General features: G+C 45.5%; 2 protein-coding genes, 1 long non-coding RNA gene and 1 pseudogene across 7 annotated transcripts; 2 read left to right on the forward strand and 2 right to left on the reverse strand.

Moving 5' to 3' along the window:
* Positions 1 to 30,390: 30,390 nt before the first annotated feature.
* On the forward strand, positions 30,391 to 92,372 carry DHRS7B (dehydrogenase/reductase 7B). 4 transcript variants are annotated; one of them, XM_030296427.2, is made up of 7 exons: positions 30,391 to 30,479; positions 71,048 to 71,226; positions 75,759 to 75,868; positions 84,110 to 84,326; positions 84,959 to 85,051; positions 88,249 to 88,401; positions 91,068 to 92,372. In XM_030296427.2, the coding sequence occupies exons 1-7, from the start codon at positions 30,460 to 30,462 to the stop codon at positions 91,271 to 91,273; spliced, it is 978 nt and encodes a 325-aa protein (XP_030152287.1). In that variant the 5' UTR covers positions 30,391 to 30,459; the 3' UTR covers positions 91,274 to 92,372. The 4 variants fall into 4 exon arrangements, with proteins under 4 accessions (XP_030152287.1, XP_032446967.1, XP_030152289.1 ...); XM_032591076.1 differs by lacking the exon at positions 30,391 to 30,479 and adding an exon at positions 64,398 to 64,672; XM_030296429.1 differs by lacking the exon at positions 30,391 to 30,479 and adding an exon at positions 65,299 to 65,561.
* Positions 81,926 to 84,111, reverse strand: LOC115501382 (annotated as a pseudogene).
* A 1,734-nt stretch (positions 92,373 to 94,106) lies between the features above and the next one.
* On the forward strand, positions 94,107 to 96,991 carry LOC115501384. The gene is made up of 2 exons (XR_003964780.1): positions 94,107 to 94,618; positions 95,019 to 96,991. It is a non-coding gene; the product is annotated as an uncharacterized LOC115501384 (long non-coding RNA).
* On the reverse strand, positions 96,543 to 110,844 carry TMEM11 (transmembrane protein 11). Of its 2 annotated transcripts, none has more exons than XM_030296431.1 (2): positions 110,752 to 110,844; positions 96,543 to 97,454 (listed from the first exon to the last, which is right to left on the reverse strand). In XM_030296431.1, exons 1-2 carry the CDS (start codon positions 110,811 to 110,813, stop codon positions 96,938 to 96,940), a joined length of 579 nt encoding a protein of 192 aa, XP_030152291.1. In that variant the 5' UTR covers positions 110,814 to 110,844; the 3' UTR covers positions 96,543 to 96,937. The 2 variants fall into 2 exon arrangements, with proteins under 2 accessions (XP_030152291.1, XP_030152292.1); XM_030296432.1 differs by lacking the exon at positions 110,752 to 110,844 and adding an exon at positions 107,343 to 107,415.
* Between the last annotated feature and the right edge of the window lie 13,153 nt (positions 110,845 to 123,997).

Here is a 123,997-nt window from a genome sequence, read left to right on the forward strand (position 1 = left end):
GCTTAATAAAAAAAAAAGTGTACTTCAAAAATAAAAAATAAAAAGTTTGAAAAGAATGAAAAAAGTCATGCAGCCATTCAACAAACATCATTCAACGTCTAGGAAATAGCAGGAACAGGTTCTTTTCAACCCCAGCGACACATTAGAGTGATTTGCGGGGCTAAAAAATGTGTACATTGATGCCACTTCCTTGCCCCAGAATGATTGAAAGGAGTTTGAAGGGCACGGGGTATGGACATTAGTCCTTGATTAAAAAGTGAGAAAAAAGTTCTTGGTGTTTTGATAAGGATTGCATTAAATGTGTAGCTTGCTTTGGGTAATATAGACATGGTAACAACATCTGTGCTTGCAATCTGTGAGCACGGAATGTCTTTCCGTTTCTTTGTGTTGTCTTCTTTCATCAGTGTTTTATAGTTTTCAGAGCACAGGTCTTTTACCTCCTTGGTTAGGTTTATTCCTAGGTCTCTTAATTCTTTTTGGTGCAGTTATCAATGCAATTGTTTTCCTTATTCCTCTTTCTGCTGTTTCATTCTTGCTGCATAAGAAACGCAGCAGGTTTCCGTGCACTGGTTTCGGGTCCTGCAGCTTTACTGAATTTATTTCTCAGTTCTAGTACTTTTTTTGGAGGAGTCGTCAGGGTTTTCTACATATATAGATGGTATGATGTCATCCGCAAATAGTGAAAGTTTTACTTCTTCTTTCCAGCTTGGATGCTTTGTATTTCTTTTTGTTGCCTCACCGGCTAGGACTTCCAGTACTATATTGAAGAAAAGTGGTGAGAGTGAACATCCTTGTCTTGTTCCTGATCATGGTAGAAAAGCTCTCAGTTTTCCACCATGGAGTATGATGTTGTCTGTGAATTTTTCTTACAAGGCCTTTATTATGTTGAGGTATGTTCCCTCTAGACCTACTTTATTGAGGGTTTTGATCACGAATGGATGTTGTACTTTGTCAAATGCTTTCTCTGCATCTGTTGAAATGATCATATGGTTCTTATCCTCTCTTTCATCGATGTGATATATCACGGTGATTGATTTGTGAATATTGAACTGTACTTGCATCCCAGGAACAAATCCCACTTGATCATGGTGAATGATGTTTTTTAAATGTATTTCTGGATTCAGTTTGCAAGTATTTTGTTGAGGATTTTTGCAACAGTGTTCATTAGAGATACTGACCTGTAGTTCTCTCTTTCTCTCTCTCTTTCTCTCTCTCTCCCTCTTTTGTGGCGTCTTTATCTGGTTTTGGTATCAAAATAATGCTAGCATTCTAGAATGAATTTGGAAGTTCTCCTTCCTCTTTTATTTATTTTTTTTTTTGAATAGTTTGAAAAGAATAGGTATTAACTCTTCTTTAAATATTTGGTAGAATTCACCTGTGAAGCCGTCTGGTCCTGGACTTTTATTTGTTAAGAGAACTTTGATTACTGGATGATAATTGGCCTGTTCAAAATTTCTATTTCTTCCTGATTTAGTTTTGGAGCGTTATATGTTTCTAGGAATTTATCCATTTCTTCTAGGTTGCACAATTTGTTGACATATAATTTTTCATATTCTCTTACAATTGTATTTCTGTGGTATTGGTTGTTATTTCTCCCCTTTCATTTGTGATTTTGTTTATTCGAGTTCTCTCTCTGTTTTCTGTTTGCTTGTTTCTATGAGTCTGACTAGAGGTTTATCAATTTTGTCAATTTTTTTCAAAGAATCAGCTCCCGATTTTATTGATTTGTTCCATTGCTTATTTAGTTCCTATATCATTTATTTCTGCTCTAATCTTTGTGATTTCCTTCCTTCTACTAGTTTGGGTGTTTTTTTTGTTCTTCTTTTTCTAGCTCCTTTAGGGTAAGGTTAGGTTGCTCATTTGATTTTTTTTTTTCTTGCTTCTTGAGGTAGGCCTGATTGCTATAAACTTCCCTCTGAGAACCACTTTGGTTGCATTCCAAAGATTTTGCATCGTTGGCTTTATTCTCATTTGTTTCTATGTAATTTTTTATTTCTTCCTTGATTTCTTCTTTGACCTATTCATTATTAGTAGCATGTTGTTTACCGTCCATGTATTTTGTGCTCTTTCCAGATTTTTTCCTGTGGTTGATGTCTGGTTTCATACCACTGTGGTCAGAAAAGATGTACGGTATGACTTCAATCTTTTTAATTTGCTGAGACTTGTTTTGTGGCCTAATACGTGATCTATTCTGAAGAATGTTCCTTGTGCACTTGAAAAGAATGTGTATTCTGTTGTTTGAGGATGGAATGTTCTGAATATGTCTGTTAAGTCCATCCGGTCCAGTGTGTTATTCAAAGCCACTCCTTCCTTGTTGATTTTCTGCTTAGATGATCTGTCCAGCGTTGTAATTGGGGTGTTAAAGTCCCCTACTATATTGTATGATTATTGATTAGTTCCTTTATGTTTGTTATTAACTGTTTTATAATAACAGTTAATCATAATATGTTTTACATATTAACTGTTTTATATTGGTGCTTTCATGTTAGGTGCATAATATTTACAATTATTTTATCTTCTTGTTGAATTGTTTATTATTATATAGTGTCCTTCTTTGTCTTTTGTTACAGTCTTTGTTTGAAGTCTATTTTCTCTGGTGTAAATATTGCTACCCCACTTTCTTTTGACGTCCATTTGCATGATAAATGCTTCTCCATCCCTTCACTTTCAATGTGCAGGTGTCTTTAGGTCTGAAATGAGTCTCTCGTGGGACTCTTGTGGGGCTCAGTCGGTTAAGCGTCTGACTTTTGATTTCACCTCAGGTCACTGTCTCACATGAGATTGAGTCCCGTGTTGGGCTGCGTGCTGGGCATAGAGCCTGCTTAAAATTCTCTCTCTCCCTCCCCCTATGCCCCTCCTCCACTCACTCTCTCCCTCTCAAAAATGCAAAACATTTTATATAAATAAATAAGTAAATAAGTCTCTTGTAGGCAGCATATGGACGGTCTTGTTTTTTAATCCACTCTGTCACCCTGTGTTTACATCTCTCTTTTTCCTTAGAGAGAGAATGTGAGCAGAGAGAGGAGCAGAAGGTGAGAGAGAGAGAGAAAGAGAGAGAATCTTAAGCAGGCTCCACACTTAGTGTGGAGCCTCAGGCAAGGCTCAATCCCATGACCCTGGGATCGTGACTCGAGCCAAAAATCGAGAGTCAGATGTTCATCTGACTGAAATTGCCCAGGCCCCCCCCCCCCCCCGCTTATCCACTCTGTCACCCTATGTCTTTTGATTGGGCCATTTAGTCCATTGACATTCAAAGTAATTATTGATAGATATGTATTTTTGTCATTTTATTACTTGTTTGGTGGCAGTTTCTATAGATTTTTCTCTGATCCTTCCTTCTGTTGCTGTCTTTTATGGGTTGTCGTCAAAGATTTAGAGAGTTTTATTGTGTGTTGAACTGTGTTCCCCCCACCCCAAAGTTGTTTCAGAGTCCTAACCTTTAGTGCCTTGTGCGTGTGACCTTATTTAGAAATAAGGTCTTTACAGATGTGGTCAAGTGAAGATGAGGTGATGCTAAATTAAGGTCAGCCCTAAATCTAATGACTGACATCCTTACAGGGAGAGAGGGAGACTGCAGACACACGGACACATAGAATGAACAGAGCCAGAGGTTGGGGTGGTTGTACCACTAAGGGGTGCTAACAATCATCAGGAGTCTGGATGGTTCTGGCAACCACCAGAAGCTGGGAAGAAGCAAGGAAGGATTTCCCCCTGGAGCCTTCAGAGAGCACAGCTCTGCCAACATCATGATTTCAGACTTCTGGCCTTCAGAACTGTGAGAGAATACATTTCTCTAGTGTTATGCCACCTTGTTTGTGGTAATTTGTTACAGCAGCCATAGGAAACGGATACAGATTTTGGTACGTGGAGGTGGGCTTCTGGTGTAACAAATACCTAAAAAGGTAGAGGGGCTTTGGAATAGGGTGTCGGGTAGAGGCTAGAAGAATTTTGAGGCCCTTGACAGACAAAGGCTAAATCAGCTTGAAGAGACTGTCGATAAAAATGTGCATGTTAAAGGTGATTCTGCTGAAAGATCCTGAAAGACGTGAGAAGAGTAAGCTTCTGTAGTTTTAGAGAATACACATACATGCCATCACGAGCAGAATATTGGCGTGGCAGCCTGCCGTATGAATGTTAAAGGCTCCTGGTAAGGCTTGAAAGGAAATGAGCACATCATTGGACACTGGAGAAAGAGGAATGCCTCTTATAATATGGCAGAAACTTGGCTGAATTGGGTTCTGTTGTCAAGTGGAAAGTAGCACTTGCAAGGGACGAACTTGGATATTTATTTAGGTGAGGAGATGTCCAACCAAAATATGGGAGGTGCAGCCTGGTTTCTCCTTCCTGCTAATAGGAAAACGCAAGAGGAAAGACATAAATGGAGGAAGAAATTGTTAAGCAAGAAGAGGAACTAGAACCCAAAGACTTGGAAAATTCCCAACATATCCAAGAGATGAGAATATGTAAGAGAATACCAAGCGTGTGCCTGGAGAAACCTTTGCTGGAGAGATTAGGGGTGTGAGTTGTGAATCTAATCAAAGATCCCTGCAGAAATACAAGGATGCTTTAAGATTTAAGTCCCCAGCTGGGACTGAAGAGGAAGAGAAAACAACGATATCAAGACACACAGACAGACATGGGGAGAAGGCTGTGTGAAGATGGAGAAAGAGACTGGAGTGAAGCATCTGCAAGCCAAGGAATGTCAAGGATTTCTAGCAACTTCCAGAGGCAGCAGAGAAGCATGAAACAGTTTCTCCCTCAGACCCTCCAGTAGGTACCAGCCCTGTCAACACCTTGATTGCAGACTTCCAGCTCTGGAAGTGTGAGAGAATAGATTTTGTTTTAAACCTCCTGGTTTGAGTTCATTTGCTATGCTAACCCTAAGAAAATCAAAACACCCACTTTAAAAAGTAATTACCTAGCACAAGCGTTTAGAGGGGCAGGTATCCTGGCAGGGCAAACTGCTATAAGCTTTTAGAGGGCAATATGTATATAAATATAAACACTTGTACCATCTGCTTAAGCAAAACTACTTCCTCTGTGTTTACATCTTTGCACAAAGGAGGGCATTCCAGGAGAATTCATCGCCACATTGTTTGAAACAATCATCAGGAGTCTGGATGGTTGCATTAGGGAACATCCTTTCAATGCAAAACCTCACAAAAAGAAGACGCCAGTGTCAGGAGCGTTCTATTTCTTCAAAAACAATAAATGAGACCTGAGGAAGTATGGTGAATTTTATTTATTTATTTTTTAGAATGAAATTACAACATGGGGATGCAAGAACAAAATATACAATGTGGAGGCGGGGCGGGGGGGACCTCCATAGGATAAACTGTCCCATTTCTTAAGCAAGTAAATTACAAGGAAGGAAAAACAGAGACATGAGATCTACAGCTTAGGAGAGATCGAAATTGGGTTCTGTTTCGGTCGTGGCAGGGCGAGCTTCCACTGGAATTGACGTGTGTGCAGGGAACTAGAAACTCGGAACAATAACAACGAAACAAACAAAACCAAAGCAAAAACAATGACCACAAGATACCAGAGAGCGAACAAAAGCAGGCAGTTTCTGGAGTGCAGTCAACACCTGGGCGAAGAAGGACTGACTCACAGTGAATTTCGTGTCATTATAGCTTTTAACCTAAGGGTAAGCAACGGTGTCTATGGCATGGGATGGCTCAAACTCCAGTAGAAAACCTATAGTTGTTCTGACCTGAGAACCCAGAGTTCAGGCAAACCACAGCTGCTAGCACCTGATAGAGGAATTCTGGAAAAAAAACAGGAGCCAGAGAAAAGGAGCCGCAAATTCTGTATGTTAATGGATCCCAGTCTGCCTTATCCCCAAAGCAACCCAGCAAAGAATAAAGAACTGACCTGAGATTTGAGCTGCCATCCAAAAAGACAGAATCTACAGTTAGGACTTTGTTGTTGTTTTTTAAAGCACTCTTCGGAGGACTGGAACACAGTTTAGAATCTCCACAACATAATATTCACAGTGTCTATGTTAAAATAAAAAATTACTCCGCTATGAAAAACCAGGAAGAAGTCACCTATTCTCAAGAAAGGAGACTATCCTTGAAGATTAATCCTAAAATGACCCAGATACTGTATAGCAGACAAAAATTTTGAAGAATTATGCTCAGTGATATAAAGCAGAAGTCACCAAACTTTTTCTGTAAAAGATCAGATAGCAAGTATTTTTGGTTTTGTGGGCCACAGAGGATCTCTGTTGCAAACTGGACTTAACTACTCAACTGCAATTGTACCGTAAAAGCAGTCATATGAGACAGAGACGGAGAGGGTGAGCAGGGGAGGCACAGAGAGAGAGGGGGAGAGAGAATCCCAAGCAGGCTCTGCATTGTCAGCCTGGAGACTGATGTGGGGCTCGAACTCACAGACCATGAGATCGTGACCTGAGCTGAAACCAAGAGTCACACGCTTAACCGACTGAGCCGCCCAGACGCCCCTGTTTTGCAATAAAATTTCGTTTATGAAAATAGATAGCCAAATTTGGCCCACAGACTCTCATTTCTTGACCTCTGAGATGGAGAAAAACATTGTCACAATGAATGAGAAGATAAGAAATCCCAGTAGAGAAACAGAAACTGCAGAAAGAACCCATAGGAAGGGCGCCTGGGTGGCTCAGTCGGTTGGGCGTCCGAGTTAGGCTCAGGTCATGATCTCGCAGTTTGTGAGTTTGAGCCCCACATCAGGCTCTGTGCTGACAGCTCGGAGCCTGGAGCCTGCTTCAGATGATGGGTCTCCTCTGTCTCTGCCTCTCCCCTGCTCACACTCTGTCTCTGCCTCTCAAAAATGAATAAAACGGTAAAAAAATAGAGAGTGGGTTAAACAAATGATGGTGAATTCATTTGTTGGAATACTACTCATCAATAAAAAGAAATGAATCACAACTACCCACAACAAAGATGAATCTCTAAAACCTTTTCCTGAGTGAAGGAAGCCTTACACAAAAAGCAGCATAGTATATGATTCTATTTATACGCAGTTCTAGAAGAAGCAAGATAAATCTGTGCTGAAGAAAACCCTCAGAATAGTGGCTGCCTCTGGGCGATAGTAGGTGAGCGTTGAACAGAAAAGGCATGAGGACGCTTCCGGTTTATGGTAAATCTTGCTATATTTTGACTTCTTTATACGTGTTTTTGTCAAAACACAGAATATGCTACCCGATATTTGTGCATTTCATTGTATATAATATGTTCTTTTTTATTGTGGCAAAATACATGTAACACAAAATTTGCCATTTTAACCATTTTTAAGTGTACAATTTGGCGTCATTGATCACATTCATAAGGTAACAGCCATCGCTACTGTCTTTATTCCCAAAACTTTTGCATCACCCCAAACAGAGATTCTGTAGCCACTAACCAACCAATGACTCCCACCTCCTCGTCCCCCACCTCCTGGTAACTTCGAATCTACTCTGTACGAATTTGCCGGTTCTACATGTCAGGAGGTCAGCTCCGCTGGGAGAGAGAGAGAGAGAGAGAGAGAGAGCGAGCTGAGCTGCCAGGTGTTGGAGCAGATGATTAGAGCAGCAAACCCAGAATGCAAGCGTTAAGCTTTAACCACTTACTGAGACGATCCAGGCGAGAATCTAAAACTGGAGAAGGCCGACTCCCCCCGTTCCACTCATGAAACGGTGTACCTGTTGAGGAGCAGGGGGATCGGCACAGGTGTGGGGGGTCATCTTACTGTGGAGGGAGTCCCAACAAAAGGCAGTTTTATTTTTATGAGGCCTGAATTCAGAGGCAAGGCGAGGGAGAGGGGTCAAAGTGGGAAAGTATTGAGTACTGAGCCCGGGTGGAGAAAGTGCCTTGGAGGTTCCCCTAACCTCCCTCCCCCATAAAGAGGCCTCACAGAAGCACCTGGAGATCTCTGCCCAAGGCCTCAGATAAAGAGATCTGACAGCGAAGGCACGAGGGCCAGGAATGCACACGGGCAAGGAGCGGGGCCAGCCAGGGGGCCTGAGTCCTTGACTGCAACTCTCCTCGGAGACTGAAGGGCGCCTGCCCGTGCCCAAGGGCGCCTCCCCGTGCCCAGTGTGGGGAGAGAACCTTGACCCACACCACCCCCCTCCCACCACTTCACCCCCACCCACGCCAGTGAGGCCTGACTGGGTAAGCCTTTGTGATGGCCTGTGGTCAGGCCTCAAGGTCACCCCAAGGTTTCCAACCCTTCAGCAGTGTTTTGTGGCTTTCAGAAGAAGGATTTTCTTCTGCCTGTGATCTTCTCGTTTTCTGCGTGTCTTATGAGTTTCTTGCTCCTCAATTCTATGACTATATTTTAGGTGATATAGTTTAGTTATTTATTTAAGTTAAGTAGTTAATTTATTGTAGCGTATCATTTGTATGTAGTGTATTTCCCTCTTCTTTCTTTTTCTGTATGTTTTTTTAGTGGTTATCTTTTCGACTACAGTTTACATCTTAAACTTATTAGCAACCTAATTTGAAGAATACCCACTTTGGTTTCCATAGTACACATGTGCTCCCTTACTTCTCCCTTCCTCTCTCTTTATACTGTTGTTTTCACAGGTTACGTTTTTATACATTGTGTACCCATTGACAGATTTATAAATATTGTTTCAGGCATTTGCCTTTTAATCATAGGCGGGGGGGGGGGGGGGAGGGGGGGGGGGAAAGAGGAGGTACAAACCAAAAGTACAATAACATAAGTCTTTATACTTAACTCCGTGGTTATCTTGTTTTTTTCTTACTTCATATGGCTTCAGGGTACTGCCCGTTTCCCTTTCATTTTAGCCCAAAGGGCTCTCTTTAGCATTTCTTATAGGGCAGATCTCCTAATGACTTTGAATTTCCACATGATTTTTTAAATATTTTTTTAAAAGTATTAATTTATTTTGAGAGAGAGAGAGAGAGAGCCCGCACGTGAGTGTGGGAGGGGTAGAAGGGGAGGGAGAGAGAGAATCCCAAGCAGGCTCCATGCTATCAGTCTAGACCCTGACTCAGGGCTCAATCCTATGAACTGTGAGATCATGACCTGAGCTGAAATTGACAGTCGGACCCTCAACTGACTGAGCCGCTTAGGCGCCCCTCCTAAGCATAGTTTTCCCAGATGTAGAATTCTTACTTGATGGTTTCATTCTTCAGCGCTTTAAGTATGCTGTCCCACTGCTTTCTGGTTTCCATGGTTTCTGATGAAAAATAGGCTGTTAATCTCATTTAAGGTCTCTGGTGCACGCTGAGTTGCTTTCGGCTGCTTTCAAGATTCTTTATCTTTGGCTTTGAGAGACTTATTACATTACATGTCAGTGTCAATCTCTTTGTATTTATCTCTTTAGAGTTCACTGTGCTTTTTGGATGTGGAGACTCATGTGTTCCTTCAAATTTGGGAAGTTTTGGGCTGTTCTTTCTTCAGTTTTCGGATGTGTCTCTTTCTATCTCTCTTTCTGAGACTCCCTTGGTGCATATATTGCCACTTTTGCTGGTGTCCTGCAGGCTTCTCAGGTTCTGTGCTTTTTCGTTCATTCTTTTTTCTTTCTGCTCCTCCGACTGGATAATTTTAACTACCTTATTTTCAAGTTTGCTGATTCTTCTGACTACTCAAATTTACTGTTGAACATTTCTAGGGAATTTTCATTTCAGTTATTGTACCTTCGAACTTTGGAGTTTCTAGCTCCTTTTTATAATTTTTCTCTCATTTACATTTCCTACTTGTTTGTACATTATTCTCCTGATTTCCTTTACCTCATTGAGCACATTAAAGACAGTTGATTTCATGTCCTCAAGTAATATAACCAATGTCTGGGCTTCCTCAGAGATAATTTCTGTCAAATTCTTCCCCCCCCCCCCCGGGAATGAGTGATATTTATCTGTATGCTTTGTAATTTTTTTTTTTAATTTTTTTTTTCAACGTTTATTTATTTTTGGGACAGAGAAAGACAAAGCATGAACGGGGGAGGGGCAGAGAGAGAGGGAGACACAGAATCGGAAACAGGCTCCAGGCTCTGAGCCGTCAGCCCAGAGCCCGACGCGGGGCTCGAACTCACGGACCGCGAGATCGTGACCTGGCTGAAGTCGGACGCTTAACCGACTGCGCCACCCAGGCGCCCCTGCTTTGTAATTTTTTAATTTATAATTGGACATTTGAGTATTCAGTGTGGTAACCCTAGAATTAAATGCTTTGTATGATTTGTAATTTTTTATTTCTAATTTGACATTTGAGTATTATAAGGTGGTAATCCTAGAATTAAATCTTCTCCCTCCTCAGAGATTGTTTTTGTTTCTTGTGGAGGGCTGCACTTGTCTGTTTGTAAAGTGACTTTTCCAAAATATTTTTTAAACTTTGTATTCCTTATTGTGCGTGGTCACGGAAGTTTTTGTTCAATTATTTCCGTGATCAGCCTGTGACCTGATAGAGATTTCCTTCAATGTCTGCATCAAAGAATAAAATAAGATAAACTAAAAGATGATCTCTCTTTAAATCTTCTGATAAATGCCAGCTGCTGGAGCAGCCTCTCCAGTCATCAACTACTCCCTTGGTTGCTGTAAATGTCTGATCACGTTGTGGAGTTCTGACATTATTGATTCTGATGATTTTTCCCAGCGTAATGGCTCTTTCAGTGGACCACATACCAAGCTCTGAATCTTCCTATCCACCATTTTCTAAGATGTTACTCTGTATGTAAATTCTACATGAAAAGAAAAAATGTAAAAAAAAAAAAAAAGATTCTAGTTAATGATGTGCACGGTAAAGTATTTAGAAGAAAGTATATGATAGCTGAAATTTACTTTTAAATATATAACAAAATATACTGGCTTAATGAATGGATAGAGAGATGATAAACATGTGATAGACTAAGTATATCGTTCAGGGTTCAACTAGAGAAGCATAACACGTAAAACATATATATTAAGAGATTTATTGCAAATAATTGGCTTACATGATAGTGGGGGCTGGCTGGGAAAGCCTGAAATCCAGGAGCAGACTGTTGGGAATAGCAGACTAGAACTCATGGGTGTGGGTTAAAGCTTCTCTTCTCAGGGAAGCCACAGGCCTGGTTTTAAGGCCTTTCAATAATCAGGCCTGCCAAGAGTATTCTAAGTTATTATGAGATTATTCTAGATTTAATCACATCAACCAGATGCATTCAGGCAACATCAAGATTAATGTTTGATTGAGTGTTTAGGAACTGAGTCTAACCAGGCAGACTCATGGAAAGACCATCACAAGAACATTTGGGTGAATTTGGATATATCTGAGAAACTTGAACTCATATTTAACCCAGTCTTCCTTGCTTGAAGGCCATGTAATGACCTCATTTGAGGTAGCTGCTTTGTAAGGGTTGAGTGATCTTCTTCCAGGGACTCCCTCCCCCCCATCTCTCCTCATTGCCTTCAGACCCTAACTACAGTCAGATCCCAGTATGCCCCAAGGAGACAAATACAATGTCTGATGCCAGAAGAAATATATTACGCCCTGGAAGAACTACAAGATGATGAAAGAATTATAAGATTTTACTAACTTATATGCCAAAACCTGGGAAATGCATGGAAATGGATTTTAAGGGCATTGGATCAAGGGGAAAAGAATTTTTTGTTTGATTAGACAGAATTTAGGGATATGGATTCAGTTGCCAGGATTTCTGGATTTGAAACATTAGCTTGAGTATCTGGAGGTGGCTTTAATGGGTTGTTTCATTGGCTGATTGAGACCCGAAATCATCTCAGCCTATATTCAATGAGGCTTCAGTTATTCCTAGTTTAACACTGAACAGTTGTTCTTACACTCACGTGTGCCTATGAGAACGCAAGCTGGTGGTCTTCATTCCTGAAGATTCTAATGCAGGAGGTTTGTGGCAGGAACCAACAATTTCCATTCACATATGTATGAAGAATACATATTCTTGATATGTATGAAGAATAAATGTAAACATATAAATATATATATCACCTATTTATCATCTCTCTTTCCTCTGTCATCTCTCACCTGCCAGCCAGTTGTTGAGAGAGCCAGACCCCTTTGTATGTTTTACATGGAAAGTAAATCTTTCATTCGGTGCTCAAAACTAAGATATGAGACTTGGTCTTCAATATCTTTTTCTTTATCGTCACCATATTACAGAAACTGGGACATAGAAAAGTTTGATAACTTGTCTGAGGTTACCCACAGCTAGGCCAGGGAAGCAGGCAGTCTGTTCCCTAAGCTCTCTTTGACTCTCCCTGCCATGTTCTGGCCACTACTTGACTTGGAAGTCCCTGCTACGCTGAAGGTGTAGCTGGCCCCAAGTGACTTACTAGCCCCTGTTTGTTTGTTTGTTTGTTTGTTTGTTTCTAGCTGTGCCCTAGTTATTAGGAATACAGAGGATGAAAAATGCAGTCACTTCCCACATGAGTTTAAAGTCTTAAATGGCGGCATCGGACAATCAGACATTGATTATACAGCATGGTGGAGATATGCTAGCAGAGGGCGCTGGTGGTCCAGATGAAGGGCGCCTCACCCAGCCTTAGAGGTCACAGAAGGCTTTCCAGAGGTGAGATACTGGAACCGAGTCCTGAAAACCAAGGATTATCCCAATTATCCAGACAGAGAGAGAGGGAAGGATTGTCCCATTAAAACTGTTCTGTTTAGTGGGGCTCCTGGGTGGTTCAGTTGGTTAAGCCTCTGACTCTTGATTTCAGCTCAGGTCATGATCTCATGGTTCATGAGATCAAGCCCCACGTTGGGATTCTCTCCCTCCCTCTCTCTCTGCCGTTCCCAGCTTGTGCATGTTCTCTCTCTCTCTCTCTCTCTCTCTCTCAAAATAAATAAATAAACACTTAAAAAAAAAGAAAAAAACTATTCCAGTTATCTATTGCTATATAACAAATCATTCTAAACCTTGGTGGCTTAAAACAATAAGAATCATTACATTCTCTCATGGTTACGGGAGTTGATTGGCACGGTTCTGTGTCAGGATCTCACCCAGTTACGGGGAGATGGCTGGAATCCTGGGCTGGATTCCAAGAGCGCACATCCCAAAGAAGCTGGGAGGAACTGATCTCACATTGACTTGGAAGTGGCGTGGCCTCGTCCCTCCATAGTTACCAGCCCTCCCAGATTCAAGGGGAGAGGTGCTACCTCTCAATAGGAGGAGCATCAAGGTCACCTCTCTTCTCATCACTCAGATGTAATTCAAACACAAACAACCCTAGACCATAAAATAGGTGCAATACAGCTCAATAAAGAACAGACTTTCCCATAATGACTCCTTCCATGCATTTTGGGCTTTTTTTTTTGGAGGGGGTTTTTGGGGGATGTCCCTACTTTGCTGGTGCTCTATGCATGTGCTCAAACTATATGTTAGGCGTTCCAGGCAGAAGGAGCAGCGTATGAAAAGAGAAGAAATAGAAGAACAAGGTTAAGTATACTTGAGTGAACAAGTATTGACAGGTGAATGGGGAGATATCATGCTGGAAGGTTGTTAGGGGACAAAGGATGAGTGGCCTCGAGAACCCATAGAATAGCATGCATCCTTTTGTTCTTAGTATTCTAGGCACTTTTCATGTATTAATTCATTTAATCATTCAACAATCCTGTAAAGTGGGTAATATGATTACTTTACTTTACAAACGAGGAAAACCGGTTAAACATTTCTTCAGGTTCGTGTGACTAGTGGGAGGCAGGGATAGGATTTAAGCCCAGGAAATCCCGCCCCAGAACCTGCTCCTCTAACCACAATCATTATGTCACTAATCAAAGGAGTTTGTAGTGCAGTCCAGAGATGATAGGGAGTGATTTATCAGAAAGTGAAATTTGAATAAAATGAAAGTAGAGCGTTCCCACTAAAACCTTCTGACCTGATTTCAGATCCTATGGGAATACTGACTCAAGAATGAAGTGTTAACATCCATCAACAAGAACAATACAGGCCCCAAATGACATTGCTCAGGTCAAAGCCCCGAGTCAGTAAACCAAGACTTAATACTTAACCTAAATGCAGTTTCCGCCCCCTAGGAATGTAACCTTTAACCACTCAACATGGGAATTCCTGGTCAGCACTAGGAAGTTTGCTCATAGACCTCTTCCATTCCCTTTGGGAGGGTGACCTTGCCCAAAACCATGAGTTCTCTGCTAATGATTTCCTTTTTTTCTGCTCCCCCTTTACCTTTAAAAACTCTTCCAATTCTGGAGCCCTTTGGCATTCCCCTCTACTTGCTAGATGAGATGCTGCCTGATTCACGAATCAATAATAAAACCAATTAGATCTTATAAATTTTACTCAGTTGAACTTTTCTTATTTAACATGCTTTACTTTTTTGCAGCATAATACACATACAGTTGTTATAATAAAGTGCACTAATCTTAAGTGTACATACGAAAAATGTTCACATACGTATGCATGTATTCCCAAATCAACATGTAGACTAATTCCTGTACCATCAGGCTTTCTCAGCCCTGCTCCCCATCACAATACCAGCCCCCAGGGAACCACTATTTTAGCCTCTGCCGCCTCCATCGCCTGTTCCTGGACTTCATGAAATGGTACTCCAATTTCTCTTTGTGAAAGATCACTCCTCCCTATGTCTGTGACATTCATTCGTTTTGCCTGTAGTCAATTCTTTTCCGTTGCTTTGCTAACAATGCATTGAATGATTACACCACAAATTGTTGACGAAGGTTTGGGGTCGTTCCTGCGTTTTGGCGATTACTGACAAAGTAGCTGTGCACATTCTGGTACATCTCTCTCGGCAATACACCTACCAGTGGAATCACTGGGTGGCAGGGTGGGCTACATCTTCACTCCCTCAATTCCGCTGCCTTGCCCGCGGCAATCCCTGGCCCAACATCCAGAGGCCACGGGTTACTTTCTGAACCCTAGGACCTTTCAGCATCAGCACTTAGGGAAGACGGGAGGTAGACACAGAGCTCAGCACCCCCTCCTCGGGACGCCGGGGCTTGTCTCCTCTCGGGTACGGACATCTCATTGGCCCTCCAGGCTGCAAGGCATCATGGGAAGTGTAGTTTTTATTGAAGATAGAGTGACCTGCTAAAAACTAGGGGACTTTTACTCCAATATCGATCGAAAGGATCAATATTTATTACTGTTACAATGACAAAAAGGGATTTTAAAGGAAGGAAAGAGCAGGGATTCAGGGAACAGAAATTAACGGACAACCTCACGGGACAGGATGCTAGAAAGTATCAGCCAAACTCCCTCCACCCATTTTTTTTTTTTTTTTCTTTTTTGGACTTAAAGTCACTGCTCGCAAAAGCCCTAGAGACAGAGCCTGATCGGTCCAGACATGACAGAAGCCCAACCTTTGATGAAGACCTCTTGATTGGAAGAACTACCGATCTCTAGACTGATGGACAATTCACAGACGGGTGGACTGACTCCCGCACGCGACCACAGTCGGTAAAGGGAAGGAGAAAACAATTCCTTGCGAGTGGATCCAGGGGGAAAACACTACCCAGACCTAAATCGAAACCACTCCTGTGTCTCCGGCAACACGCTTCCTAACGCTCTCGGAGAGAATTTTGCAGTCATTGACACCCGACCAGCTACAGAGCTGGCTGGGTGGCCGGGGGAGCTGCCTCCCATGAGGGGGTCAGAAGTTGCATCTCTCCTCTTTTAATTTAAGGTGGAAAAGGAGAAAAACCAGTATCTCATCGGAATCCAAATGTGACACGTGATTCCCCAACAATTACCAGGAAGACGGTATCCATTTCACACAGAGCCAGAAACTGCACAAAGAGAAAGTCAGAATTTACATGAATTCCAGGCAGCAAGCATTTTCTTATCCCTCAGTTAAGAGGCTTGCCACTGTCTGTTGGCGTTCAATAATAAACTAGTTGACATTTGGACCCCAGAGCACTTTACAACCTCAAAATAACTCTAGTATTATCCAGATTCACTTTATAGATAAGTATCCCTATGGCTGACACATTAGTACCTGAATTACAAGGGGGAAACTAGGCATTCGTAAGCACAACTTAAGGTAAGATGCTTTAAAGTTTCATATCTTTAAACTTTCCTCAACAAAGGATTAATAGAAGTGGGTAGAAGGAGGGATAAATAAACAGAGTATAGAGGACTTTTTTGGGCAGTGAAAATACTTTGTGTGATATTATAGTGATGGATGTATGTCGTTACAGTTTTGTCCCAACCCACAGAACGCACAACACCAAGAGTGAATCCTGTTGTAGACTGTTGCCTTGGGTGGTTATGATGTGTCAACGTCAATTCATCTTGGTTAAAAAAAAAAAAAAAGTATCTTTCTGGTGAGTCGTATTGATAATAGTGGAGAGAGTGTATGTTGTGGGGACAGGAGGTATGTGGTAAATCTCTGTACCTTCCTCTCAATTTTGCTGTAAACCTAAACTACTCTTTGTAAAATTGTCTTTTTAAAATGCTTATTTTATTTTGAGTGGGGGAGGGGCAGAGAGAGAGGGAGAGAGAGAATCCCAAGGAGGCTCCGCACTCAGTGGGGATCCCACCACAGGTCTCGATCTCATGACTCTGAGATCATGACCTGAGCCGAAATCAAGAGTCGGACACTTAACTGACTGAGCCACCCTGGCACCTCTGAAAAATAGTCTTTTTTATTTTTATTTTTGTATACATTTATTTATTTTTGATAGAGAGAGACAGAGCCCAAGTCGGGGAGGGGCAGAGAGAAGGAGACACAGAATCCGAAGCAGGCTCCGGGCTCTGAGCTGTCAGCACAGAGCCCGACGCGGGGCTCAAACTCACAAACTGCGAGATCATGACCCGAGCCGAAGTCGGACGCTTAACCGACTGAGCCACCCAGACGCCCCTGAAAAATAGCCTTTTTAAAAATATTATTATCGCTTAATATGTGCCAAAAAGGATGAGATACACAAATTCAATTCCTGTCCTTGAGAATCTGTTGGTTGAAGTGGAGGGAAGACCAAGGGTGGTTTGGATAATTAACACAAATATATGGCTAATTTAAAGTATAACACGTCATTCAGTGACATCGTTCTCTCTCATCCTTGTCCCTGCCTGTCCCGGTGGCTGTGTCTCCCTCCTTTGGATTCCCTCTGAGCTTGGTCTCATGTGCGTCTGTGCTTTGATTGGGCTTTTGCTCAGAATGCTCACTCTTCTCCCCCCGCCCCCCATCGTGGTAGAATTTACTTCTCTCCTGCTGACTTTGAACTTGACGTTCCTTTAGTTACTAGAAGTTGGGCAGAAGTGAACGTGAGCCATTTCTAAGCTGAGGCTTTAGGAGATGTGGCAAGTTACCTCCAGGACACTTGCACGCCTGCCATCTGCCGTGACAAGAGCTTGTATTTTTCAGACTGGGCCCAGAAGGAAAGACATGTGGAGTTTACCGGAACCTGACCGACAGGCTGAAGCCGTCTGACCCCCAGATCCTCGAGCAAGAAAATGTTGCCGTTGTTGTAAACCAGTTAGAATTTGGGAGGTGGCATATTTGTTTGGTAGTAAAATTAGGCAGCAAAATTAGGCAGTTTCATTTTGCTTTTTTTTTTTTTAATTAAAAAAATTTTTTTTCAACGTTCATTTATTTTTGGGACAGAGAGAGACAGAACATGAACAGGGGAGGGGCAGAGAGAGAGGGAGACACAGAATCGGAAACAGGCTCCAGGCTCCGAGCCATCAGCCCAGAGCCCGACGCGGGGCTCGAACTCACGGACCGCGAGATCGTGACCTGGCTGAAGTCGGACGCTTAACCGACTGCGCCACCCAGGCGCCCTGCTTTTTTAACTTTATATAGAAGTCACTGAGATATATAGTGACTTTGCATATTGGAACATAGATTTTCTTCTTGAGTTTCTTGAGATCTGTGCCCCACTGTATCTAAGCAACCTTCCACTGATGAGTGCTTGGGTTGGTCCAGCCGAGCTTAGGAAACTGAAAGGACTCTGTCTTGGAAGGGCTTCGTCTCTGCTGTTTTTCTGCTAGGCCCCATTTACTCATGTTCTATATTCTATCTGGTGATTGAATAAACCCAGGAAGCTATGTTCCCACTCCAAGGAGGAAGCAAGAAAGTTAATCATTCTCTTGAGTTTTGTCCTAGGCCTCCAAACACCTGATAACATCTAAGAAGAACCAGATCCCAAACATGTTCCAGTACATTGACTTTGAACAAACCTCGGCCACACTGGCACCAGTGCCCCCTACCTTCAATGATGCGTGAAATAACACCTGTTATTCACCCATCACTCACCTTTGATTGGACGCTACCCTGGATTCCTGAAGGAACACACACCCTGGACCCCTTTCCCATGTAAACCCCTCACTCGTAGTGATGATGAGACTCATTCTTCTCTCGTTTCCGAGTCTCCCACTCAGTCTGCTATAACCTGTCGCTGATGCTATTCAATAAACTTTGCTTTCACTTCCTCCTGGGTCGCATTTGACTTCTATCCTGTGCGAATCTACTTCCAGGCTGGTCCTGCGGGGCCCCCTCTGAGTCCTCAGACCCGGCCTGCCTACATCGCAACCTTTTGCTGTCACAAATAAGGAGGCACTGAATAGTCTTGTACATATGTCATTTTGCGTATGTGCAAAGGCACCTTTAGAATCTTGGAATTTCTGGGAAGGAGGGAATATGAAAATTGAAATGCTGAAAGATATTGCTCAATTGCCCTACGTAGGAGTTTATCAGAAACAATGACATTGATCCTCAAATGAAAACCGGACAGGATTAAGAAGACACTTTAGTTTCTGTATCATATGTGTTCCCATTCTCATCCTCTTTCTCGGAGAGTCCCCTTCTACATCTTCTTTTCCTCTTTTCCCTTAGTTCGCCAGATCCTGGGTATCAGGCAGGACGAGCCGGGTTATGCTGTGTAAGAAATGACCCGTGTCTCAGTGGAAAGTTTCCTTCCTGGTCACGTACACGCCCATGGTGAGTCTGTGTCTTGTGCAGGTCTCAGCCTATTAATGACCAGTTTTGTGATTCTTATTATGATCGCAAGGTGCCCTCCAGCAAAAGCCATCAGGAAACCTTGAAAAAACAGAGGCTTATTCCTTACAAGACCTGGAAATTATACAACACATCTGGAGTCACACAGTGAGGTTGAGGGAAGAGACAGAAAGAGGGAGCATGGGCCTTGAGTTCTCCTTTTATTGGGGCCAAGGGGGCGGGGTTAGAGTTTCACAGGTTCACTCCTTATTGGCGAGTTGAAGACATAAGAGGGAGAATTTAAAGTGTGGGGAGGAGGGGCCCTGAGTGGCTCAGTCGGTTAAGGGTCCAGATTTCAGCTCAGCTCACGGTTTGTGAGTTTGAGCCCTGCAACGGGCTCTCTGCTGTCTGCACAGAGCCTGCTTCAGATCCTCTATCTGCCCCTCTCTCTCCCCCTCCCTTGCTCTCTCTCTCTCTCTCTCTCTCAAAAATAAGTAAAAACATTAAAAAAAAAAAGAAGTGTGGGGAAGAGAAAAGACAAGTGGCCCAAATAGTTATGAAACCAATCAAGATTTCTAAATCAAAGGGCCCCCAGTGGGAGGGAAGTGGCCTGGCTTTTTATGTAATCCTGTGGCTGGCAGTGTGTTTATTGGCCTTTGAAGTGGATGCCTCTTTGTAATAGACGCCTTGGCAATCAAACCTTAAGCCAAGCACTTGCACTGAGAGAGGGAGAGCCACCCTCAAGGCTTATGCTACAGTCTGCTAAGGTCCCCACCCCTCACTCTCCTCACGCCAGGACCCACACTATTGGAGATGTCTCTATGTGGGACACTGCTCATATTAAGGTAGGAAGAAAAGGGGCATGATACACCGCACACTGATTTCTACAGTTTCTGCTTAGGAGTGATACATGTCCCTCGGCCCACATTTCATGGTTGATGCAAATATTAGGGCCACTCCTGAGTTCTACAGAGCAGAGATGTTTAATCCGTCTTCAGGTGGGGTTCCACATATGAGTAAACAATAATTCAATCTACCATGGCCCTATTCTCTTCTTACGTTGCAACGTAGACCTGGGGCCCACGCCCTCTCCCTTTCCCGAGGGTGACCCTAGGAACTCCCACGGTCTCTGCTCTGTCTCAGGCCTGACAAACCGACAAATTCAGTGCATGCCGGGCTGCTCTAGTGGGCTCCCTTGCCAGAACCTCAAACCCAACACATCTAAAATGGAGCTCATTTTATTCCCCGTGCCCCAGCCAAGCCTGCTTCTTCTCTTGTGCCTACATCCCCCTGGGTCATGCTTAAGTCACGTTTGCCTCTTTTGACTCTCCTGTTCCCTCCCCTTCCATCCAGCACTTTGCCAAGTCACACTGAGTCTTACACGTACCTTGTCTCTGCATTCCAGCCACTCTCTGTTCCATTTCTATCTGCGCTCAGGGCCTTAATTTTGAAATCTGTTCCCTTCATTATTACTAAACCACCTGGAACATGGGAGGTATGCACAAAATATTTATTAAATGATGGATTAACTTTCTTTATTTTAAAATTTTTTTAAAAATGTTTTTATTTATTTTTGAGACAGAGAGAGACAGAGCATGAGCAGGGGAGGGGCAGAGAGAGGGGGAGACACAAAATCCGAAGCAGTCTCCAGGCTCTGAGCTGTCAGCAGAGCCCGACGCAGGGCTCGCACTCACGGAGTATGAGATCATGACCTGAGCTGAAGTCGGACGCCCAACCGACTGAGCCACCCAGGTGCCCCCCCCCCCCTTTTTTAATGGACTAACTTTCCATAAATCTGTAATTGTTTTCAGCAAACTTGCAATTAGTTCGGGGCTGGGGACGCACCTGTGAACAGTGTTACTCGTGTGTTCTAACTGGGCTATCCGCCTCCTCTCTCAACCCTCTTCAGTCATGTTTCAGAGAGAGGTTGTGGAGATCTTCCTGATGCGGTATGCAGAACTGCTCAGTTGCCTGCTACAAAGCCAGTCGTGGCTCCCCACCTCCAGCTGGACAGAGTCCAATCTGATCCTGTCTGCTCTCCAAATTCTCATTTTCACCTGCCTGCACAGTAGCCAAATCAGACGACTAATCATCCTCTGTGCCCTTGCTAATGTCGTAAGAGCGCAACGGACATATCCAAAGACACGCAAATATCTACTTTTCCACGAAGCCTTCCTGGATGCCCATCGCCACTCATCTCCTTCCAAATTTCCACAGCAGTGTGATTGAAACTCTTCTATACTGCATGCCATTTTCTCCTGTTACAGCTAAGTGTGTTCATGTCTTCTCCCTCCCTCGGATGGTGAGTTTCTTGTGTGCTAGAGCTGTGTCTCCTGTATCCTTATACCCAGCAGTACCCTACACGGAGTGAACAGTCCATAAGCATTTGTTGAACGGATGCAAAGGAAAGAGGAAGTAAGAAAACGAGGTGCTTTTCTCCACAAAGGTACCTTGATCCAGGCGGATGCCTGGTCGGTACCCTTCCGAGCACTTACAATATACTTCAGGACTTCAGGCCTGGGCTCGAAGAGCTGAACCCACAGGCTGCTGGGCTCTCATTGTGTGATCCACCACCCGCTCCTGGGTAGGTAATGGTGAGGGCTGTCACCTCCCATTTCACCTTACAGGTCCTACGGTTCAACCCGGAAACGTCGCAGACCGTGTGGCGCCATGGCTGATGGGGCTGCACGCGGGCGGTAAGGGTGCAGATAGCTTTTCATAGATCCTTAAACAGAAATTTGGAGAATCACACGTGTTTTCAAAAGCCAGAAATACCTTCTCCACGGCGGAAAGGCTCAAAGCTGCAAAACGGCCGATGCTGCAGTTTTGAGCCCCCAAGACGATTCCGTTTCCTTCCTGGGAGGAACCTTGAGATCAAAGCTTATTTGTCCGCCTCAAAGAGGGATGTGACCACCTCAAATATACAAACACACCCAGAAATCCATGGCCTCTGTTTTATCTGCACCTCTGTGCTAGGGCAACAGGGGAAGGGCCAACTGACCAATGCCTCGTTCTAGGGCAGGTGGAATTGCTTTGTGAAACTGTGTCTTTAAGGGAAGACAAAGAACCGAAGATATCCACCCTCCTGACCAGAGTTATTTACACACAATTCTAAAAAGAGGAGCTTAAAGGGTAGGGTAGCTGGCGAGAAGGTAAGAACGGCACAGACCGGTCACGCCTCTCGAGAACATCAGCAGCACGGCCGCCTCCCGGGAGAAAATGGAAGCTTGGAAGCGCAGCCCGCGCCAAGATGTCTCCTCCCGCGCCAGCGCGCCGCTCGCGGGCGCCACCTGCTGGAAGAGTTCGGAACACACCCTTCTTCGGGCCCTGCTTTCCTGATGGACGAGGCTGGTAACCCCCGGCCGCAGGGCAAAGCGTTTGTCCCCTGCCTGGTATTCAACAAGGTCCTCAGTTTTAAGACTTCTGGCTCTATGGCCCTGTGAGCCCACAGAGTCACAGAGAGACGCTGACGGGAGAAAGATGTCGCTCCTCATACTATCTACCCTCCCATCCCCACACCACCTCTAGGGCAGCGGTCAGTAGATTTCCCCATGAATTCTGGAATTGTAAACCACACACGTGCATCACATTTTACTAAAATCATTGATTAGTTAAAGGGAGACTGAAAAAATATTCCATAACTGTTGTGATCCCATTTGGGGAATTTTTTGTTTTTTAATTTTTTGAACACACCGGGAAGTTCAGAAAGTGGAAGCCCTGGGGTTGAGTACAGAGGAGAAAGGCAAGTGAGACTACCTCCCATCGAATCAGGATTGACCACGTTGCAACCATTGAATAGATATGTTTTGATTCACACGAAACCCAAACGGTTCTGGTGAACTAAAATGGAATTGGTTTTGAGGCAGGGTGTGTGTGTGTGTGTGTGTGTGTGTGTGTGTGTGTGTGTGTGTTGCAGGGAGGTGCTTTAGTGTCCAGGGCCCAGAATCAGAGAACTCAGTCCCTGGACTAGAAGAGAAGACCGCTGGAGAGCTGTGCTCTCTCACTGGAAAAGCTAAGTGGCATAACTATTTCCAGGGATGTGCCCTGGAGTAAGACTCCCCAGGTTCAAACTCCGGTGCCTGAAGGTTGTTTTTTTCATTTGACGTTAGCACATTGCCTGACACACTGATGTCTTTGACGGGAGTAGAGGTATTTGGTGGAAATAATGGTGTGGAAGGAATGTTTTTCAAAGTTAATGTGCCCTTGCCATGACTCATCTAGTGCTGTTCCATAGAACTCTCTGAGAGGGTAGAAAAGTTCTGTATCTATGAACACTTGAGATGTAGCTGGTGTGGCCGAGGAAGTGAATTTTTCATTTTATTTTAATTGATTTACATTTAAATAGCCATGTGTAGTTAGTGGTTACCGTATTGGACAGTGCAGTTTTAGCCCCAAATGCCACCAGCTTCCTGTGGAAAAATCAATTGTATGAAAATGGTTTTCCATCTGACACTCAGCCTTTCATGAATGTTCCTCTTGAATGTTATATCTGATTAAAATTTTGAAGAAACACAGTGTCGGTATTATTAGTTGGAATAGGCTATAGGATCCTACAGGAATTTTTACTTAAAAAGTTTTATATCCAGGGCACCTGGGTGGCTCAGTCAGTTAAGTGTCTGACTTCGGCTCAGGTTATGATTTCACAGTTTGTGAGTTCGATGCCTACATCAGGCTCTGTGCTGACAGCTCAGAGTCTGGAGCCTGCTTCAGACTCTGTGTCTCCCCCTCTGTCTGCCCCTCCCCTGCTCATGCTCTGTCTCTCTCTGTCTCAAAAATAAATAAACATTAAAAAAATAATGTTTCTTATAGATCCTTCCTCCCAGGGAAGAAATATAGGCTTTCTTATTTCCGACGGTCACAATCTCTCTTCAGCAGCCACCAGCCCTTGCTTTTCTCATAAGTTTCAGTGAGTAGCAATAAAACTCCCCTTCCTGCCAGGAAGAGGAACATTTCCCAGGAACCACAAACAATAGAACATGTTGTACGTGTTCCAGCTTTCTGCTTTCTGTTCTTAGACGGGCAACGTTAAAAAGTGCATTGCCTTTCTTCTGCTACCACTTCCCAGTTGTCCTTCTGACCATTTAGTATCTTTGGCGTAACGTTTACACACACAAGTTCATCTCCAAGGGGGAGAGGTCATATGATAACTGCAAACTACCAATTCAATCCCAAGTGCTTTGGGAAGGTGGTGGTCTTTCCTTGCAGCTCAATTCGGTGGAGGAGTTATGGAAGGGTCCTTTGTATCTCCCCCAGCCTTCAAGTAGCATCATACAAAGCACAAATCAGAAGGAAACATTATATATATACACATATACATATGTGTGTGTGTGTGTGTGTGTGTGTGTGTGTGTGTTTTGAGAGAGCAAGTTGGGAAGGGGCAGAGAGAGAGGGGGACAGAGGATCTGAAGGGTGCCCTGAGGTGCCCCAAAGGAACCGATTATATTTAAAAAAATACATGGGGTGGGGGGGAAGGGGTCATGTTAGAGTTCATGTCACTGATAGAAAATTTCTCCTTAGAGCTATACAAAATCTGTGTGATTACCATTGAAACATTTTTTTTTCTTTTTCTGCTCTCATCAGAGGAAGATATGGGTATGTATCCTTGTATTCTTGCAACAATTCCACCACTGACAGCAATGAAAACAACAGCCACAATTTACTGAGCACTGACTTATGTGGCACTTTACAGGTGTTATTGCCTTTGGTTTCATACTTTATTATCTTCATTTTAAGATGAGACTGCTGAGGTGTTAAGAAATTCAACATTTGTTGGGGCGCCTGGGTGGCGCAGTCGGTTAAGCGTCCGACTTCAGCCAGGTCACGATCTCGCGGTCCGTGAGTTCGAGCCCTGCGTCAGGCTCTGGGCTGATGGCTCGGAGCCTGGAGCCTGTTTCCGATTCTGTGTCTCCCTCTCTCTCTGCCCCTCCCCCATTCATGCTCTGTCTCTCTCTGTCCCAAAATAAATAAAAAAAAAAAAAAAGAAATTCAACATTTGTCATGTGTGTGTGTGTGTGTGTGTTTAAATTTTAAACTTAATTTTTTTATTTTTTAAATGTTTATTTTTGAGACAAAGAGTGAGAGAAACAGAGCACGAGCGGAGGAGGGGCAGAGAAAGACGGAGACACAGAATCTGAAGCAGGCTCCAGGGTCTAAGCGGTCAGTCCAGAGTCTGACATGGGGCTCGAAACCACAAACCATGAGATCATGACCTGAGCCAAATCATGCAGTGTAGAGCATGATTATAGTACAACATCAAAACCAAGAACCTGACAGTGCATGTGTGTTTGTGTGCGTGTGTGCAGTTCTGTGTCATAGGAGTAGATTCATGTAACTACCGGTGCATTCAAGATACAGAATTATTCTATCACCACAGGGATCTCTTACTAGCACTTTATAGTCAAAATCATTCCCCTTTCTCCCATTCTTTTTTTTTTAAAGATTTTTAAAATGTTTTTTTATTATTTTTGAGAGAGAGAGAGAGAGACAAGAGAATGAGCAGGGGAGGGGCAGAGAGAGGGAGACACAGAATCCAAAGCAGGCTCCAGGGTCTAAGCTGTCAGCACAGAGCCTGATGCAGGACTCGAACTCATGGACTATGAGAGCATGACCTGAGCTGAAATCGGGTGCTTAACCAACTGAGCCACCCAGGCGCCTCCCCCTCCTAGCTTTCTCCCATTCTTAACTAACCCTGGCAACCACTAATCTGTCATTCCAAGAATTAATGTTATATTAATGGAATCATAAGTAGATGACCTCTTGAGGTTGGCTTTTTTCACTCAGCATAATACTCCTGAGAGTCAGTCAAATTACTGCATGAATCAACAGGCCATTCTTTTCCCTTGTTATGTATTATTCCATGGTGTGGATATACCATAGTGTGTTTAACCATGAGGGCATTTTGGTTGGTTCCAGTTTTTGTCTATCACAAATAAAGCATCTATGAACAATTGCATTCAGGTTTTCATCTTTCCGTAAGTTTCTATTTCTCTGGGATCAATGTAATTACTAGGTTTTATGTTCAGTTTTTTGTTTTGTTTCGAGAAACTATCAAACTGTTTTCGGGAGTGGCTGTACCATTTTACATTCCCATCAGCAGTGTATGAGAAGTCCACTTTAATTTCTTCTGTATGTCCTTTATTTCCTTGCCTTACCTTATTGCACTGGCTAGAACATCTAGTACTAGATTAAATAGCATCAGTGAAGTTGAATGTCCTTGTCTTGCCCAATTTTAGAGGGAAAGCTTTGGTCTTTATTAGGTATAAGGACAGCTGTGGGTTTTTCATAGATGCTGTTAATCTGATTGAGAGTTTCCTTTTATTCCTAGTTTGTTGAATTTTTTTTATCATTAATGGGTATTTGATTTTGTTAAAATATTTTTCTGTGCCAATTGAAATGATAATATTTTATTTTCTTCATTAACCTCTTATGGATTGCATTGATTTTCAAATATTGAAATAGCCTTGCATCCCTGGGATAAACTTCACTTGATTATGATGTAGAATTCTTCTTACATATTGCTGAATTGCTAGTGTTTTGCTGAGAAGTGTTTCCTCTATATTTATGAGGGATGCTGGTCTATAGGTTTCTTTTTTTTTTTTCTGTTTTTTTTTTTTTTTCTCTTTTGGTACTGTTTCTGTCTGGTTTTGGTATCAGGTTAATACAGACTGACTTCACAGAATGAGTTAGGAAGTGTTCCCTCCTCCTCTATTCTCTGGAAGAGATTTGTAGACTGGTATTACTTCTTTAGATGGTTGGTATAGGGGCGCCTGGGTGGCTCAGTTGGTTAAGCGTCCGACTTCAGCTCAGGTCACGATTTCATGGTCCGTGAGTTCGAGCCCCGCGTCGGGCTCTGTGCTGATGGCTCAGAGCCTGGAGCCTGCTTCCGATTCTGTGTCTCCCTCTCTCTCTGCCCCTCCCCTGTTCATGCTCTGTCTCTCTCTGTCTCAAAAATAAATAAAAACATTAAAAAAAATTAAAAAAATAAAAATTAAAAAAAATAAATGGTTGGTATAGCTCTCCAATTAAACTATCAGGGCCTGGACATTTCATCTTTGACAGGCTTTTAATTATTTCTTTAATAGTTAACAGGCTATTCAATGTTTCTATTTCATATTGGGTGAGTTATGGTAGTTTGTACTTTTCAAGAAATTGGTCCATTTCATCTAAGTTGTCAAATCTATATGTATAAGTTGCTTTACTACTCCCTTATTATCCTTCTGATGTCTGTGGGTCTGTAGTGATACCTGCTTCATTACTGATATTAGTAATTTGTGTCTTCCCTCCTTTTTCTCAGTCTTGCTAGAAGTTTATCAATTTTATTTATCTTTTGAAAGAACTAGCTTTTTGTTTCATTAATTTTCTCGTTTTAAAATTTCATCGATTCCGGGGCGCCTGGGTGGCTCAGTCGGTTAAGCGTCCGACTTTGGCTCAGGTCATGAACTCGCAGTTTGTGAGTTCGAGCCCCGCATCAGGCTCTGTGCTGACACAGATTCGGATTCTGTGTCTCCCTCTCTCTCTCTGCCCCTCCCCTGCTCATGCTCTGTCTCTCAAAAATAAATAAGTGTTAAAAAAATTAAAAATAAAATAAAATAAAATAAAATAAAATAAAATAAAATAAAATAAATTTCATTGATTCCCGGAGCACCAGGGTGACTCAGTCAGTTAAGCATCTGATTCTTGTTCTCAGCTCAGGTCATGATCTTACAGTTGTGAGACTGAGCCCTGCATCGGTCTCCACACTGAGCATGGATCCTGCTTGGGATTCTCTCTCCCTCTCCCTCTGCCCCTCCCCTGCTCACACTTTCCCTCTCTCTCAAAATAAGTAAATAAGCATGGTTTAAAAATAAAATGAAATATTATTGGTTTCTGCTATCTTTGTTATTTTCTTCTGCTTGCTTTGGGGTTATTTTGCTCTTTTTTTTTTTCTAATTTATTTTTAGCTTGTTTGCTCTGACACTGTTCCCTTTTCTAATGTAAGCACAGTGTTATCCCTCTCAGCACCACCTTGGCTGTGTCCCACAGGTTTTCATATATTGTATTCTCATTTTCGGTCATTTCAATTTATTTATTTTTTTACTCTATATAATTTCAATTCTTTTAAATTTGTTGAGGTGTTGTTTTTTTTTTTTTATGGCCCAGAATACAGTCTATCTTGGCCTATGTTCTGTGAATGCTTAAAAAGAATGTGTTTTCTGTTGTTATGGGGCGATGTTCTACACATGTTGATTAAATTCTGTTGGTTGATGGAATTGTGGAGCTCTTTCATGACATGTGGCATGGGAGTTGGCCTTGTTGAGGCCACTTGCTGAGCAGTGGTACTGGTCCTGACTCTTCATCTAGTTCCCTCTAAGACCAGCCCAGAAAGGAAGGAGGGGGTACCTCCTCACCATCAAGAGGGGGTGGAAGTTCAGGTTCCCCACATGGAACCGTAACACCACATTGGGTGAGAGCCTTCTGCTCAATGGAAATGGAAGTCCAGCTGTCCACTTGGCCTTCTCTGACATCATATCAGCAGAGGGAGGAAAGCGGTAGTGCTGTCCCTTTATTGCTTACCTCGAGAAGAAGCCTAAGCTTTCCACTTAAGTTTTTTCTGGCAGGAGTGGGTGTGAGGCTAAAGTATTTTTCAGAGGTTTTGGCTGGAGTAGAGCCATTGTTGAAATTTTCTGTCTTCCAAAGCTGCCCCTTTCCTGGTATTTCTAGTTAGAGAGAGCAGCGGTCTTTCCTTGGGGGCTTTGTCTTTGCACGTGGGCATTTCTAGGTTGCCTGCCCCTCTGGTACCAGTCTGGGGTAATGAGGCAAAACCAAAAACAAACCCCAGAGACTCACCACCATGTTGTTCCTCAGGTCCCAAGGTCCCTAGCCAGTCTGCCTTTTCTCCACTTTTCAGACACTGTTTATGCTTTTTAAATATATATTGTCCAGCGTTTTTAGTGGTTCTTATCAAGAGGAATAGTGTGTCTATTCTGTCTTCCTAGAAAGTCCCTGTCCCATTTTCATTGAAAGCCATGGTGTTGTGCTAGCCTGGGGTCTATTTGTATAACATCCTGGCTGGGAAGTTAGAGTTCTCCACTTGCATTTGACAGAAGATCCAACTCAAATTGGCTATAAAAACATTGGAATTTATCTTCTTGCTTCCAGAATGACTCCAAGCAGGACTGAAGTGTATGAAGGGATGGATGATAGCTTGGAAAATTAACCCTAGAAAACTGGCTCAGTCTTGCAGTAAGGACTCAGGATCATATTGGGTTTATTACTGGGACATTTGCACTTTCTGAACTAGCAAGTAGGAGTCTAGAGTTTCCAGAACAGTGGGCAGGGGACAGACGGGTCTACAAATTCCTGTGAAAATATCTAAGGAAAGCATATTATACATATTATTTGAAAAGATTAGCTAACATTTAGTTGAAAATATAATTTCCTGTTTCTAGATTGCCTGAGTACTTGTGAGGCTCTCCATGAAATTATTAGTTGATGAAAATGAATGAAAGCAATGTACAGAGCAGTATCTACAGCATGCTGTTTGTACAAGGGACAGTGGGGAGAATGCTGAATGTATATGTAATTGCTTGATTATGCATAAGAGAGCTATGGAAAGACAAACACATCTCGTGGCATTGTTACCTAGTGGGAAGAGAGCTGGGTACCTGGAGAACAGGAAGGGAGACTTCTCAACTAATACACTGTTGCCATCTCTTGAGTTTTGAGCTATGAGAATTCTCAGCTTCTCTCTCAACATCCTCTTTTCCACAGTTCCACTTCAAACAAATTCAGATCTTTTAAAAAATCTACTTGCAAGAATTACTTATATCTTGTGAATAAAAATCATTTTCAGATATATGTATTGCAAATATCTTCTCCACTCTATTGCTTGCACTGTACTCGCTCTTGTCTTAAATTTCCATGTCTTAAATTTAAGGACGCCAGCTTATCAGCCTTTCCCTTTCGGGTTGGTACTTTTCTGTGTCCTGCTAAAAAGGATCTCCCCGTCCCACGGTCACAATATCACGCTGTTGTTTTCCAGAGTTGTACCTTTCACAGTTAGGTGCAGTCTTGAATTATTTTTTTGGTCCGAGGTAGAGGTCAAGGCTCATTACCCGCCCCCCACTCCCCTGCTGTCATTCAAATGATCTAGCACTATTTACCTAAAGTAACTTTCCTATTGCATTACGGTGGCTCCTTTGTGGGGGAAAAAAACGCGACTACAAATCTGTGGGTTTGTTTCTAGCCTCTCCTTTTCCAGTGATCTCTTCATTTATCTTTGCTGTTTTAGTTATGTCTTTATAGTTTATAATAAGTCTTGATAACTGTAGCAGATATTCTCCACTGTCCCGACCACGCCCTCCACCCCCGACCCCAACACGCTAACCGAAAGAGCGCTCGAAACACAAACCACGACCTTCCGAATTTCCCTCCAGAAGATGGAAGGAAGGCAATTACGTACGCTTCGCCTCTCTGACCTCAGAGTCGGGCGGATCCCGCCTGCACCTTGAGGGAGGCAGCCCGGCACGCATGCGCAGCCTGAAGGCCGGGATTGGACAGAGCCGCATGGGCAGGGCGAGGGAGGTCTCGCGTCGCTTCCGAGGCGGGAGGATGAACTTGATTGACCATGGTCACTGAGGCGACCAGGTAGGGGCTAGGGAGGAAGCGACCCTGGTGGCGAGGGGCGGAGGGGCGCGCCCGGAGCTGAGGCGCGCGGGCCTATCCTGAGTCGAGTGCTCTCTGGGCCCCGGGCGAGGGGGAGGGAAGCGGGCGTGGAGGCCGCGGACCCCGAGGGGCCTCTGGCTGCCCGCCGCCCCTCATTCTGAAGGAAGGCTCAGCTTATACTGGCACTTATACTGGAGTTCCGCCTCTGGCAATTTCTCTCTGGGCCGCCGGCGCCTTCGCGGAGGTCCCAGCGGCGGTGTGTGCGGCCGGAAAGGGCTGTAGTGAGGCCGCGGACCCGCCCGGGCTTCGCCGAGCGCTAGGTGTGCGCCCCCGGCTCGGGCCTGTCCCTTTCCCGGATTCCGCACCCACGGACGTGGCGCCGCGCGGCAGGGCTCAAGCCCTGGAGGCTGGTGGCGCTGGAGCCTGGTGTTAGAGACCTAGGGTTAGCCGGGGAGATCCCGTTTTTCGCACGGCAGGGGAGAGTATCGCAGCAGGGGACTCTTACTTCTCTTACTCGTCCAATCCTTGTCGTGACGCATCCTGACTGTGCACCTTAGGGCAGATGTCTTAAACTCTTGGCGCCTGTGTACTCAGCTGTAATTTTGGGAATAATACGCCCATATTCGTGAGGTTGTTGTGAAATGTAAATGAGATTGCCTGTAGAATGCCCCCCCCCCCCGCCAGTGTCTGGCACATAGTAGTTACCCAATAAATGGTACCTGTGGAATTCTCTTTTAAGTTCCCTTTGGTATAGTGATTTGAGAGTTGAGAAGTTACTTTTGGTGTAACTTCTGAGCTTCATATATACCTGTGTTTAGTGAGCTAATAATTGATTCTTGCAGTGGAATTACCGGGAAGTGCTTTTCACGTCCTCCGACCGGTATGGAGGTGGGGGTGGGGGCAGGGTTGGTGGTGAGGAGAACCAAGAGGAAGTCAGTTTCTAAAGAAGTGGCAGGTGGAAAAAGGGATCCTTAGCTTGGCGATCCAGAGATAAAATTAGTAAAATCATCGGATTCTTCAGCAGGATAGGGAGGGGAACTAGCTTTTTGAACACCCACGTAAATGTTTTCTGTTGTAGATATCTCTCTTACTCCTCACCGCAAAAGAGTAAAGTGGGTGGTCTCTTCATATGCTTTCAGTGAAGTTATGCAACAAATAAGTGGAGGAGGCAGGGTTTTACAACTAGGCCTCTGTGTTAAATCTAGTCATTCTGGTCCGGGGGTTGCCTTTGAAGAGGTCCTTGTTAAAGAAGTTATATTCAAAAGGTAATCTGGAGCCTTGTCATAATATAGTTTTATGAACATACAGAGGTCCCCCAACTTTTTCCCAGGGTAGCTTTTTATTTCTCCTGAGGCTTATGATGGGAAGGAGTGGAGGTGGGAGGAAGAAGCAGGGTCATGACTGGGCCTTGGTCGGGGGTGATCAGTAAGACTGAGTGCTCCTTCTTGCGGGGATTTTTCTGGGATGGCATTCTGCCGTCCCCCAAAACGATATGGTGAGGCTTCCAGATTAACAGTTGATGAGAGTTTATGTAGTCCCAATAGGGGTTCCTTTAAAAGGAGGCATTATAAAAATGGATATGCATAAATTACATTTTGCTGAATTAATCTTTTTCAGTAGACAGAATTTGTTCCACCTGATTTGTTCCATTGTTTTCCTTTGCAACATTTGAAGCTTCATTAGAATCATTCCTTTTATTCCTGGGTGGGGGGTTTCTTTTATTGTAGCAAACGCAGGACTTTGGAAAAAAACCACATTTATAGCATTGAAAAGGATCTTTGTTGTGATTTTTTTTTCTGGATTGTAGATTGATTAGGAACCTGGTAGAAACACTGAAACAGTAGTTACCATATGTTTATTTTATGGCACATACCGAGCCATTTACCTAAGAGGGAAGTACTATTTTAGCTCCATTTTTACAGATGAAGAAATTGAGGCTCAGAGAAGTCAAGTGATGTGTTTAAATTTGGAGACTCTAAGAGAGAACAGAAATAATGTTTAAGGGGGGGTCTTTTAGGGTTACTCGGATGCCAGACAATATAAGAATGAAGGGACATTTTCTCATGAAGGCATGGAGTTTCCTACTGGGAGAGAAGGGCACTTATCTCAAAGGCAAAAGCCTGGTGTTTTATCTGCATGTTCTGGGCCAACGTCAGCACAGCTGGACTGTGGTTCTTTAGACTTTGAAGCCCAGGTCTGGAACCTACTGCCTTGCAGTAATGGGTTGCTGATGTGCTTTGCTTTGAAAGAGGCCGACACTGTACACAGGAGTGTGCAAGGCATATAGATGCGTGATCACTTCACATCCAAAAAGATTCCTGGCTTTATAAACAGATCTATTTACGCTTTTCTTTTTTTTTCTTTTTTAAATATTTTTAAATTTACATCCAAGTTAGTTAGCATATAGTGCAATAATGATTTCAGGAGCAGATTCTTTAATGCCCCTTACCCATTTAGCCCATCCCCCTTTCTTTTCTTTTTTATTTAAAATTGTTTTCTAGATTTTTGAAAGTCTTAATTCCAGTATAGTTAACATACAGTGTTATATTGACTTCAGGTGTATGATACAGTGATCCAACAATTCTATATATTACTCGGGGCTCATAAGGTAAATGTACTCTTAGTTCCCTTCACCTATTTCACACCTCTCCCGCATACACCTCCCCTCTGGTAACCATCTGTTTGTTCTCTATAGAGTCTGTTTTTTGTTCTCTCTCTCTCTCTCTCTCTCTCTCTCTCTCTCTCTCTCAGTTTGTTTATTTATTTTGAGAGAAGGAGAGAGCAACCATGATTGGGGAGTGGCAGAGAGGGAGAATCCCAAGCAGGCTTTGCACTGTCCACACAGAGCTGGACTTTGGGCTTGAACTCACAAACTGTGAAACCGTGACCTGAGCTAAAACCAAGAGTCAGACGCTTAACTGACTGAGCCACCCAGGCACTGCATTCGTTTGTTTCTCTTTTTCTCCTTTGTATGTTTGTTTTGTTTGAAACAAACAAAAACATGGTGTCTTTTTCTGACTTATTTTGTTTAGCATTATACTCTCTAGCTCCATCCGTGTTGTTGCAAATGGCACGACTCCATTCTTTTTTATGGCTGGATAACACCCCATTGTATATATATCCCACATCTTTATCCATTCATCTCTTGATGGACACTTGGGCTCCTTCCATAATTTGGCTATTGTAAATAATGTTGCAATAAACATAGGGGTGCATATATCCTTTTGAATTCGTGTTTTCATAGTCTTTGAGTAAATAGCCAGTAATGTGATTACTGGATCATAGGGTAGTTCTGTTTTTAATTTTTTGAGGAACCTCCATGCTGTTTTCCACAGTGGCTGCACCAGTTTGCATTCCCACCAACAGTGCAAGAGGGTTTTCTTTTTCTTCATATCCTCACCAACACTTGTTGTTTCTTGTGTTTTGATCTTAGCCATTCTGACAGGTGTGAGGTAACATCTCATTGTAGTTTTGATTTGCATTTCCCTGATGATGAGTGATGTTGAATATCTTTTCATGACTCTGTTGGCCTTCTGGATGTCTTCGGAGAAATGTTTGCTCATGTCTTCTGCCCATTCTTTAATTGGGCTATTGGTTTTTTGGGTGTTGTGTTTTATAAATTCTTTGTATATTTGGATACTGACCCTTTATCAGATATGTCACTTGCAAATATCTTCTCCCATTCAGTAGGTTGTCTTTTAGTTGTGTTGATTGTTTCCTTCACTGTGCAGAAGGTTTTTATTTTGATGTAGTTACAATAGTTGTTTTTGTTTCCTTTGCCTCAGAAGACATATCTTGAAGGAAGTTGCTGTGGCTGATGTCAAAGAAGTCACTGCCTGTGCTCTCTTCTTCAGAGTTGTTTTAGATAATACGTTCCTATAGTATACTTAAAATATTGTATTCAGACTTGCCACTGTATGTTTGTATAAAGCAGCCGTGTTTGTGTTTTAGTCAAGAGCATGGAATGAATGTACCTTCCCTAACATATGCATTCCTCTCTTTCTCCATGCTTTAAGAATAATAATAGTTAACATTCATTGAGTGTTATGTGCCAGAGTTTATGCTAAGCATTTTATTGAATTATTCAATTCTCACAATAATCCTATAAAGTAGGGACAGTTATTTTTATTTATAAAGGAAGAAATGGGCTCATAGATGGTAAGAAATTTATACAAAGGCACAGAGCTAGTAAGGGCAACTCAATGTACTCCAAAAACTAGTGCTTATCTATGTATTTCATTCATTCCTTCTTTGAGCAGATATTTATTGAATATAGCTACTCTCTACCAGCAGTGTACTAGGTGTTGGGGATATAGTTATGGTCAAAACAGACACAGTCCTTTGTTGGGTTGCTTATAAGTCTAACAGTGGAGACGGAAAGAGAATTACAAATTAAATATCAGTTGCAGTTGTAGTACGTGCTCTGGAGGACAGTAGAGGGTGCTAGGGGAATGTATAATGGGGCCATTTGGCAGTGGGAGGGAATGAGGAGAGACAGGGAAGGTTTTGCTGAGGAAATATTTAGCTGAGACCTTTAAGGACTGAGTTGGATTACATTGGGCAAAGAGAAGGGTGAAGAGCTACCAGGGAGAGGGAACCTGGATTGGGGAAGGACTGTGGCTCTTGGAGTCAGCAAAAAGGAAGGGCCTCACCATGATGGTGTGGCCCTCCACCCTGTGTTTCTTACAACTCCAAATCCAGCAGATCGCAATGCCTCGAGAATGGGAGCAGCTTGTGTCTTGTAGTTACTGAAAGACCTGTGTGGCCAAAGGGTGGAGGATGTTGCCCAAGTCAAACACACAAGGGAGGTAAGGGTCTTACCCTAAGAGCAGTATTGCTCCCCAGTCTTGGATTATTTATAGTCAGCTCCACAAACCATATCTACTTTCCAGTTCTGATTGGAGTCCACCCTCCTCCTTCAAACATGTGGTTAGACCTCTGGTTGCCTACAGGATGGATATTGGGGATGAGAGGAGGGATAAATACCTAAATATGAGATGTGATTGGCATCGGTAATTTGCCCTATAATGCTAAATAAAAACTGAGTGCCAATGTTTTGTTTCATCATATTGTCTCTGGTTTGCAAAATGATTTAACGAACATTTTATAGCCTCACTATGGTCCACACCCTGTGTTAGCCACCTATGGTACAAATATATAAGGACATTCTTTTCCTTCACCATGCATAATTTACTTAATGTTTATTTGCCTTCCATTTAGGATGCTACAGTTGTTTTATCAACATTATTTTTGGACATACATTTACTTTGCATTTATTATGTGCTGGACACTGTTCTATGGATATAGCATGAACAAATAGTCATAGTCTCAGTTGTCATGGAGTTTAAGCTCCCAGTCGGGGCTGGAGGGCAGAGAGAGAGGGAGTCAGGAAGATGAGGTTGAAGAGGTAGCAGGGGTCAGACCATGCAGGCCTCATAGGTCATACCAAGGATTTAGGCTTATCCTAAGAATGGTGGGAAGCCATTGAAAAATTTCAGTCATGAGAGTAGCATCAGTGGGTCTGTGTTATTAAAAGATCACTTTGGCTCCTCAGTGGAGGCAAAAGTTGATGGATTTGAGAACTATTTAAGAGGTAGGATCAATAGTGCTTGATAATATGTTCACTCTGGGGTGAGAAGGGAGAGGGAGGTGTCAGGGCTAATTCTTCATTTTCCGGCTTGTGCTTCCATGATAGGAAACTGTGAAGGAAGAACATGCGTTCAGTTTTGGAAAAGGTGTCTTTGAAATAATCCAAGTGGAGGTGTCACAGAGGCAATGATATAGGAGTATCTGGCACTCGGATGACATTAATGGGCTAAATCCCTAACAAACTCTTGTCAGGGAGGAATTTTTTTTTCTTGTATTGTGGTCATCAAGGTTGGGAAAGTGGCAGTAAGGTAGCCCAGTAGAGAGTAGAATTTCTACACGTTTATGTGGGGAAAATAAAATCTGCCTACCTAAGAAATGATCTTCACAAATATGTAATGAAAGAAACTAGTTTTATTACTGAATGAGCATTAACCCAGACTGGGATACATCACAAGTAGTGTGCTAATGAGATTACAAAAACAAAAAAGAAATTCTACCGTTTACAATCCATTACGTATAAAGTCTCAAGACGAATGGTAATCTTTAAGAAGACTTGACAGTGGCATTTGATGTACTTGCTTTCATAGTTCATCCTAAATTCAGCTGGTAATTGTGGTCATCTGTACTAATTAATTGCCTTTATCTGAAGGTAAAATAAAACATCTTTGATTTCTTTGTGCAGGTAATAGAGGTGTGTAGGCTAAACTCCTACCGTGATGGGGAGCTGAGGCACTGTCTTCCTAGATATTTACATTTATTTATTTAAAATATAATTTGTTGTCAAGTTAGCTAACATACAGTGTATATAGTGTGCTCTTGGTTTCAAGTGTAGATTCCCGTGATTCATCGCTTACATACAACACCCAGTGCTCATCCCAACATGTGCCCTACTCAGTGTCCATCACACATTTTCCCTTCTCCCCTGCTCCCACCATCAACCCTCAGTTTGTTCTCTGTGTTTAAGAGTCTCTGTTTGAAACTATTTTTTCCCCTTCTCTTCCCCATGATCTTCTGTTGAATTTCTCAAAATCCAGATATGAGCGAAAACATATATCTTTCTTGGACTTATTTCACTTAGCATAATATCCTCCAGTTCCATTCACGTTGTTGCAAATGACAAGATTTCATTCTTTCTCATTGCCACGTAGTACTCCATTGTGTATATAAACCACAATTTCTTTATCCATTCATCAGTTGATGGACATTTGGGCTCTTTCCATGATTTGGCTATTGTTGAAAGCGCTGCTATAAACATTGGGGTACAAGTGCCCCTGTGAATCAGCACTCCTGTATCCTTTGGATAAATTCCTAGTGGTGCTATTGCTGGGTCGTAGGGTAGTTCTATTTTTAATTTTTTGAGGAACCTTCACACTTTTCCAGAGCGGCTGCACCAGTTTGCATTCCCACCAACAGTGCAAAAGGGTTCCCATTTCTCCACATCCTTGGCAACATCTGTTGTTTCCTGAGTTGTTAATTTTAGCCACTCTGACCGGTGTGAGGTGGTATCTCAATGTGGTTTTGATTTGTATTTCCTTGATGATGAGTGACGTTGAGCATCTTTTCATGTGTCTGTTGGCCATCTGGATGTCTTCTTTGGAAAAGTGTCTATTCATGTCTTCTGCCCATTTCTTCATTGGATTATTTGTTTTTCAGGTGTTGAATTTGGTAAGTTCTTTAAGAGAGATGGCTTCGGGGCGCATGAGTGGCTCAGTCAGTTAGACATCTGATTCTTGATTTGGCTCAGGTCATGATCTTATGGTGAGATTGAGCCCCAAGTGAGCCCCACTCTGGGCTCTGTGCTAGTCTGTTTAGGGTGCTTCCCTCCTTCTCCCCTTCCTTGCTCACACTCTCTAAAATAGAATAGAATAGAATAGAATAGAATAAAATAAAAGGCTTCTAGGACTCTCAGGAAAATTTTTCCTGAGTTCTGCAGCTAGCTTATTTAGCCTTTAAAAAGATTTGCATACATATCAAAGGGACAGAAGAAAACTTTATAAATACTAGCTTTTAAAAAAAATGTTCTAAGAAAAAAGAGGGAGAAAAAAATGATCTCGTTCCCTTTTGGCAACAGGGAAAGGTCAGTTTCAAAAATTTACTTATACTTACAGTGTAGTAAAATGTTGGAGTGGAGCACACACAGAAGGGGGATTATTCTGAAGATGACTTTTAAGTGAGTTCCATGTAGTTGAGTATAGGTAGGATGCCCTCAAATGGCCAAATCTAGCCCACAATTTCTTATACATTGATTTAAAGAAAAATGTGGATCTGGATCCTGCTGGTAGTTTCCAGCCAAAACTATCATTTCTCAGTCCTACCCACTGTTAAAAAACAAAATTCAAGGTAAGTAAAATTTAAAGATCTTATTAGCTTGGGACGCCTGGATGGCTCAGTTGGTTGATCATCTGACTCTTGATTTCAGCTCAGGTCATGACCCCAGGGTTGTGGGATTGAGCCCTGCATCGGGCTCCACGCTGAGCATGGAACCTGCTTAAGATTCTCTCTCTCCCTCAGCTCCTCTGCCCCCTGCTTACTTGCGCGTGCTCTCTCTCTCTCTCAAAAAAAAAAAAAAAAAAAAAAAAAAGTAAAGGTCCTATTAGTTTTATTCAGTGACTCATGAATCAGGCAGCATTGCGTCTAGCAGACAGAGAGGAGCTCTGAAGAACTGTACAAAATGAAAAGACTTTTATAAGCAGAAGGGAGTGGGAACAAGGAAGTTATATTAGCAAAAAGTGGTTTGGTTTTGGCAAGGTTACTTTCCTTTAGGGGAGCTAGGGGTCTGTCAGACAAATTACGTCACTAATGTTCACCAGATGATTCCTGATTGGTTTAAGATTCCATTTCTGGCAGAGGCTGAGACTGTAATTAAGACTCGGTTTGGTGATGTGGGGCTTAGCTTACGTGACTCCATTTTGGGTCTGTTGTCTTATTTTTAACCCCAGTCATCCACATATGAGACCTTTCTTTTGTCGGTAATGTTATGATTTTAATGCAGAAATGAACTCTCCATTAATCTATTCTGGAAAACCATAAACATGAGGATGAAAATTGAGCCTGAATGGCATGTAAATTTAGCTTGGAAGCTTCTTGCCACCCACCAAGGTAGGAAATTGAATAAATGATTTTAGATTCTACTTGAGCTCTCCCTCTTATCTTAAGTTTGTGGTAACCTGAGACTTGTCTACTCATCTGCTTATGGAGGGAGAGGTCTGCTGATAGCAGCTGAATTAATGGAACATTGCTTACAGTAGTTTGAACTTATTGCTAAGGTCATGTTTGTACTAGGAACACAAAGTTTTGAAGGGAGAGGTAAGTTTTTCCAGGTTTATGTGAGTAGTACTTAGTTGTTCAACTGCAAGGTATATTAGGAAACCGCTGTTGCTTCACAATTCTCTGTGAGTATGGTATTATCGTCCAGATTGGCTTAAAACATTTGCTAAACTGAATCAAGGAAATTGTAATGAGTTCCTATTAGGCAATTAGCTTGTTTACATTCCATTCTTGCATAAAAGCTTTTGTATTTTGTTTGGGTGATTTCAGCTGAGTATAGGGATTTATTCATCTCCTAGACAGTGTTAAAATTTTTCCTGTTTTAGGCTCCAACCAAAGGATTATTAATATTATTATTATTATTTACACCTTATTTGATGTACTTAATAGTTAATGTGAACTTTAGAATCTGAATACCTGGTTCAAATCTCTATTCTGCCACTTGTTAGCAGTGTGATTTCAGGTGCTTTTCTCATTTAGCAAATGGAAATAGCTATTATACCTACCCCATAGGATTGCTACGAGGATGAAATGAGATCATGGGTATGGAGTATGTAACCCAGGACGTTGCAAACCTTAAAAAGTTAGTAATTGTTATTAATATTTTTCTTCATACAATAGCCAATTATGGTAGCAAGCTAAAAGTTACTTTTTTAAAGTATAATTTGGACACCTGTGTAATATTGTTTCACTCTATTAAAGTCGTGTGTTAGAAGGAATCACAGAATAGGTAAAAGATTAAGTTAGATATAGAAACGTACTTCTGGTTTGAGGAGTTGGGATACGTAGTAATTTGTACCACATTTTCAAGGGAATGAAAGATTGTGACATTAGATCGTATAGCATTCTATAACACATAAAAAGCATCTGAAAGCAGCACTGTTCCTCTTTTCCTATCCGTTTCCAGATCTTCACAAAGGGTGAGTGTTTTTCTCTCTTCTCAACCTGGAGATTTACAAATTGTGACAAAGAGTGGTTCTCACATACCTGCGCATGCACCTCCCAAGGGCCCAGTCTGGTAGGTTGCACCAAAGTGGTATCGTTTTTGCTCTCCACTGACTCTTTGGGATGGTGATTGCGGCCTGACGTTCTAGCTCCTGAAAACTAGGAGGGAGCCCCAGGTGCTGTTAGGGCTCAGTTGGCTCATTTCACACAGGCTGTCCGTTTGTTCATCATTCATTCAGCAGTATTTACCGAACATCCACTTTGTATCTGACACAGGAAACAGAGAGATGAATTGAGGGGTTTAGGCCACCAGGGAGAGACCACATGTGGACAGATCACGTACAACCAGGTGTTCCAAGAACTCTGGCATGAGGCATCAGACAATTCTGGGCTTTCTTCTTCATCTCATTTCATACTTTCAGGTTGAGAAACACTCACATGAGGTAAACATGCAACAGCAGAGGATGTTTTAGCAGCCAGGGTAAGTAATTCCAATGGACCTCTCTCATCACTTTGTAGTGTACAAGGAACTGTTACCTCTTTATTCCTTAGCTCATAACTATCTCAAGATGTGTGTAGAATGAGGATTATTTCCTTCTTTTATTGGTAGGGGAGCTGGGATCCAAAGGGGATGATAAGTTCCATTGTGGAACAGAAAGTAAATGGTGGCAACATTTTGACTCCAAACCAGTCGCTCCACCGGTGTAGTAATTACAGTGATTTGCATTTCATTTGTAATTCTGGACTGCCTCCGTTTAAGGAATCTAGACTTCTGCAAATCCAGGTGTACTAATTCATTCAGGTTTAAGAGGTGAATATTTGCATGGAAGAAGGACTTGCCAGCAAAGGTAGGTATTCTAACTTGTGTCCAGATGGACTCGAGGGGGTTTGTGGATCTCTTGATATCATTTACACAGTTTACCTGTATAAACTTGTACTTTAGCAGATTCAACAGTAATAAGGCTTTCAAAGGACTCTGTACTGAGAAAAGGTGGAGAATTTTAAAAATTCAGTATACAAGTTTAAAAACTATGGTACTTAAGTTTTTCTCAGACAATATTTCCTAGACAGTAAATGCTCCAAAAAATTGTTTAAAAAAGTAAAATTTAAATGCCACTTTGTAGGAAACTGTTATGTTCCTTACTGTGTGGTAGAATATTGTACTATGTAGAAGTGTCTCAATTAATGAAAAGGGGGATAAAAGAGAAGGAAATTAAAATAGTTAATTTGGCCACCCATGAGTGCTGGACATAGCAAGGAAGATTAATTTATCCATTTTGTCTGTTGGTTCTTTTCACCCTGACATTACTTAGCAACTTTCTAAGTAGGTAACCCAGCAATTGTAGAGATAAGTGCTATCATTTCTAATCCTTCCTGCAACTGTGTGAGACAGGTATTAGGCATATTTTGCAGATGAGGAAATTGGCTGAACTATTAAGTAACTTGTCTAGAGATACTTACCTAGTTAGTCTGATTATTGGTATTTGAACTTAAGTCTGCCTGGTTCCAAAGACAGTGTGCTGTATCATATAAATAATTTTAAATTATTATTCACACCTCTCATTTATATCTCAATGGAAAAATGGTAGCTGGAAACTTGATCTTAGGTAAAAATCAAGACAGACTTAAATTTAAAGAGAAATTATTTGTTGGGGGAAAAAACACTGAATCGTAAGAAACAAAATTTGGTTTTGAATTGTATTAGAAAGAAGGCATGGTTGGACAACTGTAGCAACTGAACCAGTCCAGGGATACTGGAGAAAGTGAGGAAATGTGAATTCTTACAACAAGATCTAGTCTCTTTTGTCTTTCTTCCCATAAACTTGAAATTTATTTTTTCCCCTCAACATTTTAAATTTAACTTGGCCACACATCACATCTTACAAGCCGTCTCTTTTGAAAGTTTTTGATTATGAAGTATTTGATCATGAAGACATTCAGATAGGATATTTGAGAGAAATAATTTCCGTTTGATTAGGTTTGTGTTATCATCAGTTTTAATTTCTATCAGTAGTGTGCTCGCTTCGGCAGCACATATATTAATTTCTATCAGTAGAAAAAATTCTATTAAGTCCTTGGGATGGGCTGGGAAGACTTCTGGTATGGTGAAGAGGTTACAAACTTGCCCTCCCCAAACTAACTTTAAACAGGACAAAATTGTCAAAAAGAAGCATTTCAGAGGTCTGGGAATTGACTAAAGACAGACAATTGAGAAGCATTTATTCATGAAAAAGCACTGAACATTAGGTAAGACCAGTGAGAATCTGTGGCATTCTTGTCTGCACTACTCCCACCCCATACCCCCAGCTCAGTTAGTTCAGTAGTTCCACCAGGGTGGGGCAGGTGGTGAAGACCAGCTGTCTCACTGTCAGAGGAAGCTAACTATTTGGAACAGAGAGAAAAAAAAAAACCATGCCCAGCATCTTTGTCAATAAAGCTAGTAATCTTGTTGGGAAGTGAGTAGGGAAGGCCAACAGCTTACTTAGTCTTAGGTTGTGGCCCTGGTTGGGCTTGCAGTGGACCAGTAGACTAGTTAGAAATTTGACAAGTCCTATAAGTGAGACAGCCGTAGATGGGTTTGATAAACCCCCAAATACCCTGGATGACTGGAAAGCTACATGTAGGAGCATAGGTGACTAGAGAGGGCACAAGCTATCTATATACATCCCTGGATGACAGTGTGCAAATACAGAGGAGTTAAAGAAAGCTTAATGGAAAGTAAAAGCTGAGGAAGACTTAAAACGTGCCTGAACTTTGAAGGTACTTCCCATATGACACACAGATTTATCTGCAAAGGGTAGAAGCTGTATTGCTTTGAGGTGTTTGGGCACAAACCCTGACATGTACTGTTGACCATTACGATACTCAGATACAGAGTCTACCCTCAGTAGGAAGCCAAACATAAAAATAAAAATGAGAAGAAGGAAAAAAAAAAAAAAAAAGAAAAACTGGGCAGAGATATCAGTGGCCACACTGAGTGAAACAAAATCTACAGGTTTAATACAGTCAAGTTATTAAACAAATTTTAAAAGTCAGCTACTCTGGCAGTCTCCAGAAGGGAAAATGAGAATCTGGAGTCGCTAACAATGTGGTATCTAAAACAGCCAATGTTCAACAAAAATTTATAAGACATGTTGAAGAAACAGGAAAGGGTGACTCATACCTAGGGGAAAAAAAGCAAAAAGAGCAAAGGTTGAAGACAGATTAATAGAGCCTCAGAAATCTGTGTGTCAGTATCAAGTGCTATCATTTGGGAGTCCCAGAAGAAGAGAGAATGGGACAGAAAAAATATTTGAAGAAATGATGTCCCCAAACTCCCAAATTTGATAAAGAACATTGTATTAATTTCCTATTGCTGCTGTAATAAATTACCACAAATGCAATAACTTCAAACTCAATAAATTTATTATCTTATAGTTCTGGAGGTCAGACTAAAATCAAGGTGTCAGCAAGGTTGTATTCCTGCTGAAAGCTCTAAAGGGAATCTTTTTACCTGCTTTCTAGCTTCTAGAGGCCATCAGCATTCATTAGCTCAGGGCCCCTTCTTCATATGACTCTATCCTCTACTCCTATTGTCACATCTACCCGTATGACTCCACCCTCCTGCCTCCCTCTTATGAGGACTCTTGTGATTATATTGAGCCTGCCCAGATAATGCAGGATAATCTTCCCATTTTGAGATCCTTAATTTCATCATATCTGTAAAGTTCCTTTTACCATGTAAATAAGGTAATATACTCCTAGGTTCCAGGGATTAAGATGTAGACATCTTTGAGGGATTTTTATTCAGGCTACCATAAACATCAGTATATACATCCAAGAAACTCAGCAAACCCCAAGTAGGGTAAACACAAAGATTCACACCGAGATACATCATAGTAAAACTGTTGAGAGGCAAAGATAAAACTTAAAAGCAATAAGAGAAAAATTACTTTTTCACATACCGGGAACAACCATATGATTAATGGCTTAACTTCATCTTAAAGAATGGTGTTGGAACTTTTGGTTTCTTATTCAGCATGTAAGGAGCTTAGAAGCTGCCCTTCCAATCCCGACAAGAAAAAGCTGAACAAATGGAAAAATCAGCCAACGCTTAGGATCTGTCAGAATCATGAGATCACAGAGCAAACTGTTGCCACCAAAATTGGTGAGACAGGTACAGAGAATCACATTTATTGGAGTGGTAAGAAAGTCTGAACTGTAATTGACAAATTGCTAGAGGCTCCGTGTAAACAAGTCTGAGAGTTAAAAACTGTGGAGGGACCCAGTCAGAAGAGGGCCCCACAGTTTGATGAGTTTTAACTTAAGAAGCTCCACAAGGCCCTCATACTGAATATTGGAGAAAAATTCCCTTGTGCTTCTGGTATGGGGAGGGAAAAGTAACTGTTTTGAAATATGTCACAGCATTCTGTTCTTAACAAGACCTGCCCCCAGGAGAAACTATTTTATCTAGAGAACTTACTTAGGGAAAGGGAAATCCTCAACTCCCATCTCCCTCTAGTCATCCTGTCCTATCTAAGGAGGGGAAAAAACCCCGAGAACCACTGACGAAGTTAACGGTTTGGGAGATGAGCTCACCAAAAGACTAGATAGAACCACAGAGCCATAGTATGCTTCCACTGCCTCTACATTTCTCAAGGCCTATTTACTGCAGTTCTTTTTAACCAGCACATCATATCTGCCTTTCAACAGAACATTACAAGGCATACTGAAAGACAAGATAGTTTGAAGACACTGAACAGCATTAGAGCTGGAGTCAGATATGGCAGAGAAGTTGGAATTATCAGACTGAGAAAGGAAAAAGTAAGCAACATGCAAGAACAGATGGGTAATGTAAGCAGAGAGATAGAAAATCTAGGCAAGAATAAAAAATGCTACAGATAGAAAACACTCTAAGAGAAATGAAGAATGTCTTTGATGGGCATGGCTGTGGAAAGAATATCTAAGCTTGAGCATGAAAGCATGAGAGCTTTCAAAACTGAAAAGCAAAAAGACAGAAAAATATACAAGAACTGTGAAATAACTACAAAAGATGTAACATGCGCATAATGGGAATACCAGAAGGAAAGAGAAAGAATCAGAAGAAAGATTTGAAGCAATAATGATTGAGAATGTTCCCAAATTAATCTGAGACACCAAACTATAAATCCAGGAATCTCAAAGGACACCAAGTAAAGTAATGTCAAGAAAACCTCACAACACCTAGGCATACTATTGTTAGACTTCAGAAAATCAGAGATAAGAAAAAAAATCTTGGAAGAAGCAGAAAAAAAAAAAAGTATATATATATTACCCATAAAGGAACAAAGAAATATATCTAATTTCTCCTTAGAAACTGTGTAAGCAAAAACAGAATGGAGTGGAATTTTCAAAGTGTTAAGAGAAAAAAGCTGAGAATTAAAAAATATATATTTTTAAAATTTTTGTTTACTAAAATATTTTTAATTATTTTTTATTATTTTTGAGGGACAGAGACGGAGCATGAGTGGGGGAGGGGCAGAGAGAGAGAGGGAGACACAGAACCTGAAGCAGGCTGCAGGCTCTGAGCTGTCAGCACAGAGCCTGACGCGGGGCTCGAACTCGCGAACTGTGAGATCATGACCTGAGCCAAAGTCGGACCCTTAACCGACTGAGCCACCCAGGTGCCTCAAATTTTTGTTTATTTAAAAAAAATTTTTTTTAAACATTTACTCATTTTTTGAGAGAGAGAGAGAACGAACAAGGGAAAGACAGAGAGAGAGGGAGATGCAGGCTCCAGGCTCTGAGCTGTCAGCACAGAGCCCAACGTGGGGTTCGAACTCACAAACAATGAGATCATGACCTGAGCTTAAGTTGGACGCTTGACCAACTGAGCCACCCAGGCACCCCAATTTTTGTTTATTTTTAAAGTAATCTCTATATCCAACATGGGGCTCGAACTCACAATCCTGAGATCAGGAGTTGCATGTTCCACTGACTGAGCCAGCCAGGGTCCCTAAAAGGCCTAGAATTCTATACCCTTGGGAGATACCTTTCAAAAGTGAAGGAGAAATAGACTTCAAACAAAAATTGAGGGAATTTGTTGCCACTAGACTTGCCTTGCAAGAAATGTTAAAAGAAGTTCTTCAGAAAAGGAAAATGGTATAGGTCAGAAACTCAGATCTACATCAAAGAAGGAAGAATGTCGGTGAAAGAATAAGTGAAAGTAAAATAAAAACTTTCATTTTTATTATCCTTAATTGACCTAATAGGTAACAGTTTGCTCAAAATAATAACAGGTAAGATGTATCAATTTGTGTGTGTGTATGTATGTGTGTGTGCTTATGTATAAGTGAAATGAATGACAGCAATGATAGATGGAAGAAAGGAATTAGGAATATTTTGTCACTTGCATTATCTGTGAAGTGGTATAGTTTTGTTTGAAAGTGGCCTTGGGTTAGTTACAAATATATACTGCATTCTGTAGAGCAACCACTCAAAAAAGCATAACTGATATTCTAAGAAAGAAGAGAAAATGGAATTATATAAATGCTCAGTTAAAACTCCAAAATGTAAGGGTGCATGGGTGGCTCAGTTGGTTAAGTGTCTGACTCTTGATCTCAACTCAGGTCTTGATCTCAGGGTCATGAGTTCAAGCCCGTTATTGGGCTTTGCACTGGGTGTGAAGCTTACTTAAAACAAACAAAAAGTCCAAAATGTAGAAAAAGTGTGGAAGACAAATATAGGAGCAAAGAATGATTACAACAAAGAGAAAACAGTAACAAATATGATAAATATTAATCTAACTATATCAATAATCCCTCTAAACATCAGTGGTGTAAAAATCAAGACCCAACCATATATTGCCTTCAAGAAACTCATTTTAAATATAAAGACACATATAGATTAAAAATAAAGGGATAGAGAAAGATATATCATGCTGACTAATCAAAAGAAAGCAGGAATAGCTATATTCATTTTAGACAGAACAGACTTCAGGGTAAGGAAAGTGATCAGGAATAAAGAGGGGCATTACATAATGATAAAGGGGTCAATACTCCCCAAAGACATAACATTCCTTAATGTGTATGCACCTAACTACAGTGTGTCAAGGTACATGAGGAAAAACTGGTAGAACTACAAATAGATGAATCCATTATTACAATTGGAGACTTCAATACCTCTCTGATCAGAAATGGACAGATCTAGCAGGCAGAAAATCAGTAAGAACATATTTGAAGTTAACAGCACCATCAATCAACTATATATAATTGACATCTATAGAATATTTCTTTAAAATTTTTTTTAATGTTTATTTATTTTTGACAGAGAGAGAGAGAGAGAGAGCATGAGCTGGGGAGGGGCAGAGAGAGGGAGACACAGAATCCGAAGGAGGCTCCAGGCTCTGAGCTGTCTGCACAGAGCTCGATGCGGGGCTCAAACTCACAGACTGCGAGATCATGACCTGAGCTGAAGTCGGACGCTCAACCGACTGAGCCACCCAGGCGCCTCAACGTCTGTAGAATATTTCATCCCAAAACAGAAGATTACAAATTCTTCACGTGGAACATTCACCAAGATAGATCGCATTTTGGGTCATAAAACACAACAAATTTAAAAGAGTAGAAATCATACAATGTCTGCTTTCATTTGGAATTAAAGTAGAAGTCAGTAACAAAGATAGCTGGAAAATGCCCCAAATACTTGGAGATTAAACAACACACTTTTTTTTTTTAAAGTTTATTCATTTATTTTGGGGGTGCCTGTGTGGCTCAGTCGAGCATCCGACTTCGGGTCAGGTCATGATCTTGCTATCCATGGGTTCAAGCCCCACATTAGCCCCACATGTGCTGACAGCTCAGAACCTGGAGCCTGTTTCAGATTCTGTGTCTCCCTCTTTCTCTGCCCCTCCTCCAGTTATGCGCCCTCTCTCTCTCTCTCTCTCCGTCAAAAATAAACAAACATTAAAAAAATTAAGTTCTGGGGCGCCTGGGTGGCGCAGTCGGTTAAGCATCCGACTTCAGCCAGGTCACGATCTCGCGGTCCGTGAGTTCGAGCCCCGCGTCAGGCTCTGGGCTGATGGCTCAGAGCCTGGAGCCTGTTTCCGATTCTGTGTCTCCCTCTCTCTCTGCCCCTCCCCCGTTCATGCTCTGTCTCTCTCTGTCCCAAAAATAAATAAACGTTGGAAAAAAAAAAAATTAAGTTCATTTGTTTTTGAGAGAGAGCGAGCATGTACGAGCAGGGGAGAAGAGAGGGAGAGAGAGTCCCAAGCAAGCTCTGGTCTGTTAGCACAGAGCTGGATGCAGGGCTTGATCCCATGAACCATGGGATGACCTGCGCTGAAACCAAGAATTGGATGCTTAACTGACTGAGCCACCCAGGTGCCAGCACACTTCTAAATAACAAATGGCTCAAAGAAGAAATCTGAAATTTAAAAATATTTTTAACTAAATGGAAATGAAAATCTAATTTACCAAAATATGTGGAATGTAGTGAAAACTGTGCTTACAGAGAAATTTATAGCATTGAATACATATATTAGAAAAGAAGAAAAATCTAAAATTAGTAATTTAAACTTCTACCTTAGGAAAAAGAAGAACAAATCAAATTGAAAATAAGAATAATGATAATTAGAGTTTCTACTATCAATGGAATTGAAAATAGGAAATCAGTAAAGAAAATCAACAAAACCAAAAACTGATTTTTTGGAGAGATTAATAAAATTGATAAGCCTCTAGCTAGGCTAAGGGGAAAAATAAGACATTGCTAATATCAGAAGAGAAAAGGGGTATCACTACAGATTCCATGGACATGAAAAGGATAATAAAAATATTATCAATTCTATGCCCACAAATTTGATAACCTAGATGAAATTGACCAATTCTTTGAAAGACACAATCTGTCAAAGCTCATACAAGAGGAAATAGACAATTTGAATAGACCTTTATCTGTGAAAGAAATTGGATTAATAATTAATGTTCCAAAGTAGAAAGCACCAGACCTGAATGAGTTCACAGGTGAATTCTGCTAAACATTTAAGGAAGAAATCACGCCAATTCTCTGCAGTCTCTTCCAGAAGATAGAAGCAGAGGGAATACTTCCTAATTCACTATATGAGATCAATATTACCCTGATACTGAAACCAGACAAAGACATTACAAGAAAATAAAAGTACAGACCAATATCTCTTACGAACATATATGCAAAAATCCTCAACAAAATACTACCATATCGAATCAAGGATTGTATAAAAATAATTATACACTATGACCAAGTGAAATTTATCTCAGCCTGCAAGGCTAGGTGAACATTCAAAAATCAATTAAGTAATCCATAGCATTAACACACTAAAGAAGAAAAATTATGGGATCATATCAATGGATGCAGAAAAAGCATTTCACAAAATATAATACCTATTCGTGATAACAACAACAACAACAACAACAACAACAAAATCTCAGCAAACTAGGAATACAAAAGAACTTCAACTTGCCTGAGAACATCAAAGCCTCCCTGCTGAGGTCAGGAACAAAGCAATGATGTTCCTTTTCACAATTGCTTTTCAACGTAGTACTGGAAGTGCTAACCAGTGCAGTAAGATGAGAAAAGGAAATAAAAAATATACTGTTTGAGAAGGAAGAAGTAAAACTCTTTTCTTGCAGATGATATGATTGTCTATGTGGAAAACCCAAAAGAATCAGTAAGAAAACAACTGGAATTAATAAGGAATTATAGTATGTTAAGAATATAAAGTTAATACATAAAAGTCAATCACTTTGCTGTATACCAGCAATGAATAGTGGAATTTGAAACTAAAGACAATATCATTTATGTTAGCATTCTCCCCTTCCCCAAACAAAGTACTTAAGTATAAGTCTAACAAAATATATGAGATGTATCTAAGGAAAACTACCAAACTCTGATATATGAAATAAAAGAACTAAATGAGTAGAGATATATTCCATGATCACAGATAGAATGACTCAATATTGTCAAGATGTCAGTTCTTCTCAACTTAATCTATAGATTCAACATAATCTCAATAAAAATCCCAGCAAGTTATTTTGTGGATGTTGACAAACTGACTCTAAAATTTATATGGAGAGGTAAAAGACCCAGAATAGCCAACTTGATAACTGAAGAACAAAGTTGGAAGATGACACTATGCAACATCAAGACTGACTATAAAGCTACAGTAATCAAGACAATATGGTATTGGTGAAAGAAGAGAAAGATCAATGGAACAGAGTAGAGAGCCCAGAAATGGACCCACAGAAGGTATGGTCAGCAGGTCTCATTGACAAAGGAGCAAAGGCAATACAATGGAACAAAGATAGTTTTTTTCACAAATGGTGCTGGAACAACTGCACATCCACATGCAAAAAATGAATCTAGACATAGGCCTTATACCCTTCACAAAAATTAACTCAGACTGGACCATAGACCTAGATGTAAATCACAAAGCTATAAACCTCCTGGAATATAGTGTTGGAGAAAACCTTGATGACCTGGGGTATTAATGACGCCATTTTAGATGCAACACCAAAGGCACAATCCATGAAAGAAATACTTGAAAACCTAGGGCTCCTGGGTGGCTCAGTTGGTTGAGTGTCCGACTTGATTTCAGCTCAGATCATGATCCCAAGGTTGTGGAATCGAGCCCTGTGGTCCGTGGCCTCCTTGAGATTCTCTCTCTCTCTCTCTCTCTCTCTCTCTCTCGCTCAAAAAAAAAAAAAAAAAAGATAATATGGACTCTGTTAAAATTAAAAACTTCTGCTCTGGGAAAAACAGTGTCAGGAATGAGAAGACAATCACAGATTGGGAGAAAATATTTGTAAAAGACATATCTCTGACCAAGGACTGTTATCCAAAATACAGAGAACTCTTAAAACTCAATAGTAAGAAAATGAACAGCTCAAAATTTAGGCAAAAGACTGAACAGACAGCAAAGAGGATCTACAGATAGCAAGTAAACATGCGAAAACATGTGCAACATCATATGTCACTGGAGAAAAGCAAAACAACAGTGAGATATCAGTACACACCTATTAGAATGGCCAACATCCCAAACACTGACACCACCAAATGCTGGCAAGGATATGTAGCAACAGGAACTTTCATTTATTGCTGGCAGGAATGCATAATGTCACAGCCACTTTGGAAGACAGTTTGACAGTTTTTTTTTCAATAAAACTAAACATATTCTGGGGCGCCTGGGCAGTTCAGTGGGTTAAACGTCCGATTTCGGCTCAGGTCATGATCTCATGGTTCGTGGGTTTAAGCCCTGTGTCGGACTCTGTGCCAACAGTTCAGAGCCTGGAGCCTGCTTCGGATTCTGTGTGTCTCTCTCTGCCCCTCCACTGTGTTCTCTCTCTCTCTCTCTCTCAAAAATAAGCCTTAAGAAATTAAAAAAAAAATTAAACATACTTCTACTCTATGATCCAGTAATTGCACTCCTTGGTATTTACCCAAGCAAATTGAAAACTTATGTCCACACAAAAATCTGCAAACAGATGTTTTAGCATCTTTATTCATAATTGCCATAACCTGGAAGCAACCAAGATGTCCTGCAGTAGGTGAATAAACTGTGGGACATACGGGAATATTGTATTTTATTTATTTATTTTTTTTGTGGTACAAAAGAATGTTATTCAGTGTGAAAGGAGAGTGAGCTACCAAACCATCAGAGGACATGGAGGAACCTTAAATGCATATTGCTAAGTGAAACAAACCACTCTTAAAAGGTTGTATACTGTATGATTCCAACTATCTGACATTCTGGAAAAGGCAAAACTACGGAGACAGTAGAAATACAATGGGTACCCAGCATTGGGGGAGGGGGATGAATTAGCAGAGCACAGAGGATGTTTAAGGCAGTGAAACTATTCTGTATGATACTGCAGTGGTGAACACATGTCATTATACATTTTTCAAAGCCCACAGAATATGCACCGACAGTGAAGGGTAATAGAAACTGTGGACTTTGGTTGATAATGATGTGTCCATGTAGGTTCATCAGTTGTAACAAATTTACCACCATGATGGGAAATGGTGATAGCGGAGAAAGTTGGGCATCTGTGAGGATAAGGGATATAGTTTTTTTTTTTTTGTTTTTTTTTCAACGTTTATTTATTTTTGGGACAGAGAGAGACAGAGCATGAACGGGGGAGGGGCAGAGAGAGAGGGAGACACAAAATCGGAAACAGGCTCCAGGCTCCGAGCCATCAGCCCAGAGCCTGACGCGGGGCTCGAACTCACAGACTGCGAGATCGTGACCTGGCTGAAGTCGGACGCTTAACCGACTGTGCCACCCAGGCGCCCCAAGGGATATAGTTTTATTATGAACCTAAAACTGCTTTAAAAAATAAAGTGTATAAATTAAACAATTGAAAAGAGAATGGTAGTCACAGAACAGTGGAGTTACATGTTCAAAGCAAAAAGTCAACACCAAATTCCATATTAAAATTTATATCTAAAACTATCCTTCAAACATGAAAGTAAAGATATTCTCACATAAACAAAGACTGAGATAATCTATTGATTACAGACTTACCTTTCAAGAAACACTAAGCCAAGTCCCTTAGACCAAAAAGAAATGACTCCAGACTGTATATCTGCAGGTAGAAATAAGGAGCCCTGGAAATGACTAACTTGTGGGTAGCTATAAAAGACTGTAGAGGCGCCTGGGTGACTCAGTCGGTTGAGCGTCTGACTTCGGCTCAGGTCATGAGTCCGCAGTCCGTGAGTTTGAGCCCCGCATCAGGCTCTGTGCTGACAGCTTGGAGCCCTGGAGCCTGCTTCGGATTCCGTCTCTCTCTCTCTCTCTCTCTCTCTCTCTCTCTCTCTCTCTCTCTCCCCCTCTCTCTCTCTCCCCCTCTCCCTCTCTCCCTCCCTCCCCCACCTATGCTCTGTCTCTGTCTCTCTCTTTGAAAAATAAATAAAAAAAGTTTAAAAAAAAGACTGTATAAATACATTTTCTCTTAACTTTTGTAAAAGTCATAAGATCGTATTAAAGCAGCAATAATTATTAACACTCTTGGGTTTATAACATGTTTAGATGTAACATGTGTGGCAATAAATTCGCAAAGGAGAAAGGCGGTAGCCAGAATGGGGTGTTTGAAATGAAGATTGTAAAGGGCTTCTCTTTGGCTGTGGGAGTGGCTGAAGTGGGTGGAAGACAAGATAATAGAGGACACGGTCATGGAACTAAGGCATGGGCAGGTAGAAGCCTGTGTATATGTGTATATAAAATCTCCAGGAATTAGAATGACAGAAAATGCCCTGAAGAGAGTAATAGTGAGTGGCTAAAATCTTTTAAGTAACGGTGGGGGTGGGGGCAGAGACCAAAAGGAAAGCGGGTGATTATAAGGAGGGGCAGTGAGTGACCTAGTGTGACACAGAAGAGTCACAGCTGGGCAGTTTTAGGGAGAAAGGAGGAGTACTAGGGAGGAGCTAGTTCATGAGGGACGTGGGGGAGACGACAGCCACCACTGCAGAGGTCTGCAGGGGAATCTGTCCTCAGGACGAGCCAGACGTTGCTAGAAGAGGAAGGTGAAGGAACTATTCAGAGTTGAAGACACAAGTGGTTTTGCTGCTGATTGACCGAGAGGACCACGTGTTTAATATCGGGAAGAGTGGGAGACGGGATCAGAAGGGAGTGCAGAGTGGTTTGGGAGCCCAGGGTTGTCTCAAGGGGTCTGGGCTTCCTGTGGTGACTGGTGTAAACAGGGATAAAAATTATGATGAGATTGGTCTCAGTAGTTTCTGGGCAGATGGGGGTGGTAAGGTTGGGCATTGGGGTTGGGGTGGAGGCCTTGCTGGGAGCTTCTTCTGGACTCCTGTTGATGGAATCTAGAAAAGATTCCTGACCCCGTGAATAGAGGTTGGCAGACAGCCCTTGTCACTGCCCAGGGTGGCGCATCTCTCTTGGTAGACAACTGTAGAGATCTTCAGGGGCTTCAAACTTTAGTATCTATTAAAATCATCAGAGGAGGATATCAAGAGTCCAGATTCCCAGGTGTCACCCTTTCTGGTATTACTGATTTCAAAGGTCTACACTGGGTGGGGCCTTAGACCTGGATTTTAACTGGTGCTTCTAATGCAAGTAGTGATTATCAGACTACGATGAGTAATGTGGCTTGGAGCCAGCTCATAGGAAGCCTGGAAAAGTCTGGTGATTTACTCTGTAGTCACCTGGTCTCAAGTCCCAGGAATGGTGTAAATCAAGACCCCACCCACCATGCTGTCCCACATAGATGCCACTGTAACTTAACATTGATCAGTTTGTTCCTTTTGATGTTCTAGTTGATGGTTTTTATTAGCTAATTTTATTTTACAAAGTTGATACTTTCAGTGTAGCTAATTATTCATTTTTCCAACTTCATTCTGGCAAAGTTGAGTATGAAGTAGAAATTATGGAAATGCTTTTGTGTATCTTTATATACAAAACTAGAATAGTACAGTGAACCTCCATATACCCAGTGCCCAACCTCAATAGCCATCGGCATTTTGCCATGGAATGAAAGAAATAACATGTTCCATTTCTTGACTCATAAATTTGACTTTAAAATTTGTTGTTTTCACCTCATTCTGTGGCTAAGCTTATTAACGCTTATATCATCAGGAAAAAAAGCTTCGTTATGTAACAGCGTATATTTAAATGCAGTTTAAAAGATAGCCCTTATACTGTTACGCGCTGTGACAACAAATACGGTGAACGTGTAAAAGATGTTGTCAATCTGAAGGATTTTTTCCTTTTAATATAGACTCTGGAATTTGCCAAGTATTTTCTTAAGACCAAAAAGGCTCTGAGAGAGAAATAAGGGGAAAAAATCTGTTCGGGGGTTGGATGGGTGGGGGGAGTGGGAAAGCAAAGAGTGAGTGAAAGAAATAGTTTGTTTGACTCCCTACCGTGGGCCTGTCCTGAGGAGACATAGCTGTGTCTCAGGGAGCTATTTGCTAGGACACTATGAAAATAAGGTGATAGGGCACTGGCTGGGCTATTTTTAAATGAAATCTTAGAAGCTGGCTATGGAAAACCCCTCTCAGGTTATTATGCTTTCCTTCTCCTTTTGCCCTTTCAGTTTGTGAAGTTCCTTTTTTTTTTTTTTTTAATGTTTTCTGGCATAAGAGTCCATGCTTTACAAGTTTTAAGTAGAAGCATTGTAAAAACTGCTTCAGAATAAAGGGCGTTTCCTAGCTAAGTTTCACAATAATGTTTTTCAGTTCTAAAAATAACTTGGAATTCAGGGTGAAGTATCATCCTCCGTAAATCACAGTAAGGCAGATTGTCTGAAAGATGGTGGACAGGGACAGAGGATTTATCCAAATCTGTGAGGAAACTAAGGCAGTAATTTGTTAGAATTTAAAATAATCTGATTTCAACCACGAGCCTACTTGAAATTGGACAGCATTTAGTGTTTAATCCTTAGTGAATGACATACCTACTTTTCTTTTTTTGTTGTGATAAAATACACATAGTAAAGTTAACTGTCTTTTTAAGATTGTATTTTCAAGTAATCTCTACACCCAGCATGGGGCTCGAACTCATAACCCTGTGATCAAGAGTTGCCCTCCCCACAGACCAAGCCAACCTGGCACCTCACAGAGTTTACCATCCTGACCATTTTTAAGTGTACAGGTCAGTGGTATTAAATACATTCGTAGTGTTATGCCACCCTCACCACCATCCATCTCCAGAATTCTTTTTATCTTGTAAAATGGAAACTCTGTACCCATTAAAATATAACTCCCATCCCTTCCTGCTCCCACCCCAGTCCCTGGCAAGTGCCATTCAACTTTCTCTAAGGATTTGACTGCTCTGAATGTCTCATATAAGTGCAATCATAAAGTATTTGCCCTTTTGTGACTGGCTTATTTCACTTAGCATAATGTCTGCAAGGTTCATCCGTGTTGTAACATATTGCAGAATTTCCTTCCTTTTTATGGCTGAATAGTATTCCAATGTATGTATACTATATTTTGCTTATCTGTTCACTGGTTGATGGACACTTGGGTTGCTTCCGTGTTTTATCTATGGTGAATAATGCTTCTGTAAGCATGGGTGTACACTTACCTCTTTGGGATTCTGTCTGATTTTTCGCGGTATATATCCAGGGGTGGAATGGCTGGATCATATGGTAAATCTTTTTATGTTTTTGAGGAACCTCTGTACTATTTTCTCAGCATGTCTACCATTTTATGTTCCCACCCACAGCGCGCAAGGATTTCAACTTCTTTACATCTGTCCAAACACTTGTCATTTTCTGGTTTTTGTTTTTTTTTTTTTTTTGGTAGTAGTCGCCCTAGTGGATGTGAGGTACTATGTCACAGTTTTCATTTGCATTTCACTAATAAATAGTGATACTGAGCATCTTTTCATGTTCTTACTGGTCATTTTCGTACCTCCTGTTGAGAAATGTCTATACAAGTCCTTTGCCCATTTTTGAATCAGATTGTTTTGAGTTTTTTTTTTTAAGTTTATTTACTGATTTTTGAGAGGTGGGGGGAGGGAGACAGAGACAAAGGCAGAGAGAATCTCAAGCAGGCTCCACACTGTCAGTTCGGAGCCCAAACTGGGTTTGAACCCATGAACCATGAGATCATGGCCTGAGTCAAAATCAAGAGTCAGGAGCTTAACTTAACAGGCACACCTGTTTTGTTTTGAGTTTTATGAGTTCTCTATATATTGTGGATATTGATCCCTTATTAGATAAATGGTTTGAAAATATTTCTCCCATTCTGTACATTGCCTTTTATTTTGTGGATAGTGTCTTTTAACGCACAAAATTTTTAAATGTTCATGAAGTTTAGTTTGTGTAGTTTTCTTTTGTTGCCTGTGTCTTTGGAGTTGTATCCTAGAAATCACTGTCAAATCCAATGTTGTGAAGCTATTGCCCTATGTTTTTTCTTCAAAGAGTTTTATTGATTTAGGTCTTACATTTAGGTCCTTGATCCATTTTGAGTTAACTTTTGTATAAGGTAAGGGTCCAACTTTGTTCTTTTGCATGTGAATATCAGTTTTTCCCAGCACCGTCTGTTGAAAAGACTGTCCTTTCCCCATTGACTGAGGTTGGCACCCTTGTCAGAAGTAAGTTGATGATATATGGAAGGGTTTATTGCTGGATTTGCTGTTGTATCCCCCTGGTCTATATGTCTATCTTTATGCCAGAACCACATTTTTTTTAATGTTGATTTATTTTTTTTTTTAATTTTTTTTTTCAACGTTTATTTATTTTTGGGACAGAGAGAGACAGAGCATGAACGGGGGAGGGGCAGAGAGAGAGGGAGACACAGAATCGGAAACAGGCTCCAGGCTCCGAGCCATCAGCCCAGAGCCTGATGCGGGGCTCGAACTCACAGACCGCGAGATCGTGACCTGGCTGAAGTCGGACGCTTAGCCAAATGCGCCACCCAGGCGCCCCTAATGTTGATTTATTTTTGAGAGAGAGAGAAACAGAGCATGAGTGGGGGAGGAGAGAGAGAGAAGGAGACACAGAATCCAAAGCAGGGTCCAGGCTCTGAGCTGTCAGCACAGAGCCCCACGCGGGGCTCGAACCCATGAACGATGAGATCATGACCTGAGCCGAAGTCAGACACTTAACTGACTGAGCCATCTAGGCACCCTAGGACCACATTGTTTTGATTACTGTAGCCTTGTTTTGAAATCAGGAAATAGGCGTCTTCCAGCTTTGTTCTTTTTCAAGATTGTTTTGGCTATTTGGAGACATTTGAGTTCCCATATGAATGTTAGGTTGGGTTTTTCTATTTTGGAAAAATGTCCCTAGGATTTTGCTGGGTATTGCATTGAATCTATAGATCACATTTTAATAATATTAAGTATCCTACACCACGAATATGGGATATGTTTCCATTTATTTATATCTTGTTTAATTTCAGCAGTATTTTGTAGTTTTCATTTTATAAGTCTTTACCTCTGTGGTTAAGTAAATACTTAAGTATTTCATTTTTCAGCTATCTTGTAAGTAGATTTGTTTTTGTAATTTCCTTCTCAGATTAGTCATTGTTTGGATATAGAAATGCCAACTGATTTTTCTGTGTTGACTTAATATCTTGCTACTTTGTAGTATTTATTTATTCTTACACCTTTTCTGTAGTCTTTAGTGTTTCCTATGTATGAGATCATATCATCTGCAAATGGAGATAATTTTACTTCTTCCTTTCCAATTTAGATGTCTTTTATTTCTTGCCTCATTCCAATACTATGTTGAATAGAAGGAGTGAAGTGGGCATCCTTGCTTTGTTCCTGATCTTAAAGGAAGAGCTTTCAGTCTTTTACCATTGAGTATGATGTTTGCTGTGGGTTTTTCATATATAATTTTTATTAATTTGAGGTAGTTTACTTCTGTTCCTATTTTGTTGAGTGTATTTCTCATGAAAGTGCGTTAAATTTTGTCAAGTGCTTTTTCTGCATCAATTAAGATGGTTATGTGGTTTTATTCCTCCAGTTGATGCGGCATATTTTACATTGATCAATTTTCATATGTTGAACCATTCTTGCATTTCAGGGACATCTCAGTTGGTCATGATGTATATTTTTAAAAATATGCTGCTGGGGCGCCTGGGTGGCGCAGTCGCTTAAGCGCCCGACTTCAGCCAGGTCACGATCTCGCGGTCCGGGAGTTCGAGCCCCGCGTCAGGCTCTGGGCTGATGGCTCAGAGCCTGGAGCCTGTTTCCGATTCTATGTCTCCCTCTCTCTCTGCCCCTCCCCCGTTCATGCTCTGTCTCTCTCTGTCACAAAAATAAATAAACGTTGAAAAAAAAAATTAAAAAAAAATAAAAAAAAAATAAAAATATGCTGCTGAGTTTTGTTTATTAATATTTTGTTGAGGATTTTTGCATCAATTTTCAAAAGGGATATTGGTCTGTAGTTTTTTTTTTTCTTTTGGTTTTAGATTTTTTTCTTTATGGTGTTTTTTTTCTTGGTATCAGTGTAATGCTGATCTCATTGAATGAGTTAGGAAGTGTTCTCTACAATATTTTTGGAAAAGTTCAAGGGCTTGTATTAGTTCTTCTTTAAATGTTTGGTAGAAGTCACGAGTGAAGCCAACTTTTCTTTGTTGACTTTTTTTTTTTTTTAATCACTGACTCAGTCTCCTTAATAGTTACTGGTCTATTCAGATTTTCTATTTCTTAGTAGTTGAGTTTTGGTAGTTTTGTGTTTCTAGGAATATGTCCATTTCATCTAGTTTATACAGTTTATTGGTGTATCAAGTTCATAGTACTCTCCTGTAATCCTTTTTTATTTCTGTAGAATCAGTAGTAATGTCCTCACTTTCTTTTCCGATCTTAGTAATTTGAGTCTTTTCTTCGTCTCTCTTTTTTTTTTTTAGCCCAGCTAGCTAAAGGTTTGTCAATTTTCTTGACCTTTTCAAAGCACCAACTTTTGGTTTCACTGATTTCTCTATTTTCTATTCTGTTTCATTTATCTCTGTTCCAATCTGTATTATTTCCTTTCTTTTGCTAGCTTTGGCTTTAGTTTGTTCTTTTTTCTAGTTTTTTTTTTTTTTTTTTAAATTGTAGTTAGGTCATTGAGATCTTTCTTGTTTTATAATGTATGTATTTACAGCTATGAGTTTCCCCCTTAGCACCATTTTTGTTATCGTAAGTTTGATGTATGTGTGTATGTATGTATGTGTGTGTGTGTATAATATTTATTTAGCATAATAATATTTAATATATAATACATATTTAAAAACACACACATATATATGTGTATTTTTTAGCTTTATTTATACTGAGAGAGAGAGAGAGAGAGAGAGAGAGAGAGAGAGAGAGAAAGAGAGAAAGAGCACACATGAGCAGGGGAGGGGCAGAAAGAAAAGGGAGAGAGAGAATCCTAAGCAGGCTCCATGCTATCAGCACAGAGCCTGATGTAGGACTCAATCTCACAAACCATGAGATCATAACCTGAGTGAAATCAAGGGTCAGACACTTAACCACCTGAGCCACCCAGGCACCCATGGTATATTATATTTTTGTTTTTATTTATCTCTATTTTCTCGTATCTCTTCTTGTTGATTTCCAATGTTATCCTGTTGTGGTTCACAGAAGATACTTTGTATGATATCTATCTTTCAAATATTAAGACTACTTAGAGAGGGGTACCTGGGTGGCTCAGTCGGTTAAGTGTCCGAGTTCAGCTCAGGTCACGATCTCACAGTCCGTGAGTTCGAGCCCCACGTCGGGCTTTGTGCTGACAGCTCAGAGCCTGGAGCCTGATTTGGATTCTGTGTCTCCCTCTCTCTCTGCCCCTCCCCTGCTCATGCTGTCTCTGTCTCAAAAATAAATAAAAACATTAAAAAAAAAAAGACTACTTGGAGAATTTGTGCCTAACATATGTATATCCTGAAAATTGTCCCATGTGTACTTGAGAATAATGTGCATACTGTTGTTGTTAGCTAGTGTTTTATATGTCTTTTAGACCTAGTTATTGTGTTAAGTCCTTTATTTTCTTACTTATCTTTTGTCTGGTTGTACTTTCCATTATTATGAGTGGGATATTAAAGTTTCCAACTACTATTGTAGGACTGTCTGTTTTGCCTTCAATTTTGTCTGTTTTTACTTCATATATTTAAAGTCTGTTTTGTCTGATATTAGTGTAGCCACCCCTCCTCTCTCTCTCTCTCTCTCTCTCTCTCTATTTGCATGGAGTATCTTTTTCCATCTTTTCACTTCCAACCTCTTTGTGTCTTTGGGTATTAAGTGAGTCTCTCGTAGGCAGCATGTAGTTGAATCATGTGTTTTTATTTATTCTGCCAAATTCTGTCCTTTGGAAAGTTTAATCCATTCACATTTAAGGTAATTACATAAGGAAGGACTTACTTCTGCAGTTGTGCTATTTGTTTTCTGCTCTCCTCCCCTTATTTCCTGTATTACTGTCTTCTTTTACATGTAGTTGATTTTTTTGTAGCGAAACGTTTTGATTCTCTTCTCATTTCCTCTTGTGTATGTTCTATAGTAACATACTATAACTATAGTTCTATAGTGGTTGCCATAGGGGTTATGTTTAATATGCTAATATTGTAACACTGTAATTCGACTTTATACCAGCTTAACTTTAATAACAGACAAAAATTCTCCTTTATAGCCCTTATCCCTTTTGGTTGTTGGTGTCACAAAATTACGTCTTTATACATTGTGTGTCCCAAAGACTAAACTAATAATTTAAAATGCGTTAATCTCCTAAATTATATAGGAAACAAGATTCAGAGTTACAGAACAAAGTTACAATAAGATTAGCTTTTAAACAAAACTGTTTTTAAAAATGAATCTTTTATAGCATGTAGAAAATAGAAAGTGGAGTTACAAACCGTTGTAATAATTCCAGTTTTTATAGTTTTGCATGTATATAACTTTACTGAAATCTTTCTCCATATGACTTTGAAGTACTGTTTAGTGTCTTTTCATTTCACCTTGTAGGAGAGGACTTCCATGAACATTTCTGCAGAGCAGATCTACTGATAAACTATCTCAGCTTTTGTTTATCTGGGAATGTCTTCATTGTCCCCTCACTTTTGAAAGACGATTTTGCCAGATACAAGATTTTGGTTGACAATTTTTTCTTTTAGCACTTTGAGTATAGTGCCCACTTCGTTATATTTGTCAAAGTTTGTGATGAGAAATCTGTTGATCATCTTATTGAGGATCTCTTATATTTGACAAGTCTCTCTTTGCCTTTAAGGAAGTTTGATTACGATATGTCTTGGTATGGTTCTCTTTGAGTTCATGTTACCTGGAGCTCCTTGAGTTTTTTGGGTGTTTTATTCGTGTCTTTCAGCAAAGTGGGGAAGTTTTCAGCCACTATTTCTTCAAGTATTCCCTCTGCCCCTTGCTCTTTTCTGTTTTTGAAGCTTCTATAATGTGTGTGTTGGTCGGCTTGATGTGTCTCGTGATTCCCTTATAACTCCGTTCACTTCTATTCAATCTTTTTTTTCTCCTGTTTCTTAGATTCAATACTTTCCATTGTCCTGTCTTCAAATTTGGTGATTCTTCTGCCTGCTCGAATTTTCCTTTGAATTGCTCTAGTGAATTTTTCATTTCAGTTATTATTCTTTTCAATTCCAGTGTTTCATTTTGCTTTCTTTTTCTGTCTCGTTATTGATATTTCGATTCTTTTCATACATTATTTTCTTTACTTTCTCTACATCTTTTAGTTTTGTTTTTTTTTTTTGAGCATCTTTAGACAGTTGTTTTAATATCTTTCTTTATAAAGTAAACCTATCTTTAGGTCTTTTGCAGGGACAGTTTCTGTTGTCTGTTTCCCTTTGAATAGACCATGGTTTCCTATTTCTTTGTGTGCCTTTTGACTTTTTTGTTGAAAACAGGACATTTGAATCTAATAACGTGGTAACTCTGGAATCAGATTTTCTCTTTTCCCTAGTGTTTCCTCTTTTTTGTTAATTAATTAATTAGCTTCCCTGTTTTTGTAGGATGTGTCTGTGCCAGGGATCAGCATGATATATAAACTTAAGGTCTTCTCAGGTCTTTTCCAAGCCTGGCTTTCTAAGAGCCTAGTTTTCTAAAAGCCTACTTTCCTTGGACATGCGTGGTCACTTTCTAATTTTACCCACACATTCAGTTGCTTTTGAATGTCCAACTCTTTAATTAATGGCTCCCAAAAGGAAAAAAAGAGGAAAGTGAAGGGAGGATAACATGCTGCCAGCTCTTTAAATAGCCGGTCGTCACCTCATCCAGAGGTGGAGATGCTTGCTCCAGTGGAGGGAGGTGCAACCACAATGGTGGCCCACCTCTGTGATCAGAAAGCAGCAATCAGCAGTCAGGCCCAAATCCATAATGTTGGGAGCAGAGGGTCTTTTTTGCCCACCCTCATTCCAGCAGGCTGTGTTGGGCCAGGATGTGGTGCACAGCTGCATGTCCCTGAGGTGGAGCCTGTGTAGCTGCTACTGTGTTTACAGCTGAAATTGACTGAAATTAACTACAACTTACCAGACAAGGCTTCTCAGAGAATTTGCAAGCCTTCAATAGATTCCAGAGTTCTAAAATACACAGTTATACCAAACATTCTGCCAGGGCGATTATTGAGGAGGTTAGCAGACAGATTCCTGGTGCTTCTTACTCCACCACTATCCTAGCATCCTTCTTCGTCTTTTTGTTCTTCTTCTTCTTTGTTTAAAATGTTTTATTTTATTTTTATTTAAAAAAATTTTTTTTTTCAACGTTTATTTATTTTGTTTTGGGACAGAGAGAGACAGAGCATGAACGGGGGAGGGGCAGAGAGAGAGGGAGACACAGAATAGGAAGCAGGCTCCAGGCTCTGAGCGGTCAGCCCAGAGCCCGACGCGGGGCTCGAACTCACGGACCGCGAGATCGTGACCTGGCTGAAGTCGGACGCTTAACCGACTGCGCCACCCAGGCGCCCCTATTTTATTTTTAAGAGGGGGGGAGGGGCAGAGGCGGCTCTGCGATGAGAGCGGAGAGCCCAGTGCCAAGCTCGAACTCACGAACCGTGAGATCATGACTTGAGCTGAAGTCAGATGCTTAACTGACTGAGCCACCCAGGTGCCCTGTCCTAGAATCCTTCTAGTGTACATTCTATTTGTTTTTTTTACTGTTTGTCTCTCCCATTGATATGTCATCTCCATGAGGACAATGATTCACTTTGTGTTTGTTCACTGTACCACCGACCCTGGAAAAATCGACACACAGTAGGTGCTCAGTAAATGTTTGTAGAATGAATCTATACCGTAGCAGATAGGGAGGGCAATTGTGCTCAAGTTTGAATACAAATATTGTGAGTTACTGTGTTGTTTGATTATTTCTGAAGCTCATGCCCAGGCCCAGTTCCTGTTAGATACTCTGGTTTGAGCCCTACCAGCTCCTTTTAAACACACTGGATTCCTGACTTTATGTTTACATGGCACCTTGTTTGTCATATTCATATCGTTGTATGTAGTTTTTTAAGGTAATAATCTAAAACTCAGGAGTCACAAACTAGCAGCTGCCCTGGGCCAGGTTGTGTGTTGTGTGGCCAGCACAGTGGTTTGAATTGTTTTGACTTTGAATTAAAGCTTCAGGTGAGGCTTGTCCTTTAGACAGGCCACCACTATGTGGTTTTACAATGATTGTTTCTTTCATTATCACAGTTCTAATCACTTAATTTTTGTATTTCTTTGTTTGTCGTCAGCCTCCTCATCTAGGCTGTGATCTCCACGAGGTCAGAAACCATGTCTACCTCATTCATTGCCTTACACCCCAGTCCTAGCTGAGTCTGATACAGGATGGTGCTTGATAAATGAAGTGTGAATGAACATAAAGTAATCCATCTGGTCTCTTTACCACACGTACTTAAACACGAATAACCCTCGAAGCCGCCTGCTTGCCTGCCATTGCCTAGTTCCTTCCGCAGATCTTCTCCAGGAATTTCCTTTCTTCGGTGAGTTTAGGGGTCAGCACCAGGTATGTTCAGAACATTAGCATGTACAGGATGCTCCCTATGTGTTTTCTCATTGGAATAACCATCCCCATTTTGAAATTACAGTACACGTTTGCAGATGGTAAATTTGCCCATGTCACACAGCAAGTACACGACGTGGTGGACTCGAACCCAGCTCCCCAAGTGCCAACTTGGTGCCTTTTCTGCTTCACCCTCACAGTGAACTTGCTGTCTGGTTTCTGTCAGGGCCTCTCGTGTGTTTTCTAGGAAACTGGGTGAGATCACTCCTGCATCTCCCAGTAATACCTGATTCATTTTATAAAGCATGTTAGACACCGAAATTGTTTTGTTTTTTTTTTGTGTGTGTGTGTGTGTGGCAAGGTCCTAGGTAGGCATCATGAGTGCTGTTTTTAAAAAGCAGAACTAAGACTCCGGTTTCTAATAAACGTGCCCTGTCCTTGTGTAGGTAGCCTGCCCTGCAGGGTCTGGAGCTGTGCTTGGCTCCTCTCTTCCCGCCCTCCCTGGCTGGGGCTGCTGTGCAGCGTGTGTGCTCAGCGTCTCACTGGGGAGCAGGGCTCGCTTCAGCGTGGTTGCTCTTCCCGGGAGTGGGCGCTCAGGAGCCCGGTCTGAAATAGTCTCAGGCCTCCCTTTTGGTTTTTATCTTGACTAATGCCAGCCGGCACTCCTTTAAACTGGGGGCCCTAAGGCTGGCATCCCAAAGTACACCCTCCAGGTCACTTGTCAGTGGCCCGTTCCGGCGCTTTAGAGAGGGCTTGCTGACCTGAAGTTGTCCTCTGGCCTATACTCTTAGTCACTCTGTCCCAGGTCAAAAGACCAAAGAAGACGCTGGCACCAGGACCCGCCACTGGCAAAGTAGCTGTCATTTGAGGTAGGATATTGTTTTTTCTTTCCAGTTGAAGACAGCCTTAGCTGCTGCTGCTCATATGCTTAGACCAAAAAAGAGCAGCTTTCTCTGCTTTTACTTTCTGAAAATAGATACGTATTTTCAGATATGGGTCATAAGCATGACCCATAGCTTATGTCACCTTTGGTAGATCAGCTGTTTAGAGCTGGTCGTCAGTTATGAAATATAAGAGCGGGTGTAGGTTTGTGGGAACGGGATCCTAACTGCTTTTGGTGATACTAAGCCACTCCTTGCCGCATGATTTCAGCGTCCTGCCTTCCAGTTGGAACTCCTCTCTGCCCTTTAGCCTGATTTTCTTGTGCATAACATGGCACATTATTCCATGACTAATCCTTCTTTCAGACCTGAAATCGTTTTTATTCTTGAACTGTGGAGAGCTTTTGGATACCCTCTTTTGATTTTCAGATGTGGCTGTTAATGGTTTAATTTCTATGTGTGGTTCTGAGTAGATTCCCACGACTTGTTTTTATTGATGGTTCAAATTATTTTTTATAATTGCTCGAGAGAAGAAAGGAATCTTAGGAACAGATTGCATCTGTGAAATGCAACGTAGAATTGCGGCTAAAGGATGAGGAATGGAATAACGCTAAAGTGACATTTCTGCGCAGAGTCGATTTCTTGGAGATCGTCTTGTTTCTAGTTTGAGGTTCCAAAAGGAATGTCTCAGTAGAATAAGGGAACAGCTGAATTTCAAAGTCACAGTGAGAACCCATGAACTTTCTGGCTGCCCAGGCCCATGTAACACTCACCCACGAGGAACTTTTCTACCTTTACCCTCTTTTAACTTAGGTCTAGAGCTCCATAGTCTGTGGTATGTGAAAATACAGGTGGACGAGCTTAGTGCGTGAATGCCTAAACTCTCTAACTTCTACATGCCGGTTGATGTGGCTTATTACTGGAAGGTCATGCTTCAGGTCACTTCCCTGTCAATTAAGAGAGTAGACATGACTGTGAGTGCATACGCTTCTATTAGGCAGTGCACTCGCACATCTAGACCATGTGTGATCTGTGGTTCCTATCCAAGGGAGGCTATCTTGCCTTTTTCCTTTTCTGACCTCACTCTCTTTTTGTGACTTGCCCTACTTTCTGCTCTGGCTCACAGCGATGCTGGGCTATCCCTTCTATCTACGAGCTGATCTCCAAATGCTAGAAATTGTGAGCTAGATTTTTTTTCCCCACTCTCTTTTATGCCGTCAGTCCTGCCTTCCCAGTTCTGTCTGAAACTAGCAGTTGAGCATTTTGGTATAAAAGGCAAAACTTGTAAACACATTAAAATCCTTCTTAAATGTCATTTTCAAAGTACACAGGCCCCCTTTGACTCCGTTTTACAGAAGAGATTTACTTCCTAATCTGGAAATGTGGCCAGCCAGGACACAATTCCTTTCTTCCACTTTGAAGTTGTCTCTTTGCTTGGAGAATGCCCCCGGACACCACAGCAAGGCGGTAGGGCTGAGTTACCTCCATGCCTTGCTCTCTTGAACATCCTGAGTGCTGAGGGTGAGACAGGGAGGAGCCGGCCCAGCTGATGCTCAGAGACTGGAGAGGCCTGGTGGCCCAGCGGCCCATCAGTATGGCCACGTGCACTGCAGAGTGGAATGCGAGGGGGAAGGTCTTTCCGAACTTGAGAAACTCCCGGAGAGTTGGGATCGTCAATATGACCGCCTTCACCTGGTCAGGAAAGTGACCTGAATACCTACCCTGAAACTGAATGTGATGCTGTCAAATAAATGGCTTGCTCTGGAATGTCTTTTGCCACCATCATCATCCTGAGTGAGCTGGGCACAACTGGTGCTGATTTCTAATTTACTTTGCATTCTGACTCTAATGACTCGCCAGACTGAATGCAGATGTGCGCTCTCCCCACAGAAAGCCGGCCCGTGGGCCGAGGATGGATCCCATTAACGTGGTGCCATATTTGCCTCAGGCAAAGTGGTCCCCAGGGCCAGGAGACCAAGGCTGGCATGCGATGTTGTGTCAGGTGCTCAAGGAATCCCAGAAGTGTACCAGACGGTGTGTAGTTTTCTCTCTTTTCTTCGTGACCTAGATTGCTGGCTTGAGTTTTAAATAGGTGCATGAAAACGCGGTTTGTTGGGAGCGTCGTTGTCCTCTGGGGGGAACCTCGCTAGATGGGTTTTCATCCCGCTCCTCCCCAGGCTCGAGGAAAGGGTGGCAGGGGCGGTTGGAATTTGTCTGCTCTCTCCTTGCTGTGTTGGCCTCGGTAACTCTTCTGGCAGCCACATTTTCTAATACAAACCTTGGCATATGGGATCCTGACTTCTGACAGAGTTGGGGTGTCTTTTTTCCTAGTTGTTAATGTAATTAAACCAAAGGGTTTATGAAGATATAAGAATTAAACTCTGGTGAGCTCTATGTTTAATGAGTTTCCTTCATTTGGAAGAAACCAGTTTTCATAAACCAGGGACTCTTTCAGACAACCTTGGGAACCTGACTGCAGTGAGACCAGTTCCTGGGTCAGGAGCTTTTAGTTGGTTGTGGGTCATGATGATGCTGACGGCAACTACATTTACCGGGCACTTCCCCTTTTCTAGAGACTGTGCACGCTTTTCCACGTATTAATTCATCTGACCTCAGAACAACAACCTGCAAGGTGGGCACTCACATGCCCTCATTTTGCAGATGAGGATACTGAGGCCCAGAGTGGTGAGGTCCCGTACCCAGGCTGGTAAGTAAGTGGCTGAGCCAGAATGGGAACCCAGACAGGCTGCTCGAGGGTTCATCCTTGTAACTCCTGCACTGCCGTCACTTTGCCAACATTAGTGTTTTCCATGTGGTCTCTGCAGCCTCTGAATTTGGGGGGCAACAGGCCCCCATAGCCTTCAGTGGAGTTTTGGTTCAGCCCCGGGTTGAAAGTCTGAAACGGGCAGGCTTCACAAGACTCTGGTCTCCAGGGTCTGTGGAGGAGTATGCAGACCTGTTTCCACCCAGCTGACCTAATGGAGCTCTGGGCCCCCTCCCACGGGCCGAGGCCTGTTTTCCCTTCATGAGTCCCTTCTTCACCTCCCTGGTCATCCTGGGCAGTGGCCGGGTCCTGGGTAATTCTGGGCCAGGCAGGGTGGTCCACCTGGGGACCTGCCTGATACAAGGATCTGGGATTACAGTGGGATCAAGCTCTTCCTAGACGGTCGTCCTGCTGGGTTGAAAACTCTCTACGCCAAAATTTATTACATGAAAGTTCTGAGCTATAATTACCTTGGGGTCTACCTGTGTTTTCTAATTGCTATAGTCTTCTGGTAAAGCTACGCTAACAGATTGGCAATCATTCCTGCCCCCTGAGAATTCATCCCTCCCATCCTCGGGAAACACTCCTACAGCCTCAGTCTTCAGGGGTGGGCCCCATGAAGATCCCCAGGCAGCACTCACAAACCCATGAAACTGCAGAGGCACTGGTACCTGCTCTAAGTACCTGCTTCTGAGTACTTCCCAGGTGCCAGACAGAGGGTCCTAGGGTCCTAGCATTTCCCCCTGGGACTCGGCCTGACCTGTAAGCTCCAATACCTGGCCTCGGCTTCCAGCCGTGGGCAGGGGATGGTGCCATTAGTACCCTGGAAAAGAGCTGGGCACTTTAGAAGCCACTTTAATTGCCAGTCCATCCAAGTGTAGGCCTGACACAGTGTAGGGTGAGAGGGAAATGTAACCACTTAGCAGACAGTAGTTGGGGATTTTTCAGAAGTAGAATAAGTGGAGGTTGATGGGAAACAGTCATTTTTACAGGTGTTTGCTAAGAATGGTAATTTTTTATGGTGACCAAGCAATTGGATATATTTGGAAAGGCAGATGAAAAAAATAAACCAAATACTAAACTAGTTGAGTTGACAGTTCAAATCCGAGCAGAACTCTTTTGCCGTCGAGCGGTTTAACTTACGTCAGGACAACTCACCCTGATCCTAAGGTTCAGGATCAAAGCCAACTCAGCCTATAAGTGGATCGGTGTTGGGGTTCAGTGGGTTCCTGGCTTCATGGTGTCCACGGAGGTGATGTTGTTTTGGGAATGGAAGCAGAAATGTATTTTTTTTAATATATGGAGTTGAGGACATGGGGCATTCAGCAGGTGAGTGATGGTTTTTATGTAGTTACTCCCAATCTGATGAATAATTAAAAGCTTTAGACTGGTTTGCAGGAGCTCTGCTTTTGGTTTCCAGTCTCTTCCTTCCTGGACAGGATTATTATGCTGATAATATCCCGGTCCTGGAGGTGGACTGTGGGTGGTGGGCCTTTTGTGTACTAGACTCAGCCCGTGTGTCAAATCGCCTTACAGGGCATCTCTTTCAAAGTGACAGACATGGTGTTGCTCCTCACTAGCTCATTCTTGACCTTCCTTTAATCCTGTGTCTCCCTCCTCTCTTAGCTTGCTTTCGGCATAGGGGCATGGATGAGTGACAAGGAATTGAGGAAGGTTGGGGGAGCAAGGAAATTTGGGGCGGTTGTGTAAGGAATGGATGTGTTTCCTAAGAACTGACTGCCACTGATGTACAAATACTCCTGTGGCCCCCTGATTTCATCTGGCTGGCGGTGGCTCACCAGCGAATGCTCAGCGGGAGCCTGGCACGGTGCACGGCCGGACAGCCCACTTCACAGCCTAAGTCTGTGCCTATGCCTGGCAAAGGGCAGCTCCCCTGTGCACTGAATTCCCTTTGGGTGTCTGTGAGGCCTGTGGCCAGGAGGATGTTTGTGGGCCATCGCAGAGACCATCCAGAGGACACCCCATCCAGAAACATCCATCTGGTTAGGGAGGAGTATATGGATTGGTATAGTTTCCTCTTTCCTTTTTTTTTTTTTTTTTTAACATTTGTTTATTTTTGAGAGAGAGAGAGAGACAGAGTGGGAGCAGGGGAGGGGCAGAGAGAGGGAGACACAGAACCTGAAGCAGGCTCCAGGCTCTGAGCTGTCAGCACAGAGCCTGATGTGGGGCCTGAAGCCACGAACCATGAGATCATGACCTGAGCTGAAGTCGGATGCTTAACCGACTGAGCCACCCAGGCGCCCCTTCTCTTTCCTTTTTAAAAAATGTTTTCTAGTTTCACAAATAGGGGTTGAAAATGATAACGGGCAAACCTAAGTTCCCCTAAATAGGCTTCTGAAGGGGATTCAGGTGAGCGTTGACGGGCCAGAGCCTCCTGGAAGACTCATAAGTAACTGGGTGCTGTGCCGAATGGCTCCCTCAGCTTGTTCTGGGGTTGCTGTGCGCCTGAGGGGCATCGCGAGGTCTGTGGCTTTGCTGTTTGCTCATGTCAGCCAGAGTGAGAAAGCAAGTTCCATGATGCTGAGCAGTCAGCAGAGAGCACGGGGCCTAGAAAGACATTTGTTGCGTTCAGAACTAAAGTCCGCGCAAGAGAAATCTGGGCTCTGTATCAGTCTAGGGGGAGGAGGGCTGGCAGGTCCCTTGAGTTTTCCTATTTTGTCACAAATTCATTGGATTTGGGTTCTTTCAGGAAGAGTCTGCTGAAGGTGAGGGTCATGGATTTTATCACCTCTACGGCCATCCTGCCCCTGCTCTTTGGCTGTGTGGGAATCTTCAGCCTCTTCAAGCTGCTGCAGCGGATGCGAATGAAGGCCTACCTCCGGAACGCTGTGGTGGTCATTACAGGCGCTACCTCAGGCCTGGGGCGAGGTGGGTCCTGGGGCCAGTGCTGTCAGGAGGGGCAGGGAACTTGGCCCAGACTCGAGGAGCAGCTCGGCTGCATAGGTGCAAATAAGTGACACAGGCTAGGTGACTGGGGAACAAGAGTATGTCACTGTCTCTGGTCCACTTGGAAGACGCAAGAGCTTAAGTGCGATGAGAAATGGTCCCTGACTTTCAGCATCAGTGTTGGGGGGTAGAATCCACGAGGAAGACTGTGGCGAACCGGACACTACGTGTCTCGTCTAAGTGGGCAGCTGCTGGCTGTGGAAATAGGGATTTTTTATGTGAAGGCTCCCTATTTTCAAATATGACAACTCATTAAAAAAACATTTTTATCTCTGTGAGGGCCAAACGAAATGTGCCTTTTCCTGGATTTAGCCAGCATCCCTAGTTCATGGCCTTGGTGTCCCCTTCTCCTCACCTTCCTGTCACTGGGGCTGTGCCTCTAGCTGAGCATGGCCTCGGCGGGACTGGAAACAGAATAAATGATACCTCAGCTGTGCCTCACCTGGGTTCTCCAGGTTAGTTCCATCTACTTTGGTGAACGCGGTGAGCCTCTCGGCCCCAGGAACTTTGTGCCGGGACACAGGCCCAGAGTCAGTCACCGCCCCCTGCCTCGTACAGATGAGTCTGTAGAGCTGCCGCCATTTCCCTTGCACACATGTGCATTGACTTTGGCATAGTACCAAGGACAAATGCAGACACGTCCTATGGAGCTTCCTCCTTCTCAGCACCTGCACACGGAGCACACTACACCAGTATATCATCTGCATGGGGGCTCAGTTCCATGGAAGAAGGCCGAGAGGCACCCAGAGTCGTGGTAACCCCATCCCTGCTGCATCTGTCGGTTGGTACCATAGCACCATCTCTGATTATAAGGCTCTGGGCAAAGTGCTGGGACAAATAAAAGACAGGGTGCCTGGTCTCAGGTAGTTCACAGTCTGATGGAGAGGGGCAAGGACTTACCTCAGCATATTGACATTTCAGTAACGGATGCTCCCGTTGAGGCCCGGCAGACGAATGTGCTGGGTTGTGCTTTATCTCCCTGAATCCTTGCAGCTAAGATTCAGAGACTTGCCCTAGGACTTCTAGATTCAAACCCCATGTCTGACTCCAGGACTCCGTCTTGTATCACCTGTGGGGGGGATGGCCAGGGAAAGGAAAGCACGGGCCAACAGGGAGGGTGTTGCAGATGGGCCCAGAGTAGGGAGCAGCATGGTTGTGCGGGGGTGGGAAGCACTTGGCGGTTGCAGGAACATAAAGGAGCAGACGGGGTCTCGTCTGCTGGGTAAGTGGCTTGCGGGCAGCCAGGGGGAGCCTGGGAAAGCTGTAGGTAGGTTCATCCGCATGCTGCTATGATGTTTTAGATGAGATCTCTGGGGGTGAACTCTGGACCTGTCATTAGATATCTAGACCTGCGTGGGGACAGCTGCCTCCAGGCCCTTTGCCACAGTCGGTTCTCTGACCTTACTCAGCTACTATATATAGGGTAGTCAGCAGCCACTTCTCTTGATCTCAGAGAGAAGCATTTTTTTTTTTTTTAAGTCCTTGAACAGTATTTGAGAGTTGGCTGGGATGGAAAGGTAACTTGCAGGTACTCTGATATGGGAATGTTGGAGAAGGACACTGTCCTCTTTATCATTCTGCGGTTCCTCTTCTGGAAACCAAGACTGGGAAGGGAATAGAAAATATAATTGAAAGAAAAACAATACGTGTGTGTGTGTGTGTGTGTGTGTGTGTGTGTGTGTGTGTGTGTATCTCCTATATTAGGTCAGCCTTTTCCCAAATTCCAAATCACCCTGCTTATATTGTGTCCTATGTAACATGTTAGGGACAAGAGTCCATGGATCTCTCCCCACTCCAGCCAGTCAGAACGGGAACAGATTCTCACCCAGCCGTTGCAAGTACAGGCGCCACTGTTGGTGACGCCCAAGGAGGTGCTGCTGCACCTTAGCTTTCGGAGGAGGACGGCCACGGGTTGCCCTTGGTGGCTCTGCTCTGCCTGCCTGCCGTGTCAGCTGCTCTGAAAGTCTGAATTGTGATAGTCTTCAGATAGCTTTCTGTATTTCTCCCCTATTTTGTATATTTAAGCTCCATGAGCTTATCCTTGTAAAACAGTGAGACCATTGACTAAAGGAACAGAATGTTCTGCATACCCACTTTAGCCAGCGTCAGCCCTGAGGTTGTGAATAACTATCTTGATGTAGGAGGCCCAGAGTGCCTGCAGCACTGGGGAATCATCTGGCAGCCCTAGCTAGATAAATGGTGCTTTGGGACTGTTTTCCTTTTTCCCTTGACCCTCCTGCCTCCCTGTGTCAGCTTGTTCAAGAAATGAAAATGGAATCCTTGCAATCTGTTGTTTTCATTTCTGTCACTCCCTACACCGACTTTAATTTCCTCCTTTTTTTGGCTTTGCTGGGAAGCAAAGCTTAAGCAGCATGTACGTGACCATTTTCCAGAAGCTGTTTATATGCTAGTGTGCCTCTCCCCACCTTTGGTTCTGCGTGTCTGCACCCTGTGGTGGCACCTTACGACACGTCCATTGTGTCAGTCACGTCGGGATGAAATGGGGTGAGGAGGCTGGCCATGCCAGAGATTCCTCATCTTTTGGAATGATTTTGTAAACCAGACGAGCAGATCTAGCCTCAGGAATGCTGCTGTCTGGCTTTGAGGGCAGCCGCCACCCCCACCCCTATGAGGCGTTTGCTGCTCTGCTGAGAAAGCACAGCAAGGCAGGCTCGGCAGGAGCTGTGATCCTGACCAGACCATGTGGGGACAAGCAGAGTGAGGGCTGCAGCTCTGTCTGGGTTTGTGCCCTTTGTCAGGATGAGCCAGTGAACAGACCAACCAGATCTTCAAAGAAGGTGATATAGCGCACCTGAAAATCCCTTGGTTTAGTCCACTTAGCACTTCCTTCCAGAAAAGTCCACCTGGAGACATACTAGGAGGTGCTGGTCTGAGGATGGTAAGTGAAAGCTCTAAGAGTAGCTAAAGGAGGAGCTGTAGAGTGAAAAGAGAGGGCTTTGCACAACAAGACAATCTAGATGTCAAAAGAACTTTCTCTCTGTTTTCCTGAAGGATGCTGGAGTTTCTTTTCCCTTCCTGTTTTGAGCCCTTCTAGCTTTTGACACTTTTGTGGGTGAAGGACTATCAGACCGGTACACCCTGTCTGGACTGACAACCTCCTCCTATCCCAACCGGGAATTGACAGACTTGATCTCTCAATATCCCCCACAGTCTAGTCCTGGTTCTGGAGGTCTCCCCTCCCTACACTTCCCCCTGGGCCTCAGGGGACTTACCTGTGACCCTTGCTGGGCTAGTCTTAGAGATGCCACCCCACCGCAGCTGGCCACAGAGCCTGCCTCAGTCAGAGGCCCCTCTCCCAGAGTCAGGGGAGCTGTGTTGATGAGGGGAAGCCAGGCCCAGGAGATGGAGAAAAGCCCTGCCAGCACCTGGTTCCTGCTGCCGGAGGCCCTGGGCAGCCACCACTCCTGCCCCTCCCCAGCCTTGGCCACTCTGCTCTTTTTTCTTCATTCTTGAGCAATCCCAGCATCCTCCTGGTCAGTCTTTGTGCTTTGCCCCAGTGTGTGTTGGGTCTCTTTTCTTGCCACCAAAAGAATGCTAATAGAGGTACCTTGGTCTCAGTTGATGTCCTCATCACTTGTTGCCTGGAATGTTGTAGTGGGTTCAGCAGAGCCTGATCGCCACAAGTCCTCTTCTCACCCAGCCGGAGGCAGCCTCTTAGACACAGCCTCCCTTACTGATCCTTTGCTGTTGTAGGCACCCGGCACGTTCAGCTCTTCTGACTTGTTTGTCATTTCCCAGCCTAGCAAGGCTGACATTCTGTGTCCCAGATGTGTCTGTCCATGGCCCCTCAGGTGCTTTGCAAACTCTGCTCCTTTAGCCTTAAGCGCTTTCCAGAGAAACAGCCCCTCAAGGCCTCAGGACTGGGGTAGGGCCCCCCATCCCTTCTCAACAGAGTCCTGTGCCCCCTGTGCTTGTAGGAACCATCTACCCCCCGTAGATCTGTACCTGTTACATTGAAATGATTTGGGAAACAGCTTAGATTGTGCCAGAATGCAGGCCTCGGCAAACCACGGTCTCGCAGTAGCTGGTGCTGCCTGGTCGTTGAGTGTATCACTTGACCTCTTGGAGCTTCCTCAGCTGTGAAAATGAGGATAATGCTCACAGGGTTGTTCAGAGGTAAAGATCATTATGGAAAGTTCTGAGCATGGTACCTAACAAATCTGTCCACCAGTCTTGGCCTTCCTCTTGGCTTGTGGATGTCTGTTGTACCACTGACCCTGAGATCTCTCAGGACAACAACAGAGCTCATTTATTATTGGGGCCTTAACTCCTGGCTTCATGCCTGGTCCACAGCAGGGGCGAATACACATGTGTAGAGCATGTGAAGAAACAAATTCATATTCTGAAACATCGGGTAAGTTTGGACTGACCTGCACCGGGGAAGAAAGGCATGGAATCTCCTCAGCTGACAAGGTTCTTTCTTCTTCCCTTAGAATGCGCCAAAGTCTTCTACACTGCAGGTGCCAGGCTGGTGCTCTGTGGCCGGAACCGGGAGGCCCTGGAAGAGCTCACCAAAGAACTTGCTGCCTCTCTGGCCACCAAGGTGAGCCCAGGGGTGTGTTTGCCGTGGGCACGAGGTGCAGCGCATTGTCTGCAGGCATCTGAGGAGATAGCGGCCACTTGGGCTGCTGCCTGTGCAGGGCACCCACGTGGTTACTCGGTGCCAGGGTAGGCAATGGGTCCCCACGGCCTGCGGAGGGAGAACTGTCAGACGGTTCAGATCCCCTCTCTGCCACTTACTAGCACTGCTCATTTAGGCGGTTCCCTCCGTGAACGCTTCCCCTCCGCCTTTACCTGGCTAATACCTAGTCATCTCTTTATGGTGGGGGGCCGGGGGAAGGTTGGCCATGACTTCTAAAGTTTTAATTGTGGAAAATGTACATAACATAGTATTTACATGCATAGAAAGATGTACATTTAAATAAAATATTCACGTCATACTAATTATTTTAACCATTTATAGGTATACAACTCAGTGGAATTAAACACATTCAGAGTATGTGTAACTATCACCACTTTCTATACTTAAAACCTTTTTATCATCTCCAACAAAAATTCTATAACTATTAAACAATAATTCACTCTTCCTCCCCTCTCCCCAGTGCCTGGAAACCTCTATTCTACTTCCTTTCAATGAATTTGCCTCTTCTAGATGCCTTGTATAAGTGGAAAATACAGTATTTGTCCTTCTGTGTCTGGCTGTTTCACTAAGCCTTATGTCTTCAGGGTTCACCCATGTTGTAGTATGTATCAACATTTCATTCCATTTTCATTCCAGTACTCCATGTCGGAGTGATATTCCAGTGTACGTATATACCACATTTTGTACATTTATACCACATTTTATTTCTCCGTTAATTTGTTCATGTGCACTAGGGTTGTTTCACCTTTTAGCTGTCATGAATAATGCTACTGTGAAGGGACCTGTGCACATATCTGTTTGGGTCCCTGCTTTCACTTTTTTTGACTCTGTACCTAAGAGTGGAATGGCCGGGTCATAGGTAGTTTTATATACAAGCTTTTGAAGAATTGTCAACTGTTTTCCACAGCAACTATACCATTTTACATTCCTACCAGCAGTGTACGAGGGTTTGCTTTTTCTACATCTTTGCCAACACTTGTTACTTTCCATTTTTTTACTATTTTCTTAAAGTATACTCATCCTAGGAGATATAAAGGGGCATCTCATTGTGGTTTTGAATTGCATTTCCGTAATTTCATATGATGTTGAGGACCTCTTCATGTGCTTACTGACCATTTGTATGTCTTCTTTGGAGAAGCGTTTTTCAAGTCCTTCTCCCATCATTTTTAATCAGATTGTTTTTGTTGTTGAGTTTAGTTTTCTGTATATTCTGGATATGAATCCTTTATTAGATCTGTGACTTGCAAAGATTTTTTTCTCATTCGGTAGATTTTCTTTTCACTTTCTTAACAGTATCCTTTGATGAAGAAAAGTTTTTAACTTAATATAATTATTTTTAAAGTTTGTTTATATATTTTGAGAGGGATTGTTGAGTGCATAAGAGAGAGGGAGAAAGGGGGGCAAAGGGCAGAGAGAGGAGAGAGAGAATCACAAGCAGGCTCCACAATGTCAGCCCAGAGCCCAATGCCGGGCACAGTCTCATGGTGGTGAGATCATGACCTGAGCCAAAATCAAGAGTCAGATGCTTATCCGACTGAGCGACCCAGGTGCCCTAGAAAAGCTTTTAATTTTAGACAGAGCTCAATTTATTTTTTTTGTCACCTGTGTTTTTGGTGTCATATCCATGAGGTTGTTGCCAAATCTAATGTTACGAAGATTTTCCCTGATATTTTATTCTAAGCGGTTCTATAGTTTGACACCAACATCTAGGTCTTTAATCCACTTGATTTAATTTTTGTGTATGGTGTCAGGTAAGGTTCCAACTTCATTCTTTTGCATGTTCATATCCAGTTTTCCCAGCACCAGTTATTGAAAACATTGTTCTTTCCTGCTTGAAATGTCTTGCCACACCTGTCAAAAATCACATGACCATGAATGCAAGGTTTATTTTTGGGCTCTCTATTTATTGGTCTGTATATCCGTCTTTATGCCAGTACCACACTGTTTGATGGCTGTAGCTTTGCAGTAAGTTTTGAAACCAGGAAGTGTGAGTCTTCCAGCTTTGTTCTTTTTTTTTTTCAGTGTTGTCTTGGTTACTCAAGGACCTTTGAGATTCCACATGGATTTTAGGATTTTTTTCTATTTCCTCCAAAAAAAATGCTACTATTTTGATAGGGATTGCATTGAATCTGTACATCACTTTGGGTAGTATCGACGACAATGTTAAGTCTTCCGGTCCACGAATGTGAGATGTCTTTCCATGTATTTAGGTCTCCTTTAATTTCTAGCAGCCGTGCTTCGTAATGTTTATTTAGCATACAAATCTTTGACCTATTTAGTTAGATTTATTCCTAAATATTTAATTCTTTTAGGTGCGATTATAAATGGATTTTCTTTCCTAATTTCCTTTTCAGATTATTCATTGCTAGTGTGGAGAAACATAGCTGATCTGTGTGTGTTGACCTGGTACCCTGCAACTATGCTGAACTGACTTATATTAGCTGTAATAGCTTTCTCTGGATTCCTTGGGGTTTTCTAAATATGGAATCACATTCATCTATGAATAGTTGTCTTCTTCCTTTCCAGTTTTGGTGCGTTTTATTTCTTGTGTAATTGCTCTGATTAGAACTCTAGTACTGTGTTGAATAGCTGCAGTGAGAGCAAGCATCCTTGTCTTGTTTTTGATCATAGGGGGGAACACTTTCCATCTTACACCATTGAACATATATTAGCTATAGGTTTTTCTTAAACATCTTCTACCACATTGAGGAATTCCGCCCCCATTCCTGGTTTTCTGAGTTTTTATCATTAAAGGGTGTTAGATTTTGTCAGGTCTCTTTTTTGCATCAATTGAGACAATCCTATGGGTTTTTTTCCTTTGTTCTATTAATGTGATATATTGATTGATTTTATTACGTTGAACCACCCTTGCATTCCTAGGATAAAACCCACTTATTTGTGGTGAATAATCTTTTTAAAATGCTGTTAAAATTGGTTTGCTAGTATTTTGTTGAGGATTTTAACATCTATATTCATAAAGGATGTTGGTCTGTAATTCTCTTGTGATGTCTTTATCTGAACTTGGTATCAGAGTAATGCTGGCCCCACAGAATGAATTAAGAAGTATTCTCTCCTTCCTCTTCAGTTTTTTGGAAGAGTATGAGAAGTGTTGGTGTTAGTTCTTTAAAGTTTGGTGAAACTCACCAGTGAAGCCATCTGGTGCATGACATTTCTTTGTGGGGAGGTTTTAAGTTATTGTTTTAATCTCTCTACCTGTTTGTTATATGTCTGCTAAGATTTTCTATTTCTTCTTGAGTCAGGTAATTTGTGTGTTTAAAGGAATTTTTTCATTTATTCTAGGTTATCTCATTTGTTGGTATACAGTCATTCATAGTATAATCTCTTTTATCTAGGTAGGGACCCACTTCCATTTCTAATTTTTTTTAATGTTTTTTTTTTTTTGAAGCAGAGAGAGACAGAGCATGAATGGGGGAGGGTCAGAGAGAGAGGGAGACACAGAATCCGAAGTGGGCTCGAGGCTCTGAGCTGTCAACACAGAGCCTGACGCAGGACTCGAACCATGACCTGAGCCAAAACTGGATGCTTAACCAACTGAGCCACCCAGGCTTTCATTTCTAATTTATTTCCATCCTATCTTTCTTTGTCTAGCTAATGGCTTTTCAGTTTTGTCGATCTTTTCAAAGAACCAACTTTTGCATTCATGATTTTCTTTATTTTTACTCTGAATTTTTTTTTTTTATCTCTTCTCTAATCTGTATTATTTCCCTCCTCTGCTAGCTTTGGGTTTAGTTTGCTCTGTTCTAGTTCGCTAAGGTGTAAATTTATGTTACTGATTTGAAATCTTTTTTTTTTTTTTTTTTTTTTTTTATGTAGCCAACTACAGGTATAAATTTCCCTCTTAGCCTTGCTTTCTCTGCAACCCATAAGATTGGCTATGTGGTGTTTTCATTTTCATTTGTGTCTAAATACTTTCTAATTTTCCTTGTTATTTTTTATGAGTCAGTGGTTTTAAAGTGTGTTAATTTCTGCTTATTTTCTAGTTTACCTTCTGTTACTGATCTCTAGCTTCATTAAACTGTGGTTGAATAAGACACTTTAAATGATATCTATCTTTTTAAATCTGTTGACATTTGTTTTGTGGCCTAATATATGGTCTCTCCTGGAGGATGTTCCATGTGTGCTTGAGAAGAATATGTATTAGGCTGTTGTTGGGTGGGATGTTCTGTATACATCTGTTAGGTACAATTGGTCTATAATGTTGTTCAAGTCCTCTATTTTGTAATTGATCTTCTGATTGGTTGTTCTATCCATTATTGAAAGTGGAGTTTTGAAATATCAAAATATTGTAGAACTGTTTGTTTCTCCCTTCAGTTCTGTTGATTTTTGCTTCATATATTTTGAGTGTCAGTTATTAGGTACATAGATATTTATAACTGTTATATCTGTCTGCTGTAATGACTATCTTTTTATTCTTACAGGCTTACCTTATTTTATTGTGCTTCGCCAATATGGTGTATTTTACAAATTGAAGGTTTATGACAACCCTGTGTCAATCTAGTCTATCAGAGCCATTTTTCCAACAGCATTTGGCCACTTCACAGCTCTGTGTCACATTTTGGTAATTCTCACAATATTTCAAACGTTTTCATTATTATTAATTTGTTATGGTGATCAGTGATTACAACGCACTGAAAATTCAGATGATGGTTGGCACTTTTAGCAATATTTTAAAATTAAGATATGTACATTGTTTTTAGACATAATGCTATTGCACACTGATAGACTACAGTATAGTGTAAACATAACTTTTATATCCACTGGGAAACCAAAAAACTCATTTGACTTGTTTTATTGAGGTAGTTGCTGTCAGTGGTCTGAAAGCAAACCTGCAATATCAGGTATGCCTACATCCAATATCCTTTTTTGTCTCTTGTAACCTTTTATGATTTAAAATCTGTTTTGTCTGATATTAGTACAGCCACTCCAGCTCTCTTTCGGTGATTATTTACATGGAATATCCTTCTTTCATCCTTTCACTTCCAAGATAATTGTATCTTTAGATTTAAAATGAGTCTCTTAAAGACAGCGTACAGTTGGATTTTTTAAAGAAATTCCAGATTTTATCTGTCTTCTGATTAGAGATTTAAAAGTATTTATATTTAAACTAATTAGTATTAAGGAGGAACTTCTGCCAGGTTGCTTTTTGTTTTCTGTATACTTTACAGCTTTTTTGTCCTTCATTTCCTGCATTTCTGTCTTTTGTGTTTAGTTGATTTTTTTGTAGTGAAGTGTTTTTGATTTCCTTTGTATTTCCTTATGTGTATATTTTACAGCTGTTTTGTTTGTGGTTTCTGTTTTAAAAATTTTTTTTTAATGTTTATTTATTTTTGAGAGAGAGAGACAGAGTACGAGCACGGGAGGGGCGGAGAGAGGGAGACACAGAATCTGAAGCAGGCTCCAGGCTCCAAGCTGTCAGCACAGAGCCCGATGTGGGACTCAAACCCACGAACCGTGAAATCATGACCTGAGCTGAAGTCAGACGCTTAACCGACCAAGCCACCTAGGCACCCCTTGTTTGTGGTTTCTAAGGGGATTAATAGCATACAAAAATTCTACTGTGGTACGGCTCTGTCCAAACCCATTTTCGTTACTCATGTCATAGATTACATCTTTGCATGTTACTTGCTCATTACCAGATTAATAATAGTTTTTAAACACATTTGTGTTTTAAATTATGTAGAAAGTAAAAAGTGGAGTTACAAACCAAAATTACAATAATACTAGCTTTCATAATTGCCCCTGCATTTACTCTCCTGGAGATCTTTATTTCTTCATATAGTTTTGGATTATACTGTTCAGCTTTCTTTTATTTCAAACCTGAAGGACTCCCTTTAGCATTTCTTGCAGAGCAGGTCTAGTGGTAACTAACTCCCTCAGCTTTTGTTCATCTGGGAATCTTAATTTCTCCCTCATTTTTTGAAGGATAGTTGTGCCAGATACAGAATTCTTGGTTGACAGTTTTTTTCTTTCAGCCCTTTTAATATATCAATCCACTGTCTTCTGGCCTCCAACGTTTCTGATTAGAAATCAGCTGATTATTGTATTGAGAATTGCTTTTATGTGAGAAGTAGTTCTCTCTTGCTGTTTTCAGGATTCTGTTTTTGTCTTTTGACAGTTTGATTATAATGTTTCAAGTGGGCCTCTGAATTTATCTAACTCAATGTTGAGCTTCTCTGATGTGTAGATTCATGTCTTTCATGAAGTTCAGAAAGTTTTCAGCAATTCTTTTTTTCCCCGGTTTTATACCTTTATTTGACAATCAGCAATTAGTTCTCATCTACATTAATGGTCTGTGGATTATTGGAGGTGGTGACAGATACATAGGTGACCAACATATAGAGCTTGTTTGGTGAATTTGCATCCTCATTATGTTTTCTGAACAACCAACCGCACATGGTTACTCATGTATGGAACATTTCTTATTCCCTTGGCCCAGATAGCTTTGTTGAGCCTGGTGTCAGTGTGCACATCTGGAGTTCCCATCTCCTTCATGGCAAATTTCTGGATCTCTTTGAGTGTCCAAGGGGCTTTTTGAAACCCACTCTATGCATGTGCTTGTGAATATTGATGATGTGTTCTCTGGTCCCTACCTCATTGATGAGAGAACGGCCCTTCTCGCCACCCTTCTTTGAGGGAGCCATTCTGCCAGGCCCCTCAGCAATTATTCTTCAAATATTCTATCTTCCCCTTTCTCTCTCTTTTCTCCTTCTCAGATTTACACAGTGTGTTTATTGGTCCACTTGATGGCATCCCACAGATCCCTTAGGTCCTGTTTACTTCTCCTTATTCTTTTTTTCTTATTCTCAGAGTTAGTGATTTCAGATGTCCTCTCTTCAGTTTCACTGATTCTCTCTTCTCTGTGTTCAAATCTGCTTTTGAACTTCTAGGGTATTTTCCATTTTTGTCATTATACTTTTGAGCTCCAGAATTTTTTTTATAATTTCTGTTTCTTTAATGATATTCTCATTTTGTTTATACATCAATTTTCTGACTTTTTCCATGTCTTCCTTTAGCACTTTGAGGATCTTTTAAGACATTTGCTTTAAAATCTGTGTCTAGGAAGTCCATTGTCTAGGCTTCCTCAGGTGTGTTTTCTGGGGACTTATTTATATTTTTGAATATCAGAATAATAAGTGTAACTCCTTTAAATCTATTGGAAACTATTTTAGCTAGTAGTGGTTAAAATAATGCAACTTGCATCCATACTGCGCCTCAGTGATCAGAGCAGCAATCCGTCAGAACACAATCCTGATTTTTGGAGACAAGGTCCTCATTGCCTACCTTGGCATCCTCAAGCTGCACCAGAGATGTGGGTAGCCTTTCCTACAGCGGCCTGCCACAGGGATGGGGGTGGGGAATGGAAAGCTACCACCAAGCTGATGGCTAGAATTGACCCAGATTATCCATAACTTGCTAGCCAAACACTGCCCCGGAAGCTGCAAGCATCAGATAGACTACAGAGTTCCAAAATTGTCATATCAGAGAGTTTCTGCTAGTACAGCGTCCAGGGGGAAAGACAGACTCCTAGAACTTCCTACTGTGCCATCTTCTCTCATTTCATACCCCCACTCCTTCTGCCTCTTGTTAAACTCACTTCCATTGGGAAGTCCTGTAAGTTAGACGGCTCAGTTTTTCATTTCTCTGGCATCCAGTTCTTTACAATTAGAGAATCTGTCTGTCTTCCTCACTAGACAGTTTGCTTCTAGAAGACAGGAACCATGTTTGTCTTGCTTTTTGCCCTGTCCCCAGTGCCCGGCACATAGAAGATATATTAACAGCAACAACAAAAATGTTTCATGAACAAATGAATGAAAGTGACTTAACCTGAGAAGAATAGAGCCTCTGTTGAGATGTAATGGTACCATAGAGCACCATGCTGGCACAGGGCAGCAAGGGGAGGCTGGGTCTAGAAGTCATTTTCAGTTCAGGGGACAGGTTGCCCAGGTTAGGTGTGAGCACCATAGGCAAGATCCTTCAGGCCACATTTCTTTGGAAGACAGGTGCTAGAGCCTGAGCATGTCATGCCCAGCGGGCTACTCCCCACCCTCTGAAAAGCAGGGACATGTGGTTCACGTGCCTGTCACTCTGAAGATGCATTCGGTTTCTGTCATATTTGACCAGGTGCAGACACACAAGCCTTACACGGTGGCCTTTGACCTTGCGGACCCTGGGGCCATAGTTGCAGCAACAGCTGAGATCCTGCAGTGCTTCGGCTACGTGGATGTGCTCATCAATAATGCTGGCATCAGCTACCGAGGCGCCATTGTGGACACTACCCCAGACGTGGATAAGAAAGTCATGGAGACAAACTACTTTGGCCCAGTTGCTCTAACGAAAGGTAACAGTCCTGAAGTAAAAGAAAAAGGAGCAGTGCTATGTTGACGTTCTTTTTACTTTACTTGGTTCCTTTTTAGCTAAATGTTGCCCGTCTCCATCTATTTTACCCTGGAATGGGTGTTGTCATTAGAGCTTGGGTGTTTGTTTTCTCCAGGCTTTCACTTGCATTTTCTTTATCTGCTTTATAGCCTTAAATCAAGATGTTCTCCCCAGTGACACCTTTATTTATACAGCATTGTCCCCCCCCCCCCGCCATTTCCTCTTCATGGTGTTTGGAAACCCATACAAAGTGGGGATATTTTTATGTCCAGCCATGGGCATCACTCAAGGGTAGAGGCTCTGCCTAGAAAAGGTGACTGAGCTGACTGACTGTTCCTAGTGATTAGGCTTCTGCCTGCCTCCCTCCTTGCTTCCTTCCCAGTCCTCCACTGGCCTCCTCCCTCCTGTTGGCAGTCTGCTGGGCACAGGGGACCTGAGAGTCCCAAGGAAGCGTGGTGCACCCCACTGAGAAGCCTTCCCTGTTCACCTCCCTGGCTCTGACTACATACAATAAGCAAGCTCGCCTCCTGTCAGTGTTAGCTGTGGTGACCAGAAGAGAAGTCCTGCCCTAAAGCCTCTGCTCTCTTTCTTCAGCACTCCTGCCCTCCATGATCAAAAGGCGACAAGGCCATATTGTTGTGATCAGCAGCATCCAGGGCAAAATCAGCATTCCTTTCCGATCAGCATGTGAGTACTTCCTAGTCTCTCTCCCTAGAGAGACTTTTCCCTCATGTTTTCTCGTGATTATAAAAATAACACATTTAGTGTCGCTGGGCAGATACTCAATACAGAGTGTGGGAGGGAATTGATCAGAATGTGCTCTGAGCAGGCCAGGCTTCAGATCGCAGCTCCACTCCTTACCCACCCCCCCTCTCCCCCGCGTGACCTCGTGCGAGTGTCCTTGCCATAGTCTGCAGCTGCAGAAGGGAGACCGGGCCAGTCCCAGGCCAGAGGAGCCGCCGGGAAGACTGAGTTCCTCTCTGAGCGCTGGGGGAGAAGCGCCGGAGCGGTGCCGGGCCGAGGGCCATGCGCGCCGGCCACCATCTCATTGTCGGTCTGCACCGTCCTCACGGGCACTTCCGCTGGGTCACTTTGTGGCACGTGCCTCCAAACTTTTCTCATGTGAGCAAACACATGGTAGCGTACAAACATGGAATCACACTGTACATACCGTTTTGTGGCTTGCTGATTCCACCAGACGATACAGTAGTAATGCCTCGGGTAGATACGACGTGAGCTGTTGAGCCATCTTCCTGGATGCGCGAGGATCACGTGCCCTCAGTTCTTGACCGGTACCGATGATGTGCTACCCAGAACCTCCTTGAATACTTACATCTCTGGGCACTCGTGGGAGGGTTTCAGTAAGATAAACTCCCAAAAGTAGAAATATTAAATAGGACCAGGAAATTAACCCTGCCAAACTGACTTCCAGTTTGCACACTCACCTCCACGTACGAGTGACTGGGCCAGAGTTCTGAGATATCATTTCACTCCGCTGTCTACCGCCCTGTTGTACCGGCAAGCAGACGGAGTCTGGTTCTGTTTTGCTGAAAGATTTCAAAGGTGGTTTCACGGACCGCCCGGGGAACTCCTTCCTTTGCCCTGTGCAGTCAGTGCTGACGTCATCTGTTCTCACCTTCGAGTGCGGGCCTCCGCCTGGCGCAGCTGCGTGCTGGGCAGCGAAGGGAGGGAGGGCAGAGCCGGGTCAGCACTTTGCAAGGACCGTACCAGACATCCGGCCAGACGCTATCTGAACCGGAGCTGTGACAAAGACATCTTCTTTCTCTCCAGATACGAACCCCTCCTCTGCCTTGTGGTTCTAGTCGTGTATCCTTAGGCAAGTAACTTAAAGTCCCTGACCCTCTGTCTCCTTGCTTGTGAAGAGACTGACGGTTACCGCACACACTTCACAAGGCTGTGTTAAAGATGAGAGGAGACAACCTGGAGACCAAGAGTCCTTTGTGAACTGTGGGGTTCTCCATCCATAGTTGTTTCTGGGGTTGTTATTTCCCTGCTCACCAGCATTCCATTTTGACTCCCGGCAGCACAGGACAGCTCTCTAAGACAGCTCTAGTGGTTCAGGAAGAAATATAATCACAAATGATAAAACAAATAAGGTGAAATGAAATAGATAAATCAGGGTAAAGGATATACAGTATTCTTTGTACTAAATTACTTTCAAACTTTACTTTGACTTAATCTTCCTGAATTTTGTTCTCCACTTGGCCTGTGGCTGCAGTAGGTCCCACAGAGTTGGTCTGGGCGCTTTATGACAAGCAGACTGAGTGTGGCGGTGTGCCTGGGCATGTTAGCTAACCCTGGTGAGCAGCAGTCTTCTTGACTATAAAATGGGAGAGCGGCCTTCCCCGCTTCCCACCGCTGGTGGGATGATCCAGGTGGCCTGTCAAGCCCCGTGCCCTGCAGGTCGGAGAGGCTCACTAGTGACAGCCGTGGTGATGGTGGTAAGTCAGCCTGGCTGAGGACCTACGGCCTGGGACTCTGTGAGACTAGTCATCAGGGTGCAGCCTTCTATTTGGGGACCCCCCCCCCCCAGGGTGACTCTTCTCAGTCCTTGGGCCTGGGCTGCACCCCTGGGATCACAGCTGACAGGGGCAGCTCTCCCCACCCACCTACCCGCAAACTCCTCGTCCAGCCCCCAGCAGCTCGGCCCACACCAAAGGCGCTGGCCTGAGAAAGGCGCCGCAGGGAGGGCCGACGCTGGACTCTCTCACGTGCCTTGCCGGGACACTTCCTTGCTTTTTCCCTTCCTGCCATTTCAGCTGATGGATGCCCCTTTCCTATGGCTAAGCTACTTAGAACTCTGAATTGGAGGAAACTGATTTTCAGTGGAGATGCTGTGTGTTTCCCAAGAATGTCATTGTCGGGTCACTGTTGTCCCCCCTCAGAGCACCTTTCACCACACTGTGGAGCTGTGGCCGACAAGCTGCCTTGGCTCGACTTGTCCCAAGTGGAGCAGGATCGATGGCTCTTCCAGATGAAGCCACTTCATGGAAGTTTATCAAACAAAATACATAAGAAAGCTAAGCATGGATTTTATACACACACTCCCGTGCATGCAAGGATGCTCACTGGCAGCTCTGTTCAGTGACGAGACCTGGAGACAAGCCCGGAAGTTCCAACCCCTGAAGTCTGGTGGCCCATGGAGAGCGTGGTGGGCCTGCACAGGTGCCACAGAGGCTATATGGTCTGTGTCACCAGGGGGAGAAAGCTACTGGCAGGAATAATATAAACAGTAGAGCTCGCTTCTGTTAAAAAAAAAATTAAGTGTAAAATCACATATATGTACATAGAGTATCTAAAAAGTAAATGCTGAGAAACCATTAGCATAGGTTATCTCTGGAGAATGGAATTGGAAGACAGAAGGAAGACTTTGGCTCTTATATCCTCTGTCCCACTTAAATGTTTCACTCATTAGACATTAAGTTGTGATATATATATGTTTTAACTCTTAATGTTAGAATAATTTCAGACTTAAAAGTTGCAGGAACAGTACAAGGAACTCCCATGTCGCCTTCATGTAGATTCCCCAGTTGTTAACATCTGACCATATTTGCTTTATTATATTCTGTATGTGTTGTGTGTATATATGCATGTATGTGTGTATATATGATTTATAATTTTTTTCCTGAATCATTTGAAAGAGGGTGAGGAATATGATGCTCCTTTACTCCTACACAGCAGGGTATTTCCTAAGAACAGGTATACACTGCACTTCCCTAAGTCAGGAAAAGAACACGGCTGTAATACTGTAATCTTAAATTGTAATATCAGTTTTTAAGTAAAAGCGAATGAATGGGAACGAATATGTGGGCCTGTCTCGGGCCCTCTCCCTCACCTGCATCTCTGGCCACAAACCTTTGCAGATGCGGCCTCCAAACATGCAACCCAGGCATTCTTTGACTGTCTTCGTGCCGAGATGGAACAGTATGAGATCGAGGTGACTGTCATCAGCCCCGGCTACATCCACACCAACCTCTCTGTAAATGCTGTCACTGCTGATGGGTCCAAATACGGAGGTGAGGCCCTAGTTTCTCTTTTCTTCCATGAAAAGTTGTCGGCTGGTGATAGTGAGATGTGCTTCTCTCACCTGATGATTCTTCGATTCTTTTTCATTTGGAATGTAATTTTTTTAAGTTTATTTATTTGAGAGAGAGAGAGAGAGAGAGAGAGAGAGAGAGAGAGAGAGAGAGAGAATGAGTGGGGGAGGGGCAGAGAGGGAGAGAGAGAGAGAATCCATGCTGTCAGCACAGAGCCCAACGTGGGGCTCCATGCCACGAACCATGAGATCATGACCTGAACCTAAACCAAGAGTGGGGCACTTAACTTCCTGAACCACCCAGGGTGCCCCCGGAATATAATTTAAAAAAACATTTTTTAAAAATGTTTACTTATTTTTGAGAGAGAGAGAGAGAGACAAAGTGTGAGCAGGGTAGGGACAGAGAGAGGGAGACACAGAATCTGAAGCAGGCTCCAGGCCCTGAGCTGTCAGAAGGATGGGGGGCTCGAACTCAGGAACCACAAGATCATGACCTGAGCCAAAGTCGGGTGCTTAACCGATGGAGCCACCCAGGCGCCCCTGGAATATAATTTTTAAAACTAAAAAACTTGATGTATGGGTGTTGGTTATATATACTGTTGAATAATGGTCATTTACCACGAGCCATCCTTAGCCTGAGCATCACCATTGCAGCTGTTGGAACAGGGTCCCTGTTGGCCAGGACTCAGTCCTTAAAGGACTTTGAGGGCCAAGCTGAAATGCTGTCAGACTTTCCGCTCACCCATCCTCAGTGAATTAAAGTAAAATTAAAGTGGATTAATCGCATGGAAAGTATGGGTTGCTTGCCCCAAAAGATTCCCCACTCAGTGTGCTTGAGAAATGACTGATTTCAGGATACTCAAAGGAAAGAGCACAGTCTTCTGGGGTGACGCTGGGTGTACCGGTCTCAGATCTCCCATCTTGCTTCAGCCAAAGATGTGGTGAGCTGACCTGCAGTCACCACTAGTGGGCTGAATGGCCCGGCCCCAGCGTGCAGGCTCAGGCCAGCCTCCCGGGTCAGGTGGCACGCTATTGTCCTGGGAACTGAGTTGCTTTCCCACACTTGCGTGGGGCTTGCCTACCTCTTAAGTACTGACCTGCCATGTCCTGCCTCCCTGGATATGACCTTTGGGGCCTATGCTATGGTGTTCACCAGGGGCCTCCTGTTCTTGCACCCCACCTCGGCCAGACCTGAACTGCACATGCCCTGGATAGGCGCTCACTCAGCAAGTCAGCAGAAACCATATAGAGGCATAGAGCTAGAGAGGTTCATACTTATTTATACCTAGAAGAATCTCTTTTTTTTAAGTGTTTATTTTTGAGAGAGAGAGAGAGAGAGCCAGCAGGGGAGGGACAGAGAGAGAGGGAGACAGAGGATCGGAAGTGGGCTCCACACTGACAGCCCAGAGCCCAGTCCAGTGCTTGAACTTGTGAACTGCGAGATCATGACCTGAGCCAAAGTTGCCCCTGGAAGAATCTTTTCCAACTGAGCCACCCAGGAACCCCTAGAGGAATGGTTTTTTTCTTTTTAATGTAAAGCTCTTTTCCTTTTTTTTTTTTCTCCAGTTTATTTATTTATTCTGAGAGAGAGAGAGCGTGTGCATGCGCACATGAGCAGGGGAAGGTCAGAGGGAGAAGAGGACAGAGGATCCTAAGTGGGCTCCAAGCTGACAGACAGCAGAGAGCCTGATGCAGGGCTCAAACTCACAAACCGTGAGATCATGATCTAAGCAAAGTCAGATGCTTAACCCACTGAGCCACCCGGGTGCCCCTAGAAGAATCTTTTTTAAAAAATTCCCTCTATGGCCTTTAAAAATCAGCAACTATCAGAAATCAATTCTGTGTTAACAAAAACACAAGGAGAATAGATATCGGTGAGGAGGCTCACGCGGTTTGGACAACTTACAAATAGTTTCAAATGGTCTGCGCTAGTGGCCTCTCCTCTCTGGCTGCCAACTGGTTCTGCTTGGTCAGCAACATTGTCACATCACTAGGAAAGAAGGAACATCAGTTGGCGTCAACCTGCCTAACACCTCCTAACCTCCCTGAGCTGCCTCTGACACCGAAAACAAACCAAGGATTTCTTCCTGTTCCTTATCCGGTCACCACATGATGTGGGGAACTGGGACGTCTCTTCCTGACCCACCTCACTCTCAGTCTGGCCAGCTTGTCGTGCACATGAGGGGTCATAGTCTCCTCCTATCACCCGTCTGGCAGACCTCAGGCCAAGCTACCCCAGACAAATCAGTGCTGCAACACCCTTAGTTGGGCGTTCCGGTAGACAACAGTTCCCAAGGTCGGGAATCGGTGTGTGTGTGATTGCTCTTTGAGACCCCATCTGGGCTGGCCTTTGGCCTTTGTCGTGAGCCACCAGTTGTAAGCACTTACAAGGTCACCCATCTACCTCGTTTCCACATCTCCCCCACAGTCCCCTCTCCCCCCTCACACACACTGAGCTGCTGACGGCTTCCTCATTTCTTCGGAGTACAGAATAGTCAGGGATGGTGGCAAACCCCTTGCCTCCTGACAGACTGTGGCGAGGGCCCCATGATGGGAAATTCAGCCGACATCGGTTCATGTCAGCTCAAGTCCTGCGGAGAGAGACTTCTGCTTCTAAGTTCATGTGTTTCTTTGGTTTTATTTTAGTTATGGACAAGACCACAGCCCAAGGCCGAAGCCCCGTGGAGGTGGCCCGAGATGTTCTGGCTGCGGTGGGAAAGAAAAAGAAAGATGTGATCCTGGCCGACCTCCTGCCTTCCTTGGCCATTTATCTGCGAACTCTGGCTCCTGGGCTCTTCTTCAGCCTCATGGCCTCCAGGGCCAGAAAGGAGCGGAAATCCAAGAACTCCTAGTCGCACGTCTGAGCTGGGATAGGGAAGCAGCACCTGCCTGGGTACAGGTGCTGGACAGGGACAGCTGTGTTTGTTGAGACTTTACTGGATGTTTGTCTTACGAGTGGGAAAGATGGAACATACATACGCTTGTCCCGAACTGAAGATCCCTGGCTAGGCCTCTGCTAATAGAATGAAAACCAAAAAGGCAACAACCTTCTTCCCAGGGATGAGGGGTAAACCTTACGGAACAAATGTGGAGCTCAGTTTAAAGTAAGGACCTGAAATAAATGAATGAGCAGTCAGAGGTGTAGTCCTCAAGGGCTGGAAGAACTATGCCTCCTTTGAATTCCAGCCTCCGCCAGCTCCTAGAAAGTGTTTCAGCCTTGAAAACAGAAGACATCCTGACGTCACCTGACCCAGTTCTCATATTTGACTTACCTGGACCACGTGCCTAATTGTTTTGGCAGAGGCACCTGCAGCACTCAAGGGAGAAGGCTGTCGTAAGAAGCCATCATCCATATCCATTTTCAGGGCTCTACAGTCCATCATCCAACATGACCAATGGGCTAATACGCCTTCTGTCTTCCAGCATAACCCAAGTGATGCCGGCTTTAAGTTCCTAAAAGGAATTCCCTGTTTCCCCTGTAAACTCTCACCTCAAGCCCCGTAGACCAGGCCCCACTCCAAGCAGAAGACGAATTTATTAAGGAAACAGGCAAAAGGGAGAGGAAAACCCCACATGGTCCCGTGTATTCTCTAGGAAAGAAGACTCAGAAACCTGGTCAGGTGGGGAGGGATTCTAAAGCGGCATCTGGTCCCTGGTGAGAGCAGTCATTTGCTAGCTGTGCCTGTTGGATGCCTGCTTCCACCTTTTTGATTTCTTAAAAATACATGCTTGAGGTTCAATGAGTGAATCAACTTCATATTGAAAGTCTAGGATGAAACTTTTCCTATTATTGAGGCTGAAAGTGGAAATTGTGGGTGCATCGTATGACTTTCCCAACTTGGAATAAAAATCTTGCGTATCATACCGGCACCTCGCACTGTGTCCCAACTCTGGTCCTATGGAGCTTGTGTTTTAAAAGCTATCCCTGAAATAAAAATGGCCAAAGCCACAGCCTGTGGTTAGTGTTTGAGGCCGTCAAGTTTCCTGAGAGCGGGAGCATGAAGAGTGGGGCATTAGATCTTGTGATCTTCCCCAGCTCCCACCATGGGCCTGAACATTCCAAGGGCCCCTGGTTGAAATGTGGATATAGACATATGGGTTGGCTCTTCATCTTCCAAATAAACCATCTATTTCCCTCCAGACATGGAACAGGGAGACCTTACTGTTCACATCAGGGCTCTTAGAGCCAGGAAAGAGCTGGACCCAAGACAGCAGTAGCAGCCACTCTAAAGCCTAGCGCGACATTGAGTTAAATGGCCAAGGGCACAGCAGGTACTCGGGAAAAGGCAGTGACAAAGAAAGCTTTTCCTCTAAATGGGAATGAGAGAACATCTCTCCTTGGACACTTGTTGATGGGCACTTTCAACAGGGCCCGTATCCAAGTGCTGCCCTTTTCTCTCCGATAAACAAAACGGGCAGCACCTGGAGGCCGATGCGATCTCCTGCCCTCAAAAGAACACACGTTTAGCAGCCACACGGTCTGTCATCAAAAGACGACGTCAAACGCACTGTTGAGGTGGTTGCTTTGGGGGCCACTGTGACAGTGGCTGGGAGCCCCCCAAGCCCTGACTGGGGTGCAGGTGGCACGCAGAACTTGGAGCAGACGTGCAGGGTCTCAACCTAGACACGACACTTGAGCCAGATCCCAAACCACTGCATGTGTCTTTACCGCACATTCTTGAGGACTCAATCAACTCACTTGCTAAAACTTACTTTAGAAACCTTATATTCTACCGTATGAGTAGTGAATAATATAACACAAACAACCGTTAAATTTAGCTGGATCTGGCTGTCTGCCAAAGGCTGAGGCCCAGCTGCCCTTGAGAAGGTTGGCAAGGTCAGAGAGGTACTGAAGACGCGCTCGCACCGCAGCACATGCTCTCTCCGGCCTTAGAAACTACGCAGAGGACTAAAAGGGCAAGCGATTCAGGGTTCTTCAAAAGTCCGTGTGGCACGTCAAGCCATGTTGGGGGGCCTCTGGAGTTGGGCGCGGCTCCCTGGAGACAGCACTGCCTGGTAAAGGCGGGGCTTGCTGTCTCCACCGGAATGGCAGCCGCAGCCCCTTTCCTGGGGACCAGGACCCCAACTTGGCATCTCTTTTTAAAAATGTTTTAAAAATGTAGACCCTAGTTACTTAACACATAGTGTACTAATGATACATAGTGTACTAATGATTTCAGGAATAGAATCTAGTGGCTCATCACTTACATATAACACCTGGTCCTCCTCCCAGCAAGTGCCCTTAGTACCCATCGCTCATTTAGCCCATCTCCCCACCCAACACCCGAGAGCAACCCTCAGTTTGTTCTCTGTATTTAAGAGTCTCTTACGGTTTGTCCCCCTCTCTGTTTTTATATTATTTTTTCTTCCCTCCCCTTATGTTCGTTTGTTTTTTATCTTAAATTCCACATGTGAGTGAAATCATGATCGGAATACATTTATTCCATTGAATGTATATACCACACCTTCTTTATCCATTCACCAGGCAGTGGACATTGGGCTCTTTCTGTACTTTGGCTACTGTCAATAGTGCTGCTATAAACATTGGGGTGCATGTGCCCCTTCGAATCAGCACTCCTGTGTCCTTTAGATAAATTCCTAATAGTGCAATTGCTGGGTCGCAGGGTAGTTCTATTTTCAGTTTTTGGAGGAACCTCCATACTGTTTTCCACAGTGGCTGCACCAGTTTGCATTCCCACCAGCAGTGCAAAAGGGTTCCTCTTTATCTGCACCAACATCTGTTGTCGCCTGAGTTGTTCATCGTGGCCATTTGGCAGGTGTGAGGTGGTATCTCACTGTGGTTTTGATTTGTGTTTCCCTGATAATGTCACTCTTGCTTTAGGATCGGTGTCTGAATACGAACATCTGCCGCCTGGGGTGGTGGTGGTGCTGTTCCAGTTTCTCCTTTCTGTCCTCAAAGCTTTGTTCTCCTCTCTCTCTTGCATCCTGGGATTCTGGGTATGCTTGAAAAGCTCAGTTCTGGATTGCTTCTGCCTGCAGATGAAGTTCAAAGGCACTTTCCACTTTGCTCTTCAGGTCTCCTGGTGTTTCACTGGTCCGAGGGCAGAAGCAGGCACGCCTGTGTTTCGTGCCCAAATCAGAGCATGGAAAGTACAACCAAGTGAGTTTCCAGATGGCAGCACCACACATCTGCGCACTGCTGAGCGGCCACGGCTCGCGAGTGACTGGATGGAATGGTGAGCGCGCAGCTGCCTGGGCGCACTGCCCGGCTCCTCGCAGGCTCCATGGAAGGAGTCTCCCTCCCCTTCAGCGGGGCCTGACAGCTGCTGAAGCAGATGTGAACACTTTGGAGGGCGCAGATAGACTAACGAAGAGAGACCGTCCGTGAGTGCTTGCCAGGGTCTGCTCCCCCCGCATTCTTGACGAGTTGACCTTCACAAAGGCTCTTTGCTCTCCTCTGAAACTGGGGTGAGACTGGGCAGTTCCAACAAGACTCACGTAATTAGGTTAATTGCACGATGCATTCACAGAAATGGCACGCACAGGGCTCGTGTGTGGACTTTGCAGAGAAGGGCCCAGCCGACTTGGCCTTTGTTTCTCAGTTGGCAGTGACTTAAAAATTGCTGTTTCTTCCAGAGCATCGTGGCACGTCACAGAGGAGCACAACCCACTTGTCAGCGATGTCGAAGTGGGAAGGCGACGGAAACAGAGAAGCCGGCGCCCACAGAAGGGAATCCTTCCAGCTGCAGGAGGTGTGATCCTGCCGCTCCCCTTCCCAGCCAGTTTGGGGTGCGGCTCGCGTAGAGGCCTGGAACATGAGAGTCCTGCCCCGCGCTCCCCAGCAGTGCCGAGCCCTCACCCTGGCACGAGACCTGTAAGTGAGGTGGTGTCTCAGAACCCGGGCTAGTCCACCCGACAAGAATCAGTTTGTTGAGCGCAGCCTCAGGCACCTTGTTCGCACTTGGCCTCTTCTCCTGGTGAGGGCTTCTGCTCAGCCCTCAACCCACCGAGATGGCTACTTGTCCACTTCTAGCCTCCTGCCCCAGGAAAGCTGATGTGCAGGCAGAGCATGGGGCTCCCTTTCCGAACCTGGGCCGTTTATTACAAAAACACCTACCATTCCGGCCCAGCAGGCTCGGGAGCCAGCAGCCAGACACCCAAGGGACCGCAGGCACTGCACAATTGAGACCAGGTCTATTTGTCTGGGCTCGCTACCAATTCATCCTTTTGCTCCAGACGGCAGACTGCCCCGTGAACGACACTGTGTACCCGACACCATTTTGCCACCCGGCATTCGAATGAGTGATTAGTACTTCTAGGCTCCTCGGAGTTACAGTTTTTCAAACTCTTTGTGGATGATGGACGGTCCATTTTGAAAGCTTTTCAAAGCTCTGAATCTCCCTTGTAATAAATAGCCCAGTCACTCCTTTTGAGCTCTGGACACCTCCGCATGCACCCCTTCATTATTCTCTGGTATCAGCTCTTCCTGGTAGAGCCTTTAAAACTAGGTTGCTTCTTGAAGATGGACCCTTCAGAAAGAAGTACCATGTAGCTCTTCAGGGAGGACTGAGCAGATCTTAGGAAGGCTGCGGTTAAGGCGGGGAACCCAGTGCCTTTGTGGAAAGGCCGGTTTCATTTATCCGAAACCTTACAGGGATATGGAGGATGGTGTGCAATCTGCCCTTTGCTGTGAGGGGGACACGGGACCTGACTGCTATGGAATGGGAACACTGAGACGGGCGCCGAGGGGAGGGTGCTTCCTCAGCCTAGGGCAGTGGGCTCGAACTCAGGGTCCGCCTCAGGAACAGCTCAGGTGCCGGATGTTCATTTGTGTGTCCTTCAAAATCAAAAGCTCTGGACAGGGGATCCCAGGCCTCAGTTCTCCACGTGGACCCAAACGGAAACCCAGTGACCTCTGGACCTCGTCACCTGATCCTACCACGTGGCCCGAGCAGCATTCAGCTGTGCTGGCCTTGAGAACGACGAGGCCGCCGTCAGAGGTGAACCGCTCTGGGAAGGGTCTGGGCCTGCCTTGTCCCGAGGCCCGTCCTTGCTGTGGATGGCGACACCAGGTGCCCACCGCTGCCCCGGGGCGAGCTACCACCCAGAGCAGACTGTGGGCAGCAGCTAGGCAGTCATGGAAAGAGAAGACACCCGAAGTTGAAATTCTCATAATTTTAATGGTCAATAGCTTCTGGTTGGCTCTGGATGGTACAGTTAAACAATATACTTAAAGACCTCCCCCCGCCCCCCGCAAGCGCATTCACATCCCCTCGGCAGCCGTGCCGCCAACGCGCACCGCCCGGTCTTCCCAGACTTCCACCGCTCGGACCCCCTGCGGGTTATGGAAATCCACATCTTAGTGTAAGGAGTTGAAAAACCCTTGGTACGCCTGTGACCTGTGTTATTTTTTTAAAATAACAGATATTAAACCAAACACCTTCCCAGGCTCCGCCGCCGCCTCACAGAGCAAAAACCTGTTACTGTGGCAAATCTGAACACTCTGTGGTCTCTCGTGGGCCGGGCCGATTGCTTCTCTCCCTGTTCTACTGAAATCATACGGCATAGAGTTCGTAAATCTTCTTTACACAGTACACCAGGGCGGCGAGTGCTATCGTGTTGTGCAGTCTCTTTCTGTGCAGGTCGTCCTTCCGGACCAGCACCACCGGGGTGGACGAAGTGAGTGTGTGCAGGGGCAGGCGGGACAGTTTATAGGCGTCGTACTCCACTTGGTACTTGCAGCAAGGGTCAAACTGCCAGGAGATGCCGTAAAGGGTGCAGCAGGCCAGGCTGAGCACGCCTGCGGGCAGGGAGATGTAGTGGGAGTAATCTAAGGGCAGCGCCAACGGGGTGAAGAGGCAGGCGGTGCCCGCCAGCACGGTGGTCTTGTGCAGGCAGTTGCCCACGGTGATCCAGCGGGCAGTCTCGTCGCCGATGCGCGTGGGCTCGATCACGATGTACTTGTACTGGGCTTCCAGGGCCTGCTCCAGCTCGTACTCAAACTGGTCTTGGGCGTTCTCCCCATTGTAGATCTCGTGCACGATGTAACAGTCTGTGGCCGACAAGCTCACCCTTGGAGTGGGGGTGGGGTGGGGGGGGGGGGAGAGAGGAGATAGTTAGGCTGAGGGGCACACGCACCACGCTTCGGCGCTGAGACGCCGCGAGAGGTTCGTGACTCAAGTCTGGGCCTGGCGCTCAGCAGAGAGCCTGAGCTCCTGAGGGCACCACATCTCACTTAGGAGTTAATCCTCCCTGGAACCCAATATGTAAGATAGGAAAGATTTTATTGTTTTTCTGAGAGAATGATTACTAGTGAAATGTAGAAAAGACACAGGAAAGAAGGGGTACCCAGCTCTCCAGAAGAGGACAGCCTATGATGTGTACTGGGCCCAGGAGATAGCCTGAGGCAGTGGACAGATCCAAGTTCCCTAAGGAGCCCCAAGGAAGAAAGAATGGTTTCAGCCCGGATTCTTATCAACACAGAGGCCCAAGGTCGGCAGAGTGACACGTGCTCTTGGTTAATCACGGCGATTGCAGGAGGAGGCTTCTTTGATGGAAACCAACAGACCTGAGACCAACAGTGCCAAACACTCTGCCCTTTGCAAAGTTTAGAAGGAGTCAGCCCTGCCCTGCGGGACAAAAGATAGATAGATAGGGTCGCCTTCGCCTTGGATGATGGAGCACAAAACTCCTCCGGCCGTCAACAGAGGACAAGCTACACAAAGCCCCCACGGCCCTCCCAAAGCCAGCAGCCCCAGGAACAGCAGTGACTGAAATTTAGTGTACGGATGACACAAAGGGCCCCAGAGGTTCTGGCCCATTCTGACCCTGGTCCTCCAGGACTCTGTAGGTGTTTACTGCCAGTAAATCCTCCTCTCGTTCGTATAAGAAACACTTCACAAAGACCCACTTCAAGTGGCTGAGCTGATCCGACGTCCCCCTGGGACTAGGGACGGGCGGCCTGACCCTCACCAGCGGAAGACAAATCTGGACGCTTACAGACAACTCAGCTCTGGGTCAAGGCCAGATAGCTGGCTGTGACCGTGGGCCACGGGGCAGCGCAGGCAGTTTCGGGATCCTATGTGAGGTCCCTCCAGTGCAGACTTTGCATCCAAAGCAGAGTCTTTCCACACCCCCTGATGGGCAAACCTAAATATAGACCTGTACGCGCCTTGTCATTTCCATTTGGCTTGTTTCAGCCTGTCCAGATCTTTCCAAATCTCCATACTGCTGTCTAGTATATACTGTTTCTCCTAGTTTTGTGTTCTCTGTTCATCTGGTAAAAAGCCTTCTTTATACCAGCCTCTGAGAGGGCACTGCTAGACACGGCTCAAGGCTGGATCAAGTCACTTAACCCCTGTCACAGGCAGTGCAGAGCACCTCTCACATATGCCTCAGCGGCTGTGAAACAAGGTCACCCCCAGAAGCTCTGGGTCCTGGCCCTCCTTCAGAGATGAAAGCAGTTACATGTTAGATGTGGTGAAAATCAGGTTGTCATGGGCGCACTTCAAGGACAAAGGCCGGGCGATCAGAGCCCGAGACCTCAGCGACAGACCCCTGAGCACTCCTTCCAGTTACTACCCCCAGGCAGGATTCAGCACAGTAGAAACTACTTTCAGCCAACAAATAAGCAAACCTAAGAGGCAGTTTCACTCTGTTAGGAAAATGCCTGATCAATACTCTCCTGTGGGCACATCAGAAAGGAAAAGTCACTTAGGGGCGCCTGGGTGGCTCAGTCGGTGGAGCAACCGACTTCAGCTCAGGTCATGATCTCACGGTCCGTGAGTTCAAGCCCCGCGTCGGGCTCTGTGCTGACAACTCAGAGCCTGGAGCCTGCTTCAGATTCGGTGTCTCTGTCTCTCTCTGCCCCTCCCCCGCTCATACTGTCTCTCCCTCTCAAAAAACAAATAAAACATTAAAAAAAAAACAAAACAAGAAAGGAAAAGTCACTGGTAACAGGCTGACCGTGCCCCCAGGGGCAGGGGGAAGGGCATCCTCCAGGAGGGGCCTCCTATCCGGTGGGAAGCACTGTAGCAAAAGGCACGGGCTGGGACTCGGGCAGAGGGAAGTCTTTATCCTGAAAAGGTAACTGTAATTAAGCTGGGCTCAAGGAAGCCTCCTAATTAAATCACAGGCCCTAATTAACTGGCGTGCACTGGGGAGAAGTCGTTCCCTGGGGGTCGGACAAGAAGCCTCCTAAACATGGGACGTTGCCAAAGCAGCTCACCAGTAGTCAGGGCTGCGTCTACACGATGGGTCAATGAGCTGTTTCCACAAGAGTCCACCGGAAGTTGAGAAAACAGGAAGAGTGGGGTTTGCCCTTTCAAGGCCTCCACTTGGTTTTCGTTCAGAGAGAGGAGATGGGGCTGTTTCAGTCCTTCCTCCCAGGCAGGACTCAGCACTTTAGAAGCCAGTTAGCAAACACGCCAACCTGAGAGGCAGGGTTTCACGCTGGTCGGGTAAGTCACTGGTAAGGGTCTGACTGCGCGCGCGTGTGCAGGGGCAGGGAGAGGGCTTGCTCCCCGGCCGCGCGTTCAGGTGGTGGAGAGGAGACACTTCCAAGGCCGTGTGTCCTGCTGACTATCAGAGCGAGGCCAAGGATGCCTTTCTGGCCACAAGGTTCCTCTAGAATGTTCAAAGCCGAACGTGGGTGTCAAGACTGGGATTATAGAATATTCCTGACCAAACCCAACTCGACCTCAGTACGGTGCCCTCTCTGCCCAGCAGATTGTAGCCATCCTGAACATGGTGGAAAAGAGTACCGTGAGGCCCAATAAGAAATGCCTGTTGAAACCCCACCGACCTAGAACAGACTGCTCCATTCTGGAGACCCGTCAGCAGGGACATCCCACCTCGCCCTCCCCCAGCTTCTGCAAGCCCCGCCGGCATCCCTATCCACACCGCCTGCCTTTTCCCAGCCCGTCGCAGGGGCAGGCGTGGTGGGCACGGTACTCTCCTGCCCTTTGTTGACACAGATGAGTAGGTGTGTCTACGGGTCCCTTCGAGCCTGACCCTGTACCCTCCGGGTTCCTGTCTCACCGCTGCTGTCACGCGTGCCTGCGTCAGGCCCGACGGCACAGGAACGGACAGTGAGGGGACATGGCCGGCCGTCCACCCTCTGCCTTCGTGCTGCCGGCAAGTCACAAACACCACAGGTCAGAGGAGTGGACACGGGTTTGCTCCCCCAATATACACATCCAGAGCATGCCAGCTTCCTAAAGCCGCCGCGGCTTTCTGTGGGCCGGCCACCCCACTCCTACCCATCACCAGTCGCCCACGGTGCAAAAACAAAAGAGCGTAAGCCACACTGAAGTAACATCCCAGGGGCCTTCAAACAAGGCAGCCTCTGCAGCCAGTCCAGCAGGCAGGCACTGCCACACCACTGCCCTGACCCTCTCGAATCCTCTCAAAGCCAAACTACTCGGCCCAAATTCAGGAAAGGGATTCTTGTTCTTGTTTCATTGCCAAAGGATATAATCTGAAGTCTGGAGAAGGAGATTTCCAAGATACACAAGGAGATAGCAAGGTTCGAAACACACACACACACACACACACACACACACACACGTTGGGGCCCCCATCTGTTAGAGGCCACCCCATCAAGTACTCAACTTCCACCTGGCTGTGGCAGCTGGGGTGCCCTATGTGCCTGCACACATAGGTGTTAAAAGCTGCCTGGACCACAGGGTTCAGTTCACATGGCTGCCATGGGCAGTTACTTCAGAAACCTGGTGGCTGACTACTCCCAGGAGAGAGGCATGTCCATCACCACCCAGGTACCCCAGGGCCCACCCACGTGTGGCTTGCTTGTTTCCGGGTCAAATGTAACCAACTAAAGAAGGAGCCTAGTTAGAAGGTTGCCCTAAACGATTTCAGAGCATTACCAGCCAACCCCCAACTTGAACCCTGGTATACGAGTGCATATGGGAAAAAAAAAAAAAAAAGCTAACTGGGAGTCTCTGGGGCTTAAGGGACTTCATTTGTGCTTTCCATGGCAGGTGTGTAATGACCAGTAAGAGTCCTAATAAAGAGTTCATGTAAAAAAAAAAAAAAAAAGAAGAGTATGAGAGGGAAAGAGCAGTGACGGAAAAGTATCTACGAGATCAGTGAAAAAGGCCAAATCCAGAACAGTGATTAGAGTATGCTAACTTTAGTGGACATGCTTGCTTTTACATGCATTTCTGGAAGTACAAAGACCTGAGAATTCTATCACTTGGGGAGGGCCATGGAGTGGCTCCAGAAAGGAGAGTCCCGTTTACCAAATGGCTTCTGAACCTTTCGAATTCAGCACGTTCCGTGGTACTTACCACGAGGTAAGGGTTACGCCCTTGCACACCCTCTGCCAGTGCTGAGATCGATGTGCACCGTTGAGCCCTTAACCAGCCTGTGGAGCAGAACATCAACCCATCTGAGCTGGGGTGGCTGCTACAGATGTGGCCTCAGGGTCACGGGCACTTGTGACCGGGGCTCTTGGATCCGCCTCCCTCCCTCTGCCTTTAACCACAGTGGGCCCGAGACCCTCCGCTCTCCTCCTCTGAATCTGTGCTCGCATCAGAGGGATCCCTTGGAAACACTGGCTTTGTGGTGAGAAGGTGGCCGTAATGAAGAAGCAACCTGACAAACTCCATTCCCTGGGTGCGGGCACCTTCTCTGCACAGCTGGCAGCCTGCCCGGCATGTGGCCCTGGGGTCCCCTGCACCACTGGGAAGCTTCTCTCAGAGGGATCTGAAATTACAGAAGTAGTCTCAAACATGGGATCCCCAAAGTCTGCAGATACCTCCCCAAAAGTCAGAGCTGCGCAAAAAAGTTCTGAGTGGCACTGTCCGAGAAGATCAGAACTGATGGGAAGGGATCGATAAATTGAGCTGTTCCTCCACGAGAGGGAAACCGGAGGTACAGCTGAAACCCTCCCACGCAAAGCGAAGGAGAAAGCAGGTTCAGAACACACGCAGACGGACAGACACATTCAGAAGCACACAGAACGCAAGGATACGGCATTTAGGAACGTTTTCGTGTGTGGCAACTAGGAAGAAAAACAAGGAAAGGACAATTCAGGAGCGAGGTGGCCTCTGCCTGCAAGAAGGGACATGTGCACCAGGGTAATGCTAGTTTTCTACTTCTTAGGCTGAGCGGCGAGCATGCAGGTTTAACTATCTTCAAATCACGGGGAAATACAGATGAAATTTCCTGTCCTAACCATTTGTAAGTGTGCAGCTCAGTAGCGTTAGGTCACATTGCTGGGCAACCAATCTCCAGGATGGTTTCATCTTGCGAAACTAAAACTCTGTCCCCATTAAACGACAGCTCCCAGCCCCCACTCCCCACCTTCTACTCTGCGTCTCTGTGAATCTGATAACCTTAGGGACCACATGCAAGTGAAATCATATAGTATTTGTCCTTTTGTGGCTGGCTTACTTAACGTAATGTTCTTACGGTTCATTCAGGTTATGCAGCATGAGTCAGAACTTCCTTTCTTTTTAAGGACGAATAAACAATGTTCCATCATATGTATACACCGCACTTGTCTATCCATCATCCATCCATCGTGTCTGGGCCGCTTCCACCTTCTAGCTATTAGGAAGGTGGCGAACGTGGTATAAACCTACCTGCTCAACTCTCCGCTTTTAATCCTTCTGGATACGTATCTAGAAGGACTGTCGGATCATGTGGTCATTCTTTTCATTTTTTAGATTTTTTTAGAGAGAGGGATCCGCGTGCAGGTGTGTGAGCAGGGGAAGGGCAGGCAGAGAGAATCTTAAGGATATAGACTCCAAGCTTGGTGCAGAGCCTGACTCGGGACTCAGTCTCGTGACTCTGAGATCATGACCTGAGCCGAAATCAAGAATCAGACACTTAACTAAGCCACCCAGGCGCCCCTAATTCTTTTCACTTTCTGAGGAACCACCACACCGTCTTCCACAGTGGGTGCATCATTTTAGTTTTTAAAATTTATTTACTTTGAGGGAGAGAGAACACGAGCACGAATGGGGGGAGGGGGAGAGAGAGAATCCCAAGCAGGCTCCTCACTGTCAGTGCAGAGTCCGATGCGGAGCTTTAACTCGTGAAGCCACGAGATCATGACCTGAGCCAAAATCAAGGGTCAGTCACTTAACCAACTGAGTCACCCGCGTGCCCCACGGCTGCGTCATTTTATATTCCCACCAAAAGAGCATGAGGGTTCCAACTGCTCCACACCCTCACCAGAAGTTATTATTTTGTTTTTTAAAAAATGTTTTATTTATCTTTTGAGAGAGCACGTAAACAGGGAAAGGGCGGGGGGTGGGGTGGACGGTGGACAGAGGATCTGAAGCGGCTCTGTGCTGACACGCTGACGGCAGTGAGCCTGATGCGGGGCTCGAACTCACGAACCACGAGATCACGACCCGAGCCGAAGTCGGACACTCAACCGACGGAGCCACCCAGGTGCCTGTTGTTGTATCTCACTGTGCTTTTGATTTGTACTTTTTAATGACAGCGTTATTGAGACAGAAGTCATGGGCCACACAACTCACCCATTTGGAGTGTACAATTCGGTGGCTCAGCACGTGCACCAAGTTGTGTAACAAACAGCACAATCGATACTAGAATATTTCCATCACCCCAAAGAGAAACCCCACCCCTCCCCAGCCCCTGGCAAGCACCCATCCCCTTCCTGACTCGATGGACTCACCTATTCTGCACGTTTCCTATAAATGCAATTATGTTTGTGGTCTTTTGTAACTGGCTTCTTTCATTTAGCATAAGGTTCTCAAAGGCCAGACGTATGGTAGCAAGTTTATGACTTTCCACATGTTAGAAACATACTTTGGGTCTGTTTAATATACAATTTTTAAAAATCCAAGACAAAACATCTGGAGGGAAGTATCAAAGATGCTATACGTGAAAAACGGTCAACAATGGTTTTCCCTGGATGGTGGCCCAACAGGTGACTGAGATTTTATTTTCCTTCATACGTTATCTGTATTCTTCAAAAAAGAAAACAGAGAATCATGGGTTTCTCTTATAGCAGTGGGAAAATTAACTGTACGCATTTTCTTAAAAAGAAAAATCTTATTCAACAGCCCATATCCCTTGGGGTGACGAGGGCAGACAGCCACGGGCCCTCGGCAGCCAGAGGGAGCCCAGTTCCGGCTCCAGCAGCGTCTCTGTGCCCGCGGAGAAGCCCACGCTACCAGGGAAGCACCCCGCCACCGCGAGCCTGGGCACAGGCGGCATCTCGTGGCTGCGGTGTCCTGCCGGGGTCACACCCGTGCGGTCCTGCCAGGGAGGAGGAGGAAAATTCCACTTCCCTGTTCGCTCACGCAAGCCCCCATCACCTTCTGGTCGTGGCAGAACCAGAAGAACCTAATCGAACTGTGGCGGAAGCGCCTGCTTCAGGCCTACGTCCCGGAGCGGGCCTGGGGCTCACAGGCAGGGCCCAGGCATGCGCTCCCTCCCACGTGACATACAAAGGATGTCAATCCTGAGCTCCGTGAAGGCAGAGTGTGTTTTCGTCACGGTATCCCCTGCACTGGGCCTGAATGTGACGGGTCACCGAAACGCATCGGCAGGGCGGGGCGCCCGGGTGCTTCAGTCGGTTAAGCGTCTGACTTCCATCTCAGGTCATGATCTCACCGTCCATGGGTTCGGGCCCCACGTCGGGCTCCATGCTGCCGGTGCGGAGCCTGCTTGGGACTCTCCCTCCCCCTCTCTCTGCCCCTCCCCCACTTATTTACGCTCTTTCTCTCAAAATAAATAAACTTAAAAAAAAAAAAGACAGTGGAAACTCATTTGAAATAACTGACAGGAGAAAATTACATGAAACTAGGTTCATATGTCAGGTTGCTCTCCGCCCAATAAGCACGTGGTCACCTATGCTCTGTGAGGTGCCGGACTGTCCCTCTAGCTCCCAGATCGAGGAGAACGCACTTTTGGCTAACCAAAAGGAGCAACTGCTCCCTCAGAGAGGTAGGAGGACTGTACGTTGTGGATTGAAAGCCCAACAAGGGGGCGCCCAGGTGGCTCAGCAGCTAAGCATCCGACTCCTGGTTTTGGCTCAGGTCACGACCTCAGGGTTCGTGGGGTCGAGCCCTGCGTCGGGCTCTGCGCTGACAGCGTGGAGCCTGCTTGGGGCTTTCTCTCGCCCGCTCTCTGCCCCTCCCCCGCTCACACTCTATCTCAAAACAAATACAAAAACTTAAAAAAAAAAAGTTGGAAAATTAAAAAAAAAACAAACAAAAAGAATGGGGGCAATTAGTACAGAAAGACACAGGCAGGCAGCCCCAAATATTGAGGACGGTTCCAAACGGGCCGAGGAACTTCCACAGGCACCTGACATTATCATCTGTTTCAAAGGAAGCCACCCGCGAGACCACACTTTCCTCCTCTGAACTCTGGAAACCGAGCAGCTCTCTGCCGTGGGAAGAACACAGCGCACCAAGGGTGGGAGTCAAGAGACCTGGATTCAAGTTCCCTCTCGGTTACTCACTGGCTTTGTATCCAAGGGCAAGACACCTGGCCGTTTCGAGCAGGGCCGCCCCGCGTCAACTAGGGCAGAGGCCTTACCTCTCCCCCAGGGCCACGGTGAAGGTGGAGCAGGGGTCAGGTGTGCACGCCAAAGTGACGGCCGCAAAGCACCGCCCCCACGTGAGGCCCAGGCGGCTGTTTACATTTAAATTATTTAAAACTAAAATAAAGAGGCGCCCGGGTAGCTCGGTCAGTTGAGCGCCGGCTCGGCTTTGGCTCAGGTCACGATCTCACGGCTCGTGGGCTCGAGCCCCGCGTCGGGCTCTGCGCTGCTGAGCCTGCTTGGGATTCTCTCTGTCCCTCCCCCACTCGTGCGCGTGCTCTCTCTCCCTCAAAATAAATACATAAATAATCTTAAAAAGAAAACCGTAAAATAAAAAATCCAGTTGCTCAGACGCGGGAGCCACACTTCCAATGCTCACGCACACGTGGCTAACGGCTACCCTCACGGACAGAACAGATCGGCAGCGCTTCTGTCGTGGCAGAAAATCCTACTGCACAGCCCTGAGCTAGAGAACTCTTATGGCTACTGATTACTGGCTTTCCCAAGAACTCTGTGGCCCGTCCAGTGGCTGCTGGCACCGGGGACCAAGCACAGTGGCAGCCGGGAGGTTCCCCTGTGCCGGCTCTATGGAGTACCTCCCGCCTCCTCCCGCGGCCCCCGCTCACTGAGGCCCAGGACACAGAAGCTAAACTCAGGCCTGGCTTCAGCCGCCTCCTCCCGTCCCTGGGTACAAGGCTGCCCCTCCGTTCTTCAGAAAGTCGGGCCCGCGCTGGAACGCGGCCTATGGGACTGAACCACTGAGGCACAAGTCAGCGCTGCCGGAATCCAGACTGCTCACGTAAATCAAGGAAAATGGAAAGTCGTGCCTAACAGGATGAACCCCAGCGGGTGATCTTAACACGCAACATCCAATTTCTGCGAGCAGAACGTGTGGCCCAGCCGTGCCGGGCTCCACCTTCTGGCAGCCAGCTGAGGAGGACCCGCAACCGTCAAGGGCCGCACACCCAGAGACTTGGGGGCGGATGCCGTACCCGCGCGGCTCATCCAGACCAGGAGGAGAGAAACATTTTTACCACACGCTAGAGCCAGAACGGCAGTTTTCCAAGAGAAATAAAATACCCCAGACCCCTAAGGTGCCTCAGCTCTAAAAGGAAAGGATCAGACCAGAATGAGGAGAATGTCACTCCCGGAATGTGAGCCACCTGCCCACGTGGCTTGTGGCCCATCTGTTCGGCTGGCCTGGGAACTGCGCCCTCCACCAGCCATCCGGGAGCACGTCTGTCCAATTCACATATGAAACAAAGCGGCAGAAAGGAGGCCCAAGTCCTGGGGAATAAGGTGTGGTGCGCAAAGATGGGGGAGCAGTCCCGTGGCACGGGCCGCCTAAACACGCCGACGGCTGCACAAGCCAGGGGAGAGGAAGGCCGCGAAAGGTGATCTCACACTACAACCTGAGCATTTAGTCCAGTTTGCACGGCCCTCTGAACACCCCAGGTCTTCGGACAGCGCCGCTGCCTCGTACCATGGTCAGAATCAGATCAAGGACATCTTCACATGATGAGAAAAACAGGAACTGACAGCACGTGGCTATACTCCCATTCCAACAATCACGGAGAACTCAGGGATGCTCAGAGGCCCTGAGGGAGTGAAGAGAAGCAGCCCGAGTGGGACAGGAGGGACCGTCTGTGAGCTGGTCCGCGTTGGCACCCGAGTGGCAGAACACACAGATGCCTGCACTGTGCCTTCCTAGATGGGCAAGCGTGTCTCAAAGACGCCGACGGGACAAGTGGCAATCTGTGTCGTGTGCTCGCTGCCAGGGTGCTGAATTTTGGACAAGAATTCAGGTTACAGCTCAGAGTGTGATGTTCTTCATTACAAACACTGTTGATTCCCTGGATTTAATGGAGTGGAGAGAAAAATCAACATGCCAGCAGCTATCATTTTGCTATTTCTTACCCCTCTCCTATTTTAGTCTAGACCAGTATTGTTGTATCAACAAAACTTTCTGCAGTGATGGATGTGTTCTCTATCTGTGCTGTCCAGTGTGGTAGCCCCAAGCCACATGTGGCTACGGAGCACATGAAATGTGACTAGTGTGACTGAGGAGCCGAATTTTTAATCACTTTTTACTTTTATTTTTTTTAAGGAATCTCTACACCTGACGTGGGGCTTGAACTCACAGCCCCGAGATCAAGAGTTGCATGCTTTACCGACTGAGCCAGCCAGGAGCTCCTGTTTTTAATTACTTTAAATTTAATTGCCACATGTGACTAGTGGCTACTGAATGAACACAGCTCTAGAGTCAAGAACCAGGTAAAGAATTCACACATTGGGTATTCTAAAGTGGACCGTCATTAACGCTGTCTTGTGGACAGTCTGGCACTAGGCAGGGCCTTTAAATACAAGCCGTGCTTTGGAGTTTGCAGGCCCTGGCGAATCTGGAAAGTTTGCCCAAAGTGTTGCTCTGCTCCAGCCCCTGCCCCAAACCAGGCAACGTGTCCTTCAGTTTCAGCATAAAGCAGACTCCAACTAGGTGTGTCAAGCAATTCTAGAAAGTGGTCTTACAATGTGAAGCTGAGATCTGAGTCAGCATGAATGTGACATGGAACAAACTCATTTAAGAGGGCCATAAACAGCCTATTTCCGACGCTGGAGCCAATAATATGCTTGGGCCTCTTAATCTGCGGTGCTGGGCAATCAATTAATCCAGCCTGCCCCACCCGAACACTCTTTCCGCCCACTGAGCAGGGATGGAGGTGTGCCCAGAAGTTAGCTAGCTGGCCCAGCAGCGGGTTATGTTTCCATCCCCTGCTCAGCGTGGGAGGATCTTTGGGAAACCGGGCTCCGGCAAATGTCCCCTCCAACAGAGCCCTGGTAGGGCCTCGCAGCAAAGGCAAACAGAGGGGCTCCCCGCAGCCACACCACGTTATCTGGAAGAAAGAGAGATGGTACCACCCGAATCACAAAACCTGACACCCCAGCCCTGGCTCACATACAGCATCTGCATGAGTGAGTAGTTCCAGGCCAAAGGTTGCAATCTGAACACCTAAGGAGACTAGGCAGGTAACTGCAGTGAGTTGAGCTGTCAGGTGAGTAATGAACTTGAGAGTACTTGCCTTGGCCAAAAACGTCGGCCACCACTCAGCTTTTCGAGGAGAGTTTTATGTGAAATCTTTCAACTTCTAAGTACTGGCAACTAACTTAAATTCTTTTTTAAAACTGATGGTCAACAGTCAAGGGCTGGATTCAGCCTCTGGGCTGCTGGTTTGCAAACTCAGTTTTGAATTAATGCTGGTCTCCAACCAAGGAGAAAAAAATCCCCAGTATCTGATTTCTTAGATCAATAAAAGCTTAACTTGTACTGGCACGGCCCTTGGATGATGTCTGGGGCATCCCCATTTGGCCCTTTCAATTGTTTTTGTCCAGTAAGGAGAAATGCCTTTCAGATACTCTTGAGTTTTCTAAACAGGTTACTTCCTATTACTAAAGGATTAATGTTCAGATTGAAGACCTTGAAGACGTTTGCCAGGTTTAAAGACCATCTGGAAACCTTTAACTTCTTCCTATGGTCTGATCTAAGAAATACCAGATGAGAGTTGGAAAAACAAAAATATCTGCTTGCCATTCACTGCTTTTCCAACGAAGAGGAAATGCAGAACTGATAACGTTGGATAACTCTGAGCTTAAGAATAAAATGCAAGCTGGTTTATCACAACTATCAAAAAGGAATCTTCTGAGCTGAGAAAGCCATCTGCACTAAACAGCAATGAACGTGATAGAATCAAAGAAAAGGAAAAGGAGGGTAGTTGAGAGAAAGAGGGGGGGTGAGGGGAGAGAGAGAAAGATAACTTTTCTGTTTAATAAGCCTCTCCAAAAAGACAAAAAAAAAAAGCAAACACAAAACTTTCCTGCTGACCTCTGCTATACCAACCAAGCCATAACAAAATGGACTGAGCAGTCGAATCCAGGTGATCCCACCAATACACATCCTTTCCCAAATTTCTGGTAGCTGAACAGCTAGCTTCTAGTGGCTTCTACTAGGTGACACTGCTTTCCTGAAGCAAAAACTGTAAATTCAACACGAAACACGAAAACTATTCCAATCTCATCTTCTAGAAGTCAGTTCTACAAATCGAGATCCATCTTGGAAGACACAAGTCCCTAGCTCCGTACCCACACACCATTCATTAGGAAAGGTCACTTCAAAGGACTTCCACGGCAGGGGCGCTTGCAGAGAACCCGCGAAAAGTCGCAAACATCGAGGGTTCGAGGAAGCGGCCGGTTCTCGGCCCGGGAGACAAACTGGGGAAGGTTAAGGCTCCCCTGATAAACGTGCAGACTGCACTGCCCTGCCCGCAGCTGGCCCACTTAGTGAAGGTTTCCCCTTCCTTCTCCCTTCCCCGAGCTATTCCTCGCCACGTCAGGGGTCGCGGCCAGTATGACCACGCTCGTGGCCAGGTGGGACGGGAGCTTCGGTCGCCGCTCGGCCGCGGGATGCTAGGCGGGTCCCTCGGGCCTGCGCGGGGCTCCGGATCCTTCCCGCGTGGCCCGGCCTCGATCCCCGGCCCGACCCCGTACGGCCGCGGCCCACTTCGCCCGGCCCCGCCATCGTCACCTCCCCTGAACCCTCCATGGAGACCGCCTCAGCCCAGCTAGAGGGGGCGCCGGCTCCCACCCAGATCCTGGGTCGGCCCGAGCAGGAACCCCGCGTGCCCCGCAGGGGTACGAGGAGGGCGAGTGGGCGAGAAGGGGGAGCCCGGGTACGAAGGCAGGGACAGCGGTGCGGCTCCAGGAGGCTTTACTGGCTCCCCGGCTCCTAAGCCACTCGTCCTGGGAGAGCAACAGGCCCCCGGATCTCACCTCTCTCGGGCGCTGCCGCCACTGCTGCCCGGGCCAAGACGCCTCCTTCCCCAAGCGGCCATCTTGGAGACACTCTGCTCGCAAATGTCTCGCGCCAAGACGGCCTCGGGATAGCGGGCGGACTGAAGGGAAATGTAGTCCGGGCCACATCCCCGGACTGCCCGGGAGGTGAAAATCGAGCCCCCACGGGACTACAATGTCCACGATGCATCGCGCGCGCCGGAAGCACCGCCTCCTTGACGTCGCCTGGGAAATGTAGTCCTCAAACCTTCCAGTAGAAGGAGGCACTCTGGGAGGAGTTCTATTCAGGACACCTTTTTAGAAATTAAAATTCCCAAAGTTCACAGGCTAGGAGTTACAGGCGCCCACCCGTTAGTACGGCCTTGGGCTTCAAGAGCAAAGCGCAGAAGGAGAGTGGAAAGGAAAGTGCCTACAACTCCCAGAGCGCCACGCGGGAGGCGTCCCGGCGCTGCCCGCTGCAGTCGCCGAGCGGCGCCGCGCTTTCTGTGAGGCCCGCCTGTCGCTTGCCGGTCCTACCCGCGCTCGCCGCCCTCGCGCCCGCCCCGCAGCCGGCGCGTCCAGCCGGCGCCTCGGTCTCGCCCTCCGCGAAGGCGGCCCGATCTGCCCTTCACAGCCGCCTCTGTCCACTAAGGTCACCGAGGGGCCCGAGGCGCCACCGGCCCTTCTCGGAGGCCCTCGCTACTCCCGCTCCATTCCCCTAAATGCTCTGGACTCCCGGGATGCTCTGGGGACAGGACAGACGCGGTCCTTGCTGCCACGAAAGTCCCTGCTTGCAGACTGTTGGAATTGAGAATCTCAAAGCAGAGAAGAGGAAGAACTACAACACGCGATCATTGCTATGAAAGAAACATGGTCCCGTAGAGAGAAAAGCCGATTTTAGGTGGGCCAACTTAGGCCCTTTGGTCTCCACCACGCCTCCCACTCGTGTCTTGGTGCGGGGACGTGAGCACAATCGCATATTTCCGTGTCTTTGAAGGTGTATGGGGGGCAACACCCCCGCCGCCCCCGACGGGATCCCTGCACAGGACCTGGCATTTCCCTGCCTGGACGCTGCTGTAAAGTCAGGAGAGACTAAATGGAAACCACGGATTCCTAGATGCGGCTCCCGTGAACCTTTGGGCTATTTGGGGGGAACCTTTGCAGTGTTTGAACTTACAGTCCCTCACCTGCTTTCCACAGACAACGTTGCCAGACACATTAGGGGGCTCCATAAATATTTGAGCACCTCTTAATATGTCAAAATGTCCAGATTCAGAGACAGGAAGAAGCACAGCGCTCCCAGCATCCAACTCTGGCGGAGCTCAGCAAGCCTGGGCAGGGGGTGGGCAGGTGTAGAAGGCACTTTTACCACTGAGGATTCATCAGTATTTCCTTCCAGCTCACATTCTGCGGTAGATTTAAATGCTTGAAATCCTCTCACAGTCCCTCATCACCTATACGATGAAATTCAAACTCCTTAGCACAATCTGGAAGCCCCTTCGTGGTTTGGAGGTTGTCTAACTGACCAGGTTCAACTGCCTCTCCTTGCCTGGAACTTGCCAGGCTCGCGAATTCAGAACATTCGTAGGTCCCTAGTTGTTTCATGTTTTCCCTAAAATTCTTTGTCTCCCAGCCAACAATCCTTTGTCCGTACCCCCCCCCCCCCGCCCCACTGCCAACTATCCTTTAGACTTGAGTCTGGTCCCTCAGAACTATCTGCTCTTCTCGAGGGTTTCTGGGGATTCTAGAACAGCTGGGTTTGAAGCATGGCTCCCCATTCTGGATCTGGGGCTGCTTCTAGAACCTGCTTCTCACAGCTTCCTTGTTGGCCAAGCAGCGGTGATATTAGTACCTCTCCTCACACAACTGCTATGGACATGATATAGGATGATACGGGTATGGAACTTATCCAGATAAATGTTAGATAAGGTAACAAGAACAGCTGATGGCTATGTGTGCCCAGCCCTGTTCTAAGTGTTAAGTGTTCCAAGTGTCATATGTTAAGTGATTTAACTCTTCTCATCTTCACAACAGCCTTGTGAAAGTGTTATCAGCATTCTCATTGTGCAAATGAGGGAACCGCCCAAGTGACTTTCCAGGGTCACCCTGCCGGGTCAAGAATGGTGCCAAGAATTGAACCCAAGCTGTCCGATTGCAGAGATCACACCATGCTATGGTGCCTCTCAGGAAAAGCTCTGGAAACGCCACCTTCGTCAACGAGGACAGGTCCCAGGCCAGTGTCTAAAGCACAGAGGAAATGTTAAGTGCTCCAATAGCTGTGGACCTAGCGTGATCTTCCCATCTCCCTGGCTCTTGCGCTTAACTTCTAGCAGGCCATCTGCTTCCAATCTGCTGACTTGAGCTGAGATCCTGCCCTCATCCCCAGAATGTTGCCTCTTGATCACTGACAGTGCACAGACATCTTCGGGAAGGTTCATAGGGAGGCTGGTTCACTCAGCTCGTAGTAACTGAGCACCCGGTTACTGAGGGTACATCCTGAATGGTGGGAATTGAAATTCCTGTGGCCTCCCGCGCAGTGGAGCCTCCTGAAGAGACCCCTGAACTGCTAACAGACAACCAGCCGGTGGGAAAGGTGGGGCCTCGCTGGTGCTCAAAACAAATGGCACTTCTCGTGCACCCTTTTCACTCATTCATTCTTAGAGCCAACAAGTATTGAGTGCACATTCAGTGCCAGGTACTCTCAGGCACCAGACACAGCATTTAGTAAGGTAAGCACTGTTCCTGGTCTCATGGGCTTTCCAGTGTGAGTAAATATTTTCAGAGAATTTCTAAGAAGAAATCAAGCAGGGTGATGTAGAGTGGCTTGGGGATTGTGGGTGGCTACAGGAGCTCTCTCTCAAGAGGTAACGTTTGCACAGGACCTGAATGGAGAGAAACAGTGTGCACATGTAGACCTAGCGACAGAATGTTCTGCACAAGAGAAGAGGTGTGAAGGCTCTGGAGTGTGAGCAAGCTTGATGTGTTCCAGAAATGAGATGAGGATACCTGGAGCATGGTGAGGGAGGAGAGGTGCTGGGTTTGCCTTTGGTTAAGTCACTTCCTCTCTCTGAATTGCAGTGTTCTCATCTGTAAAATGGGCGTAATTTTACCTATGTGTTAGTGTCTAGTGAGGGGGTGGGGAAAGCCACCCTAGGTATTTCAGGCAGAAGGAATGTAATACGGGGCATTGTTTACAGAGGTGTTGGGAGGGCAGGAGGAGCCAGGGAACAATGAGGACACCCACAGATCAGTAACTGGAGGGAGCGGCTGTGGCCCCTAAGACCAGAGGAGCAAAAGGAGAAACAGTGTTTCCCAGAACCGTGATTCCTGCTCGCTCGAGCAGGAATTGAGAGCCACACCCTCAGGGGTGCTACTGTCACACAGCTGCTGTCACCACCACGGCCTGAGGGGCCACCAGAATCCTGGGCTGGGATGGCTCCTCCCTCCCTCCTGACTTCTGAAGCCCTGCTGGTGCCTCCTGGAGGCAGGGTCACCTGACCAGGGCATCTGGGAAATGAGGTTTGCAGGCTCCCGGTCCTGGCTGCGAAGAAGAGCCTAAAAAGGCAAGCGCAGGATGGGAACCACAGACGCCATTCCCACACCAGCCACTGCACACCTCTGTACGAGGAGGGAAACAAGTGTGTGTTCAACAAATTACTGCACGGATGCTTCATAGCACGTAGTAAGCATGTGGGAAAGGCAAACAGAAACACCTTTAGTATAATATATTATACGAAACACCTTTATATAAACACCTTTAGTATAATATTTTAACGTGAAGGTCTGAACTTCTGATGTGAGGCATCAAAAATGAGCATTTTTAAAATAGAATTTTAAATCCGAAAGGGTGATGTATTCACCCATCGAATTCAAATTGCAAAGCAATATGCGGCGAAAATAAGTTTCTCGTATCCTGTCTTCTCATTGCCTCATCCTTGACTCCTCCTAAAGCTATCGCTGGTCCCTTTCTTCTGTGTCTACGGATCGTCCAGACCGGGGCAAGGGTATGCGTCTATTCAAAACAACTGTCTTCTTTGACCCACAGGGTGCGTGCCACGCACACAGCTCCGGGACTCGCGTTTCTCTCTCCACCGAATCTTGGAGGTCGCTCTCAGCACACACCACTTTGTCTTACCAGAACCATGATTTTCCTAGCCAGCCTCCCGTAGTCTTTTACCGTTTCCGAGAGGGCTGCGGTGCGTACGCTTGCACAACTTCCTAGTGCCCGTGCGCATGTCTTCCTGTGGGATCATTTCCGAAAGGGAACTTGCTGGGTCAAAGGCTGTGGGCGCTTGTCACTGTGATAAATACGGCCCGACCGCCCTCCGCTCCCACCAAGGGGGGCTGTTTTCCCGAAGCGTCACCGGCACCCTCTTCACAACGCCCCCATGGAGGCCCCAGACGTGGAGGGACAGAGATAAGCCCTCCCTGCTGTGCCCTGTCTGGATTCCTGACCCACAGACTGCATGAGCAGGATCAAATGGCTGCTGCTCTATGCCTCCGTGAAGTGGCTGGTTACGCGGCAGTAGGCAGCTGGAACAGCCCCTTCCTAAACTCCTTTTGGCACAGCTCTCCACTTGGTGAGACAAAAGTGGGCCTACCTGTGCTCCCTGCTGCAAAAGCGCAGTCGTTAGCCCAACTGCAGCTGGCCAGTGTCCTTCCAGGATGTTCCTGGGGAGCCTCCGTCATCCCACCCATCGGCAGGCCACCTCGGATGCAGAAAAGGCCCCGGTGTGTGTGCAGAAACCGCACTCTTCGGGAACCCCCAGCACATGCCGTTCACGCCCGTTAAGATAAAACAGTTGCCACAGCTTCACACAGCGAGTCTGGGAAAGGCACAGATCGCTCCTAATTTATCTTCTTGGTGGAGACTGATAGCGGTCAGCATGAGCGGTGAGCCTACTTAGCAGTTGTGGTGATCCACGGGAGGTATGTCACTCGCTCATTTGTCACCTAATCCTTGCTGAGCACCTGCTCTGTGCCAGGTTGTGAAAAAGCCCTGGTGACAGAGGAATAGATGGATGAGGCCGCTGCCTTCCATCAGCCCTAGTTCAGGGCTGGGGCAGACGGGGCAAGGATACCGAAGGGTGACGCGAACGGGTGACATTCCAGTGTTGTTTTTTTAAGTTCGTTAATTCATTTAGAGAGAGTGAGCGTACATGTGAGCGGGGGAGGGGGGGAGGGAAAGAGAGAGAGAATCCCAAGCAGGCTCTGTGCTGTCACCGCAGAGCCCAGTGTGGGACTTGATCCCGTGAACCGTGTAATCATGACCTGAGCTGAAACCAAGAGTCGGACGCTGAACCAACTGAGCCACCCAGGCGCCCCTATGGGAACGTTCCCATGTTGATATGAGGAGGAAATAGGCAAACTGGGCCAAGATGGTTTGGTAATAATAGTGCCTTTTTGCAGTGCATTGTATGGCCTGCGCCTCCCTCGGGAGCGTGAGGTAGGCGAGACATCCATTCGTATATTGATTTCTCAGCTGGACTGGGGCTGGGGGATGGCAGGGGAAGGGAGGCGATTCAGGATATATTCCCAGGACATTGAAACATACTGTGTATTCATTCGCTAGGGCTGCCACAACAAAGTACTACAGACCGGTCCTCACATGACCCCCTGTGCGCGCGCACAAACACACACACACACACACTCCTCGTGTCTCCTTGTGGGTCCAGATTTTCTCTTCTTCTGAAGTAGCCAGTCAGATTGGGTCAGGGCCACCCATGTGACCTCATTTCACCTCACTTGCCTCTTTAAAGACTATCTCCAAATACAGCCCCATTCTGAGGTCCCGGACTTCAACATATGAATTTTGGGGTGACACAACTCTGCCCAGAAACACACTGTTGCCTAGTTTGGACTGAGGCCACCGTATGTAGCAAGTCTCTGTGTCCTGCCATGACCGTTGCCAACATCCAGCCTAAAAGAAGTTGGAGATCCAAAGGAACATTGATTCGGGACAAGGACGTGTGGGGTGATGACACTTGCCCTGGGCCCCGTGGGTTGGGCTGCTGTGAGCTGGTGGGTGGCTGCACACGAAGCTGTCTAAAGGGCACCCGTGCTCTCGCCAGCACTATTCAGTCACCAAACGATGGAACTACCCACGGATGAATGGATAAACCCAAACGATGGAGTAGTATTTGGCCATTAAAAAAGTGGGATGAAAATGTTCTGGAAGCAGGCAGAAGTGATGATCGGCATTTGTGCCAGACCCTTAGTCCACCCTCACTAGTGCTCCTTGATGGTTCACTCTTTGAGCACTGCAATATATTTATTTAAATGGGAAACTCTATGTGACTATCCAAATGTAATGTCTGTCTCATAGGCAGGACCTTACAAAAATAAATACAATAAAAACAACAAAAAAAAGGTTATTAGATTCTAGTTAGATATTGTCGCTCCCCTAAAGCTCCCTCAGAAAGGGGGGCACTTGCCCCCTAGGTGAGATGTTGCCGTTTAACTCTGGGCTCCGCACGACCCAGGACCACCTTGCTGGCCAGCCAGCCTTTGAGGAAATACAGCCTCACACTAAGTAAGGAGCACTCCCCAAATCCCAGTGGGGGGGCAGGGGAGGATTTCTCTCTCTCTCTCTCTCTCTCTCTCTCTCTCTCTCTCTCTGTATCCAGGCCTGAAAACACAGGCTCCTTGTTCATGGACTGGGCTGCCTGGATTCCTCACAGAGAGGGTCCCAGAGACACTCCGTGAGATGTCCAAGCCCGTGAAGTGGGAGACCTGGGTCTGCGTCCTGACTCTGGCACCTAGAGGGGACTTAACTGTTCGCTCATTCCACAAACATCCCTACGCTCCAAAGACTGTGCCGCAGCGGGGGGGGGGGGGGGGGGGGGGGGGGGGGGGGGGGGGCGGGGGGGGGCTGGCAATGCACAAGGTGGGTGCAGTCCTGCTCTTTGGGAGCTTTTATTTCAGTGGCAAGAGTTGGTCAACAAGCAAGGGCGCAAGGAAGAAAACTCCAAGTAATGGTGCAGGATCAGAATAAGGTGGGGAAATGAGGTGAAGGGTGCCCAGGGAGGCACCATTAGATGGCGAGGTCAGGAAGGGCAGGATCCACCTTTCCTCTTGCCTAGAATATGGCTGTGATGCCTGCAGGTACGGGAGCCATTTTGTGACCAGGAAGCAACAATCAGGAGGGCAAAAGTCAACATAGAAAGGGGATGTAGACGACGAAAAGAGCCTGGGCCTTCAGTAACCTCACAGCACCACCGCACAAGCCCCGGACCTTCCTCCTCCAGACTTTCTAGTACATAAGACAAAGGAAATGCCCCTGTGAGTTGGGTTTTCCTAACAGCTGAACACATGTCTAATGACAACAGATCTAAATGACAAGATGAAATGATGGTAATGTGTGGAGGAAGAAGATTTCAGGTAGAGGGGACAGAAGTACAAAGGCCCCGAGGCAAGGACAGACTCGAAGGATCTGAAGAACTGAAACAAGGTCAGTGCGGCTGAAGTGGGAGGAACCTGAGGGACACGGGGGGAGCAGGGGCTGCTTCGGGTCCCTCGGATGGTAGCCTTCGCACAGCGGGAGGGCAGTGGAGTGTTTGGAGCAGGACAGAGACATGATCTGACTGAGGTCTTAGAAAGATCTTTCTGGCTGGGAGACTATATGGTCAGGCAAGGGATGCTGGGGTCTGGCCTAGGCTGGCTATAGTGGAGATGGGATCTGGGGGCCATGTGTACACACACACACACACACACACAGCACATGGGGCCCTCTTCCACCCAGACAGACTCCAGTTTGAATCCCGACCCTGCCACTCGTCAGCTGTGGGATTCTGGGACAGGTGACCGAAACACTCCGAACCCACTAGTTTCTCCATCTTACCGCCTCTGTTGTGGCCTAGGTTCTGTCCTGCCCTCCTAAGCTGCCTTCCTACCCGCAGCCTTCACCTTGCAATCCTTTCTCCACACTGCAGCCGCCAAGATTCCTTTAAAATAAATATGAACATGGCTGGGGCGCCTGGGTGGCTCAGTCGGTGAAGCCTCTGACTTCGGCTCAGGTCCTGATCTCACGGATCGTGGGTTCGAGCCCCGCGTCGGGCTCTGTGCTGACAGCTCAGAGCCTGGAGCCTGCTTCGGGTTCTGTGTCTCCCTCTCTCTTCCCCTCCCTGCTCACGCTCTATCTCTGTCTGAAAAATAAATAAACATTAAAAATAAGATAAAAATGAACATGGCACTTCCCTGCTTATAACCCTTCGATGACTCCCCATAAGCCTCAGCAACAAATCGAAATGCCTGACCGGACCGGGCCTCTCTGTTAGTCTAACAGAGAGACTGCACAATGCCTCAGAGATCAGATGTACAAGCTGGGTTCTCCCTCCCCGCAGCCAGCTGCTTCCTGAAGGGGAAGGTGGGGCGGGGGGGAAGCCCCACCTTCTGAAAGCCTCCGTCCACTTCTGCCATTAACCACCTAGGAGGCCGGGAAGTGCAGTCTGTCCAGGAAGGGTAGGAAATGGAGTTTTGGTGAATTACTGAGTCCCCGCAACAATCTGCCCTCTGGCGACCCAGAGGTAGCGTCCCCCTTCTTGGCTCGCACACCCTCCACCAGGGGCACACCCTCACACCACACCCCGTTTCCGCTCGAGGCCTCCTATCTCTTAGGGATGCACCATGTTCTCCACCTGCGGCAGCCCGGGATCTAGAAGTAAGAGCCAAGTTGCTACCTGCTCTGAACCAGAATGAGATGTGGGACAGGGACGGGATGAATGTGGGTAAAACTCATCAGAACAAGGGAGAGCACGCGGCAGCACCAGGCCAGCGACGGTGGGATCCAGGGAGCAGGCATCGGGGGACCCCCGCCCTGGCTCTGTTCTCTGGGAGGACCCTCCCAGGCCCGTTTTCTCCGAGGAGGAGTCTGGACACTTTGTGCAGCCTGCCCACACAGGCGTGGCTCGGGGGTCAAACCGCAGGCTCGTGGCTTCTGTGGCAAGAGCGATTTCCTCCAAAATGTAGGGAGCTCTCCTTTCAGGAAGTTCCAGGGGACTACACCTGAGGTTCTCTTTTTAACATAGCTTTCTGGAGGCTTCTTTGCTTTGCTCTCTAATCACTCGTCTGTCTCTGTCTCAGTTTACTGATGCTTCACCTCCCGAGCCTCTCAGACGATTAGCGAGCAGGCCAAGTCAACGCTTCCCCTGAGCTTGGCCTGCGGCCGAGGCCTTTGCCCACAGAACCGACAAGGTTGTTGGCTCAAACGTTTTCGGTTTTATTCCCTGCTATTTGCGGCCGGTAACAGGTGCCTTTTCCAACTGCAAGGCCTCCAACGCTTTCACCCACCTTTCTTCTGGCTGCAGACCTGTATTCCTCACGCCTCGCCTCGAGCTGAAGGAACAAGCCGCACGCGTGGGTAGCCAGCTTGTTTCACCGGACTCCCCCCACCCCGGAGCCACACGGTGGGTGCCCGGTCTGCCCCCCAAGGCACCGCAGGGGACGGTGTTCACAAACATTTGGCCCCTGCAGAACACGAGTCCCCAGCTTCCCACTCTGCAGTAATATGTCCCCGCTGCCTGACCACTGAGCCCGTGCTACGAATTTCCGGCTGTAGATACTGGAGGCGCCCTACTTGAAGACGCCTTTGGCGCACTATTTGGTATAACAAACACGCCCCCAAATGCAGCTCGGCCCAAGCCCAAATAAGAGTTTGGTTTCGTCTCCATGCAGCAGTTCAGGGACCTGTGGTCTTTACGAGTGGATTCACTGTCCCCAAAGCCTTGCCATCGACTCATCCAGCAGTGGAATGAGAAGGACAGAGCCTGGAAGGAGCCCAGCTCGTTTCCACACGTGTTCCATTGGCCAGAACTCGGGCCCAGGGACACGCCAGCCACACGGAGGCCGGTAGGTGCAGCAGCTGTGTGTCCGCGAGTGGAGACAGATTCAGTTGTGAGCAGTCTCCGCCACACCTCAAGGCTCTCCATCATCTGGCCCGCCCACCTCCCCAGGCTCCTTTCCTCACTCCTTCACTTCCGGCAACTTCAAAAGATGCCCTAAGCCACCTCACTGTTGGGCCTTTGCTCATGCTGTTTGGTCTACTCAGAACTTTCTCTCCCGACTGTTCCATCTGTCTGCCCATCTGTCCATCCAGCCATCCATCCATCCAACCATCCAGCAAGTATCGTTGAGCCTTAAACATGTGCCAGGCACTGATCTGATCTCCAAACGAGCATATCAAAACGAGCAACATGGAAAACAAACAATACTGTCTTCGCGGGGCTTGTATTTTGCAGCGAGATGCAGACAGCAAATAACAAACAATCCCAAACAAAGCGGGTATGTACGCAATGTAAGAGGTGAGCGATGACCGGGAAAACTGGAGAAGGGGTAAGGGAGTCAGGATGGGTGGGTAGCAACATGAAAGGCAGGGTAGGCTCTGGGAAAGGAGGCCTCACTGAAAAGGTGACGGTTGGGCACAGACCTGAACGAGGCAAGGGAGGGACACCTGAGGATGTCTGGGGGAAGAGTATTCCGTGCACATGGAACAGCATGTGCAAAGGCCCTGAGGTGGGAGTGACTTCGCAGGCATGAGGAACAGTGGTGGCGGGGGAGCCCGTGTGGCTTACAGAGTGGGGGGAGATGAAGTCAGAGGCCGTGGGGACCACGTCGTGTGGGGCCTGTGCGCTGATCCCTTCACAAAGCCCACCTCTTTTAGCTTTCAAGCTAGATATTCCTTCTTCAAGAGAGCCTTCCAGGGCCCTCTGCGTGGGGTGGGTGCCTCGCCTGTGTATGCCGGCAGCCTTGTCACGGAGTCTTCTGGCTGGGTGTGCTTTTGACCCCCGCCACGCACTGTGGGTCCCCTGAAGATGGAGCCCCATCTGCCTTGCTCACCCTTATGTCCTCCGGGGACACATAACGGCTACTCCATGTGGGAATGGGACTGGCTTTCTGAACTGTGGGGTCTCCACGTGGAAAAGGAGGGCTGTCCCTTCACGGGCGTCTTGGGAAATTTCAACGAGGGCAAGTGGCTCTTTAGTTGGCCGTTTTGTCTTGGCAGATGAAACACCAGTGAATTCTTATTCCCCGACTCTTCTTATTCTAGATTCCAGAACGACCACGGAGAGGCTTATTCCTGTCCTGTCTCGGCATCTTCCCACATCTAACGTGTGACTTCATCGTGGAGTGCCTCTCACATCTGGACAGTCTGTAGAAAGAAGCCTCTTGAAGGATCCTCCTGTGACGTCCTGCCTTCCAGCCTCTCCCTGATCCAGGAGGTTGCCGAACCTCAACCCACAGGCCTCCCATCCAACTCCCTGATTCTGGCCTGCCAGTGTCCCCCTTCACCTCCTATAGGCTCCTGACACGCCAGCCCCTGGGGCGCCACCGTCGTGAGGACTGAGGGCCTCCCGATGGGAGTGGCCATCCCGACAGCCTTTCTGCGTTGGCTTGGCATTGGGATCTGTCATTCTCGATCACGCCGGCTTCAGCCCTTGGCGTCTAGATGGCCTGGCGTGATGGCAGATGCCCCGCCCCAAGCTGGCAAGAATATTTTATCCCGGCTACTTGTCTGCGCGCGTCCACGTCCCTTCCTCCCCTGGATCACGCAGGGAAGACATGCCTGCAGCCCCACTTCCCAGAGCCCTTGGCATTGGGCTGCCCGGTCATTTCTGCCCGAGGGAGGTGCCGGCAGGAGACTAGAAGGCAGTGAAGGAGTTTCTGGATTTGGGGGGTGTTTTTAGCGGCGGTGGCAGCGGGGACCTGCGGGCCTGTACTCCGGGGTTTTGTTTGGGCAGCGAAGCCCTTCCAGCGGCCCAGTGATCGCAGCTTGCGGCGACACTCTGTCACCGGCTCCCACCGGTAGCTTCCCACACTTGCTACTCTTCGGGTCACTGGGTCATCTTCTCACGCTGGCTCCTCTCATCCTTCCTATGGTTTGGTAACCAGTCCCCGCACGAAATCCCCTCTGTCTGAGGCACCTAGAGTCAGTTTTGCTGACTCTCCACTAACCGCTGTTGTTCTTGGGACGGGCTACGGCCTCCGAGGATCGGGGGGCCGGGCCCCGGCTGCGCCGGAGCGCGCGCATGACCTCGCTGCCGGAAGGCGGGGCCTGGAGCCCCCCTGGCTGCTGTCCCCAGTCACCGTGATGGGGACCGCAGGCGCAGATGCTCTGGTATGGGTTGGCAGCGGGGGCTGCGCTGGAGTCAGAGGGAGGAAAACCCAGGGCTCGGCTTGAGGCGCAGGTACCAAACCACAAAGCGTCCGAGGCCAGAAGAGCCCGTCTTTGATATCGTGTAGCTGTCGGCCGGATACGACTGCAAACAGAACCCCGGATCGGATCTTGCTGGTTGTGGTGACAAGTCCGTCGCGTTCACAGCCTCGCCAGACTCTGATGTGCACTTTACGGTGCTGACTTGGAAGGAGCGGGGCCCTGAGGATAGCACAGGGGACACTTGGCTGGACTTGAGCAAATTAGAGAATCCTGAACTGAGGAAGGGACAATGTGAGCGAATGCTTGAACGTCATGCCCCAGCTGCACGTGATGTCTTCTCACGCCCGCTGGGCCCCCCGATTAGTGATGCACCTCGTAGCTCGGCACGGAACCATCCATCCTCAGCCTTCCAAACGAGCAGAGAAGCTGCCAGAAGAGTTATCTGTGTATTGCCCTCGGTTACCATTTGTCACCTAAAGATCTCACGACACACAAGCGCAGCAGCATAAGGAGGGCAGGAGCTAGGTGTGGATTCTGGTTCCCCTGCTCTCTAGCTATGTGGGCTGCAGCCTAGTGACTCCCCCCTTCTGAGCCTCAGTTTCCTCATCCGTAAAACAGGCCTAAGAACCGGGATCTCACGGCATGGCTGTGACGACGAAGCCGGACGGACACTCTGAAGGGCCTGGTGATCGTGGTGCCTTCCCGTTTTGTTCAGACTAGCACCGTAATTCCGAGTGAGGACTAGGAGAAAAACTTCCCACTCAAGGGTCCCGCCCTCCCCGGGCAGTGGCGTCGTGGGTAGGGAGCGGGACACACACACACGACGGGGCCACACAGTCCTCGAGCACAGTGCCCGGCTTACCCCAGAGGCCCGTACACTGGACCAGGATTTCCCGACAAGGCTCTTTGGCGGGTAGAGGGCCATGCCTAAGAGCAGTAGCTGACGTGAGGTGACGGGACCTCACAGCCTTTTCCTGGTGACCCCCGTCCAGCTGCCCCGCTGGCCTTGTTGAGAGCACGGCCGTGGCCTCAGGAGGTGGGAGCTGCGGCACGGGAAAGGATGCCAAAGTCCCCGGATCCTGACACGACCGGTGT

Source organism: Lynx canadensis, chromosome E1, assembly GCF_007474595.2.
Source record: "Lynx canadensis isolate LIC74 chromosome E1, mLynCan4.pri.v2, whole genome shotgun sequence".
Classification (NCBI taxonomy): domain Eukaryota; kingdom Metazoa; phylum Chordata; class Mammalia; order Carnivora; family Felidae; genus Lynx; species Lynx canadensis.

What these genes read in the sequence shown, in the direction of transcription:
- DHRS7B (XM_030296427.2), top strand. Translation starts at nt 30,460, where the DNA reads ATGGTCACTGAGGCGACCAG. An exon ending in CTGCCTCTCTGGCCACCAAG is followed by an intron (nt 75,869 to 84,109) that starts GTGAGCCCAGGG and finishes ATATTTGACCAG; the next exon opens with GTGCAGACACACAAGCCTTA. An exon ending in TGATGGGTCCAAATACGGAG is followed by an intron (nt 88,402 to 91,067) that starts GTGAGGCCCTAG and finishes GTTTTATTTTAG; the next exon opens with TTATGGACAAGACCACAGCC.
- TMEM11 (XM_030296431.1), bottom strand. Translation starts at nt 110,813, where the DNA reads ATGGCCGCTTGGGGAAGGAGGCGTCTTGGCCCGGGCAGCAGTGGCGGC. An exon ending in GGCGGCAGCGCCCGAGAGAG is followed by an intron (nt 97,455 to 110,751) that starts GTGAGATCCGGG and finishes CCCCACTCCAAG; the next exon opens with GGTGAGCTTGTCGGCCACAG.